The sequence below is a fragment of the Bubalus kerabau genome, chromosome 1 (genome assembly GCF_029407905.1).
Source record: "Bubalus kerabau isolate K-KA32 ecotype Philippines breed swamp buffalo chromosome 1, PCC_UOA_SB_1v2, whole genome shotgun sequence".
NCBI lineage: Eukaryota > Metazoa > Chordata > Mammalia > Artiodactyla > Bovidae > Bubalus > Bubalus kerabau.
Genome location: NC_073624.1, coordinates 77,333,828 through 77,439,252, shown reverse-complemented (window position 1 = coordinate 77,439,252; position 105,425 = coordinate 77,333,828). Strand labels below are relative to the sequence as shown.

Genomic DNA, 105,425 nt, shown 5'->3' with positions numbered 1-105,425 from the left:
GGGTAATTTAATAGACTGGGGCTTTCCTGGTGGCTCAGTGTAAAGAATCTGCCTGCTAAGCAGGAGACGTGGATTCTATCCCTGGGTCAGGAAGATACCATGGAGAAGGAAATGGCAACCCACTCCAGTATTCTTGCCTGGAGAATCCATGGACAGAGAATCCTGTAAAGCTATAGTCTATGAGGTCCCAAAAGATTCAGACATGATTTAGTAACTAATCAGCAGCAGTAATTTCATAGGCTAACAAGTGGAAGAATTATTTCAACTATTTTGGGAAAGGCAGGAGGATTTCGAAGAATTAGGCCACCACCACTTCATGGCCTTTTACGGTGGGTGGGCCTCAGAACTGTCATGGCAACTGTTATTTAGATGCTAATATATCACAATGAGCTTATAAGGCTCAGGCTTCCCTTGTGGCTCAGCTGGCAAAGAATCCACCTGCAATGCGGGAGACCTGGGTTCGATCCCTGGGTTGGGAAGATCCCCTGAAGAAGGGAAAGGCTACCCACTCCAGTATTCTGGCCTGGAGAATTTCATGGATTGTATAGTGCATGGGGTAACAAAGAGTCAGAAAAAACTGAACAACTTTCACTTCACTTTATGAGGCTCAGTGTCTACGGGAAGTTGAATCTTCTGTCATCTTGGACCTAACTGGTTCTAACAGTTTATGTCATATTCTCAAAGGCTATGTCATTTTTTTAAATAACAATTTTATTTATTTTTGGCTGTGCTGGGGGTTCACTGCTGAGTGGGATTTTCTCTCCTTGTGGCAAGCAGGGACTGCTCTCCAGTTGTGGTGTGCGGGCTTTCCATTGCAGTGGCTTCTTTTGTTGAAGAGTACAGGCTCTAGAGCACACCAGCTTCAGTAGTTGGGGCTCCTGGGCTCTAAAGCACAGGCTCAGTTGTTGTGGTGCATGGGCTTAGTTGTTCATGTGGGATCTTCCCAGACCAGGGATGGAACCCAGATGTCCTGCATTGGCAGGTAGATTCTTTACCACTGAGCCACCAGGGAAGTTCAAAGTCTATATCATTTTTTAAAAGGATGTACCCTGCCCCATTCTCTTCTGTTTCAGTTTTACACCACTACATTTGGGGGTTGCTTGTTACATAGCCATAGATAACTGGAACAAATGGGATTAGACTATAACACTGTTTTATAATCTGCTTTTCCACTTAACAGTGTGAACATTTTATCATGTCAAGTATTATTCATCTCCATCATTCTTAAATTAGCCAAATATTTTGAAAGAGGAAACTTTGTCTCTATTTACATTAAGAATACAGCTTAACACAGTCTGACTTCAACCCTCACTGCTAAATGAAAACTGCTCCAAGAAAAGTCACCAAAGATCTCTTTGTCAGTAAAAGTTTACTTTTCATCTCTCATCATCTTGGGTGCCTTTGACCCTGTAGACCACTTTCTTGTTTGCCGCCTTCCTATAGGTGGGTGTTGGGACTTTACTAATGGGCTTCTCTGGTCTGAGTCCTCTCTGGCTTCTCTTAACTTGTCCGTATCTTGCTTTTAACTGGATATGTCCACTTTGAGGATACAGAGTACCTGAAATTTAATATGTTCTGATTCTAAGCTTGAACTCAACAGATCTGCCTCCTCGCTCATGTCCCACCAAACCACAGAACTACAACCCTATCTCTCCTATATTTCGCATCTTCGCAAATGGCCACATGCAGTTGCCCAAGCCAAAAGCTGGGGTTTGATTTCAGTAGGAGGGAAGTTTCACAGGGCAGAGGTATTCATCTCTTCACTGTAGATCCTCCAGCTGAACTTATTTCTTCCTCTTGCTGGGAGAGTGATCTTCTAAAAATATGTCTGATCATGTCACTCAAATTTCAGTTTCTATGTGATCTCAATTTTTAACTTCAAACTACTCGACTCAGCCTTCTGGCATCATTTTACCACTCGCTTTATCTCAAATTCTGTGTTGTAGGCATGTTCAGCTACAATTCCACACATTGCCATACATTCTCCAGATCTACCAAGCAGAGGCAAGTAAGGAGTAATCAATGCCCACATCACAAATGCTATGCAGTCATAAAAGGATGTTTAGAGAGAGTTCATAATAACCTGGAAATGTTTCTGTTTTAAGTCAGTAAAGTGGGTGGACATGTATTATACATCAGTATGTTCAGAAACAGTGTAAAAATACTAAATAGGGGCTGGGATGATAGTGATCAAGGATGAACTGGTCACAGAGGTTTTTTTAGGGCACTGAAAATATTCTGTATGATAATATAATGGTGGACACAATCATAAATACTTGTCCAAACCCATAAAATGTACAACACCAAGAGTGAATGAACCTTTATGTCAATATCAGGAGTAAACCCTTTTGGAAACTCTGTGTACGTTGAATGATTATGATGTTAATGCAGGTTCATCAACTGTGAAAAAAATATCCCACTCTGGTGATACAGGCTGATAATGGGAGAGGCACTACATCTGTGAGCGGGGGTCAGGGGGAGATATGGGAAACTTGTGTATTTTCCTCTAACTTTTGCTATGAACCGAAAACTGATCTAAAAAAAAGGAAGTCATTAAAAAAATATCTGAAAGATCACATGAAATGTTGATAGTGGTTGTCTTTGGTGAGATTTGAAGACTGTCTTGTTTTTATTGTCTAGTTTACTGTGCCTTTTTATAAAAAGCAGTTTATTTTCATAACATATAACATAGTTGAATTGAAATTCAAAGGCATATTTTAATAATTCATTAAAAATTCAATAAAAAAAAAAGGAAAAACAAAAAAAATTCCAGTGAGTCAGATATGAATCAGGTGAATTAAACTATGGTAGATGCTGAAAATTTTTTGCCATATCCAAAACAGTGAAGAATTTTGAATATAGTTGTAAGATACACTATCAGTCAGTCAGTTCAGTCACTCAGTCCTGTCTGACTCTCTGTGACCCCAGGGACTACAGCACGCCAGGCTTCCCTGTCCATCACCAACTCCCAAAGCTTGCTCAAACTCATGTCCATTGAGTCAGTGATGCCATTCAATCATCTCATTCTCTGTCGTCCCCTTCTCCTCCTGCCTTCAATCTTTCCCAGCATCAGGGTCTTTTCCAATGAGTCAGTTCTTTGCATCAGGCAGCCAAAGTATTGGAATTACAGAATTGGAAGGAATTACATCAGTCCTTCCAATGAATATTCAGGACTGATTTTCTTTATGATTGACTAGTTGGATCTCCTTGCAGTCCAAGGGACTCTCAAGAGTCTCTCCAACACCATAGTTCAAAAGCAGTTCTTCGGCACTCAGGTGTTTTTACAGTCCAACTCTCACATCCATACAAGACTGCTGGAAAAACCATAGCTTTGACTAGGCGGTCCTTTGTTGGCAAAGTAATGTCTCTGTTTTCCAATATTCTGTCTACTTTGGTCATAGCTTTTCTTCCAAGGAGCAAGCGTCTTTTAATTTCATGGCTGCAGTGATTCATCTGTAGTGATTTTGGAGCACAAGAAAATAAAGTCTGTCACTGTTTCCATTATTTCCCCATCTATTTGCCATGAAGTGATGGGACCAGATGCCATGATCTTAGTTTTCTGAATATTGAGTTTTAAGCCAACTTTTTCACTCTCCTCTTTCACTTTCATCAAGGGGCTCTTTAGTTCTTCTTTGCTTTCTGCCATAAGGGTAGTGACATCTGCATATCTAAGGTTATTAATATTTCTCCTAGCAATCTTGATTCCAGCTTGTGCTTCATCCAGCCCGGCATTTCTCATGATGTACTCTGCATATAAGTTAAATAAGCAGGGCAACAGTATACAGTCTTGATGTACTCCTTTCCTGATTTGTAACCAGTCTGTTGTTCCATGTCCAGTTCTAACTGTTGCTTCTTGACCTGCATACCTTACCTGCCTCATGAGAAATCTGTTTGCAGATCAAGAAGATACTCTGTAGCTTATATAGAACAGTAAGTAAGTAACAGGATGTTCAGATATGGTTCAGATAATGGTGGCTTTTGTTTTAATTTTAACATTTGGGGAGCAATTTTCTTCTCTGAGCTCAAAATATTGCCAGTTCAGCTCAGTTCAGTGGCTTAGTCGTGTCCGACTCTTTGCAACCCCATGAACTGCAGTATGCCAGGCCTCCCTGTCCATCACCAACTCCTGAGGTCCACCCAAACCCATGTCCATTGTGTTGGTGATGCCATCCAGCCATCTCATCCTCTGTCGACCCCTTCTCCTCCTGCCCCAATCCTGCCCAGCATCACAGTCTTTTCAAATGAGTCAGCACTTTGCATCAGGTGGCCAAAGTATTGGAGTTTCAGCTTCAACATCAGTCCCTCCAATGAACACCCAGGACTGATATCCTATGGAATGGACTGGTTGGATCTCCTTGTAGTCCAAGAGACTCTCAAGAGTCTTCTCCAACGCCACAGTTCAAAAGCATCAATTCTTTGGCTCTCAGCTTTCTTTATAGTCCAACTCTCACATCCATACATGACTACTGGAAAAACCATAGCCTTGACTAGATGGACCTTTGTTGGCAAAGTAATGTCTCTGCTTTTTAATATGCTGTCTAGGTTGGTCATAACTTTCCTTCCAAGGAATAAGTGTCTTTTAATTTCATGGCTGCAGTCACCATCTGCAGTGATTTTGGAGCCCAGAAAAATAAAGTCAGCCACTGTTTCCCCATCTATTTGCCATGAAGTGATGGGGCCAGATGCCATGATCTTAGTTTTCTGAATGTTGAGCTTTAAGCCAACTTTGTCACTCTCTTCTTTCACTTTCATCAAGAAGCTTTATTTCTTCTTCACTTTCTGCCATAAGGGTGGTGTCATCTGCATATCTGAGGTTATTGATATTTCTCCCGGCAATCTTGATTCCAGCTTGTGGTTCCTCCAGCCCAGCGTTTCTCATGATGTACTCTGCATAGAAGTTAAATAAGCAGGGTGACAATATACAGCCTTGACATACTCCTTTTCCTATTTGGAACCACTCTGTTGTTCCATGTCCAGTCCTGACGGTTGCTTCCTGACCTGTATACAGGTTTCTCAAGAGGCAGGTGAGGTGATCTGGTATGCCCATCTCTTTCAGAATTTTCCACAGTTTATTGTGATCCACACAGTCAAAGGCTTTGGAGTAGTCAATAAAGCAGAAATAGATGTTTTTCTGGAAATCTCTTGCTTTTTCGATGATCCAGCGATGTTGGCAATTTGATCTCTGGTTCGTCTGCCTTTTCTAAAACCAGCTTGAACATCTGGAAGTTCACGGTTCACATATTGCTGAAGCCTGGCTTGGAGAATTTTGAGCATTCATTACTTTACTAGTGTGTGAGATGAGTGCAATTGTGAGGTAGTTTGAGCATTCTTTGGCATTGCCTTTCTTTGGGATTGGGATGAAAACGGACCTTTTCCAGTCCTGTGGCCACTGCTGAGTTTTCCAAATTTGCTGGCATATTGAGTGCAGCACTTTCACAGCATCATCTTTAGAATTTGAAATAGCTTAACCGGAATTCCATCGCCCACACTAGCTTTGTTCATAGTGATGCTTCCTAAGGCCCACCTGACTTCACATTCCAGGATGTCCAGCTCTAGGTGAGTGGGAGTGATCAGACCTTCGTGATTATCTTGGTCATGAAGATCTTTTTTGTACAGTTCTTCTGTGTATTCTTGCCACCTCTTCTTAATATCTTCTGCTTCTCTTAGGTCCATACCATTTCTGTCCTTTATTGAGCCCATCTTTGCATGAAATGTCCCCTTGGTATCTCTAATTGCCAACATGCTATTAAAATTTCCTAATAGTCTTTTTATCTAAAGAAGTAGAATTACAGAAAGATGAAGTGATTTATTTCAGGTCATGGACTTGAACTAAATTGAATCACAAACCAAAAGTATAGTAAATAACAATGAATCAATTGAATACAAATATCAGTTTTTGGCTGAACCAAAACCACATGTATAAAGAACCCACCTGCCAATGTAGGAGACATAAGAGATGTGGGTACAATCCTCAGGTTGGGAAGATCTCCTGGAGGAGGGCAGGGCAACCCTTCTTGCCTAGAGAATCCCATGGACAGAGGAGCCCGGCTGGCTACAGTTCATGGGGTCGCAAAGAGTTGGACACGACTTAAGTGATTTATCACGCAGCACATTTGCTATCAGAATGTATATCAAAACTGTGTGCAGGTTTTAAGATCTAGCTTGACTCAGGAGACAATATTGCCTAAAGCAATCAAGAGGGGTCTTGGAATTCAGGTTTCCCAGGTTTGGATGTCAGTTCTGCAATTTATCAGCTATTTATACTAACTCTCACCTTTGGAGAAGGAAATGGCAACCCACTCCAGTATTCTTGCCTGGAGAATCCCATGGACGGAGGAGCTTGGTGGGCTACAGTCCATGGGTCACAAAGAGTCGGACATGACTGAGCGACTTCACTTTCACCTCTGAAAATGAAAATATTCTCTTAGGGTAGTTGAGGACTAAACACAAAAACAGCAATAGAGCAAAGTGGTCAAAAGCTCAAATTCAAGAGTTGGATTGCCTGGGGTTACATCCTAGATCCTCTAAGTACTAGCTACGTGACCTTGGGTGCAAGTGTCTGCCTCCATTTATTTTTTTTTGGGTGTAACAGTATACAAGATCATAAGGTTATTAAGAAAATTTAGTGAGTTGGTGACTGCAGCCATGAAATTAAAAGACACATGCTCCTTGGAAGAAAAGCTATGGCTAACCTAGACAGCATATTAAAAAGCAGAGACATTACTTTGCCAGCAAAGGTCCATCTAGTCAAAGCTATGGTTTTTCCAGCAGTCTTGTATGGATGTGAGAGTTGGACTGTAAAAAAAGCTGAGTGCCAAAGAATTGATGCTTTTGAACTGTGGTGTTGGAGAAGACTCTTGAGAGTCCCTTGGACTGCAAGGAGATCCAACTAGTCAATCATAAAGGAAATCAGTCCTGAGTATTCATTGGAAGGACTGATGCGGAAGCTGAAATTCCAATACTTTGGCCACCTGATGCAAAGAACTGACTCATTGGAAAAGACCCTGATGCTGGGAAAGATTGAAGGCAGGAGGAGAAGGGGACAACAGAGGATGAGATGGTTGAATGGCATCACTGACTCAATGGACATGAGTTTGAGCAAGCTCTGGGAGTTGGTGATGGACAGGGAAGTCTGGCATGTTGTAGTCCCTGGGGTCGCAGAGAGTCGGACACGACTGAGCAACTGAACTGAATATGTGTAAAGCCTTACAACAGTAGCAGTCATTTTATGTGTGGCATGTTATACATATTAAAATTTTTCTTATTCTTACTGATAATAATTATCCATTTGTTTTACAACATCAAACTTGAGATGTAGTGATAGAGGCATTAGTAACATAGACTGAACTGAACCAATTCCAATCTTTTTTTTTTTCTTGTGATGCATTTTTTTGTGATGCAAAAGCGTTTTTCCCTGTTTATATAAAAAGCTCAAAATAGTTTATATTGATACTTTATATTTAATACTTTATATTGATAAATATGGGCTTCCCTTGTAGCTTAATCGGTAAAGAATCTGCCTGCATTGCAGGAGATCCAGGTTCGACCTCTGGGTAGGGAAGATCCCCTGGAGAAGGAAATGGCAACCCACTCCAGTATTCTTGCCTGGAGAATCCCATGGACAGAGGAGCCTGGAAGGCTACAGTCCATGGGGTCTCAAGAGTCAGACACAACTTAGTGAGTAAACCACCACCACCACTGATAAATATAACTGCAAAGCTTCCTTTTATTCTCTGTATAAAGAAGTTCAATAGACATAATCTTGAAGAATCCTTATTCATTCATTCACAAATAATTATAAAGTATCTATTATGTACTAGCACTGTGCTTGTACCTAGAAGATATTGATTGGGAGATAAAGGACTTTGCTGATTTTTTTTTTTAAATCATGCAAACTTACCTATTCAAACATCCTTAATTGGTAATAAACTTGGAATACATAAATATTTTAGGTCACCATTGTAGTCATAAAATTTGGCCATTATTTTCTTAAAATAGTCTCAAAACCTATTATGAGGTAAAACTGTTAGATCTTGTAAATTGATATTAAGGCTTGGTTGGCAATGTTTTATTCTTTTTTTTCCCTTCTTGACATTGACTAGATCTTTTAGCTTTTATTTATTTTAAAAATTGTGGTGACATACATATCACATAAAACTTAACATTTTAGCCATTTTCATGTGTTCAGTTCAGCAGCATTGAATACATTTCACATTGCTGTGCAAAGAAATATTTTAGCCTTAAACATATACACAAAACTATAAACCAAAATGAACCTTAAATTATTTTTGTTTAATTTGGCTTCCTGCTCAAGCTGCATCTTGGTGGTCAGAATCAAATTCTGACACACATTTTATGCATAAGTAGAAGTGATATTGTAAAGCAGTTAAACACCAGTGATGGTAAGCAAAACAGAATTTGAATGGATTTTAGGGAGGAATCTGCAAGATATGAATTTGTTCTGGAGAGATCATGGAGCAAAAAGGACAGAAAAAAATGTTAAATTTTAAGAAGTTCATAAGTCAGGGAAGGAAAAATATACTTAAGTGTGGAGTGTAAACTGTGTGTGCTCTCGAGGATTCAGATGTATTATTGGAATTTCATGTATAAGAGAAATGCTAATGGAAGGACTCCTGGAGACACTGACAGGAGGCCAGGAAAGGATGTGGTCATTGTGGTGATCACAGAAGCTACGGTTTGAGTACATTATGTCTTTTCAGGTATGAATTTTTTTTTTTGCAGAAGGGGAGGGGTGGTGGTGGTATCTGGTTTGAAGGCAAATGCTTTACCCTGAGGTCAAATGGGGTCAAAGTTTAAATACGGAGCCTAGTTGACCCTTGTTTGTCCATCTTAGGCACACCGTGTGTGGTGGGTAGGATCTTGTCAGTTAACATTTGATGAGTTATTTCACCTCTTCAGACTTCAGTTTCCTCTTCTGTAAAATTGAGTATTGTCCTCAAAAATTTGCCCTGGTGATTAAATATTATTTGTGTAGAAATTTGAGAGGTGGCAGAGAACACAAAGACTTCTTGGGTTGAATCCTGGCTCCCCTACTTACTCTGTGGAGCTTTGGACAAATTACCTCCCTGCTTCTGTATAATAACAGTACCTACTGAAGAATTCGTCATGAGGATTATATAAACTTACATAGACAAATCACTTAAAACAGTGTTTGGTATATAAAACCACTCAATGCTGTTGCTGCTTAGTTGCTCAGTTGTGTCTGACTCTTTGCCATCTCATGGACTGTAGGCCACCAGGCTCCTCTGTCCATGGGATTTTCCAGGCAAGAATGCTGGAGTGGGTTGTCCTTTCATAAGTGAAGTTGCTCAGTCGTGTCCAACTCTTTGTGACCCCATGGACTTTAGCCTATCAGGCTCCTCCGGCCATGGGATTGTCCAGGCAAGAGTGCTGGGGTGGATTGCCATTTCCTTCTCCAGGGGATCTTCCCGACCCAGGAATCGAACCCAGGTCTCCCGCATTGCAGGCAGACGCTTTACCTTCTGAGCCACCAGGGAAGCCCTGTATTTCATAGGCTAATACAATGACAGATCACATACAGTCTTGAATGGATACCATATATGTAGCTATACAAAGGTTCAGTATGTTCAACTCCAAGAAGCCAGGGACTGTATCTGTTTCATTCATCTCTACCTTTTGTCACTTTGTAGGTGCTCAAACTTTTCTTGAATGAGTGGGTCATCTCCAACTAATACAACTACATTCAAAGTCAAAGTGGAAGCTGTTCAGTCATGTCCAACTTTTTGTGACCCCATGGACTATATAGTCCATGAAATTCTCCAGGCCACAACTCTGGAGTGGGAAGCCTTTCTCTTCTCCAGGGGATCTTCCCAACCCAGGGATCAAACCCAGGTCTCCCGCATTGCAGGTGGATTCTTTACCAGCTGAGCCACAAGGGAAGCCCAACTATATGCACTACATTCAATTCCTCAACAAAGAGTATCTATCTTTATATAATCAGACTGAACTTAACTTGCATTTATATTATTTTCAGTCATATACAGATACCTCACAGTACTCTCTACCACTTCAAAAGATTTCTTTATCATCTCAATCTTGTGGAGCTTAAAAACAGGAAGAACTCTTGAATAATTTATGTTACAGCTTCTTCTCTTAATCCTTTCAAATTGTGTGCAATGTGAAGAGGAAAATGGAATGGTGAAATGTAAAATTTTGTAATTTCAAGTTACTGGTATTGCTGAATTGTGATTTAAACAGTGATGTCTGAGAGATTTTTAACATGAAATCATAAATATATTATTGCTTCTTAGAATTCCAACAGTAAGGGTGAGCTCAGGACAGGTTTCATTGTGGCTTGTGCTTGAAAGCATTGAGCGGTCAGTGACATTTTGAAGGTAGTGGTGAATTTGCTGACAGAAAGTTTGCTGGACAAATAAATCAATTTCAGTGATTTCTAACAGACATCTCAGGCATCATCAATAGAGAACATGATCTTGGGGGTGATTGAAAAACTAAAATCATTGTTCCCTGTTGATACAGGACATTCTCCAGCTAAATAACAAACTAGTATTGCAGTTTATGCATTTTGCTTTGCTGTTTTTGGATACTTCTCTGCTTGGCACAGAAATCCTGTAAATCAAATATACAGTCTCATTTCTGATGAATGATTTCTTAGGGCCCTTGAGACAGCATTGCTTTGTTCTGTTTTCTCTAAATAGCATGATTTACACTCTGTTTAGCTTTTATTGTAAAAAGAAGGGAGCTAGCATGAAACCTACCCCATAAATTTGACTAAGAAAAGTCACGTTAAAATTTTTTCCTTATATGATCTTATTTCTAACTGAGCCCTCATCTTGCCTGGTTTGGAGGTTTGAAGGCAGGAAATTCAACCTCACACATTACAGGGGTTCTTTCCTCTTCTCTAGGGTTTGCATAATCCATAGGGTGGCTTCTATGGTGCTAGGCACACAAATAAAGATATCTAGCCCTCACTCCACTTTACCAAATGCAGGTCACTGTCCAGATCTCTGCGTCTGACAGATGTCAGAAAGATGGGAAGCATATGCAGCATACCCAGTGGAAGAGGGCAAGGAGGGGTTAAAGAAAACAGGGAAAACAAGCACATTATTATTATGTGACTAAATGGTAATTTTTTTGAGAAACAATGTAGCAAATAATTTTAAAATTGGAATGGACACCATATGTGTACAGTTATCTTTTTCTCTAAGTAAATACTATTAGATGTTCTATGAAAATGTATCCTCAAGAGGATGCATCATGCACCCACGATGCTATGAATCTGTTCTTTAACAACACAATTTTCAAGGGGTTATTTTCATGACTGAAAATGTAGCATATGTAGTTCATAAATCAAGAGCGGGAACTGACTTTTAAAATACTTTAAGGATATTTTGAGCCACAAACATATTGTCATATAGGAGCCAACTATGCAGGTTCTATAAATAGAAGAACATTTAAAAGCCTAAAATGATATAATGTAAGTATTGGCAGTGGGATATAATGCCAAGAAAAAGCTGTGTCGGTCTGCCCTTGAAATTCGTTAGGAAGCTGGAGTCTGTGCCACAAAAGGGCATTAGGTACGTCTGTGCTTCCAAATCCATCCTGGTTTCCTATTTGCAATCTTTAAATGATTGAGTTTAATTCTTTAGGAAACTGCCTGCCATCCTAGGGGAGTCCTTCTGCTTCTTTGTCCTTCACAAGATCAACTGAAGTTCTTCAGCTATGTAAGAAGGTTGAATTTCAAGTAATAGAAGAAAGCTAAACTCCTTTGGCTTTTTGAACAATGACTTTTTTTCCCCCCTGATTTAGCTTCATAAAGTTATGACTTTACTTAAATTTTTAAAAATTTATCTTTACTTAGATGTAGCATAAGAATGTTGGGGGAAAAGGAATAATTTAAGTCATCCATATTACAACTGCTAGGACAATAATTTTTATTATTGCATGTTATCTCCCGCATGTTGACACTGATGTTTTACATACAGTAATGATATTCAGATAGCTTTTATATTCCAGAAACTTATATACGTATTACTGACAATGAGGAATTCTCTATGTCTTTGTGATCCTGATTTGTTTTCTCATAGGTATGTTTTTGCTTTTCTTCCCTTTTGTACTCAAATCTCCCTAGCTCTAACTTCCTTAACCTTCCTCTCCTCTATAACCATGTTAACAACCTGGAAGGTATTTCTCAGTACCTTTTCCAAGCTCATGTAATACACACACACACACACACACACACACAAGCCTTCCCTGCATTTTGTTTACTTTCAATACCTGAGAAATCCCTCTAAGTCAAATGAATGGATCAAACATCACACTCATTTTTAATGGATGCATAATATTCTATGTGAAGAATGCATCATAATTTATTCACTTTTGATGATCATTCACCCTGGTTCTGTTTTTTCTACTACATTGTATCAGCCTTGTATGTATGTGTGTGTGTGTGTGTGTGTGTGTGTGTGTGTGTGTGTGTGTGCGTCTTTGGTATAGTTATCAGGAATAGGATTGCTGAGTCAAATATGCCTAGTTTGACTTTTAATAGATAATAGCAGACAGCAAATTATGATTTTTGCTTACCAAAATCTCTACAAGGCACATTTCCACCAGCCATACATGACTCCTTTCTTGCCCTCACACCTTCCTTCTCGGATTGTTATCTCCTTTTCAAATTTTGCCTGTGTTTGGGGTTCTTTGGTACATGGTTTTGCACTTCTCTGGCTACTAGTTCCTTTCAGCAACTTTTTATGTTTATGGGCCATTTGAATTTGCTTTCCTCTGAACTGCCTACTAACATCTTTCACCCGTTTTTCTTTTGGACTGTTTCTTCTCCATTCTTAAGAACCTTTTGTATTTTATAGATATTAACAACGATATATACGGAGAAGGCAATGGCATCCACTCTTGCCTGGAAAATCCCATGGATGGAGGAGCCTGGTAGGCTGCAGTCCATGGGGTCACAAAGAGTCAGACACCACTGAGCAACTTCACTTTCACGCATTGGAGGAAATGGCAACCCACTCCAGTACTCTTGCATGGAAAATCCCATGGACGGAGGAGCCTAGTAGGCTGCAATCCATGGGGTCGTGAAGAGTCGGACAGGACTGAGCGACTTCACTTTCACTTTTCACTTTCATGCATTGGAGAAGGAAATGGCAACCCACTCCAGTGTTCTTGCCTGGAGAATCCCAGGGACAGGGGAGCCTGGTGGGCTGCCGTCTATGGGGTCACACAGAGTTGGACATGACTGATGTGACTTAGCAGCAGCAGCAGCAATTATATATTTTGTTGTATTTTCCCAAATCAATTGACTTTGTAATATATTTTGCCAAATTTTAAATTTATAAATTATTTAATTTCATTAATTTAAATGTATAAAATATTTTCATTTAAAGTAGCTTTTGAGTTTCTTAAATTTGCTAATAAGTTCTCCCTTATCTCCAGACTATACTTCCAGTCTCTCAGCTTTGTTTTACTTTATACTTAATTTAAAAAATTTAATATATCTGGAATTTGCTTTTTGTGTGATAAAGGGGTTGCACTTTCCTTTTCTTCCAACAGATAGCTAGTTGTGTTAGCATTTTCCAAGGAACATTCTTATTGAAATAAAATTTTGTCATAGAGTAACTCGTTGTATACTAGAAGCTACTTCTGGATTCAATTCAACTCTACCAATTAAGGTTATTTCTCCTTTCACCTGAACTTTTAAGATCATTTAGGTCAATTTCAATAGTTCACCAGTTGAAATTCAAATTAGAATCGTATTACATTAAAATGTTAATATGGGGAAATTTTATGATGCTGTCTCCCCATTCAAGAATAAAGAATTTGTTTAGATTTATGATTTATGTTCTTTTTAATAAGACTTATTTTTTAAAATAGTTTTTAATTTCCTTTTGGCTGTGCTGGATCCTTGCTGCACGGGCTTTTCTCTAGTTGTGGGGAGTGGGGGCCACTCTCCAGCTGCCAGGTGCAGGTCTTATTGTGGTGGCCTCTCCTGTGGAGCATGAGCTCTAGGTGCACGGGCTTCAGTAGTTGTGGCTCGTGGGCTCAGCAGTTGCAGCTCTTGGGCTCCAGAGCACAGGTTCTGTAGTTGTGGTGCACCAGCTTAGTTGCTCTGTAGCATGTGGAACCATCCCAGATCAGGGATTTGAACCTGTCTCCTGCATTGGCAGATTCTCTACCACTGAGCCACCAGGGAAGCCCCAATAAGACTTTTATATAACTCTTTCTTGTTTGCTTTATTCCTTGAGACATTTATAATTTTTGTTATAATATTTACCCTCATATCAACTCCTAAGTTGATATGATAGGAATTCCCTGGTGGCTCAGATGGTAAAGAGTCTGCCTGTAATTCGGGAGACCCGGGTTTGATCCCTGGGTCGGGAGGATCCCCTGGAGAAGGAAATGGCAACCCACTCCAGTATTCTTGCCTGGAAAATCCCATGAACAAAGGAACCTGCCAGGCTACAGTCCGTGGGGTCACAAAGAGTCGGACACAACTGAGCAACTTCACTTTCAACTCCTAAGTACTTATTGTGAATACAGAAAAAAAGCTATTGATTTTTGGCATATTTATTCTGTATTCAGTTACCTTCCTTAGTGAAAGTCAACGGCACCCCACTCCAGTACTCTTGCCTGGAAAATCCCATGGACGGAGGAGCCTGGTAGGCTGCAGTCCATGGGGTCGCTAAGAGTCGGACATGACTGAGCGACTTCACTTTCACTTTTCATCTTCATGCATCGGAGAAGGAAATGGCAACCCACTCCAGTGTTCTTGCCTGGAGAATCCCAGGGACGGTGGAGCCTGATGGGCTGCCGTCTGTGGGGTCGCACAGAGTCGGACACGACTGAAGCAACTGAGCAGCAGCAGCAGTGAAAGTCGCTCAGTCATGTCCAACTCATTGTTACCCTATGCATTATACAGTCCATGGAATTCTCCAGGCCAGAATACTGGAGAGGACAGCCTTTCCCTTCTCCAGGGGATCTTCCCAACCCTGGGATCGAACCCAGGTCTCCTGCATTGCAGGCGGATTCTCTACCAGCTGAGCCACAAGGGAAGCCCTACTTTCCTAAGTTCCTGAATAATTACAATAAACTTTTTGAGCCTTTAGGGTATTCATTTATAATAATTTCATTTTCTAGTGTTTCTAATGTTTCAGTCTATTGACAAGGCATCCATAAGCACTACTAGGGAACACTAGTATTTTATACCATTTTATAGCATTGTTCGAAAAGCTAAATAAGATAAACACCTGAAATTGCTTAGAGCAGTGGGTAGCACATAGTAAGGGGTCCAAGAAATAATTAATATTGTTATTACTTCTCAACTATCAAGAGTTTATGTGTTCTTCAATCTCAAGTTTCTCATGGGAACATCATGTCAAAGAATAAGAACTCAGCTATCACTGATTTTTCTTATTCTTTCATCATTCTCCATTTTAATTCGTTTTGGGGAGCCTTGATAACAACTTTCTTAAGCTTTTATTTGTGATTCTTTCATCATGATACAATGACAGCAAGAGAGCAGAGCAATTTAGTCTATGTATAGATTGTTATTATGTAATAAATAAAAATTAAAACTAGTACATAATTTTTAGAACTATCTCAGGAAACATGACCACTTCACAGTTATCTTCCTTTCAAAAAGAGAAGTTACACACTAGGTTTAATGCTAGATACTGAATATATTTTAACTCGGGGTGTTTTTAAGTTTATTGTTTGCAGGTCAAGGAGACCTGTCACAAAATCTATGGCTTCCTAGAATTTGTTCTCTCTTCTTCAAAGTGAGAGACAGCAGTTGAGCCAATTTTGACTAATTCTACTGCTCCTCTCAGTGAGTTTCACAAGTAACTGAGCTAAGAAAAAAGTCCTCCCTTATGCAATAGCCTTGGGGAGATGAGCTGTTGGTATCTTCCAGCAGACAACTGGGGGGAGGTGGCACTGTCTTCACTGTCCAGGGGTGACATGGTTTGACATTTTACTTCTATCCTATTTAGATGACATCCTGATCTGTCCTCTTTACCCTCCCTGCAGGGAGCCCAGGGCAACAAAATCATTAGTTCTGTATCCAGCATTAGCCACATCCTGACAAGGGGAGGAAGCCCTGACCATCAGAATATCCTGTACTAGCTCAGAGTAGGATGAAGGGAGACGTGCTGGGTGCCTCTTTCTTCCGTGGTGCCATCCTTACAAGGATGAAGGGAGACCTGCTGGGTGCCTCTTTCTTCCATGGCGCCATCCTTAGAAGGATGAAGGGAGACGTGCTGGGTGCCTCTTTCTTCCGTGGCGCCATCCTTAGAAGGATGAAGGGAGACGTGCTGGGTGCCTCTTTCTTCCGTGGCGCCATCCTTAGAAGGATGAAGGGAGACGTGCTGGGTGCCTCTTTCTTCCGTGGCGCCATCCTTAGAAGGATGAAGGGAGACGTGCTGGGTGCCTCTTTCTTCCGTGGCGCCATCCTTAGAAGGATGAAGGGAGACCTGCTGGGTGCCTCTTTCTTCCGTGGCGCCATCCTTAGAAGGATGAAGGGAGACGTGCTGGGTGCCTCTTTCTTCCGTGGCGCCATCCTTAGAAGGATGAAGGGAGACGTGCTGGGTGCCTCTTTCTTCCGTGGCGCCATCCTTAGAAGGATGAAGGGAGACCTGCTGGGTGCCTCTTTCTTCCGTGGCGCCATCCTTAGAAGGATGAAGGGAGACCTGCTGGGTGCCTCTTTCTTCCGTGGTGCCATCCTCTATGACAGCATTGGGTGGCAGGGTGGTGGCATCATCTTGCATGATCCAAGTCATGCTTTAGTGAAGTTTGAAGATCCAAAGGAATAAATGAATGAAACGAGAACATTTTCCACAACAGTTCTGGTAGAGAATGATTCAATCAACTTCTGGGAACTCTAAGTCTGTAAATCTTAAATGCGTAAATCCTACAGATGGTTACTCTCTCCTTTTACCATTACCTCAAATAGTTACCAGAAATAATAAACAGATAAAGCCTATCTGGAGAAGGTCCAAATTCATTTTTGAGAAACCCTGCAGAAACCCAATGCAGTATGTCCTAACAAATATAAAACCCCAAACCCCACTGGACTGAATTAACCCCTACTTTGCTTGAATGTTCAATGTAGTTTACTCCAACCAAATGAATTTTTACCATTTAATTATTGTGCCCATCCATTATTCTCATTTCTAAAAACAAAGGCAGTAAACAAACCATTCAATTCAGTGTGGGAGTTGAATAAAACCTTCTAAATCATGACACTGGTTTCAGAAGCATTCGTTTTCTTCTAATATGAATCATTCAAGTCTGATTAAAGGTGAGAGGGTGAGGTGGAGGGAAAACCCTTTTTGTTGTGTCTGGAAATGAAAAGCAGAGAAAATAAAGTTTGCTATTTATATCACTCCTAAATCTGAGTCAGTAGAAGGGGGAAGTTTCTGTCATCATTGATCAATGAATAATACAAAACATGTTGCATAGACAGGATGTGTGCTAACCCAAGTGGAAGGTAATTCAGTAATAATAAAGTAATAAAGTAATTCAGGGATAATGGTTAACAGAATTTCACTCTATTGGTTCTAGAATTGTGGGAACAGCCCAGACTGGACCTCATATTGTTTCCTGAAGGTCTCTACTGACTCTCCAGGTTTCCCTTAGAAGGATCTCTGCAGAGTAGCTTTAATTCCAAAGCTTTCGTAGGTAGGATCTCTCTAGAGACCCTTGGTTCTGTTGACTCAATTCGGCCCATTTTGGATTATCCTAGAGTAGACCTATGCTGGTCTTTGTCATTGCAAAATTAATAAAACACTGTGTGGGAGGCGGATAATGGCTTCCAAAGGCATGTTCACGTCCTAATCCCCAAACCTGTTAATTTTATCTTTATTTGGAAAAAAGGGTCTTTGCAAGTGTGATTTAGGATCCTGAGATTATGCTGGATTATTGAGGTGGGTCCTGAATGCCAACACAAGTATCTTTAAAAGAGAGGTGAGACACATACAGATATATGGAGACAGAGGCAGTTTGGAGAGACCAAGGCCTCATGCCAAGGAATATGGGCAGGAACAATTTCTCTCTTGGAGCTATTAGAGGGAGCGAGGCTTGCCAACACTTTGATTTTGGACTTTTGGCCTTTAGAATCCTCATAAAGTTTCTGTTCTGAGTCACCAAATTTGTGGTAATTTGTTACAGTAGCCCTAGGAACTAATATATACTGCCTAGCTAGGACAATAGTATCTTTTTAGAAGATATTAAGAAAACATGTTGTAAAAATAATGAGAACCCAGTTAACAGTAATTTACCTTCCTAAGACATTTTTATGGGGTAAAGCACCAAGTTGTCACATTAAAAAAAAATAATGTCACAAGAAGTCAATTCTGACTCCATGTTCAAACTATTTGACTTGCTTTCTGTTGTTTTTGTTATTATAATCATACATAAAGGTCTGCCTCAGAGAATCCTGCCCCTTACCTGTTCAACTATAGTGCTTTTGTTCAGAACCCTGTCCACCTGAAGATGGCAGGAAAGAAGTAAACAGATTCCCTGGAGAAGGCTCGCCATTCTAGAAGATATCTGCAAGATTAATGGCCTTACTTCGCTTCCTCATCTCTGATCCATAAAAAGAAACCTGGCATCCAGACCCAAATAAGATGGTTGAGACATTAGTCTGCCATCTTCTCAGTCAGTTGACTTACTGAATAACGTTGTATTTCTTGTCTTAATACCTCAGCTCTCGCTCTCATTGGTCTGCTGTGCCGTAAGCAGAGCAAGCTTGGACTTTAACATAAAGAGGAACAAAAATGTTTGTATCATTGGAAAGGAGAAATATTTCAATGATACATATTTGAAAGATGCCTTGTGGACTTGGTACAGCTGTCAACACTGGTTCTGAAACAGACTTTATACATGCCTCACTTTATTGCAATTTTGCAGATACAGAGTTTCTTGGAAATTGTTTTTGGCAACCCTGTATCCAGTAACTCTAACAGCACCATTTTTTCCAGCAGCATTTGCTCACATTTTGCTTGCTGTCACATTCTGATAATTCTTGTAATATTTAAACTTTTCCACTATTATTATATTTGCTACAGTGATCTCTGATGTTAGTATTGTAACTGTATGGGATGCCTGTATATGGCCTCAAACTTTGTGCATGGTTTTCTGTTCCACTGACTGGCTATTCCTGTCTCCTGCCCTCTCCTCAGGCTTCCTTATTTTGATACACAACAGTATTGAAATTAGGCCAGTTAATAACCCTACAATGGCCTCTAAGCGTTCAACTGAAAGAATGAGTTGAATGTCTCTCATCTTAAATCAGAAGCCAGAAATGATTAAAATTAGTGAGAGAAGCATGTCCAAAGCCTCTTGTACCAGTCAGCCCTAGTGTGAGTCTAAGGAAAAGTTCTTGAAGGAAATTAAAAGTGCTTCTCTTTATTGCTGCCATAGAGAAAGTTGTAGTGGAACTACTAAGCCAGCCACAACATTCCCTTGAGCCAAAATCTAATCCACAGCAAAGCCCTCTGTTCAATTCTACACAAGTTGAGAGAGATGAGGAAACTGCAGAACGAAAGCTGGCACAAGTTGGTTCCTGAGATTTAAGAACCCGCCTGCATAACATAAAGTGCAAGGTGAAGCAGCAAGTGCTAAAGGAGAACCTGCAGCAAATTATCCAGAAGATCTAGCTAAGAAAATTAATGAAGGTGGCTACACTAAACAATAGATTATTGATGAGACAAAACAGTCTTCTATTAGAAGATGCCATCTAGGACTTTCATAGCTAGAAAGGTCAATGCTTGACTCCAAAGCTTTAAACGACAGGCTGACTTTCTTGTTAGGGTGTAACATGACTAGCAACTTTAAGTTGAAGCCAATGCTCATTTGCCATTCTGAAAATCCCAGGGCCCTTAAGAATTATGCTAAATCTACTATGATTTAGCATAATTTAGCGGACTTCCCTGGAGAAGGAAATGGCACCCCACTCCAGTACTCTTGCCTGGAAAATCCCATGGACGGAGGAGCCTGGTAGGCTGCAGTCCATGGGGTTGCTGAGGGTTGGACACGACTGAGCAACTTCACTTTCACTTTTCACTTTCATGCACTGGAGAAGGAAATGGCAACCCACTCCAGTGTTCTTGCCTGGAGAATCCCAGGGACGGGGGAGCCTAGAGGGCTGCCGTCTATGGGGTCGCACAGAGTCAGACACGACTGAAGCGACTTAGCAGCAGCAGCAGCAGTGGACTTCTCTGGTGGCTCAGATGGTAAGGCGTCTGCCTACAATGCGGGAGACCTGGGTTCAATCCCTGGGTTGGGAAGATCTCTCGGAGAAGGAAATGGCAACCCACTCTAATATTCTTGTCTGGAAAATCCCACGGATAGAGGAACCTGGTAGGCTGCAGTCCATGGGGTCACAAAGAGTCAGACACGACTGAGTGACTTCACTCACTCACTCCCTCCTATGATTATGCACTATAAATAGAAAATTAAAGCCTGGATGACGGCACACCTGTTTACAACACAGTTTACTGAGATTTTCAGCCCACTGTTGAGATCTATTGTTCATAATAAAAGATTCTTTCAAATTCAGTACTGCTCATTGACAATGCACCTGGTCATTCAGGAGCTCTGATGGAGATATATAAGGTGATTTATGTTGTTTTCATGCCTACTAACACAACATCTGTTTTACAGCCCATGGATCAAGAAGTAATTTTGACTTTCAAGTTTTATTAAAGAACTACATTTTGTTAGGCTATAACTGCCACACACAGTGATTTCTTTGATGGATGTGGGCAAAGTAATTTGAAAATCTGGAAAGAATTCACCTTTCTAGATGATATTAAGAATATTCCTAATTCGAATGGCCATCATTAACAAGTCTACAAATAACAAATGCTGGAGAGGGTGTGAAGAAAAGGGAACATTCTGGCACTATGGTGGGAATGTAAATTGGTGCAGCCTCTATGGGAAACTAGATGGAGTTTCCTTAAAAAAACATACAGTTGCCCATATGATCCAGCAATCCCACTCCTGGGCACATATATAGACAAAACAATAACTGGAAAAGACACGTGTACCCCTATGTTCAGAGCAACACTATTTACAGTAGCTAAGACGTGGAAGCAACCTAAATGTCCACTGACAGAAGAATGGATAAAGATGTGGTGTGTACACACATACACAGGAACAGCACTCAGCCATAAAAAAGAATGAAGCAGTGCCATTTGCAGCAACATGAATGGACCTAGACATTATCATACTAGGTGAAATCAGAAAGACAAATACCATATGGTATCACTTACACTGGAAATCTAACATATGACACAAATGAACTTATTTCTGAAACAGAAAATTCACAGAGAACAGATTTGTAGTTGCCAAGGGGTAGGGAGGTTGGGGAGGGTTGGACTGGGAGTCTGGGACTAGAAGATGCAAACTATTATATATATAGAATGGATAAACTACAAGGTCTTACTCTATAGCACAGGCAATTATATTCAATATCCTATAATAAATGATAATGGAAAAAAAAAACCCAAGAATATTCCTAATTCAGAAAGAGAGGTCAAAATACCAACATTAATAGGAACTTGGAAGAAGGTGACTCCAGCTCTCATGGATGACTTTGAGGAGTTCAAGATTTCAGTAGATGAAGTAACGGTAGATGTGGTGGAAGTAGCAAAAGAACTAGCACTAGATGTGGAGCCTGAAGATGTGACAGAATTGTTGCGCACTCACAATAAAACTTCAAATGGATGAGGAGTCACTTCTTACGGATCAACAGTGGTTTCTTGAGATGCAATCTATTCCTGGTTAAGATGCTATGAAAATGCTGAAATGACAACAAAGGATTTAGAATATTATGTAAACAATACAACAACAGCAGGGTTTGAGACAATTGACTTCAATTTTGAAAGAAATTCTACTGTGGGTTCAGGTCAGTTCAGTTCAGTCGCTCAGTCGTGTCCGACTCTTTGCGACATGGATCGCAGCATGCCAGGCCTCCCTGTCCATCACCATCTCCCGAGTTCACGCAGACTCATGTCCATCGAGTCGGTGATGCCACCCAGCCATCTCATCCTCTGTCATCCCCTTTTCCTCCTGTTAAATACTACCAAACAGCATTGCATGCTACAGAAAAGTTGTTCACGAAGGGAAGAGCTGACCCATGTGGCAAACCTCACTGTTGCCTTATTTTAAGAAACTGCCACAGCCATTCTGGCTTTCAGCAAGTACTCCCCTGATCCATCAGCAGCCATAAACACTGAGGCAAGACTCCCCACCACCAAAAAGATTAGGAGACGATGAAGGCTCGAATGATGATTAGCATCTTTTTAGTAATAAAGTACTTTTAAATGATGTTTGTAGTTTTTTCAAGACATGTTATTGTACACTTAATACACTACAGTATAGTACAATTTTTACATGCATCGGGAAACTAAAAAAATTTGTTGACTTCCATTACTGCAATATTCACTTTATTAGAGTGGTCTGAATTAAACCTGCCAATAACTCTGAAGTGTGCCTGTAGCTGCTGCAGACATACATGGACCTGGTACTAACAAGAAGATGGTATTTCCAAAGGTATCCTATCATTTCCTTAGATCAATAGCCAATTCCCCACCAAGAAGTATATGAAGAGACAAATATAAATTATGATACATCTAGAGAATGAATTACTGCTGGCCTATGAATGTGAGAGTTGGACTGTCAAGAAAGCTGAGCCGAAGAATTGATGCTTTTCAACTGTGGTGTTGGAGAAGACTCTTAAGAGTCCCTTGGACTGCAAGGAGATCCAACCAGTCCATTCTGAAGGAGATCAGTCCTGGGTGTTCTTTGGAGGGACTGATGCTGAAGCTGAAACTCCAATACTTTGGCCACCTGATGCGAAGAGTTGACTCATTGGAAAAGACTCTGATGCTGGGAGGGATTGGGGGCAGGGGGAGAAGGGGACGACAGAAGATGAGATGGTTGGATGGCATCACTGACTCAATGGACATGGGTTTGGGTGGACTCTGGGAGTTGGTGATGGACAGGGAGGCCTGGCGTGCTGCGGTTCATGGGGTTGCAGAGTCGGACATGACTGAGCGACTGAACTGAACAGTCAGTGCAAGACAAATAGTAGGGTCACAGTCTTACTCTTGCCGTCGAAGATGCTGTATTCTCTGGCTATAGAAGGCTATTTGCTGCCTCCTCTGCCCTTATCTTTCTAAGAACAATCCTTTGCACTCCAATCTTTCTCTTCCCCACCCCATTCAGCCCAGGTTTTCTTATATTTCTCTATACTTAATCCTTATAATTTTATTCACTATGGTTTCAGTTGCCTCTTGTACACCAATGACTTCAAAGTCTGTTAAAATCCATCTCTCCTCAGAAGATACTCTTTAAAACATCTCACTTAAACTTTGTCATACCAAAAAGTTCTTTACTCATGCACTAAAACCCGAAATTCCTTGCTGGCTTCTGTATTTTATCACCATTGGTGTTCATCTCCTCCAAATTGGCTAATATAATCCACTATGTCTGTCTTTCCTTCAGCTCCCACACCTATGCCACTAACCAATTCTCCGATTATTCCTTTTAAAAACTTTTTGGGCTCCCTTTCTCACCACAGCTCCAGCGAATCACTTCATGCTTACAGAATCAAGCAGCATACACACTGGGCGGGTTGGCTCTAGCTCTAACATCACACTTCCTGAGCTATCTTTCACACAGCTGTCAAAATTTGTTGCTTAACCTAGATGTCCATTAGCACACAGACAGATAAAGGAACTGTAGTACATATACACAGTGGAATATTACTCAGCCATTGAAAAGGAATCCATGAGTCAGTTCTAATGACATGGATGAACCCAGAGCCCATTATACAGTGAAGTCAGTCAGAAAGAGCAATATTGCATAGGAACCTGGAATGTTAGGTCCATGAATCAAGGAAAATTGTAAGTGATCAAACAAGAGATGGCAAATTTTAGCAATCAGTGAACTAAAATAGACTGGAATGGGTGAATTTAACTTAGATGACCATTATATCTACTACTGTGGGCAAGAATCCCTTAGAAGAAATGGAGTAGCCATCACAGTCAACCAAAGTCTGAAATGCAGTACTTGGGCACAATCTCAAAAACGAGAGAATGATCTCTGTTCGTTTACAAGTCAAACCATTCACTATCACATAAATCAAGTCTATGCCCTGAGCAATAATGCTGAAGAAGCTGAATGGTTCTATGAAGACCTATAAGACCTTCTAGAACTAACACCCAAAAAAGATGTCCTTTTCACTATAAGGGACTGGAATGCAAAAGTATGGAGTTAAGAAATACCTGGAGTAACAGGCAAATTTGGCCTTGGAGTACAGAATAAAGCAGGGCAAAGGCTAATAATAGAGTTTTGCCAAGAGAACACACTGGTCATAGCAAACACCCTCTTTCAACAACACAAGGTAAGACTCTACACATGGACATCACCAGATGGTCAATACCAAAATCAGATTGATTATATCCTTTGCACCCAAAGATGGAGAAGCTCTATACAGGCAGCAAAAACAAGACAGGGAGCTGACCGTGGCTCAAATTATGAACTCCTTATTGCCAAATTCAGACTTAAATTGAAGAAAGTATGGAAAAACCACTAGACCATTCTGGTATGACATAAATCAAATCCTTTATGATTATACAGTGGAAGTGACAAATAGATTCAAGGGATTAGATCTGATAGAGTATATGAAGAACTATGGATGGAGGTTCGTGACATTGTACAGGAGGCAGGGATCAACACCATCCCCAAGAAAAGAAATGCAAAAAGGCAAAATGGTTGTCTTACGAGGCCTTACAAATAGCTGAGAAAAGAGAGAAGCGAAAGGCAAAGGAGAAGAGGAAAGATATACCCATTTGAAAGCAGAGTTCCAAAGAACAGCAAGGAAGGTAAGAAAGCCTTCCTCAGTGATCAATGCAAAAAAATAAAGGAAAACAATAGAATGGGAAAGTCTAGAGATCTCTTCAAGAAAATTAGAGATACCACAGGAACTCTTCATGCAAAGACGGGCACAATAAAGGACAGAAACAGTATGGACCTAACAGAAGCAGAAGATATTAAGAGGTGGCAAGAATACACAGAAGAACTATAAAAAAAGATCTTCATGACCCAGATAATCACCATGGTGTGATCACTCACCTAGAACCAGACATCCTGGAGTGCGAAGTCAAGTGGGCTTTGGAAAGCATTACTACAAAGCTAGTGGAGGTGATAAAATTCCAGTCAAGCTATTTTAAATCCTAAAAGATGATGCTGTGAAAGTGCTGCACTCCAAATGCCAGCAAATTTGGAAAACTCAGCAGTGGCCACAGGACGGGAAAAGGTCAGTTTTCATTCCAATCCCAAAGAAAGGCAATGCCAAAGAATGCTCAAACTACCACACAATTGCACTCATCTCACACGCTAGTAAAGTAATGCTTAAAATTCTCCGAGCCAGGCTTCAGCAATATGTGAACCGTGAACTTCCAGATGTTCAAGCTGGTTTTAGAAAAAGCAGAGGAACCAGAGATCAAATTGCCAACATCACTGGATCATCAAAAAAAGCAAGAGAGTTCCAGAAAAACATCTATTTCTGCTTTATTGACTATGTCAAAGCCTTTGACTGTGTGGATCACAATAAACTGGAAAATTCTGAAAGAGATGGGCATACCAGATCACCTGACCTGCCTCTTGAGAAAGTGTATACAGGTCAGGAAGCAACAGTTAGAACTGGACATGGAACAACAGACTGATTCTAAATTGGGAAAGGAGTATGTCAAGAATGTATACTGTCACCCTGCTTATTTAACTTATATGCAGAGTGCATCATGAGAAACGCTGGGCTGGAGGAAGCACAACCTGGAATCAAGACTGCTGTGAGAAATATCAATAACCTCGGAAATGCAGATGACACCACTCTTATGGCAGAAAAGCAAAAAAGAACTAACAAGCCTCTTGATGAAAGTGAAAGAGGAGAGTGAAAAAGCTGGCTTAAAACTCAACATTCAGGAAACTAAGATCCTGGCATCTGGTCCCATCACTTCATGGCAAATAGATGGGGAGCATTGGCAAAAGTGACAGACTTTATTTTCTTGGGCTCCATAATCACTGCAGACGGTGACTGCGGCCATGAAATTAAAAGATGCTTGCTCCTTGGAAGAAAAGTTATGACCAACCTAGACAGCATATTCAGCAGAGACATTACTTTGCCAACAGAGGTCCATCTAGTCAAGGCTATGGTTTTTCTAGTAGTCATGTATGGATGTGCGAGTTTGACTATAAGGAAAGCTGAGTGCCAAAGAACTGATGCTTTTGAATTGTGGTGTTGGAGAAGACTCTTGACAGTACCTTGGACTGCAAGGAGCTCCAACAAGTCAATCATAAAGGAAGTCAGTCCTAAATATTCATTGGAAGGACTTATGCTGAAGCTGAAAATCCAGTATGTTGGCCATCTAATGCGAAGAACTAACTCATCTGAAAAGACCCTGATGCAGGGCAAGACTGAAGGTGGGAAGAGAAGGGGACGACAGAGGATAAGATGGTTGGATGGCATCACCGACTCAACGGACATGAGCTTGAATAAACTCTGGGAGTTGGTGATGGACAGGGAGGCCTCGCGTGCTGCAGTCCATGGGGTCACAAAGAGTCGGACACAAATGAATGAACTGAACTGAGTCAGAATGAGAAAAACAAATATTGTGTATTAATGCATATATATAGAATCTGGAAAGATGGTACTGATGAACCTATTTACAGGGCAAAAATGGCAATGCAGACATAGAGAACAGACTTATGGACATGGGCTAGCGGAAGGGTGGGCTGAATGAAGAGAATAATGGAAGGATATATACCACCATGTGTAAAACGGATAACCAATGGGAATCTGCTGTACGACTCAGGGACTCAAACCGGGACTCTAAAAACCTAGAGGGGTAAGACGTGGGAGGGACATTAAAAAGGGAGAGGACATATATATATATATACACACACACACATATATATATATATATACACACACACACCTATGGCTGACTCATGTTGATGTATGGCAGAGGCCAACACAATATTAATACTGTGAGGCGATTTTCCCTCAATTAAGTTTGAAAAAAAAATCACACTGCTTTCCTTTACTCCCATTTAGAACAGCAGAGCGGCTCTCTAGTAACTACCCACTCTGTACTGTACCTACTTTATCTTCTCCATTTCCCGTATGTAAAGACACTCATTTCTTTCTGTCTAGTTTTCCATCACTGGTTGATTTGCTCTGAGAATCTAATTAACACTGACCTGAATAAAAGAGAAATATAAATCAACAGTCCATACATTTTAAAGCAAAATACAATTTTTTATGTTAGTGACTTGGATTAGTATGGATAACGGAGCATGAACTCTGTGGTTAGAAATGAGGTATTGGATTTTTGCTTATTCTGACTGGCCTTCCCCACCAGTGAAGCATTAAGAACCTTGGCAACAGGGACTGGGTTTATTCTCTCATTTACTTTTTGCTACTCCCCTCTCCTCCAAGCACAGCACCTTTCCTATTCAGAAGTTTGACAGTAACAGAATTTCCCATTATGAACCCAGTTCTCCCAGGGGACATAAAGTAACACACTATAAATAGAAATTTGAATGAGTAATAATGACAGATGACAAAAACACTGAAGGCTTTTGAAAACTCCTGTAACCTTTTGATGTAACTGAATACATTATTCATATTCAAATTTTGTAGAATCTGCATTATTTAGTTTTCAGGAAAAAAAAGCTGTGTTCTGACTCAAACACTAAATATGGATAATTTTGCATTTAAGACATTGTATAAGGAAAATCAGGTTAAACGAAGTTTAACCTGCTTTTGTAAGGTTAAAAATCAGGTTGACTGTTTTGTAACACAACAAAAGAACAGTAAAAATTCTCTCCGTACCCTTTCAGACAATTCTGCCGATAAATGATAAAATCTTTATACATATTAAATGATACTATGCTTTCCTAAATCATTCAATTGTCCCAAATGAAAGTTCTGAGATATTTAATAGATTACCAATTGACCTTTGCTCATTTGATGACTCCCCCTCCTCCAGTAGACTCTAAGCTCTGTGAGGGCAGAACATCCCTGCTCTATCCACACTAGCATAGTAAACAGTGCTTGGAACATAGTAAATATGATACCAAATGTGTTTGTTGATGCTTTATGATACAAAATGTGTGTGGATACCCCTAATTTTGGAAAAAATAAATCATTCCCAAGGTCAGTAATCTATAGGTAACCCAAAGGGCAGAGTATGTGCAACACATGGAATGCTTCTGCAGCATTAAGAAAACTGACCTATTTAGCAGTATTTTATTTGTACCTTTCAAAGATAAACTAATGTTAAGCCTACAAACTTAGTTGTTCCATTAATAGGTTTAGAGTTTTGACAAGTATCATCAATATCATAACAAGGACTCATACATTCTTCTTTTAATGGTCAGTTAAGGGAACAGAAGTTTAGTTCTATTTTCAATCTATTTCACTTCTCTCATGCAGTCATAAAATACCAGATGTATGGATGCATTGTAACAAATTACAGAATAGATTAAAATTTTTTGAGTCTTATAAGTCACAATTTAAGGCTCATTGCTAGTTTGAGATAAAACTGCAAACACTGATTTCTAAGACAAGGTCATAGGAATATTAATTATAAAATACTAACAAACTCTACACTTCATGATTTAAAGAGGCAGAATAATAGATAAGGATTAAATTCAATGAAAACAGATAAACTAGAATAAAAAATGTTGCACTAAAAAGTACTGATTCTAAGTTTGCTGGCCCACATCTAAAGATGAGATGACCTTTATAAAAGCAAACATTTTCATAGAGATATTAAAACTTCCTACTCATAATATCTACATGTAGTAAAGACTATCCATTTAAGAAAAAGAGCTGAATCAACATGAAAGTTAAAACAGGGTTTTTACACTTTTTAGAAAAAAGTGAAATACCACTGTTTTCTCCAAAAACTTAAACCTTTCTCTAAGTATCCTTAGGGACATGAAAAAGAACTCGAGTTTTTTGACTTATTTTAGGACCCCCCTCCCCGCCCCCCCCATTTAAGCACCAGAAAAGTCCATTATTTGCATTCCTAAGCTGCAGTTATTTTGTATGGGAGACAAATGGTGCATTTGCCAAACCCCAGCCCTATTTCTGTTAGCAAGATACAAAATAAGGAACAACACAAATACTGACCTGGAGGATGACACTAGCCAAGTACTTCACTCTCTTTGTGCATGCATGCTAAGTCGCCTCAGTTGTGTCCGACTGTGAACCATGGACTGTAGCCCACCAGGTTCCTCTGTCCATGGGTTTCTCCAGGTAAGAATACTGGAGTGGGCTGTCCTTCTCCAGGGGATCTTCTCAACCCAGGAATCGAACCCGCATCTCTTATGTTGCAGGGTTTTTACCACTAGCACCACCTGGGAAGCCCCTTTAAAGCCTATGAAATAGATGTTACTAACATTCCATTTTACAGATAAAGCAACTGAGGAACCTACCCAGGCTTACATGCTAGGAGGTGGCACAGCAGGGATTAGAAATCCAGGAAATATGGTTCCAGAGCCCATGTTCTTATTCACTATAGTAAACTGTCCACTCTGTATCCCTAACCCTTATCTATAATTAATGTTCTGGTTCCCATCAGATCGACAGTTCTCAACTGGGGCAATCTAGCCCTTCAATACCCCTCTCCCTCTTCCCTGAATCTAACTTAAGGACACCTGGCAATATCTGGAGATAATTCTGGTTGTTTCAACCTGGGGGTGGTATTACATCCAGTGGGTAGAGTCTAGAGATGGTGCTAAAAATCCCATAATATGAGGGGAAAACTCATTATCTAGCACACAGCATTTAAAGTGCTGAGGCTGAAAAACCCTAAATGGAGTATAAATTCTAGGAGGGCAGGGTCCTAAATTGACCTTGGTTTCTGCTCTATCCTCAGATATAGAAATTACTCAAGTTTATCTGTTGAATATTTATGTTTTTAAGAGCCTAGAATTCAGCCTGGCACATAGCTGGTAGGCAACAAACATTTATTAAAGTTCCTGAATTAATGGTGGTGCTCCCCAAAAGGACCAGAGATATAACAGGACATAACAAATTGAAGTGATTTCAATGCTCCACAATGCCACTTTTTTCAGATTTAATTTTCTCCCAATGACTATAAATAAAAACAATTCTGCCAAAACAAGTGAGTTAAGTGGGATTTCTGAGAGAACAACAGTTTTTTCTTTAGATACACTGAACCTTTAAATACATGGAACTCTGTGAGTTAAATATGTAAGGAATAAGATTTCTTTCTTTTTAAAATAAAAGCTTCTAAATGTCTCATTCAAATACCAAGTATCTAAGGGATTAACAGACATCCCTAAATTAGATGGTATTACTAATTAACTGCTGATATTCTCCAGTGGCTGGAAAATATTTTGAGAAAGTTTAAGATTCATTTACAGATTTCAAAAAAGAACGGAATTACAGCACATATGAGACAAAGACCCATTATATAAAACGTAGTACTTGAGTCCACTTCATTAAAAGATTTTTATGACCATAAGTGTAACTGCATCCTCTAGTTTAAAAAAATCTGTAAGTGTAACACCTGCTGAAGTATTTTCAATTCTTCCTCCTATACCTCAAAGAGCTACTGAACACTACCCAGAAGGCATACGTTTATAAGTAGTATTGCTTGATTTACAGAACTCTTTCCAAAGGAAAAATTCAAAAGATGGTTATGTGGGATATTCAAACAATACTAAGAAAAATACCTGACATTTTTCTCTCATCATTTCTGTAATTAATAAATGAGTCTGGCTTGCCCAAACATTAAATTATGAAACCACACTATGCAAAATGCACCTATCACATTTAAAAAGAAGTTAAACCCATATTTATTTAACTAGCACTGTTAAACATTACACAAAACACATTCAAGTGGCAAGTAATTATAATGCAAGCCCTTGCATGGCAATCCAAATTTATTGAACTACTGATGCTAAGTTATACAAAATTGCACCACTTTAATTAAGGCTTTTAGTTTACATTTGGCCACCTCAAAAGTAGTTGTAACATTAGGTTGGTCAATTTAAATACTGTGGCTCCCTGTTGGATAGACACACAATCTTTACACCCAAACTTTAATGCATACAGAGCAACAAGGCATTGTTAAATAAAACAGCAATAGTTACTGCAACTTAGGCCTTGTGACCAATTACACATGATTAAAATTACTTCCCACATTCACATCCACAGTACTCTTCCACCACTTAACATCTCAACCAAAACGTTACACATGGGAAACAATCACTAACAGGCAAAAATACTAAACCTGTATATTTGGTATTGCAAATACACTTATGCATGAGCAAGCAGGGGATTCACAGTGAGAATCTACAGCTGCAGAAGCCTGAAAATGATTTACAAAAATTGTTAAATCATTAAAAAATTGTTTGAAAATATACACTTCTTGTTGTAGACCCCCACTGTACACACAACTATAAACATTGTTCCCTATGTAAACAAAAAAGGAAACATATAATAAAAGATTTGAAAAGTCTGGACATTTCCTTCCCAACAGATATTAAAGGCAACGTCTTTAATCTAAGACATTATACTGAAGGACTATTATATTTTAAAGACAAGATCACTGTCTCCACAGGTTTTTTAAAAATTAAAAAAACTATATAGCTGTGTTAATCAAAGCGCTTATTTGTACAATACAATGATAATGACCTTGAATTTCTTAAAAAAAATTACAATAAGCTACAAGTATCAAAGAAGCAAAGTTATCTGGAGTAGTCTATATAGGAGCTCTTTGGACTTTCTTTTATTATGCTAAAATAGTGGTGCTTTTAGGATTTACATTATTGTACTCTCCAATACAAAGTATGGGGTGTGTTAAAGTATACAGTACACCATTTTCATACATGTACAACATTGGTGGATGAAAAATGTCTCTTAGCAGTAATACTGGATTGTAGCCTCTGGTTTTACCAGCTGCATACTCTAGGACTATTATATAAGTAAAAATCTCTCTGTGATACTGGAAAGTGATTAGAATGTGCAAACTGATGTAGTAGTTTTCATCCGCCTCTTAAAGGGTACCACCACAGAAAGTCCATTTAAGATGTTGGTAGGTTTAACAAAGTTGGAATGCTGGCACTGTTGAATTGGGCAACAGTTCTTCAGACCTGTCAAAAGGAGAAAATTAACTGAAAACACAGGTTGTAAATAGCACACTAAAGATCCAAAGGACATATTAAGACAACAGTGCTAAAGTGTCAGAAATAAATATAATACAGCTTCCTATCCTCATCATTACATTATGACCATGTACTATGATTCACAGCAAAGCACGGGTAGACATATTCTGCTGCCTTCTTGAAAGCCACTCAAATGAAAGTTGAATGTACAAATTTTTTTGTATTACCTCCCAAAGATTAAAAGCAGGAAAACTAAAAACAAAAACAAAACCCCATATTAAAATTTTACATCAAGTCGACTTGACTAGAATCAAACAGACAGCAATACTAACAAAATGGCTGGTCTGTAAGAGTGTTTATAATCCTAGAATGACATCATGAGTACAGAATGCACATCTAACCAAGCTTTCCAAGACTTTTCTTCCCTACTCTTCCAGTAAGTGGCTAAAAAGCTGCTGTAGAGAAGTCAATAAAATAAATTTATTTCATGAAGGCTCTCTACAGTTGACAGTTATATATATATTTAATTCTATAAAACAGATCCTACTTACTTTAAGAGAAATGTCAGAAACGGCTGTTATTACACTAAAATCTTATCTAACTAAACTTAAAAGGCTAAAATCAGAATTCATCAGTCTGTCATTTATTTATTTACTTTGGATGATTTTCTGTACATATGCCTGGGCTAAAAAAATCCTTCCTTTTTATATTGGTTTTCTGGGAATCAGACTTGCTCCAAAATGTTAATATAGATGTGGCTGATGAAATAATTTCCACAAATGCTTTGAACTTTAAGCCCTTGTTTAGAGACTGAATGAGTTTCCTAAGTTTTCTAAATCTTAGCAGATCGAATGGAGCAAATTGGAAAGGACAGATGGCAATGTGAGCTCAGGCACAAGTGTGCTGTTAAGAATGGGCAAGTGGTTGGAAAGGAGAGGATATAAAAAATGAAAAGTTGTATCTCTAAGCAGAAAATCATTAAGTGGAGAGTAGGGACAAAACTCTAGAAAACTACAGAATCAGAGTACTATGGTTGTACAGGGTCATTTAACATGGGAAGAAGCAGAGCTAGTAACATCCGAAGCTCCCAAGGGTAAGAATACAGTAAAAACAAAATGGCTTAATGATACTTGGCAAACAGCAGCTAACAGATGAGGGGTTACCACGGTGCCAGGTACTGAACTAACTGCTTTGAAAGTATTAACTCATTTGATATAACTGTTTTCAAAAACTATGTTATAGTGATGTTTGCTCAATTTTCCTTTGCTGTCTCATCTCAAGGTTGTATCCATGGTTCTCTCTGCCCAGGAACTCTTCATCCTCTAATTTCTACTTATCCATCAGATTTCAACTTAGATGCTTTCACTCTGAGACTTTCCCTGAATCCATAGTTCACATCTGACTGGTTTGGTGCCCCAATTAAATACTCTTGATAGTACCCATAATAGCATAGTGACTAATTATGGACTTTGGGAATCAGTTCAAATTCTGAGCCATGTACTCAGATCATTAGATTCAATTCTGACTCTGCTATTCACTAACTATAGGGCTTGAACAATCTTTCTGTGCCTCAGTTCACTCATCTGTAATACGGGAATATATAATAATTCTGCCACACAGAATTGTGAGAATTCAAGTAACATATAGGCAGTACTTTGTCTGGTACATGATGTCAGGGGTTTTAATTATCAGTACCATGCTGCATTTATTCCGCCAACAGCATTTATAATATTTTGCAATGGTTTGTCTGACTTTTACACTAGACCTTAATTAGCTTAAGGCAACAAAGAGAGCAGAGAAGATTGGTTTTGATCATCACTATGTTGTCAGCACAAACCAGTGACCCACTGAGACGTGAGTATATATCGGATAAACTCATTTAGAATACTTATGTGGAATATCTTACTTCTCATGATCATATATAAGTGAAATAATTATTTCAATTACTAGGATATCATATTAACTCGTAAGAAGTAACCATTTGTTTTCTACAACAGAAAATTCTATACTTGCCTTTTTGACCTTTAATAAAGCTGAGGTTAAAAATTAGAGGAAACAAACAAAACAGAAGAAAAGATAAATTAACATACCTGGCTCAGAGCTACAATGCATTTAGTATATTAAAGCAGCTGACATGACGACTTTTTGCGGGCCTTCCCAGGCACTGGAGTTTTTCTGTTAATTTGTCGCACTAGGTCATAAAAGATCTGCAAATATTTATTAATTTTTTATTTTGATTTGCAGGGAAACCACCCCCCCACCCTGCACCCAAAACTACAAGTGAGAGAGTACAATGAAAAAATTAACTTTCCATAACTCTTCTCCAGAAAGCAAATATTCTGTTCGTTTAAGGAATGAGAGTAAAGCCAGGTATTCCTGTAATTGTCAAGTGCTTTTCTGTTTATTTTTTGGGAGGGCTAACATCATTCTCCTTAAAGTAAATACTGAGTAGCTGCAGAGACCTTAGTTTACTCAGAACATTTACCATCATCCAAGAGAACAATCCTTTACTCTTCTTTGACTCTATGTATTCTTATTCTACAACATAATTTTAAGTTCCTTTAAGGCAAGAGCCATTCATGCCTTCTTGAATTTGTCTTCATCTTTTACGTAACATTGTTCATACATATGAAGATTAAATCTGTCTTCCCCACCCCTATTCTTTTCCATCTAATCTTATCTCATTTTATGGTAAATTCTACTGTACCACCAGTGTTTAATAAAGAGGTTCAAATAGTAGTATTGCTTGTTAGCATGCTAATTAACATATTTAATTAACTTGGGGTTGTGTTAATACACACTCATTATTTTCCATTAATTCTGAATGCTAAATTCCAAATCAAGAGTTCTATTACACCATACCTCATTAACATTTATTTTTGATTTTGCAGAGGATTCTAAGAATGCACAGTTGTTCCACTGTCTTGCTAGATTTTGACCTTGTTCCTTTCCTACAACTCTTTCATCTTCCAAGTCACACTTATTACCAACCAGAATCATTGGAACCTAAATGGGTAAAAACAAATAAGTAAACAAATATGCTACATAAATTCAAATCAAAATTCTAAGAGTCAACCATAAGGATTAGATTTTATTTTATGCCAGAGAAAAACACTAAATTAATAAGGTGTACTAAACTGATAGTTAAATATAAAAGCATTAACAATTAACTTAAGAACTTGTCACATAAGGGTTTTTTAGAAAACTAGCTATGATCTACTTATAAAACAGGGAGGAAAAACCATTAAAATTGTATCAAAACGGACTTTTAATTTAGGCACCCTGGGCAGCACGCAGGATCTTAGCTCCCTGATCAGGGACTGAAGCCATGCCCTTGCAGTGGAAGCACAGACTTAATCACTGGACTGCCAGGGAAGTTCCTCACAACAAACTAATTATAGTAAGAAAACACAAAACCTATTAAAAAGAAAATGCAAAAGGAAGTATCATAAAAAGTCAATATATTCCAAAATTTTAAAGTGTTTCTCCAAGGGACATAAATAAATTTCAGATTTTTTGGCTTCTTAACAAGTATTTATCAAATAACTCATTCTCAATTTCGTAACACAAAAAAGGATAAATTTAGAAGGTAGATAAAATTCAAGGTAGAATTTTTAGCTTTTCATATAGTCTAAATGAAAAGCCAAAAATTAAAATCACCTTAATTTACTAAAAATCTAGACCATATTAATTATGTTTTTGGACACTACAGGGAAAAATAATCCTTATTCTGTAAAACTCCTATTAATCCTTTAGAGATTGGCTCTCTGAAGTAGTTTTGGAAAAAATCCAAACTAGAAAATCAAGATTTGTGGCTTTTTAAGGAACAGATACCTAGTATTATACTAATAAATACCTGTTTAATGTAACTGATAGAAAACTATAGTAGTCACCAGAGACACTGGTGAAACAGCTTTACTAACTAAAGCTGCTTTAAGTATGTTAAAGAAAGAAAAGAAAGAAAGTGAAGTCTCTCAGTCATGCCCAACTGTTTGCGACCCCATGGACAGTAGCCTGCAACAAGCTCCTCCGTCCATGGGATTTTCCAGGCAACAGTACTGGAGTGGGTTGCCATTTCCTTCTCCAGGGAATATTCCCAACCCAGGGATCGAACCCAGGTCTCCTGCATTGTAGAAAAACGCTTTACTGTCTGAGCCACCAGGGAAGCCCTAAGTATGTTAAGGTCCCCCCCAAAGTCCTCCTGCTTCAGAAGTCCAGGAAATGAGGATATTTCTAATAGGTGCTCCCAAGCTCTCGAAATATTTGCTATAATTAAACTATACCTAGTACAGTGGTTCTTAAAAGTGTGATGCCCAGACCAGCAGCACCAATACCATCTGGAAATATGTTAGAAATGCAAATTTCTGAGCCCTATTCCAGACCTACTGAATCAGAAACTCTGAGAGTGGGACCTGGCAATCTGTTTTAACTAGCTTTACAGGTGATTCTGATGCAAGATGAATTTATATACACAGCGTGACAAGGAATTTAAAAAATCCTTTTGTAGTTTCCTACAGGGTTAAACTCCATTATGGTGTACTCGGAAGGGGCATGTTACTTAACATTAGAATTGAATATATTTGTTGGCTTTCTTGCTCCTTCTGTCACAGTTGCTTGAGATGTGTTCACATGTTGTTCTGATTCCTATTAAAAAGGCTCTTAAATCTACCAGAACATTATCTGCTCTATTAGTAATATTTGCCACCGACACCTCTCCCGCTTCTCCACCAAACGCAAGATTTAAAAATATGAAGGAAAAAATAGGAAGGATATAAATTTTATTTTACACAAGAGGAAGGTATTTCTCACTTTTTACATTATATATAGTGTTAAAGGTACGTTTTTCCCTTTCAAAGAAAAAGCTTTTGAAAAACAAACTCCTCAAAATAGATGAAGGTTAAATTGGATTTAAATTCAAACTTTTAAATCAGATATCACTACAGTAAGTGTTTGAAAGAAAATATATTTATTATGAAGCCAGCTTACATCATCCGTGTCTTTAACTCGAAGAATCTGTTCTCTCAGATCTTGTAAATCATTAAATGTGGACTGTGCTGTGATGGAATAAACTAATGCAAAGCCTTGTCCATTTTTCATGTACAAATCCCTCATTGCTGTGAATTGTTCCTATAGTCGAAAGAAAGAATCATTTTAAAAAAATAATGTTTTGACAGTGAATTTGACAATTTTCTAAGTCTATAATTAGAGCTCAAAGAAGAATGTAGTAGTGTTATGTAACATCTCTTAAAACTGTAGTCCGTGGCTATTTGAAAAATTGGTATTTCAAGAAATAAGTGTTTTATTTAAAAATAATATACCAGAGCAGATTTTTGTGCAGTAAATGCACTCAAGTGGAAATGTCCCATCTTCAAATGCTGCTTGAAGGCAGCTTTTCAAGACACCATATGGAAGGCACCCAAATCGAATCACCGTTACTCACAGCTAGCTCACAATGCTCCAGTTCTCCGAGGTCCACCAGCAAGTTACCTACATGGTGCCATTTTCCCACACTTCCTCCTTTGCTAGACTGTAAGCTTTTGAGTGTAAGAATACAAGCCACGACATGTATCAGGTACTCAAACATTAGATGAATGAATACCACACATCCAGAGTAAATCTTCCCTTCACTTTCAGATACCATCAGATCTAGCTGTTCTGTAAATATATTGAAGGATGAAAGATACTATTCAAAATACTTCACAGTCACTGAGGAATCTCAGGCATTTTCCACATTATTCAATATATGGAAATACAGTCTAACTTGCATTAAAAGTATTAGTGAAGCTATGAAAATTTTCATACAAATTTTCTACTTATTTCTTCAGTAAATGACCCAGGCACACAAGAAAAGAATTCAAGAGGATAAGACAGCTTTAAGATTTAACGCAAGCCTTACTTTTAAATAATGTTTGTCTATAAGAATGCTAGCATTTATAAGGTCAATACTGCACAAGTTGTGCATATACTTTGGTATTGTTTTACATACCGTTCCTGCAGTATCCAGGATTTCAAGCATACACTGCTGTGCATCTACTTCAACTTGCTAGGGGGGAAATTAAGGTAGATCTTCATTTTTTTTTTCCTGTATATAAGACTACTTTAATATATATAATATTAATACGATATTTAAAACAGACACAGATTATAGCAACTTCGATACTAATCTCAAGTAATACATACTTTAACAGGAGAAAAAAATAGCTGGATAACTAAAGTCTACTGACCCTCAAACTGCATTAAGTGTAAAAACCATGAGTTCTCAATTTAATATAAGGATATCTACAAGATATACAAGCTCTAACCTCAATGTGAATTACTCAGCAGCTAATTCTGGAGAGGAAATAATTTCAAATCAGCTCAAAAAATTTTTATTTAATGCAGTAATAGTTCCAATAATGTCAGAATAAACTATCTATATCAATTCTGCCACACTTTACTTTCCTTTTGCTTATAACTACATCCCCTTCACTATATTGGAACAAAGTTTTTGGTAGCAAGGAAGGAGAGCTATCAAATAAATTATATATCCCTGTTACCCTTTAAACCTAACATTTCCTAGGAAAAAAAGATACAGATGCGGAAAAAAGAGTAATGCTGCCTCAGAGCTGGGGTCCAGAAAGGGTTTCTAGTTTTAGCAGACTGTGGACACAGAAAAGGAATGGAAACACAGTGTCTGCACCGCAGCAGGGGCCAGGCTGGCTGCTTTAAGGTAGTGGGGTGATTCTCTCCCTTCTAAATTAAAAATGTCTGCATATCAAGTTTTATTGTCACGTGTTATATAAATGAACATAGAAATAAACTTTTCTACTATTATGAGCAGTGGAAATTTCTCAAAGAGTTGTAAATAGGAAGGTTAGGGAGACTTTTGTACTTATATCTTTATATAAAAAGCAGGGAGCCTGAGAGTCATTCAGTCTTTGGTGGGCAGAAAGGGGGGAGAAACATGGAACTACCACCTGAAGTGGATGTCTCAACTCTAAAGTCAAATAGCAACAAATTACAACTTGGGGGTCAGTGTAAACCTAAAATTCTTTGTGAGCAAGAAAGAGAGATAAAGCAAGAGTGATTAAGATTCTTGGTAAACATGCAATGCCAGGAAATAATCAGATGTGAGTTCTCCCCACTAATTTTATAAATTAACTCTGTTCCTCATCCTATACTCTATAGACAACATTTAATATTTATTAAGCCAAAAACAATAATTTATGTTTACAGTAAAGTTGAAAGCAAAGGCCTTCTAAAGTAACATACCTTTCTATAAGAATCTTCTATCGTAGGATCATATTTTTCAACAAAAATTCCTTGAACAAACTGTACAGTCTGAAAAAAATTAACATACCATTATACTCCCTCAAAAAGAACAAATCCAAGTCTGCACATTAAAAATATTAATTTCACATAAGTAGTTATACCACTGATAAAAAAAAAATAACCACAACTACCTTTGAACATAAATATTTGGTGGGAAAATTACCTCAGAAAGCTTTTTTTAAAAATTAATAATCATAACATTCTTTATTGGGTAGGTCTAAATTTAGAGCTCATATATTTAAAAATTGTTAAATGGTTCCTATTTCAGTTTTAGGGCTTAAATGTGAATTTTAGTTAGAAAGTGGCTAATTATTTGGTGAACACACATACGTGCACACTCACAATGCCTCCCCATCACTTTGGATATATTTACAAATGAAAACACAGTTCATACTCCATTGTACACACTTCTCAGTTTGATCCAAGCAAGTCAAATTCTGTGCTGGGTGTTTATGTGACAAATAAGTGGCAAAGTAAGATGGTTAGTCTATCTTGAGGTGGGGCTTTGCTGAACTCTGAACTATCCACCAAGTTATTTCCCCTAAGTTTCTCCCCTTCCTACCTACCACTGTCAAGTTGTGTCTTCCTTCTTACTTTACTATTTCTTGATATAAAAAACATTGTGGGACAGTCAAAGGTAAACTTGGAAAAAAGTTTTAAAAATATAGTTATTTAATTTTTATAACATAAAATTTATATTTTAAGCCGACTCACAATGAAATGGACCAAAATTTATTTCTATCTTGCTCTGAAATGCAGACAGACATAGACCTGTATGTGCCCAAGTCCAAACTGGGCTCAAGTCCAAACTGTATTCTGGTCTGGAACCCATGTTCCAGAGAGAATATGATCTACTCAGATACAACTAAAAGTTGACTAAATTATAAGAAAAATATTATATTACTTCTAAAATCAATGAGATTTCACCTTAACAAAAAAAATAAGCAAAACCTAACACTCAACAGAAAAAGAACATGTCTTAAGAGTGAATAGCTTGGGTACAGTGAGAATGTCTTACCAGAGCAGATTTTCCAACGCCTCCCGAGCCAAGAACGACTAGCTTATACTCACGCATGGTGCAAACTTGTAAAAGCTAGTACCTTATTAAGAGAAAAAAAAAAAGAATTCTTAAGTAATATCTTTGCATTCATGTGCTTCTTATATAAACAAAACATTCAAGCATTTATTTAAAATGACTACTATACCATACCAAGATGGAGCATTTCACAAACTTACTAAAGGATGCTACTGGTAGGGCTCCTTATAAAACATCACAAGAAAGAAACTGCAGAATTCTAGACATGATTCTTAGTCCTATCCTATATTCAGTTACTATAAAATACTCTATCAAGAAAAAAGGGGGGGAACTGAAAAACTGCATTAAGGGGCATTCTGTTGGCTAAAAGATGGCAGTGATAGACATGGTATCTCTTTTCTGAACCACCTGTAATCCTGAATCACAAGTACTTGAGGTCTACTAAGTACAAGGATATCCCCAATGAATAGCAAATAAAATTCCTGCCCTCAACTGAGCTAACTTTCTGGTAAAGATGAACAGGACAGACGAGGGATTTGCAAACAAATCCAACTCCCTGTTTTTGTACATAAAGCTTCATTGAAATACAGCCACATCCATTCATTTGTGTATTGTCTGTGGCTGCTGTCTTGTAATGGCAGAGTTAAGTCCTTATAACAGAAGCTATCTGGTCCACAGAGTCTAAAATATTTACTATTAATATGAAGCATTCACAGAAAAAACTTGCTGGCCTCTGAGATACATAACTGGTAAATGAGTTAGCAGAGAAAGTTGACCAAATATCTATTACTGAAGTTTGTGTGCGTGTGTGTGTGAGAGAAGGTTGAGGGTGGTGTGTGGATGGGGTGGCACAGAGAATCAAAAGTAAATCTCAAGAGCATGAGTGTCCAGGCCGATAAAAGTCTACTGATGAAACGGGTATGATGAAACGGGAAATCAAATAAACATAAAACCCAAAAGAAACAATCCATACCAAGGCTCATCATTTTAAAATTTCAGCTTACTATTGAGAGAGAAAAAAGCTCCTGAGAGTTTCCAGGATGGGGAATAACATGAGAATACAAAGCTCCCACATTTCTAGGAAAAAAAATAATAATTTGCCAGTGGCTATGGTACAAAAGTAGCCACCAGACCAGGCTTTAAATCCTCTTCAATCAAGAGATGACAGTTCTTTACTTATAGTAACACAATACCAGGACTGGTCTGAACACATTTAACCCACCAATAACCATTTACTTTAGTGAATATGCTTCTGTGACCAGCCTATTATTGATAGCCTCTTACTTCTGAAAGTCAGTCAATTAAGAATGGACTCACTTTGACATATTTCTTTGTATTAAACCGCTTTATATGTTCTTTCCTTCTGGTCCATACTCTTGGAAGAAATCCTGTGCTTTATCTATCTGGTAGCTCAGATGGTAAAAGAATTTCCCAGCAATGCAGAAGACCCAAGAGACCTGGGTTCAATCCCTAGGTTGGGAAGATCCCCCGGAGAAGGAAGTGGCAATCCACTTCAGTATTCTTGCCTGGAGAATTCCATCGACAGAGGAGCCTCGAACAGGGCTACAATCCATGGGGTTGCCAAAGGGTAGGACACGACTGAGCAACTAACACTACTACTATATGCCATCCTTTTATTTCTCCTTAGGATGCCGTGTTTAATACCAAGGACAACTTTTCAAAAATTTCTCCTTCACTTGTGCCTTTAAATACATGGATCACGTACTGTATTTTTCTCCATTCCTTAATTGGGGGGTGGGGGTGGGGGGAGCTGGAAGAGACCAAATTAAAAAAATACCAAAAAAGTCAGTTGCTAACTTTCCCACTTACTAGTTGCTACATTTTATTTCTAAACTTAGTGAACTTATCATTCCCATAGACTTCTCTCCAGTCCTGGAACACTGTCTCCTTAACTTTTGTGAACTGCACAGTTCTTACCAGATATTTCATGAAAAAAGATATTAAATAAAAGTTGAACCACCTTTCAGTTTTTAAGAATATCCCACATGGCAGTGTGCATTTAATTTATGACAAATAAGTTGTTTTCTGTAAATGTGTAGCTGAAGTCAGATTTATTTATTTTAAAGTCATTTAAAAATAGGATTACTTAGGTGGTAATTCTATTCAGTTCCACATAGACATTATCCAACCACACAGACCTACATTAATATTTGGGAAATATTTAAGAATAAACTTAGGACTCTAATGAAAGACACCTTCAAATTTGTGTTTCTTAGCCCAGCTAGAGGGAACATGGTAACTTTGGGGTCAATAATTTACTAAACAGCATCCCAAAGAGCAAATCAACTAACTTTAACACAGACAGACTTATTTCCCTGCACCTTTTATCCTTTAGGTAGCTGGGCTGTGCCACTTTTTGATTCACTTCTTTGCAATTGTTATAACTTAAAAAAAAAAAAAGAGAGACTTCAGTGAACACCCAGCAAAATGCCAACAATCAGCAACTGTCTCACTTGACTGACACTGCTTTTACAGTTTGTAATTAATTCATTCCTGCCTTTGAAAGTTTGTGGATCTTTGGACTTTGAAATTCCCTAAAGACTCTGTAAGACTAATAGTCTGCTCTGTTCAGGGCAGGCAATATCAGACCAGGGTAGCTTTTCCTTAAGTAATCAATAACTTCAGCTATTGAATGGTGTTGCTCATTCTTTGATAGTCCACTTAAGATGCTCATCTGGCATCATTCCAAATGATGCCCTCAGACAAACAAGTGTACTGAATGGGCTGCCTGTGTCCAACTTGTTTGTTCTCAGATTTTCCTATCACATGAGTCAGTAACAACAACGATGGGCGCTCCAATCAGTCCCTTGAACTCACACTGTTAAATCTGTTATTCTAGGATTTATACCAAGTAGGTTTTTGTATAAGGCAATTTAGGCTTTTGATTTTGGCCTGGAGTGTACTATTTAATACATATTTTTGCCATTAGTTCATAATTCTTCAGCTACTTGCTTTGTTTTTTGTACTTGTGCAAAATTTTGTCTCATGTTCTGTTTTGTCCTGAACTGTTTTGTTTACATTCACTGTATAAGGGAGAGCTGTTTGGAATGGATGGACACGTAGGTCTGAAAAGCCTCCAGTGAAATTGAAACTGGCCCCAAGCACTAAAGGTTGAAGATGAGTACAATCAGTGACCAATTTAGGCAAAGGTGAGTGATGGGCCAAACTTCACCGTGGGTTACTCACTTTCATGACAGCATTACAGGGTCATGAACTGTGGGGCTGATAATGGGGCACGTTCCTAATTTCTGCTTGGTCAAGAGACCTGAAGATCTGTTTGTAAGAACACATTTGTTAAGAAGAATTTTTTAAACTCTGTGTGCTGCTATAATGGTGCACACGAAAGTCCCAGCTGATGTTCTCAAGAGCATCAATAATGCTGAAAGGAGAGGCAAGTGACAGTTTCTTACTAGGCTTGCTCCAGTCAGTTTCTGTGCTAATATGATAATGAAGCATGATTACACTACTGCTACTGCTGCTGCTGCTGCTACGTCGCTTCAGTCGTGTCTGACTCTGTGCGACCCCACAGACGGCAGCCCACCAGGCTCCGCCGTCCATGGGATTCTCCAGGCAAGAACACTGGAGTGGGTTGCCATTTCCTTCTCCAATGCAGGAAAGTGAAAAGTGAAAGTGAAGTTGCTCAGTCGTGTCCGACTTTTAGGGACCCCATGGACTGCAGCCTACCAGGCTCCTCCGTCCATGGATTTTCCAGGCAAGAGTACTGGAGTGGGGTGCCATCGCCTTCTCCGATGATTACGCTAGTGAATTTGAAATCAATGATTGCAGAGTTGAGAAAACTGTTGTGAACCTCACAGGCAGGTCAAACAAGTGTGGAGTGATCAGCCCCTAGATTTGAGGTGCCACTAAAAGATCTAGAAAAATGGCAGAATAATATGCTCCTAACCTGTCAGTATGGTTTCACTGAACTGACAACTTCAGCTGGCATCACGGACCATGAAGAAGCAAGATAAAAACACAGGAGAGAAATTCCTGGGATTCTTTTTCTAGGGATAATACAAATATGAAAATAAAATGCCTCAACGGAAAAAAAAATTAAAGCACACTTATATCATATCATATTCCCTCATAGCTCAGTTGGTAAAGATCCGCCTGCAATGCAGGAAACCTCGGTTTGATTCCTGGGTTGGGAAGATACCCTGGAGAAGGGATAGGCTACCCACTCCAGTATTCTTGGGCTTCCCTTATGGCTCAGCTGGTAAAGAATCCACCTGCAATGCAGGAGACCTGGGTTCGATCCCTGGGTTGGGAAGATCCCTTGGCGAAGGGAAAGGCTACCCACTCCAGTATTCTGGCCTGGAGAATTCCATGGACTATACAGTCCATGGTGTCGCAAAGAGTCAGACACAACTGAGTGACCTTTACTTTCACTTACTTTCATTTTCACTTTATATCATATTGAGGAATAATTTACATCCAGTAAACAAGCAGATCTTAAGCATACAGTTAAACGAATTTTGGCATATGACAATACCCTCCAACCTCAAACACATCTCTCATTAACATTTAAAACTCTTCCATTATCCAAACAGTTCCCAATGTATCTCTTTCCAGTTAATTACCCCAACACCTTTTTTTTTGACTCTAGTGATCTCTTTCTTATTTGTCAAGGCCATACCTTTTCTAGGAAAAACTTCTGTGTCTTTTATAAACTTCCAATATAATCTTTTGACTCTTGCACTTACATCAGTAAATTACAAAAATGGGGACTTTGACAACTACATACAGCGTAACAACAGGACTTATGGCCAACTTTTAAAATGTAAAAATTAACACTTTCAAAGGAATTATAAACACAGAAAAATTATGAGAAAAAAATAACATTCAATAATTAACTCCTCTAATTGGTATTCCAAAGATTCAAAATAAGATGACTAAGACAGCCTTCCTTTACTCCCCTGCTCAAACCTTTGGAAACCTACCCTCTCTGAACAATTGTCTCTTCATACTTCCCAAAATGCCTTTCTATTCCACTTACTCCTTGACCATACCACTGAAATGCACTACCTTTCTTAACAGTTTCTTAGCAAAGAAATCTCTTAAATTGCTAGAGTAGAAAGAAGTCAGAGCTGTAGAAACTGAACTTAAAAACTGGTCTAGAATTTAGTTGGAGTAATGTTTAAAGATTTTTCTAAATCTCAGGTAGACAAACAGAAATTTGTTGTAGAATCCCAACTGAATTACTAAGTACTTAATTTTATCATAGAAGAAAGAGATTAAGAGCAGGACAGTAAAGACCAGATTCAAACAGTCCAGCATATTAAAAAAAAAAAAAACTGGCCTGGAGAGAAGAAAAATCTATTTAGGAAATATACTATTTCAGGGGTAGATTGGTCAACATTTAAAACTATAAACAAAATGAACACAGGAAACAAAATTAAAAAATTAACTTCAGGAAATTTGAAAGAGAAATATGTTCTTTCTTTCTGTAAATGGTCTAAAGACCTGAACAGGAAACTGAAAATGAAAAACTGGAAACTCTACAGTAGTTGAGCATTTTCAGAGATCCTCACAAAGTAAACAAGCTAGAAAGAAAAACTAAACCAAAAGGTTTTTGTTTTCTAAGAAATGGGAAGCTGTGAACGAGGACACTTGTACATACTATAAAAAGTAAACATTTCTGGGAATTACATTTCTTAATGAGATGACTAGGGTCCTTCTTTCTTCCCAGTTGCTTCATTTATCCATAGTATTACTTATTGCTAGAATGAGACAGGTTCACCCACATTACTGCTTTATTAGTAATTTGTTCCTTCTATTTATTATTGATAAAAAGCATAGTATGGATATAGATGATATTTTCTTTATCCATTCACCAGCTCATGGATATTTTGGTTTGTTTCCAGCTTGTGGAAATTATAAATAACACTTATCAATTTAATTTTAGTAACACAAACAAGAATTGTAACTGCAGAGCCCTAAGTTCACAAGAAATTGAAAACTTTTCAAATTTTCAAGTAGGAAATATGAAAATTATCAAGACTTTCAAATACAAAAACACAGTGACAAAACACATTTAACTTACCAATAAGCAGCTTTCTAACAAGAAACACTGATAAGAAGGAACCACAAATGAAGTTAAGTCATCCTCTTTCATTAATTTTTTTGCCAATGTTTCCTTATATGGACAAAAAAGCAAAATATTTTTATTTAAATCCTACTAAGTACCAACTCTTGGGATAGTATTTTCCTTAAAAAAAAAAAAAAAAAAAAAAAAAAAAAGCCAAGACTGGAACTACTACCTATTTTTCAAATCTGTGCCTTCTACTACACCAGCTTTGAAAAACTGTTTACAGATTCTAAGCCAAAGATAAAAAGAGGATTTCATTATGAATGCCAAATCCGACTGGCTGGCAATGGCCATTAGTTCAGTTTTTAAAATTTCATGCATAATTTTAAGATGGGTAGAGTTATATCAGAATTTCAAAGGGGTTATGATAATTGTTGTCTGAGTCACTGAAAACAATTGCTCTCATTCACTGACCCCCAAAGAAGGACAATTTTGACAGCATAGCTGTCATGCTATGAACAGTGGTTCACAGCATCTACATTTTAAATCCTGATTTTGTATAATCTTTGGCAAGTCATGAAACCTTTTAGAGCTTCACCTTCCTTACAGGGAAAATGGAGACAGTAATGCCTATTCGGTAAGGTTGTGAGATGGATATACAAGAACGTAAACTCCACAAAAATGACAATGTTTGTCTTTTATTATATCCCCAGAACCTCAAACAATGACTGGCATATGAAATGTGGTAATTTCCCTCAAGAGTCCTCGCACATAGTAATAATCAGTAAAAGCTTTAAAAATAATTGTAATAGCAATGGTCTGGGCTACTGCTCGATACAGTGTAGCAGAACTGATGTTCCCTCATCTGAGAATCACTGCTCTACCCTTTTACCTACTAGTTTAATAAAACACTAAGAAAGTAGGAGAAGCACTGCTATTCAGTTTTTGTCTAGTTTATTAATAGAAAGTTTCTTCTAGGTAGGCAAAAAGATACAATGCATAGACTAAAACTATTTTCCAGTCATATGTGGGTTTCCATCCATAATTTAGTCCTCCTATTACTACAACCAGTTTGGAATATGTTATGTTAAAAACTAACTGAACTACATTATAAATTTAGCTATACTTACTATATTCTACTAAAATCTAAGAGGCATTTTTAAAATATATTTTAACATCTCTGAAACTGGAATGTATCTTATAGGAAACTCTCACTGTCAATACAAAATGTTATATATATATATTAATATATACTAATCTATCAGTATTTTGAATCATTTTAAGATGTAGTTTTTTTTATGACAGTTTTATTACTAATCAACAGTAAATTTATAATACACAAATGAAAATGAAAGCCAGAAGGTGAAAAAGGAGTCATGGAGTTGTCTTGTAATTGTAGCATGTTATTATAACTTAAAAATGGTGAAATCTGTTGGAATTAAAAAAAAGGGGGGGAGTACACGAAGGCAGTCAGAAGGTATAAAGGTAGTATAAATAAAACTAACACTGCTTATGTTATATAAAAGTTCTTAACAGAGTAAATCTTAAAAGATCTCATTACAAGGAAAAATACTTTTTTCTACTTTAATTTTCTATGTATATGAGACAATGGATGTTCACTAACTTGTGGTAATCATTTCACAGTGTATCTAAGTCAATTCATTATGCTGAACACCTGAAAGTTTTACAGTGCTGTACACCAATTTTATCTCAATAAAACCAGGAAAAAAAAGGTGGCCAATATAAACTCAAAAATGCCAAGTTTAGTCAATCACTCAACTCACAATGAATAATAATTATAAAATATTGATAAAAATATTTACTATTCTGTATTACATATAATGGGCTTCCCCATTATATGTGGAAGTGGTAAAGAACCCACCTACCTATCAATGCAGGAGACGCAAAAGATATTGGTTTGATCCCTGGGTCAGGAAGATACCCTGGAGTAAGAAATGTTAACCCACTCCACTATTCTTGCCTGGAAAATTCTATGGACAGAGGAGCCTGGTGAGTTCCAGTCCATGGGGTCGCAGAGTCAGAAATGACTGAGACTGTGCACATACATGTGCATACGCACACATGTTGCATATAATATTCTTCATTAATAAGACCCAGGGCACACCCAAGGTCAGACATTACTGTCCCTAATTAAGATCTACAAGATTATAAATCTAAAAATCATTGGGGAGGGACTTCCCTAGTGGTCCAGTGGTTAGAGTCTGCCTTGCAGTGCAGGGAACATGGGTTTGATTCCTGGTGGGGGAACTAAGATCCCAGATGCCATGGAGCAACTAAGCCTACACGCCACAACTAGAGAGCCCACCTGCAGAAACTACTGAGCCCATGCACCACAACTAGAGAGTCCGCGTGCCCCAACAAAAGATCACGCATGACACAACCAAGATCCCATGCGCCACAACTGAGACCTGATGCAGTCAAACAAACAAACAAACAGAAAACACCGCGGAAACTTTAAACACCATTACAAAATGAAAAACATATGTAGTAAAAAACCTCTTGGCTCTTTAGTTCATGTTGACATTTACTGAAGAACTACTCTGAACAGAGAATTGTGCTAAAACTTGAGAATTAAATAAGAAAATCTAAGAAATAACAACTTCTATCAAGATTACTGTATTATAGCACTTAATATTCAACATGCATATATGAGTACCTTCTACATGTTAGGCTTTGTTCCAGGCAAACAGAATAAAGCAGTGAATAAAATACCCTACCCTCAAAATTTACAGCTGGGGGGGTGGTGGTTTGAGACAAATAAAATCAATACAAAACATGGTAATTTGACAAGTACTACGGAGAAAAAGCTATAAAGCTAGTTAAGGGAGATAGCAAGGAATGGAGAGATTATTTTAATCAGGGTGGTAATGAAGGACTTAAAGTCAAAGTACTATTTAGCTCAGTACTCAATCATTTCAACAAATTGATATTAAATCCTATTTTCAATAAAAGACTATCAATCAGGCTTTGTTCTGCTCAGTATTTTTAAATCAACATCTTTGGTGGGGTGACGTTCAATTAATTTGTGGCTGAACTTAAATCTGGATTTGAGATAGTTATAGACATTTGTTTAGGATCCACAAGAGAGCTCAAGACTTCAATGTCCTTCCTTCCTTTGCTATTTGGGGTATAAATGGGATTTCTGGTGGCTCAGACGGTAAAGCATCTGTCTGCAATGCAGGAGACCCAGGTTCAATGCCTGGGTTGGGAAGGTCCCCTGGAGAAGGAAATGGCAGCCCACTACAGTATTCTTGCCTGGAAAATCCCATGGACGGCAGAGCCTGGTAGGCTACCGTCCCTGGGGTCGCAAAGAGTTGGACATGACTGAGCGACTTCACTGTCACTTTTCAAACATAGTTGGTCTTATGAGGTAGCATTATTCAATATGCACAAAATGCCCCTTGGTGATTTCCTTTGCTAACTCTATATAGGAGAATATTCATTATTATCCTTCACTGTAGGAAAAAAAAAAAACACATGGACCAGGACAGAATGTTCCTGACTCACAAATACTTGGGATGCAGTCCTTAGGAGGGTAATGTCAGAAACATCTGAAGTATTTTCACACTATCTCAGCCCATAGTGACTGTTCCTCTTTCTGACAGGCTGCATCAAATACTTTAGGACTTCATTATATATGCTCTTGTTTTGCTTTCTAAGAGGAAACAAAAGGTTGTAGAAAGCAATATTATCTTTTGATTTAAGAGGCGTGGCTCTATTTTAAAACTTGTAGGCATGTAAACCCTCCAGCAGCAAGGTGTTACTATTAGGAAATAGTGTGGATTATGGCCAAATAAAGTGAACACTTATACAGCTCAAGTCATTCCAAACCTAAAAACTGTGAATATTGTGAAAACCAACATACTTATTTGAGTTATGGAGATCTGGACTCTGGGCCACCAGTTTTTTTTTACTTCTGGACAAGATGAACTCTAAGGTCCCTTTCAATTCCAAAATGTTATTGTTACATCAAGTTTTGAAGAATTATAAAGAGAAACAATTTTTTTTAAAGTCTCCTACTGTTATACTCCTTCTTAATTAGTATAAAATGATATATCACTGTCCATTGAACAACATGGGTTTGAACCATGTGGGTCCACTTATTTAAAAAAATAAATTCGTATCACACAACTGGAGGTGGGCTGACTCCTTGGATGCTGAGGGCTGACTGTAAAGTTATACCTGAATTTTTGTCTGCCGAACCTTCACACTATTCAAGGGCCAACCATGAAGTTCTGTTTTGGTAATAAAATTTAATGATAATGTAAATATTTTTTTCCTAACTACATAATGGAGGTTTAATATTATAGACATTTTAGAATTATCTTTCAAATACAATACAGATAAAGCTAAATAAAAAGGCTCAAAACAATAAGGACAATCTTCCTGTTCATTTGCTGTCCTATCTATCAACACTACTAGGCACCAAGGCAAGATACATTTTCTTCTTCCTTCTGGCATGCTAGTCCAAAATGTTCTGTGAGGTCAATCAAGGGTTCTTTCAAACTAATTTAAGATTAGGGCCTAGGCATGAGGTTCTCCCTCAGGAAATATACTTCAACTATCAACCCAAATGAAGAGACTGGTTGTACAGGATTATACATATTGATTACAAGGATTAAGACTGGGGAGTAAAGTATAAAAAGAAGCAAAAGGTTGTTCCAAGAGGAAAGTTTACATATAAAATATGCAAAAATATGGACTGGGGACCAAATGTCACCAGGGTGACCTATAAAACACTGAATAATGGATTCTAATTAAAGACTGCTTTACTTCTATTCCAGATAAAATACAATACACCATCAAACCAAAGGAACTTGGTAAACTTTGTTTATATTAATCCAGTAACAAAATTTGTATCCATAAAGTTACCCTGAAAATGCTTGAAATCAAGATTATCTTAAAAAGCAAACACATATTCTTTTTTTTTTTTTAAATGATGGACCTATGTTTTAATAAACAAAACAATCCTATATTTTAAGAAGGTGAAACCAAACAAATACTCAACTGACATTTTTAGCAACTTTCCTTAGTCAAGTATGGCCAATTCAGTTATCAATAAGGAAGTCATTTAGATAAGTTTGAGGACCAAAGTTAACTTCTCCTTATACCATAAAAGTAAAAACTATACTACCTTTGCAGGCCAAGGTTGTAAAACATGGATTCCAGAAATAAGAAGATCTAGAAAATTGGCTACTTATTCAATTTACCAGTGAGTTTTCACTGATTTCTAGGCTTGTGTTTTATCTATAAAACAGTGATTCCAATTTTCACAGAGTTAATGGGCAGGTTAAATAAGAACACATATTGTCTATAAAAGCCTTAAATGTCAGTCATTACCGTATTTATTTTGGTGTTCCCTATTTGGTTCAGAAATGTTTGTCAAATAAAAGAATGACTTAAAGACTAATAATTCATTTCAGCAAAGCAAAGAAGTATTTAAAAATTTTTAAAGGCCACTAACAAGTTAACTCAGAGAAGGCGATGGCACCCCACTCTTGCCTGGAAAATCCCATGGGCGGAGGAGCCTGGTAGGCTGCAGTGCGTGGGGCTGCGAAGAGTCGGACACGACTGAGAGACTTCACTTTCACTTTTCACTTTCATGCACTGGAGAAGGAAATGGCAACCCACTCCAGTGTTCTTGCCTGGTGAATCCCAGGGACGGGGGAGCCTGGTGGGCTGCCATCTATGTGGTCTCACAGAGTTGGACACGACTGAAGTGACTTAGCAGCAGTAGCAACAAGTTAACTACTTTTAGATAAAATGCCATTTAAGTTCATTAGTTGTTGACAGATTATCATGAATTCCAATGGAAAATGAATTACACAAATCCTGACATTAAACACAAATTAAGGGTCTTCCCTGGTGGTCCAGTGGTTAACACTCTGCACTTCCACTGCAGGGGACACAGGCTCTATCCCTGGTTGGGGAATCAAGATCCCGGATGCCATGCAGTGCAGCCAAAAAAATACATACATACATGAGATGCTCTGGGCATCTATCTCAAAAATTCAATTAAAAAAAATTAGTTTCTTATACTTGTCCTGTAGGAACTGTAACTTCAGTTGAAAACAAAATGCTCTACAGCAGGAATAGTACGAAAACCAACAACTTTTGGGTTCCAGAGACACTTACCTGCTCTTAACTCTATAATCGGAGAAGGCAGTGGCACCCCACTCCAGTACTCTTGCCTGGAAAATCCCATGGATGGAGGAGCCTGGTAGGCTGCAGTCCATGGGGTCACTAAGAGTCGGACACGACTGAGCGACTCTTAGTTTCACTTTTCACTTTCATGTGTTGGAGAAGGAAATGGCAACCCACTCCAGTGTTCTTGCCTGGAGAATCCCAGGGACGGCAGAGCCTGGTGGGCTGCCGTCTATAGGGTCACACAGAGTCAGACACGACTGAAGTGACTTAGCAGCAGCAGCAGCAACTCTACAATCTTATTCTTTAAATCAATCTCATTAATAAATGTAGAAAGTAGGTTATAAGAAAGTGAAAGAAAGAACGTGAAGTTGCTCAGTTGTGTCCAATAGCTACAGTCAAATTAAAATTCTCCCAAAATTGCTGTGTGACACAAGGAGCTCAACCCAATGTTCTATGACAACCAAGAAGGGTGGTAGAGGATGGGACAGAGGTTCAAGAGGGAGGGGACATATATATACCTGTGGCTGATTCATGCTGATGTAAGGCAGAAACAAACACAACATTGTAAACCAATTATCCTCCACTTAAAAATAAATAAAAGACTACTAAAACATTGGTAATTCAAGCGATTTTCCTATCCTTAAGTTGTTTAGCTACAACCCTCCCTTCATATCCCTACCCCACTCCCATTTGAAAATTCTGTGATCTTAAACTATAAAGGGCTAAGCAAAAACACTTAACTACTGGTTCCTAAAGTCAAATGACACTACCTCTCCCACTGAACACTTTCTGGAAGAGATATTTGATTTCTCCTTTCTGCTTCCTACTCCCAAAGTAGTATTTTAGTAGCTAAAGAGGATTACTGTGTCCTCTTCTCACTCTTAAATAAAATTAACTAATTCAAATGTTGAAAGAATCTGGACTAATCTTTTAGACACAATGTTAGAGTACAAAACTTCTGAGTAGATTAAAAAATTATTTTTTTGGAGGAAAAATTAAGATGTCCAACCACTAACTCGTACCCTCTCTTAAAAATAAAACGTCTGGAGCTTCTGGAACTGAAAGGTCCAGTGGTTAAGACTCTGCACCCCCAGTGCAGGGGCATGGGTTCGATTCCTGGTAGGGGAACAAAGATCCTACATGTCTCACAACACAGCCAAAAAACAAAACACCCTCCCAAACAAACAAAACCAAACAACTACTAAATTGGAACTGCAAAATAAACAGTAACTTAAAAACGAATACTACTGATATGAGAGGACAAATGGAAAATGTTTGCAATCTTACTAATTTTATACTCCACCAAGAAAAAGGCTTTTTCGTAAACTAGATTTCTAAATCTACTTAAGCACAGAATTTGCAGACCATCAAACTGTTCATAGCATTTTCTCTAGCCTGACCGTATTTATAACACTTCACAAGAGGAAAAAAATTCTTCCTTTCACACTTTTCATGGATTAATATTGTCTGTAAATGAAGCTTATTCCAACATACACTATGATGTGCAATTTAAGCTGTTTCCAGTTTTATTATTGAACTTTTTACTGCAGCTACCTTTCAGTTCAGTACCTGATGACATCTCTGAGAGAATATACTAACTAGAGTATAACTATTAGTAATCTGACAACTGCAGAAGAACCACATAAAGAAATCTTAATAGATTTCTTGTCAATACATGAGCAGGGTAGTTAAGTGAACCAAAAAAAAAAAAAAAAAATCACAAGAAAGGAGAGCCCAACAATGTTTCAAAAGCAGGCAAGAATAAATTAATGGGGGCTCAAGATTACCTTATTAGTTTCTATCAGCTGGATTTGTGTCCCCCCTTGTGCCCCAGGTCCTCGGACATGTCCTAAAAATTACCTGTCAGCTTTTTACCTCTTGTCAGATCTAGCTGTAAATTGTAAATGCTATAGGCATACATAATGACTCAAAGATCTGCTGTGCTTGCCGAATTGAATTTAAGTAACACAGTGTGGACACTGGCTTTATTATTTGCTACATATCTTAGAATTCCATACATACACATAACTAAGAGGCCTTAGTTAACTATATTTTAAATTGGAAAAAAACCAAAGTTTGTAAAATAGGAAAATATAACAACAGTTAAAGAGCACAGATTTTAGATCACCCAGGTTAGAATGCTGGTTCTAACACATATTATTAGCTAAATGATCTTGGTCATGTTATTTAACCTCTCTGTGCCTCATTTCCTCATCTGAAAATGGGAAAAAATAGTACTTCTTTAAGCTAAAAAAAATTCAAATAAAGTAACTAATTCCATGCAAAATGCTTAACACAATGGTACTTAAATTTTTTTAACCTAGGCTGTCTACAGTGCTTAAAACCTGAAGCACCTGAAAGGCTTCAAAAGCACACTATAGTATACTAGGAAACCGTACACCCCAGGGAGTTGTCATTTGTCTCTCTTTTTCACCCCATTACCAAGTCTGATCCATTCTACCTCGATGTCTCTGAAATCAATTCCATTCTCTCCACTCCATTACCTTATAAGGGCTCTCATTATTTCTCAGGTGGAAAAAGGGAGATATAGGATGCAAATATGAAGGGAAAACATTAATTTATTACACACTTGAATGTTCATGACCAGATGAGAGATGTTAGCCTTAATTGCAAAGATAAAGAGGCAGGGCATTCCAGAGACTTGAGAAAAAACAAATATGACAGCTATATTTCAGTAGCTTTTATATCCTAGAAGATGCTTTGTAAGTTTAGAACTTTAAAATGTTTATAGCATTTGTACTGTGTTAGCTCACAATCAAGTAGAGTTTATAGAACAAAACACTACTGCACAGAAGAGAACTGACTGCCTAGGAGGATATGCTTAGTCGTGTCCGACACTTTGTGACCCCATGGACTACAGCCCACGAACCTCCTTGTCCAAGGAATTCTCCAAGCAATAATGCTGGAGTGGGTAGCCATTCCCTTTTCCAGGGTATCTTCCAGACCCAGGAACCGAACCCACGTCTTCCACACTGCGAGAGACCACTTGCAATGCAGGAGACCTGAGTTCAATTCCTGGGCTGGGAAGATCCCCTGAAAAAGGGGATGGCAACCCACTCCAGTCTTCTTGCCTAGGAAATCCCACAGTGAGGGAAGCCTGGAGGAATACAGTCCATAGGGTTATAAGAGTCGGTCATGACTTGAGAGACTAAACCACCACCAAGGATATGGCTAGGCAAGGTTTCCCTAAATGGATATTTAATCCAGACCAAAGGCAGATTCACGGGGAGATGAGGGCATTCTGGGAAAAAAAGATTAGCATGAGAATTCATTACATCATGAGTACATGGGAAAGGGTGGCAGGTCAAAGAGGATGGGGACTCCTGACCTGTATTCTGTAAGAAACTGAGAAACAAAGAGTTTCCAAGTTGGGAAATGAACATGTGTGTTTTAAAAGAAAACAGAAGAAGAGTATTAGTTTTCTGAACTCTAGGAAATAGTTTAGTGCAGGTAAAAGATCACAACTTAAGTCAGGACAGTGATAGAAGGAATAAAGAGAATGGATACTTGAGAAATGTCTAAGTCAGAATCAAGAGAACATGGGGACAGACTAGAATGGGTGAGGAAAGGAAAATGAGATGTAGCATGATCAAACAAATGGACATAGAGGAACTAAAGAGCCTCTTGATGAAGGTGAAAGAGGTGAGTGAAAAAGCTGGCTTAGAACTCAACATTCAAAAACAAGATCATGGCATCTGGTCCCATCACTTCATGACAAATAGATGGTGAAAAATGCAAACAGAGAGAGACTTTATTTTCTTGGGCTCCAAAGTCACGGCAGAGAGTGACTACAGCCATGAAATTAAAAGATACTTGTTCCTTGGGAGGACAAACCTAGACAGCATACTAAAAAGCAGAGACATCCCATTGCCAACTAAGGTCCATACAGACAAAGCTATGGTTTTTCCAGTAGTCATGTATGGATATGAGACTTGGACCATAAAGAAGGCTAAGTGCTGAAGAATTGATGCTTTCAAACTGTGATGCTGGAGAAGACTCTTGAGAGTCCCTTGGACAGAAAGGAGATCAAACTAGTCAATCCTCAAGGAAATCAACCCTGAATATTCACTGGAAGGACTGATGCTGAAGCTCTAATAATTTGGCCATCTGATGCAAAGAACTAACTCATTGGAAAAGACCCTGATGCTGGGAAAGACTTGGGCAGGAGGAGAAGGGGGCAACAGAATGAGATGGTTGGAAGGCATCACTGACTCAAAGGACATGAGTTCACGAGACAGGGAAGGACTCTGTCAAACAGTGAAGGACAGGGAAGCCTGGTGTGCTGCAATCCATGGGGTCACAAAGAGTCAGATGCGCCTTAACAACAACAAATCTCAATTTTAAGGTTTTATAATTTTAGTTGTAAACCTTTATCAAATGAACTCTGATGGAGTCTTTTGCCTGTTTATGAGAAAAAGAAATAGGAACAGAAAAAAATGCTGTACAAAACCAAAAACCCTTCTAGGCCTAATGAGTTTCTCAGTATAAAACACTCAAGTGACTAGCTTGTACTGTACAACCAACCATAACATATAAAAATTATTTGCCTACACTGTGTCTTTGGACTTTGTCTTTTTCCTCTTTATCTTTTTACGCGGGAGAGTAAGCACGTTACATCCTATTTCTGATTTCTCTAGGAACAGATACAACTGCTATGGTGACACTATTGCCAGTGTTTATTCCATAGTTTTTAAAGAAAGTCTAGCCTAAAAATAAAATGTATCTATTAAAAATCAACAAAAACTACTATAAGCAAAAAAGGGCAGATTTCTTTCTCATGTGAAAAGGATATAGCTCTTCTCAACTTTAATGTAAATGTTCCTGTTTTCTTGTCTTCTCAAGTTTTTTCAACATCCAGATCCCTCTTTACATTTCTATAGAAGACTTAATGTTGGATACACTAGCTTTAAGGGAACAAGTAATTTTTCTACAACAATGTGGTCCAGGATATAAGCCTCAAGTCTCACAAGGTGGCAAAGAACCATAAAAAGCTAAAATACCAAATGGAGTCTATTCACATTCTTAAAACAAGAAAAATAACAAAAGAATAACAACCAAAAAAACCATCCCCAAAGAGCCTATTTTAGCCCTCAAATTAAGGACACTATTTAGTGCATGTCCCAGAACAGTTTCTGTCCCACAATGGCTTAACTGCTGACAAAATTTCTAAGGATTTTTAGTAGCCACTTTAAGTTATACACCTGCTATTAACGATATTCTCAGCCAAACTCTGATTTATATAACATAAACAGACTCAAAAGCTAATTCCTGCACAGGAATGACTATGCACACATTACCCTAGATGTTTCTTTACAAACACAGTCTCTGTTAATCCATGGTTCAAGCTTAAATCACTTGAAGAGGTAAATTTCAAGCTGCTTTGGACTTTGCTGTATCTTATAAAAAAGTACATTTAAATAAAGCATTAATCATGTGACAGATATTAAAAAATTTAGCACTATGTTCTGATAAAGGTACCACTATGTTCTGATAAAGAAATACACATATTCCTAAATAGATAATTAGTCAAATGCATTTTTATTTGAACATTAAAGAATGTCTGTCCAAAATAAGTAATATTCAAAAACTTAATAAAAGCCCAAGTGTCCCAATGCTCCTCTCCTCTGAAGCCAATCATCTAGTTACCAGGCATTTATTAAACTGTCCTAACAATTATAGGGCTTTCGAGGAGGCTTAGTGGTAAACAACCTGCCTGACAATGCAGGAGACACAGGTTGGATCCCTGGGTCAGGAAGATCCCCTGGAGAAAGAAACGGCAACTCACTCTAGTCTCCTTGCCTGGGAAATCCCATGGAAGGAAGAGACTGGCAGGCTACAGTCCATGGGGTTGCAAAGAGCTGGACACAACTTAGCGACTGAATAACAACAAACAGTTATAAGCAAAAAAGACAGCTACGTCATAAAGTGGACGTAGGGTGACCAACAGTCATGGTTTTAGCATTCCAAGCCTTGTGTCCCAGGAACTTCTCAGTCCAAGCAAAACAAGGTAGTGGTCACCTTTGGTGGAACACATACTGATAGGAATTTTCTTCCTCTCATGTTTTATAGTTTTAAAGATGTGAAACTGTGAAAGCTTAGAAAAAATCTTGCAAATATACTACAAAGCTTATCTTTTTTCACTATCATTTTTTTCTCTGAAACAAAACATGGAAATTAAAAAGCAAACTGTGCATAGCAGCACTTGTATGAGCCAAGTTTGAATGTTTATGGTAACAAACAGTATTTGTACAGTCTACAATTTGCAATGTATTTTGACATGACTTTTCACATTTGGATAAAAATCCAAGGAATTTGTCATGAAGGAACAGTGTCCCTTGCTTAAGCAGGAAATTACAGCTTTCTTCGAATTAGTATCTGAATATGTATATATTCAGTGCAAATGATCATGAGGGTTACAAAGATGAACAAAACATACTTGTTCTCAAGAAGCTTACAATTTTTTAAGAAAATGAGACAAAAATCATGGAAACTGTGAGAAACACAACAATACTATGGAAATTGAGGAAAAGGTCAGGAACAGATTTATGAAGAAGATAGCAAATGACTAAAAGTTTTGGCATTAAGGAAAACATACCAGAGAAAAGTGTAAGCAAAGGCACAGAAGGCAGCAAAATGTAGAAATATGATTAGACTACAAGAGAAAGCACGGTCTGAGTGGACCTTAAGGTAAAAAAGAACAAGACGGTAAAAATAGCGAGAGAGTCTACAGTTAAGATAAAATGAAGATCTCTGAGTTCTGGTCAAGAGATCTGACTCATTTTGTAATCAACCATAGTGGATATTTTGAAGAAAACTATACCAATATGGTCGCAAAGAGTCGGACACGACTGAGCGACTGATCTGATACCAATATGGAGAAAATTAAAGGCACTTCCCCTTTTTAGCACAAGGCAATGGCACCCCACTCCAGTACTCTTGCCTGGAAAATCCCATGGACGGAGGAGCCTGGTAGGCTGCAGTCCATGGGGTCGCGAAGAGTTGGACACGACTGAGCGACTTGACTTTCACTTTTCACTTGCATGCATTGGAGAAGGAAATGGCAACCCACTCCAGTGTTCTTGCCTGGAGAATCCCAGGGACGGGGAAGCCTGGTGGGCTGCCATCTCTGGGGTCGCACAGAGTCAGACACGACTGAAGCGACTTAGCAGCAGCAGTAGCAGCCCCCTTTAAAAATCTATTAATTTTTAATTGAAGGATAGTTGCTTTATGCTTTACAGTGCAGTGTTGATGTCTGCCATACCTCAGTGTGATTCAGCCGTGTGTGTGCGCCCAGTCACTTCAGTCGTGTCCAGCTTCTTGCGACCCCATGGACCATAGCCTGCCAGGCTCCTCTGTCCCTGGGCTTCTCCAGGCCAAGAATACTGGAGTGGGTTGCCATGCCCTCCTCCAGGGGATCATCCCAACCCAGCAATCGAACCCAGGTCTCCTGCATCTTCTGCACTGCAGGCAGTTTCTTTAGCACTAAGCCACCAGGGAAGTCCCATACATACATCCCCTCCCGCTTGAAGCTCCCTCTCACCTCCCACCCCATCCCAGCCCTCTGTTGTCACAAAGCCCTGGTTTGAGTTCTCTGAGTCACCCATCTGGTTTACATGCAGTGTTGTGTATGTCTCCATGCGCCCCGCCCTCTCCTCCCGCCCCCACGGTCCAGGAGTCTGTTCTCTATGTCTGTGTCTCGACTGCCGCCCTGCAAATTGGCTCATCAGTATCTTTTTTCTAGATTCCATATATATATGCGTAGTTAATACATGAGGTACTTTTTAAATGAATAAAAGGAATTCTAACAGAAACCAGGATAATACATATAGAAAAGTTCAGCATTTTATTAAATATGATTAATATATGACCTACTTTTAAAATGCATGAATTGATCTGTAAGATAAAATCTATTAACAAATATGATGAAAATCAAAATTAAGAGGTTAGAAGCAATATGCTGCATAGAGGAAAGAAACTGCAAGAGACCAACAGAAGACAGTTAAAACAACTGGTCATTTCAGTTTTATCCCACAACACCGTATGACTACGAAGCAGCTATTACATTCAGACAGAGCAGATACTAGACCCAGGCATCCTAGGTGCGCCCCCCTCCTTTTTATAACAAGATGCTAACTTTCACACCTCGCCATCTGGTATCTAAAGCATCCTGAGATTACTGTTAGTAACACTACCATAGAACACCGCACTTAGGGTACTTGCCTAAGATCTCATCTGTACTGACAAATGAGGCAAATATATGGGGCAGGCCGTATTTTTTGGATTTCCCTGAAGCTCAAACAGTAAAGAATCTGCCTGCAATGCAGGAGACCTGGGTTTAATCCCTGGGTCAGGAAGATTCCTCTGGAAAAGGGAATGGCAATCCACTCCAGTATTCTTGCTTAGAGAATCCCATAGACAGAGAAGCCTGGAGGGCTACAGTTCATGGGGTCCCAAACAGTCGGATATGACTGAGCGACTAACACTTATTTCTTACATTTTTCCTCAAGCTGCTTTGAGTATACCTAAAGCATTAAAGGGCTTCCCTGGTGGCTCAGATGGTAAAGAATCTGCCTGCAATGCAAGAGACCTGGGTTTGATCCCTGGGTTGGGAAGATCTGCTGAAGGAGGGCATGGCCACCCACTCCAGTATTCTTGCCTGGAGAATCCCCATGAACAGAGCAGCCTGGTGAGCTACAAGCTGCGGGGTCAAGAAGAGTTGGATATGACTGAGTGACTAAGCACATAGAAAGCATTAAAAAAATAATCCGTTAAGGCTTAAATACCTCATGGCCAGAGATCTATATATAATGTTAATTGCCATATAACCAGCACTTAACACAGTGCCTAGAATACAAAGGCAATTATTTGTTGAATGAATCAAAACCAGTTTCCAGCCCTAGAGCACAGGTTGGCTAACTCCAGCCCACAGGCCAAATTTTACCATGTCTGTCTTAGGTAAATAATGTTTTGTTGGAACACAGCCATGCAATTGCGTACTGTCTACAGTTACTCATACTAAAACAGCAGAGTTGAGTGGTTGTGACTATATGGTCCACAAAGCCCGAGACATTTATTAACTGGCCCTTTACTTTACAGAAAGTTTGCTGATACTGTCCTGGAAGAGCTAAGGATAGACCTTGTCTATTAATTCACTGGTGGCAAAAGGGCTTTAGTTCAAACAGCTACTCAAAATATTAATGGCTACCAGGAGTGCAGTTGTTAATGATTCGGGACACAAAGGGAAAAGAGTACAGTCCTCAATGATCAATGTCTATTATGGGTTAGGGAAAGCAGAAACAGGATTGTAAATAAAAAACCTTTGAAAACTTCTGCTGTAGAATATTTTATAAAGTTAGCATTGTTGTCTGATAGTTTCATAAAGATGAACTAGCTGCAAAATAATATGCAAAAACCTCAACAGAAAACCCCAAAAGGAATAGAGAATGGTCCACGTGAATGCTTAGGACTGTCTCACAAACAACAATTTTGGTTCTGCCATGGTTGATGTTGCTCTATTTTACAACATTCAAGAGGCACCTTATTCACTTGGTCCACAGATTCGGTTGTTTATTTGTGAGGATGAAAAAAGTATTATTAGGAGAACTTAAGGTAAGACTCCAACATATCCCAAAACTCCATCATGTTTCACAGATAAAACAGAAAAGGGTATCTTGGTTAAAGCATATTCTTTACATGTGAAGCTAAATTTGATTTATTAAATCTTCTCACTTTGATTATGGAAGTAGTTAATTTAATAAACAGCCTAACATTAAAAGTATTCATGCCACTAGGGCTCTGCAAAGTTTTCTTTCAGATTATTTTAAAAAGTTCTTTGTTTCTTGGGCCTATGTCAAGTACTTGTGCCCCAGCTACCAAGGGAGTCTGCAAAAGCTTGGCATTTTCAGATTATCCACCAAGACTCATTTAGGTCTGCATGTTTTCAGACACTGAGTCTCTCTAAAGATAAATGTGAACACCCACATCTGTATGTTCATATACGACACTTATAGTCAGATATTATGTTTCTGTTAGATGCAGCCTGGCCAGGGTATTAGCCATACCCTGGCAGGATAGGAAGTAAAGAGCCATGCATTCGATATTTAAGTAGCAAGGCACTGATGGGAATGGTTGGACGGGATGTCTCAAGGTCAGATCAAATTTAAATCTTAAAGCCCCCAAAGTCTAGGAGAATTAAGTGATATTAGACCAGTGGTTATCAGTAACATCTCTCAATATCATAGGAATTGGATACGTGTGTTTTTAAAGTACTGATAAAACCTCCTTTCCTCAAGATCCTAAGACCTATATCCCTTTTTTTTTGCTTCCAATTAAGTGTTCCCAATTTACTACAGAAAGGTCTTTGTGTTCCCAAGGCCTCCAGAATATTTTAAACAATCCTTAGTCATTCAAATAATCCATTCCTAACAGCTTAGCTTCCACACATCACACAAAAGAGACACCACCACTCCAAAGGGATGACTATTTGGGGGAGTAAGAAGGTTAACCAGATATTTTACTATGTTCCTAGTGAAGCCACATGTTCTCCAAGCCTCCTGAATTTGTGAGTCCAGATTTAACACTTACACCAAAGGTGCTCAATACTGTTTGCTGAACAGGTTGCAGAATGAAATGATTTTATCAACTACAAAGACATCCTTATTAGTCAGGAAAAGTATTTGTTTTCATGCATCTCGAGAAATCAGAAGTGAAGCTCTTTACTACCAGCAGATAGATTAGAATTCAAGTTAAGGGTAAGGATTCCAGAACAAATCACATTCATTTCTATGAATGGAAAAATGTCACTACCCTCCACAAGGATGGGGGAACACTTTTTAAACAGAACTTTACAGTCTGTTTCAATATAAGGCTGAATTCAGAAATAAACCGAATTAGTCTTCTATGAGAAAAGGAACAAATGACTATACAAATTTTTATTTCATTTTAGTGTTACCTTCCTGAGATTTTAATGACAAAGCTTAATATGACTGTTCCCAAATACATTTGAAACCATAATAAGAATTGCCATAATTTTAGACTATGGGTTTATATAATTTGCATTATATTCTAAGTGAAATTTCAAGACCAGGGCACTCCTAATGGAAAATTTCCTAATAAATGTGCCACAAGTTCAGAGGAGAAAAATTAACCAACTAACAAAAGAGAGTGGAAACACAGGTACTTAACATAGTTTTCTCTAATAATGTTATTATCTTAATCTAAGCAGCAGTTTATGTTAGCTAATGCCCACACTGGTGTATGTAGCTAGCTGTCTAATTTAATAGTTCTTCCTGTTACACTCTAGCCTCCTCAGTTTATTTACAGTTGCACTTAGTACCCAGTAAAATAAAGACCACTTAGAAAAATAAAAGGCATACCACACTTTGGAAGCCGTAAACAATGCTTACATTTGGCTTTGTCATACATTATTCCACTTATGAGTATAATTATTAGGTCAATAAGCACTTTTTAAAATAAAGTAGCTTTGAAACATGCCTGCCTTGGCAATTATGGATACAAGTCAATATCTAAAAATAGCACACACGTTTGCATTCTTGGACATTAACATACATCAAATGAATGGATAAAGGCAATGAGGACTGAAGTTAGAGGTAATTAGGCTGCTAGAATAAGGTGAGCATATGTGGAAAACACAAAAAGTGGGCAGGTACTTCTTATGATCAATCCTGAGTTTCAAAGTAGGATCTTCAGATTTTTAAAATTCTTTCCTTGTCAATACCAAGTAATTCCACCAAGGATGTTACAATAGAGATTATGTTAGTCCTACAATATGCCTATTCTAATTTTCTCTTGTGCTTTCAGCTCACAATTAAATGTATTATATAATTCTTAGAAACCTATCAATTGGGAGACAAACTGCAGGGTATAAGACTTTCAAAATCAAAGAAGAAACCTTAGCTAAAATATGAGCTCTCAAGCATTAAAAAAAAAAAAAAAACTACTACTTTCCAGGCACTAATATACACTCATCAATCTCTACTACTTTCATTTAACTGGACTCAAATTAGGTGGTTCTCCTATACCTTTAAAGACTTAACACCCTCAGCAGTGCCTTCCACCCTAAGTCTGTGTCAAAATGAACTCCTTGGCAGAGACTGTTTCTATACGAACTGCTTCAAAGTAACATTTTCAGACCCTGATGTCCTCACCAAAGACACAAAGTAATAAAGAATAAAGCCTTTCCAACTATTTAAGACCCATTTCTCAGAAAATCTGAAATCAGAAAATCTCTGAAACCTAAAGTTTAATTTAGTGGCAAAACCTGACCTAATATATTTTTATACAGCCGGATTTCACTTAAGCACTGATGTGAAGCTATTTACAGTTTTTGTTTATCCTATTTACTGTAATTATTCATGCTTCACTTTAGAAATATTAAGTGCTTGATTACTCTTACTAAAATTCAAAACAAATTTTTCCCCAAAGTTCTGAATTCCTAATTACCTGGCACCAAGGGTTATAGGTAAAGTATTATGGACCTATAATCCATTTCATAAACATCTGCTACAGCAAAATACTCTTTGAACAACTTTTCACCTTTCTAATTTCTGTGCTGTCTACCTGGGGTTCACTGTTAGTCTAAAACTTACCCCTTCAATATCATGTACACTCTCACCTCATTTTCAAGGTCATCTTGGACTACTAAAGTTTAAGAGTTTTCACTTCTTCCTTTGATTCTATAAGCACTCATCTATGTCACTCATTTGGGTATTATTTGGAACTTCCATTTACATTTTGTGATTATTAAATTTTCATGTCTTTGCTAAGAATCTTTTGTGCATAATAACGCAATTTAATCATAACATACAGTAACTGAGATGAACTAGCTCTCAATTACAGGCAGTCAGATGAGTCCTCAAGAGACAGATGCCCTAAATAATGAGGGATTATAGCTGGAAATAAATGTAACACTTAAAAAAAATTCAGTGTAAGAAATAGCCTATGATGGGAATTGATAAGGACAAACCACTGAACACTGTATTCTCTCAACTAAAATTACACAATTTGTCAGACTAGCCATCATCAAAAATCCACAAACAATAAATGTTGGAGAGGGTGTGGAGAAAAGGGAACCCTATTGCATGGTTAGTGGAAATGTAAATTGATACAGCCACTATGGAGAACAATATGGAGATTCCTTAAAAAACTAGGAATAAAATTACCAAATGACCCAACAACCCCATATACTGAAAAAAGACACATGTACCCCCAACGTTCACTGCAGCACTATTTATAATAGCTAGGATATGGAAGCAACCTAGATGTCCACTGACAGATGAACGGATAAAGAAGTTGTGGTACATATACACAATGGAATATTACTCAGCCATAAAAGGGAATGCATTTGAGTCAGCTCTGGTGAGGTGAATGAACCTAGAGCCTGTTATACAGAGTGAAGTCAGTCAGAAAGAGAAAAACTAATGCCATATATTAACGCATAGATATAGAAATGTGGTACTGATGAACCTATTTGCAGGGCAGGAATAGAGACGCAGATATAGAGAACAGACTTTGGACACAGCAGGGGAAGGAGGGGGGACAAACAGTAAAAACAGCAAAGTACTCTCAACTCACACACATAGTGATCAAACTTTTACTCTAAAACCATAATTTCTAACTGATGGATAATACTGATTTATCCTCTACAGAGGACCCTCTGGTGGACAAGCTATATCAGTCACTAAAGCACCACAGTGCTTTTCAAAGTGGAGTTTACCACTTTTGCTCAATAGCAGCCCTGCTCCTTAGAAAGAGAACTTCTTAATCACCATTCTCATTCTTTTTCTGTTCTACTTCCTGCCCTTTCACCTCTTCATTGCCTATTATTACCATCATTACTACTACTACTACTACTACTACTAAGTCGCTTCAGTCGTGTCCAACTCTGTGCGACCCCATTGACTGCAGCCTGCCAGGCTCCTCCATCCATGGGATTTTCCAGGCAAGAGTACTGGAGTGGGGTGCCATTGCCTTCTCCCATTACCATCATTACTTTCATGTAAACAATAGAAAAGTGTTATAAATGCTCTTCTGTATTTAAAAGCTTTCAAATCTAATCTTTTCTTTGTTGTTGGTGGTGGTGGTGGCCGTGGTTTAGTCGCCAAGTCGTGTCCGACTCTTGCGATCCCATGAACTGTAGCCTGTCAGGCTCCTCTGTCAATGGGATTCTCCAGGCAAGAATACTGGAGTGGGTTGCCATTTCCTTCTCCAGGGGAGCTTCCCGACCCAGGAATCGAACCCAGGTCTCCACATTGCAGGCAGATGATTTACCAACTGAGCTATGAGAGAAGCCCTTTCTTTGTTGAAGGATGACCAAATACGAGACAGAGCTCTCAAAAAAAAAAAAAAAAAAAAAAGAGCTTAAGTATAAAAAATCCTAAAATAGAGGGAATTTCAAACATTTTTTTAGCTAGCAAATAAAACTATATAAGCAATAGCAAGTGGCAACTTTGTGACTAGTTTGCATGTCCAGGACATAAAATATGATCACAGTATGTTCTTTAATTCAGAACAACCAGAATGGCTGACCAGTTAATTATTTAATATAGGGAGCATGAAAGCTTCCTATTAAACTCCCCTACCTTACTGCAGGATTAGTTCGTGGAAGCAGGAATTCTAAATACTTAATCCCTGAAACCATCCTGAAGTTATTACCTTTTCACACTTTTCTAAACCACGTCGTATCCTCTCTCTGATACAAACCCTGTTCTTTCAAGTAGTGATGTTCAGACTCAATTCTGTTTCCTCACAGAACGTACCCATTATTTCCAGGGAAACAACTGGCACTAAATTTCCAAGAAACTAGGTACACCACAGACTATAATTTATGTATCTTACTTCTTTCATAATCTGAAATTACTTGAACTGCATGCAGGTTAGCTTAAAAATCCTTTAAAAATTTGGAATAACCCTAAGACACGACTTTTATAAAAATGGTTGTTTAATGAGGTTTGTTATTAAACAAACATAAAAAAGAAACAACTTTCTTCTAGAAGGTAAAAACATCATTTGTTTTGGAGAACTATCACGTCAAATTCTCAGGTCAAGGAGACATTATTAACCTCGAAAGGGGAAAAAATCCATAGCTTCACTGTATGAAAGCTACTGTGTTCTGCTCAGTCGGTCAGTCATGTCTGACTCTTTCTGACTCCATGGACTGTAGCCCGCCAGGCTTCTCTGTTCTGGGGATTCTCCAGGCAAGAATACTGGAGTGGGTGGCCATACCTCCTCCAGGGGATCATCCCAACCCAGGGGTCAAACCCAGGTCTCCCACATTGAAGGCAGATTCTTTATTGTCTGAGTCACCAGATGAAAGCTACTACATATCCTAAAACTGTGAAAGACAACTATTAAAAATACATTCAAGGTTATGTGAAAACCTGAATACAGCATATGCAACCTAAGTCATCAGATGTACAAAACAAGTATTAAAACCAGAAAGTGGCTTAAAAAATTACATAATCTATTATTGTGATCAAAAATTGAATGGGAGGAATTCCCTGTTGGTCCAGTAGTTAGGACTCGGTGCTTTCACTGCCAGGAAACCTGGCAGTTCAATGCCTGGCCGGGGAACTAAAACTCTGCAAGCAGTGAGATGTGGCCCACCCCCACCCCCCAAATGTTGAATAGACTGTTCAACAGGAAAAAACAAACAAACCAAAAACTGCCAAGAAACTAAACTTGCCTCACAGTGTTCATCTATGGTTCCTATTCTTCTCTTCCCCCGCAACAAAAATTTGTTCAATATATTGTAAAGCACGGAAAAATGAGTAATACACACAAAAAAGTAATAACCAGACGAACAGATGGGAATATCTTAACAGCCTTTCAAATAAATGTTGATATTCTCTTTTGATGCTATACCAACCTCTATTAGCTGCAATATACTGGAATGTATCAATAAATCAATAAACCTTGTGTTCTCTATTACATTACGACTCAGTGGTCTAGCTAGAACTTTGGAAGGATTTCTTATCCCCACATGATTTTCATGCACTGGTGACTTGGAAAATACTTGCTTATAGAATCACGTCAATCTTCAAATATTGACATGTTTTATTACATAGTATTTTAAAAACCATGTTCATTAACATCACCAATATCATCAGAAAACTTTTTTAAGATATTAAGAAGCTGTGAGGAGTACAGTTGCTTACTAACACAAATTTTACGAAATTCTAATTTTCACTTGAAAATTAGAACTTTAGCCATTGCTCATAAATACTGTCAATCTTTTCCTTTTAAAGCAACAGGTTCACTTTAGAGAAAATGTAATACCCAAGTCTGAAAAACTTCTTCAGTCTGTCAAGCATTCTTTTAAGTAAAAACAGAGTTCATTAAAAAAGTGGCTGATTCAGCTTGCAACTCAAATAATTACACAAATGCTTTCCGTAGAGACAACCATTATACTTCAGTAAGGAGCAAAAAAAAAAGAAAAATATTTTAAACACACTTTCTGTTTAGTTATAGTATACTAAAATGATGTGTATAAAGTTGACCTCTGATTTTTTTTTTAAACTTCTTCATCAAGTGTGTTTAGGTTTTCTTTTTATAAAGTGTGGGTATATGGCAATGAAGAATACAGACAATGACTGCTAATACGGTGTGGTACTCTGACCTGATTTAAGATGTCAAGCTTTATCGACTTTTGCTTTTGTGCTCTGGTACAGCTATCAATACAGTGAAAACGCAAAGGACATCTCAGTATTACTGTAAAAAGTTTTCTACTTGTAGACTCCCTGCAAATGTCGAGGCAATCCTCAGGATTCCTTCGACCATTCTTTGAAAACCACTGAGCTAGACAATTTATTTGTTTACAATCACAATTTTATTCCTTAGTTCTCATTCACATCTTAGTAGGAATCTTAAAAATTAAGTAACTTAATCAACTTTACTTGGCACCAGCAATGCTAAAGGTGAAGAGAAGTTTTATCATAAAGAACAAGAATACTACCCATTAGTGTATTTTATAAATATTTATGAATAATACTGCACTGAATCCTCAACATCTCTAAGTAGTATATGCCATCTTTCCCACCAAGGAAGCAAAGAGGTTAGGAAAACTTCAGAAAAGAAGTACAAATTTTGCCTTAAAATTCACTGCACTGGTAAAAATTACAAGTGATACTAATTTTCTTCATTATACTTACCTGTATTCAAAGCACTTTTGTGTAATATCTCAAGTTCAACAATTTCAAGAGCAGCACAATAATAAATGCACATGTTTATATACCTCATTACCATCCTTTGTTATTATCTGTACAGTACAGAATTCAAGGTTCCTGAGGGATTCCTCAGTTTTGCTATAGATACTGAAGAGCTTAATTACAAATCTTAGAAGCAGCAGACCTAACTATGCTAGCATAATGTAGTCTCACTACAACCTTAAAACACAAGGTGAAAGCTGGATGCAATATGCACACCACTTTGACACCAACATACTATTAATTAAACAAAAAGAGCTTTTATTTATAGTCCTTATTCCCAGTATCTAAGAACTTTTAGAAACGCCATTTTTTTTTAGAACACAGTGACTTGAAAAATATATTCTAATAAGGAAAAATTATAGAAAACACAGATAATTAGAATTTTGAGTAACATTTTCCATTTCCTCTTTAGAAGCTTTTGCCAAAAACTGCTATTAAATGGACAAAACAGATTTTCTTTCATCTTTGTTTCTTTCCCAGAAGGCAAAGAAGAGGAAAGCAACAGGTAGACGTGATCCACCAACAGGGCAATTAGTCCACTGTATACTTTCAAAATAAAGTTACTTAGCAAAATGCTAAGTTTTAAATACAGGAGAGAAAACTATTTTATTAAAAGTACAGATTTACTGAAATAAATACTCAAAGCAACTACTGAAAAACTCAAGAAGCAGCTCTATCATGTAGTAAAAGTGATGATTTCAAGAAATCAGTAGTGATCAAAATGTAACCGCTTTAAATGGATGCTCTCTTCCTTTAATATCTTTTAAGTCTACCTGTACAAGTTAAAACCTCTCACCATCCACCACTGGACAAGACCACCTAGTGCACGCACAACTACAAAATTACAAAATAGTAAAAGCACAAATGTTAAGCATTAGGAACCAGTCCAATATAAAATTCAAAATCAGAACATTAGATATTATTCTATAAGTCTTTAATAGACTAAGATTCTTAATTTAAATGTGAACATATTTCTAGTACTTGAGCACCTCATATACAATTTTAGACTTAGTAATATCCCAGAATATTGTTCTACATAGTAAGCTCCCGATGGAAATTCTTCAGTTCATGTGGCAAATATACATCCTTTTTCTTTTTTTGGCCTCAGGGTATCTTGTGGGATCTTAGTTTCCTGACCAGGGATTGAACCCAGGCCCTGTGCAGTTAAAGTGTGTTCTAACTTTAAACTTAAAGGAGTTTAAGTTTAAAGGAGTTCTAACCGCTGGACCACCAGGGAATTCCCCCAGTATTTTTTCTTTTGATAAGTAATTTAAATATTATTTAAAACCCTGGTACATTTCCTCAAATTGTCATTTCTTTCTTTTATAAGTTTTAAGGCTGGCTCCTTTAAAAAAGTTTGAATATCTTGATCCATTATTGATACAATGAAAAATTTTTTAAGACATTACTGAAATAATAATCAGTTGCTATGTAGCCTTTCTTTGACTAATATCAGTAATAAACACACTAGTATTAGGAAGTATGGAGAACTGATATTTCTTTTTGTTAGTGGTGTACTTTAAAAAGTGATTTTAATTTTTTTAAGGCAGCAAAAAGTTCCTGGTAACTTTTCTTCTATAAAATATAAGATTAAAAGGATTGGTCTTAGAATCCAGTGACCAAATAGGTTCAAACAAACTACGAGATTAAACAGCAAGCCAGTCTTTACTGCAAACAGATAAATTCATTCTATTCCTTGTACCTACTGCTTCCATTGTATTCATAAAATTTCCAAAGGACTAATAAATGACTTAAAAGTCTTTCACGACTTTTAAGTTCTCAAAAGGTAATAATTAGTACCTTTTAGTAGTACTGCAAAATATTTTAAGAACACTGAAAAACATTAGGTTCTCAGCACAAGGGCAAGTCATTTGCAGATGTCTAATGTTACAATGAATCATTACATCAGCCAAAATATGTTTCTTAACTTTTCCTAAAAGAAATCCAATTTGAAAAGGGTAACTCTTATTAAGAGTCTTCAAAAATGATAGTAGAAGAAAAAAAAATCAAGGCATAAATTTAGTTACAACCTTATATGGTCTTACAAAGTTTATAACCAATCTTTATCAAGATTTTCTATAGACTGAACATGTGACATCATTGCCATAATAGAAGACAGCTTTTGACTATTTAGTTCATAAGTACTAAACTACTCCCCGTGTCAGTCAAATCTGAACACTACAGATCAATAACCACTCCCTCTTTACCAATACATAACCCAAAAACATGGAGAAGCAACTGGCAACCCACTCCAGTGTTCTTGCCTGGAGAATCCCAGGGACGGGGAGCCTGGTGGGCTGCCGTCTATGGGGTCGCACCGAGTCGGACACGACTGAAGCGACTTTAGCAGCAGCAGCAGCAACCAAAAAACACATTAAGTCTTTGGGAAAATGACACATGCATACCAATAAGATCCTGATATTCAATAATAAAACTGTCTACTTACACTTTTGGAAGAAAAATAAATGACACCTTTGAAAAATTAACCAAATTCTATTTGTATGAGATCCATTCCCTATTTAATTTCACTGCCTTAATAAACAGTGATCAAATACCTACAACAAAAGTCAAAGAAAACTGAACATGGATAATTTCTCAACCAAAGCTTAGGCTTTCTATTTAAAACAACATATATAATTAGTTACTATGTTATCAATCTCCGCAGCAGCCTTCTACCAATATTGAATTATATCAGAGGACACACTTGATAACGCCCTCCTTACATGGTGGCTCCTTACCATGGGGACTCTCTCACTTTATACAGCTAAGAGAAAATACTGAAACGCCACAGTACAAGATTGCTTTGAGGATAAAAATCAATCTGTAAAGTTAAAATGGCTCCAAAGCCAATGTGGAAAAGTTTATTTTTGGAGGAATACAAAGATCTCTTCAAATATCATCTCTTTTAAATATTCATTAGTTAATACCAAATATAAATGCTAAACACTGCATGCATAGGCAAGGTTCTAGGAACGAAGATACAGTAGAGAATAAAATGGATCAAGTTCCTACCCTCATGGTACTTACATTTAACAAACCAGTATTATCTCTGTTAAGATACTATGCCTGTGTTTCAGGGCATACAAACAATACATGGAGTTTATAATTTAGTGGGATAACAAAAAACAGGTAAAATAACAGACGGCAGGAAGCGATACTTGTAATAGAAGAGACGATTTTCATAGGGTGGGGGAGGGTGGGTGTTAGGGGGCAGAAGGAACAACACTGTCATGAACCCATACCACATTTTAAAATTAAGTCAGTTTATTATTGGGTTCTTCAGTTGTATTCCCATACCTGGCACATTAAAACCAAACTGGATACAGGTGTTTCAAAGATTTACTTTCTGGCTTCTTCAGATAAGGGAGTCTCACAATTTATTATGAATGACAAAAAGAAAATGCAAGTGAAACCACCTTCACAATAATGCAGAGACCAAAAGTATGGATGGGCTCAAATAAGACTATCATTCACGGCTTTGTGTCCTTAAAGTTATTTAATCATTCTGAATATCAACTTCCTCTCTTAAAACCTGGTAATGAAACTACCCAAAGGGTTCTTCTACACTGACTAAGGTACTTATATTTTTGGAGTATGATGGGACGTCTATCCTCTACAAAATGTAATAATTCACCATAAAAACGTCGTATTTTTTCCTCCAGCTTCTCTACTATGGATAGACTGCTGCTGCTGCTGCTGCTAAGTCACTTCAGTCATGTCGGACTCTATGCGACCCCATAGACGGCAGCACACCAGGCTCCGCCATCCCTGGGATTCTCCAGGCAAGAACACTGGAGTGGGTTGCCATTTACTGTCCTTCAAGTCAGCAGGACCACTGACTAGTTATCTTATCTTTTCTAGGCCTCAGTTTCCTCCACCGTAAATTCAGAGGGTGGGAGTGGATGATCTAAATAGCCCTTTCCGGCCCTTAAAAAGTCCCATGACTACATTATGACTCAAATACTATTCAAGGTTCAGCTTTCACGAGTGATACCAGCTTTAAGTTAAATGAACGTCTCCCCTTTTTATGTTATCTCTTGCTAAAATTTTGTTGAGCAACTCCAAACAGCATTCTAATTACAAAATAAGAGGATAAAAAAATGAATTTTCGAGTTGAAACCTTTAAGTTTTATAAGAAATATAAATTATATTTTAGATATTTATATAGTAGATGCTATGCTACTAGCAAAACAAAAATCCAATCAGCTTGAATTTTAAAATATTAAAATCACAATCTTCATTATCAACTTTCTACCCCGTTAAAACGTGATTTCCCATTACCGTAACACACAACTGCTCATCTTCACTCCGAACAAGAGCTGCAGGGCAAAAATGTTGTTCTAAACTAGTAAGAGGGAGCAAGCGAAGAGGAAGCAAATCGTAAGCTTAAACTCAGCAAGAACAGTCTTTTCTCCAAAAGCTATCGGTGTTTTCTGAAGAAAAACTAGGATGGCTAGATTCAATGGGGGTAGTTTTAAATAATATTCATGGTGCTGACAGTCAGTGTTAGGATTAGACACACCGAGATGTCCGAAAAAGAGAAGAGGACAAACTTCCTGGATTTTCTTTCCCTCTGTAAGAGAAAGAGATTTCCTCTTGCTGACGATGGGAAAGGCCCCTTTAACAGTTTTTCTCTTCGCGGTGGCTGCTGCCAGATTAGGTGGGGCTCCCTCCGCTGCCTTCCTCCTGCCACTTCCCGCAACAAATGGAGCAAACCAGCCCGGTTTCAGGCAAACTTTTCCCCTGTCAGGCTCGAGCCCGCAAGGCGCCGGGGAGTGGTTTCCCCCGAAAGCTCTCCGCCCCTGCTCGGGACGAGGGGAAGCTGAGTCTCCGCAAAAGACAACTTTCTGGTTTCCGTTCTAACTTCCACTCACACCCGGGAAGGAACCGAGGCGGCCGGCAAGGGGGCTCCGGGGCGGGGAGATGAGTCTTCCGGCGAGGGACGGCGGGCAGCTGAGAGGCAGCGGCGGCCGCGGCCAGAAAAGAGCAGGCGGGTGGGGGGGTCCTCGGGCTCTCACTTCCTCCGCCATATTTCAGACATTTGACCCCTTCCGCAAAGCGCGCTGTTCCCCCGCGGCGGCGGCTCGTCCCCGCTGGCCTGGGAGGCAGCGCGCTCGCCGCACCGGCGCCGGGCTCCAGCACCACCTGCCGCGCTGCGAGGCAGCCGTCGCCGCCGCCGCCCTGGCCCCCTGACCGTCGCGCGCGCCCCGCCCGGCCCGCGCCGCACCCCATCAGCTCCCCTCAGCAGGCGCCCGGCCCCCGCCCCGCGCGGCCGCCGCAGCCGCTCCCTCAGTGGCCACGCACGCACTCTGCGAACCTCTCGCGCTGTCACCGGGTGCCCGCAGCCAGCGTCGCCTCACGCTCCCTCCGGGTCGCTGCTCCCGGCGCCACGGCGGTCTTGCCGCTACCGCTGCTGCTGCTGCTGCCGCCGCCGCCGCCGCCGCTCCGGCTGGTTTACACGCCTGACTCTGGGCGAGGTTTGGCGGTGTCGCCTTGACGTCAGGCGTTCAGCCTCGCTCTCGCTTCCGTCCGCGGGCGGGGCGCGCGGGTGCGCGGCCCGGGAAGGGGCGGCACCGAAGGGCGGGGTGAGAGAGTCGAGGGGCGGAGCCACTTGTGCCGACGCCGGGCCCCTTTCGCAGCGTTTCCTCCGCGGTGTTTCTCGTCCTCCTCCACCTCGCCCCTTCGACCTCGCCTTGACTTCTGAGACCTTAGTGGGTTTACACTGGTGCCGAGAGCTTAGAAACCGTCCGAAACTCAAAAGATGCCTTTCGTGCAAACTGTAGTTTAATCAACGACGCCACCAAACAGTTGGTGCTCGCGTATTCCTTTGTGTTGGGGAAAGTGGCCGGAGAAGTAACAGCGCTGTTTCCACGCCTAGAGCTCCCGCGAAGGTGCCTAGGCCAGGGCACAGTCTTTTTCAGTCTTGAAATGGTTTCTCCTGAAGGGTCGGGTGTCTTAATCTATTACAGTTCTTTCCAAATTACCCCGTCAAACTCAGTTAATCAATACATAATCCCGAACAACTTTGTACCTAAATCAACTATATGAATGAAATAAAGCGTATATTTAAATGCATGACTCGAGCGCTCTTAAAGAATTACCCATAGGGGTCTTTATGATGTGACTACTGGGCAACAGAAAGCACTTGATGTTCCAAAATGCCTCGTTTCAAAAAGGGTGGGGACTTAACAGTGGAATTCACCACAATTAGAGAAAAGACTAAAATACAACTACCCTTTATACAAGATGTTAGCTTTTATGAAATTGAGTTTTGGTGGACAAAAGTATTCAAACAGCAAAGTGCAGGGAGAAGTTGGGATTGCGAGGTCATTAAAGATTTATTTTTGCTTAGTCCATAGTTTAACTGGACCCTGTTATAAAGCATTCTTGAAATAAATTTTTATGAATTTTTGTAAATTTGGAAGATTAGCAAAAATATGATTACTTTTACTCTTTTTAAGAATACTAGTAATTGAAAACTAAGTTAAAGGAATAGGTAAGAATGAACTATAATTATCCTTAGTTTTTTTGCATGTAAGTGCTTTCTAGATTTTTCATGATTTAGGTTGATTGAATGTGTTACGTATTTTGGTAATTTGTTTCCTTAGAAAACCCTTTTAAAATGGAGATTTCAAAGGCAAGTGTCAGAGCAGTTTGTAGGAATTATTGTAAATTCTGAATGAATGAATCTCCAATACACTTAAATTTATTGACCTTTCAATTATTGCATAAAACTTTGAAAAGTCTGAAAGCCTGAAACTGAGTTCATGGGAGCAGTGTTACTTGGCTATACTGTTTTTCCCTCTCTCTCTTTTTAAACTCTTTGACCTTTGGGCAAGTGATTTTCTTTTTTCCCCAGAAAGAGTAGGTTTTAGAAGATTGGAACTAGAATTATTTCGAGTTTGAGAGAATATGTAAACTAGTTTAATTAAAATATATTTGTAAGAAAAGAAAAACATTTGTTTTCTTCTGTTAGACTGGAAATCGTTCCACTCGTATTAGGCTATTATCTCTATGCGGAGAATGCCAGACTGTACATCTTTTAAGCATGCATGTATGCTCAGTCACTTCAGTCGTGTCTGACTCTTTGCGACCCCATGGACTGTAGTCCACTAGGCTTCTCTGTCCATGGGATTTTCCAGGCAAAGATCTTTTAAGCACTGAATTCATTTTTGGGTTTGAGTTCTTGAAAGCTCCTGTCACCTTAAAAACTTCACCACGATATTCCACTGGCAACTTAAACAGGTCATGTGTGCAAACTGAACTCATCACCTTTGTCACCAAACCAGTTTCTTCTTTGTTAATTATATCATCTTTTAAATTTCCCTAAATTGTCTAATTTAAATTAGACTACATTATCAGTCTTAAATCCTGATACTCCTTTTTCTGCCTTTCCTGAAGCCATCAGTCAATTGGCAGGTCTATCAGATAGTAATTCATTTCTCCTGAGACCGCGCTATTTGGCTTGGCATTTCTTCTCAACTGTTGGACTTCAGGAGCACCTTCCTACCTTGCCTGTGGCCTCCTTTCTGTTCCTACTGTCATCCATTCTACACATTGTTGCCAGATATTACCTTAAAGCTGACAAAGCAAGCCACTCTCTTCCTAAGAGAGTATTCAGTTACTCCCCTGCCCTACTAAAATTAAAATCCTTGTATCTTATTTTTCCCTTCCACTTAAAAATGGCTTACAGTCAGAGTAGACTTCTCATCTTGCCCAGACATAGTGCTTCCCCACCTCTCCAGTGTGCAGAGGCGATTTCCTCTGTCTGGAATGCCCCTTCCTACCTCTGCCCTTCATTCAAGGTCCATTCACTTTCTTCAAGAAAGAGCATCTTTTCTGATAGTTCCAATTTAATGTGGTCTCTTCTCTACTGAATCCCCGTAACACTACTGCTCCCTTTTTTTGTCACATATTTTCTACCTTCCTACTAGGGCAGTGGCTTGCAAACTTTTTATATAAAGCCAGATAGAAAATATTTAAGGTTTTGTGGGCCAGATTTACAGCTACTCAACTCTGCCTTTGTTGCGCAAACAGCCATAGGATACATAAAGAATGAGTGTGACTATTTCTAATAAAACTTTATTTATGGATACTAATTTGAATTTCATATAATTCAAATATTTTTCTTTTTAAAAGAATCATTAAACATGTGAAAATTATTCTTAGCTCATGGCTGTAACAAAAACAGGTGGTGGGCTGCCATTGTTTGCCCGGCTGTACTCAGGGCCAGCTTTGCAGGCATGTGATAGGGCTCTATGCTTAGAAAGTCCCCATAATTGTTTCAGTGAGCTCTGATGTCACCATCTTGAAATTTTTAATGATATTTGAGCAAAGAGGTCTGCGTTGTTATCTTGCTCTAGGTCCCTCAAATCATCTAGTGGGTCCTTCTGGTACTAGGAGATAGTCTATAAGATAAGGATATATATTTCTCATGTTTGGCATGGTGGTTTTCCTCTAATAGGCAGTGTTAGATTTTCTGTTCCTTAAGTACTGTGGAATAGTGGAGAACACCAGAGTCAGAGTTCAGCTCCACCCCTTACTAGCTGCATGTGATGGTGGTGTTCAATCTTTCAGTCATGTCTGAATCTTTGTGACCCTATGGACTATAGCCCACCAGGCTCCTCTGTCCATGGAATTTTCCAGGCAAGAATACTGGAGTTGGTTACCGTTTCCTGCTCCAAGGGATCTTCCTAACCCAGGGATTGAACCACATCTCTTGCATCTCTTGCTATGGCAGGTAGATTCTTTACCACTGTGCCATCTGGGAAGCCAATTAGCTGCATGCTGCTGCTGCTGCTAAGTCGCCTCAGTCATGTCCGACTCTGTGCGACCCCATAGACAGCAGCCCACCAGGCTCCCCTGTCCCTGGGATTCTCAAGGCAAAAACACTGGAGTGGGTTGCCATTTCCTTCTCCAACGGATGAAAGTGAAAAGTGAAAGTGAAGTCGCTCAGTTGTGTCCGACTCTTAGCGACCCCATGGACTGCAGCCTACCAGGCTCCTCCGTCCATGGGATTTTCCAGGCAAGAGTACTGGAGCAGGGTGCCATTGCCTTCTCTGAATTAGCTGCCTAGTCTTGGGCAAATTCCTTAATTCTATCAAGGCATAGTTTTCTCATCTGCAACATGGGGATATATAACCTCTGCCTTACAAAACTGTTGTAAGATAGAGAAAATAACCATATCTTAGCTCCTGGGACTAGAAGAAGAAGCTTAAAATTAGTTTTCCCCTTTTTAGGGTAAGTGAATTAATAGTGTGAGTTCAGTTCAGTTCAGTTGCTCAGTCGTGTCCAACTCTTTGCGACCCCATGAATTGCAGCACGCCAGGCCTCCCTGTCCATCACCATCTCCCGGAGTTCACTCAAACTCACGTCCGAGTTGGTGATGCCATCCAGCCATCTCATCCTCTGTCGTCCCCTTTTCCTCCTGCCCTCAATCCCTCCCAGCATCAGAGTCTTTTCCAATGAGTCAGCTCTTCGCATGAGGTGGCCAAAGTATTGGAGTTTCAGCTTTAGCATCATTCCTTCTAAAGAACAGCCAGGGCTGATCTCCTTTAGAATGGACTGGTTGGATCTCCTTGGATCTCAAGAGTCTTCTCCAACACCACAGTTCAAAAGCATCAATTCTTCAGTGCTCAGCTTTCTTCACAGTCCAACTCTCACATCCATACATGACCACTGGAAAAACCATAGCCTGGACTAGATGGACCTTTGTTGGCAAAGTAATATCTCTGCTTTTGAATATGCTATCTAGGTTGGTCATAACTTTTCTTCCAAGGAGTAAGCGTCTTTTAATTTCATGGCTGCAGTGATTGGACCACAGCCACCATCTGCAGTGATTGGACCACAGCCTTGTCTAACTCAATGTAACTAAGCCATGCCTTGTGGGGCCATCCAAGATGGGCAGGTCATGGTGGAGAGGTCTGACAGAATGTGGTCCACTGGAGGAGGGAATGGCAAACCACTTCAATATTCTTGCCTTGAGAACCCCATGAACAGTATGAACAGTATTAATAGTGTGCTCACCCATAATTCTTGCTGTATTTAACCTGATATTATATTTCTGATTTTCTATGTACTTGCTCTCTTAAATGTTGTACTTCAAATACCGTTTATACCTCATTAGTTTCATTTCAACGGTCCACATAAGTAAAGGTCTTATTGCAAATGCAAAATTAGATTTTAAAGAACCTTCACATTTACAACTTTTCTAATTAACAATTAATGATTATTCGCATTAACAAGAGTCATGCTGTTTAACTTCCAATTAAGCATGGTTATCAGTAGCATTGAGAATCATTAATGTTAAATATTATTATATTATTTCATTCACAAATGGATAATATTAAAATCTGATCCTTTCAAGACACTTTGTTACAAGTTTTTCAAGTGTGTAAGTGTGTACATGTGTGTGTAATATATGATTATATAAATGTAGTTCTGTTTCTTTGCAACACCCTGCGTAGCTGGGGTTGGAGGTTGAGAAGGATAAGAAGGCTGTTTGTTGATACAATAGAGGAAAAACAATGACTTAAATCCCAGGTTACTTTTGTTCTGTTTTCTTGGTTCGTGATTGTGTTTCAAACTCTTTGCAGTTATTTTAGAAATTCTAGCATTTAATCATGTGAGAGAACAGGCAAGCATATTAGACCATTGCTATTATAGGAAAACAACTTAGGACTCATACTCTCATAGGGTAGTTTGTGTTTCTCTAAGATTTCTGATTTGGGGAAACCTCATACTTATATATAAGAAAAATGAGGCAGTTTGGCATGGTTTCTACTCTGTGTAATAGTTATAACTGCTTATTTGTCTCAAGATATGTTTCAAATTCTGTCTGTACTCTATTTCAGTAGTTGTAGGCTCGACCACCAGGTCTGCCTACACCACGTCAAATAACTCTTAACAGCTCTATAATTTTGTCATTGATAATGTCTATAGTGTAAGGAACAGATTATACTTCAATTTTTTTCCCCTTTCTTAAGCTATAGCTGAGAAAAACCATACAAATGAAAATGACATTCCCAGAGCCATCATGTAAATGAATGTTGAAGCAGAAAACCACTGGAAGAACCAGCTTCACAAAATTCCCCCTGTCGTGAAACTTTCAAAAGAAACTTAAGTTAAGAAAATCTTCAAAAACCACATAAAAGTACTTTCAGAATCTGGGCGTTCTCCAAATCAAGCATCTAATAAAAGTATGCCAAAGATGTCCAAAAGTTAGGTGTCCTCTCAGACTATCATTATGACAGTCCCGGCTTGTATTCTCAATCACTCCCAAGTCCGGTGTATGAATCACAGGCTTAAGTAACGATGACCAATTCCAGGAGGTTGGTTTGAATAATGTATTATGCAGATGAGAAGGCCAAAGCTTAGAAAGGCTAAGTGACCAAGGCTATATATAAAAATGTGGGTAGAGTTGAAATGTGTATCTTAGTTTACCTACCTTCATTTGGCACCATACTGTCCTGTTATTCCTTTATTAAGGCTGTTCTTTCAGCCAGAAAATCTCTTCTGTCTCTTTTGTAATTTTCTAAATCTTAGTCATCGTTCAAGACCTTGTGGTTTCTTGCTTCTTTGAATTTCCTTAATAAATATTGTTTTTAACACTCATTTGGTACTTTTCAAACATTGCCTTACTTAAATTGCTTTTGTCTTCTCTCCATCCTGAGATCTTTGAGAACCCAAACATATCTTATACTTCTTTGTACTTACCAAACTGCTTGGCATCACATATTAGAAATAAAAATGTAGTTTGAGGGGACATCTTGCCAATCTTGGTTGGATTCTCCAAGCTGATCGAAGTGGATTTGTGACCTCTGGTAGTTATTTAACCTTTCAGAGTTTCTTATTAGTAATCTTTAAAATGTACATAAAAGTATTGAAAATATAGTTTTGATATTTTAAAATAAGGGATCCTATATAAAAATGGAAGTAATATAGAGTAACAATTAAGGGGATTGGTGCTGGCATCAGATTACAAGTTCAAATGGAGTCTCCATTCATCTTAGGGAACTTATTTCTGGTTCCTGTTTTCTCATTTGTAAAAGGAGTACACCAATAGAACCTATGTTATGGTTTTATTGTGAGGATTAAAAGAGTTAACAATGCAAATAGATAGTACCCACCACAAACTAAGCACTCTATAAATGTTGGCTACGTCATCATGAAAAGATTCTCAATAAATGTTGGTTCATACTGCATCCTCTGGCACAATAAAACTTTGTACAAACATAGTAAGAGTTCAACAAATGCTTGTTAAACTTTCCTTTTGCTTTTTTTATGACAGTCGGACATGACTTAGTGACTGAACAATGTGACAGTCCTCAGTGCAGGATTGGCTGTGTTCTAAACTTTCTTCACGTCAACAGTTTGTAACTTGAAAATATTTATGGAATGGAAACAGTGCTATAAAGTTTATAGTGTGGCTACCTTAAAATATGACTGGATTATTAGGAAAGGTTAAAAAAAAAAGCCTGTTTTAATCCACTGACACTGAAAAACACAGTTCCAAAAGTACTATTTCAACTACTACTAATCAGCATTTGTAACACTTTTCCCTTAATTTTCATGGCACCTTATTCTCATGGTTCTTTCTCTCCAGCTTTCTCATCTTCCCCTTGGTATTGCTATCCCTTCTTCCTCCTGACCTTTAAGGGTTGGAGTCCCCAGGGCTTGATCCCGGGCCTTTTCTTCTTGGATACTTTCTTCTGGGCACTTCTAGTCTTTCCTGTGGCTTTGTATGCCACTTAAGTGCCAGTGGCTCATAGGTCTATATCTGCAGTTCAAACTTCTTTGCTGAGCTCCACATGCATAGAACCAGTTGCCTCCAGGAAACCTTTCCTTGGCTGACCTCCCCAAACATTCTCTTCCTCCAGGAATCCCCCTATCAACAAATGGTATCAACTCCCTACAACTGAGAACTATCACTTCCCTTTGCCTTACTCCACATATCAAATTCTTCACCAAGTCCTGTTGATTTTACAGTTGACCTTTGAATAATATGGGGATTAGAGCCACTGACCCTCCACTCAGTCCAAAATCTGAGTATGATTTGTAGTTGGATCTCCTTATGAGTTGGGAGGGTCCTCTAGATTCTCAGTTCCTCATAGGCAGATTCACCCAACCTTAGGTACTACAGAGCTGTAGTTTTTACTCTTGGAAAAATATCTATATATAAGTGGCTCAGCACAGTTCAAACCCATGTTGTTCAAGGATCAGCTGTACTTCCTAAACCACTAAAATATGACCACTTTTCTCCATTTTCATTGTATGGTTCAGTTAGGTACTTTTGCCCTTCCTTCCATCCATTCACTAAAAGTGATCTTAATTTTTAAAAAAAACTTTTTATAATGGAAAATTTCAGTTATACATGGAAGAATTAATGAGCCTCCATGTACACATCCTTCAATTCCAACATTTATCCTAATTTTTGCCACTCTTGTTTCATCTGTCCCCTCTTTTTTTTTTCTGGTTGGAGTAGTTTAAGGAAAATCCTATAAATAATTTAGTATGTATTTCCCACAGATAGGAACATTTAAAAAATATAACCGCAAAGTCATTATCATACCTAATAAACTTTTAAAAGATTCCTTAACAAAATATGATCCCCAGGCTAAATTTAAAATTTTCTGATTGTATTGACGATGGCTCCTTACTGTTGATTTGTTCCATTTGTCATCCAAGCAAGTTCAAACACAATATTTAATTGAATATTATCTTAAATGTTGAATATTATCTTAAATCTCTTTCAATCTCTAATAGCTCTCTTCCTTTTGTTGAGTGGATGACCATTTGTGTTTTTCTTTTGTGATGTGCCTTTTTTTTTTCATCTTTCAACTTCTGTAAAAATAATATGACTTTTGGTAGATAACTGTGGCAAAATCCTATAGCTTTAGAAAAAATCCTATAGCTTTGATATCACACATATTTATCTACAAATGCTAGACTGAGAAAATAAGGATCTTCCTTTCACATATTTACATTATGTCGAAAAATATGGAAGATGGATCGAAAACTATTTATTTATCTCAAAATCCAGATAAGTGAACATACTCCATACTAGAACTTATCTCATTTGCTCCTTTAAAAAACCCTTTGAGTTGGATATTTTTATCCCTGTCTTCAGGTTAAGAAACAGATTGAGAGAGGCTAAGTAAAAAATATGGGACTATGGCGTCAGTCTGAAACGGGGTCAGAATCGAAGCCCCAGACTCTTTCCCAGCGGCTCATGGTCTCTCCATCCAGCCACGCTGCTATAGTAATAAAGCAATGAAAGGTGGTTTCAATAGGGAAAAACTATCAAAAGACAATTCTGGTAGATCCTTCACCCAGCTTAAAAAAAAAAAAAGAAAAGAGTCCAAGTCCTACTTGAGTGTATATCAGCGGGAGTAGATTATTTTGATATAAGGTAAATGTATATGAGAAAGTAACTACTCAGTGTAATTCCAATGAAAATTGGTAAAAGTCTGATAAAAGTTGAACAGTGACAGAAACAGCCTCCTAAGGACATTTATCTCTCAGTGCCCTCCTGCTCTAGCTGATTCTGTCCATTTCTTTTTTCTGTTTAAATTATATCTTTTTGCCTTTTTAAGATGGACTTTAACATCATTAATATGCTTATACATTTCCTTCCTGCTTTTCTGTAGACCTCAGAACCACAGCTTCTTTTCACTAGGATCCCTTGCCCCTCCTAACCGTCTCTATCTAAATTCTTCAGTGGCTTGTCATGTCCTTAATGCCTAAGAAGGCATGTTAGCCAAGGGAGAGAAATTATGTTTAAAATATATATGGCTTGAAAAATTCTGTCTGTTTCACCAGTGTGCCTGCATGTTCCTGCATTTACTCCAGCTGTGAGCCAGCCTGGCCTCCTCCTGCTGTTCTCCATGCTACTATCTTAAGATGACACAAGAATTGCCCTGAAAAATCACACATTTATAATTGCTTCATAAATAGAGACATCCACAAACAACAAACAAAAAGCAAAGAATAACTGACCAATAGCCAAGAGAAGGAAAGTATTTACAATGTCTTGGTTAATGGGTATATTTCCCAAAGAACTGAAGTGTCAGGGAGAATAGATTATTTCGTTTTTAGAAGCATTGCTCACAATAGCCAAAAGGTGGAAGCAACCCAAGTGTCCACTGACATATAGATGGAGAAACAAAATGTGGTGTATACATACAATGGAATATTATTCAGCCTTAAAGGAAATTCTGAAACATGTTATATCATAGGTGAACCTTGAAGACAGTATTATGCAAAGGGAAATAAAGCAGCCATCAAAAGACAAATTTGCATGAGTCCAATTATATGAGGTACCTAGAGTAGTCAAATTCATAGGGACAGAAAGTAAAATGGTGATTGTCAGAGGCTGGAGGTAATGGGGAGTTAGTGTTTAATGGGTACAGAGTTTTAATTTGGGAAGATGAAATTGTTCTGGAGATGGATGGTGGTGAAGGGTGCAGAGCAATGTAAATGTATTTAACGCCATGAAACTGCACACATAAAGGTGGTTAAATTGGTAGATTTTAGGTTACCCAAATTTTACTATGATTAAAAAAAAAAAACGGTTAAGAAACGACTCTGGGTCAGAAAACCTGTGTTCAAATTATGACTCCTTCACTTCACTTAGCTTTGAGAATCCACACTATTTCCACATCCTAAGTTTGAGTTGCTTCACCTAAAATCTGGATTAAGAAGAGTACATATTTAAATATATGATGGGGAGAGCAACAATTCCTAACTAAACCTGTTTCCTCCCTAAACAAACAAGCAAAAGGCTTGTGAGAATTAAATACAAGTCTCTCTAATATCGTTTATATTAATATGTTGCTTTGCACATAGCACTCAATCAATGTTAGACACTGTAATTTTATGACCATTTATTTACCTTTAGCTCACTTCTAAAGATCATACTACTTCATAGCTCAGTCGTGTCAAACTCTTTGTGACCCCATGGACTATATAGTCCATGGAATTCTCCAGGCCAGAATACTGGAGTCGGTAGCCTTTCCCGATTACAGGGGATCTTCCTAAACCCAGGGATCAAACCAAGGTCTCCCACATTGCAGGTGGATTCTTTACCAGCTGAGCCACAAGGAAAGCCCAAGTTAGATGGGTAGATTTTCCTATGGGTTTTGGAAATTTACTCCAGATTTAGATCTCTTAATTATGTGGATCCAGGAAGGTGATTCAGGATCTAGATCAGCTCCGAAGGTAATCCAGAGATATTGATGAACAGCATGACATGTTGATGAGTTTGCAAAGTTTGGTGGAAAAAACAAAGATATTGGAATCATGTTAAAAGCATCCCTTTATGTTTGGGAAATGAAATTTTCAGCCACTTTCTCTCAGCAAGGAAATAAGTAGCAAGGAAAATAATGTTGATTTTTGAATAATCTGAAACTTGAGATCATTTTTCAATAGTTTCGTGGCATTTGCTGCGTAATCCGAGAGATACTCTCCAAGTTGCAACCATGGGGAAATTTCCTCCAGCCTGGATCATGGCTCTCTGGAAAGCTGGCACTGAGGATTCATCTGCTAACTTGAATAATTACAGAACTATAATTGTGAAATGTCTCAATTTTACACTCAGAATTATGATCTCTTTATGAATCATTTTTCATCTATGTGCGCGCGTTTGTGTGTGTATAGAAGAAACAGTAGAAAAAGCTGTGAAGTTGCTGCTTTTGGCAAAGGGTAAACCTGAATAATACAAAGGAGAAAGCGTGCCACGCTTTTTGCAAACAAATCCTCAAACCTTCAATGTGACCACTGTCATCATTGCATTTTTAAAATTTTTTAAAAAGTTCTATTTATTTATTAAAAAACTTTTTTTTTTTTTTTGGCCATCACTGCATTTTAAAGATGAGGAAACAGGCTCGGATCTTGCCTGTGCAAGCAGTGAACTGGAATTTAAATGTAGATTGGCTCCAATGCTGTGTTCTTTCTCTCAAACCACACTCTCCAAGCCAGAACGTCTTGCGGCTTGTTACTGTTATGGGAGTTAGTGTCCCTAGCTGCTCAGGTTCTGAAATCAGCCTCTGGAGATGGCCACTGTCCCTGGATGGTTGTGATAGCGGCTCTGCTTGCAACCCATCCTCTGCTAAGGCGGGAAGCTGCCACTCAGAAGAGGTGAACTAGAGGCCACAATAAAGCCCCCCTCATCCTGAAATATTTCTTCACCTCCTTCTTGACCTGAAATAGCCACTATTAAAGCCACTCAGTTTGGAAAACAAAAGGGCACTTGTCTTCAGAAAGCCCTAGTTAGAGTATATACCTGGGAGTCAGAAGCAGGAACTTCCAGTGTGTGCTCTCTCTCATTAGCACAGTTTATGACATAAGCTTGTTGTCTCCTGGAAAGCCTAGAAAGACTACTTCTGGGAAAACACACTTGACAAGCAAGTGTCACCAGTGCTCCAGGAGCCCAGCAGGTCTGGGTAGGGATCCTGAAACCCACATAACGATGGGGCCGACTGTGGAACCTGGGACAGTGTGGGCCTCAGTCACGGCTGCCTGGGATAATGATGGTCTGTTGGGTGTAAATAGCAGATACTAGCCTGAGGTACCTTAAGCAGAAAGGGAGCAGATTAAAAGAACAGGGAGGTATCTCGGGAATCCTGGAATTATGGGGCAACCAGGTCTTAGGAAATTCCCTTGTGGCTCAGATGGTAGAGAATCTTGCCTGTAATGCAGGAGACCCAGGTTCAATCCCTGGGTTGGGAAGATCCCCTGGAGGAGGGCATGGCAACCCACTCCAGTATCCTTGCCTGGAAAATCTCATGGACAGAGGAGCCTGGTCCATGGGGTTGCAAAGAGTCGGACACGACTTAGCAGCTAAACCACTACAGATCTCAGGAAAAGAGGAACCAAGGAAGGTTCTGCGATGACAGTGGTAGTTGGTAGAGGTCCCAGCCTATAGTAATCAGTGACTTTACTTGGCTCCTGATTCCAGTATATTTTAAGCCTCAAGTTAGAGTGAGAATACTGTGTTCAGCTTAGGTGACTGTTCACAGTTGACTTGATCACCAATGGCTGTGGGGGCAGGAAGGGGCAGGGATCCATACAGTGATAAGTTTACACAACAGAAACAGGAACCCTCCCCGTGGGCAGTTTCCAGAGAAGAGGGGCTGGGCTAACACTGTATTAGAGAACTACCACATATTCCTACAGACGCAGATTTTATCTGGGGTGTCATTCTGAATGGGGAGTTGCTTGGACAGAATAGTGTGAGGTGGTCAAGAGCGCTGGCTCTGGAGCTGCATTGCCTGAACTTGAATACCAGCACCGTCACTTCCTGGGCAACTCGCTTACGTATCTGTGTGCTTTTCTCTAGAGAGATGATAGTAATAGTATTTACTACATGAGAACATCAGGATTAAATGAGCTAGTACCAGCAAGGAGCTTAAAACAGTGCCTGGCACACAGGAAGCCCTGGATAAATCACTATCATTATCTGGCTTTTGAGGCATCATAATATTCATTGAAATTACCAAATGGGCTCTCCTCACTTTAAAAATACCCAGTGGGGCTCTTTTAATATGTAACTTTAAGAAAGAAAGAGGAACACAATCAGATAAACACTTCATTATGAAATACCTATTTGGCTGAACTCAGGCATAAATACAGATGCAACAATATCAGATATCAAGAAAAGAAGTAAAGCAAAAATAAAAACAACAAAAGAAAAATATGGATGCAACATCAAAAGCACAATCTACAAAGAAAAGAATTAGTAAATTGGGCTTCATCAAAATTAAAAACTTAGGATCTTTAAAAGGTACCATTAACTGATTCATGATGTTTGGCAGAAACCAACACAATTCTGTAAAGCAATTATCCTTCAATTAAGAAGTAAATAAATTAAAAAAAGAAAAAATAGAAAATAGGCTAAAATGGTTAAAAAAAAAAAAAGGTGCCATTAAAAGAATGGACAAGCCAAATACTTCTAGAAAAGATTTGTAAATCATATATCTAATGAAGAACTTGAGTCCAGAAGAAAAGAGCACTTAAAATTTAATAATAAAAATAATAAGACAAACTGACTAATTGAAAAATGGGCAGAAGATTTGAAAGGTATTTCACCAGAAGCTATCTGAATGGCTAATAAACACATGAAAAGATGCTTGACATCCTTGTTTTGGGAAATGCAGATTAAAAATCACAGTGAGATACCAATATAAACTCTTTGGAATGATGGTGATGAAGAGTGACTTTATCAAGTATAGGAGGTGTGGGGAAACTGGAATGCATTCACAGTACGGGTGAGAATATAAAACAATACATCCACTTTGGCAAATAGTTCAGCAATGTCTTAAACAGTAAAACATAAATTTAGCATATGACCCAGCCATGCCTTTCCTAGGTACATGCCTAAGAGAAATAAATAACATATGTTCACACAAAGACTTGTCTAAAAATGCTCACACAATCATTGTTCATAGTACCTAAAAAATGTATCAGGTGGCACTAGTGGTAAAGAACCCGCCTGACAATGCAGGAGACATAAGTGATGCAGGTTCAATCCCTGGATCAGGAAGATCCCCTGGAGAAGGAAATGGCAACCCACTCCTGAATTCTTGCCTGGAGAAGCCTATGGACAGAGGAGCTTGGTGGGCTACAGTTCATAGGATTGCAAAGAGTCGAACATGACTAAAGTGACTTAGCATGCCCACATGCATTGGCTCTTGGCAAAATATGGATACAATCTGAATGTCCATTGACTGGTTAAATTGAATGTGATATTATTATGTAATACTATTTAGCAATAAGAAGAAACATATTATTGATATATGCACAACACAGATCAGATCAGATCAAATCAGTCGCTCAGTCGTGTCTGACTCTTTGCGACCCCATGAATCACAGCACTCCAGGCCTCCCTGTCCATCACCAATTCCCGGAGTTCACTCAGACTCATGTCCATCGAGTCAGTGATGCCATCCAGCCATCTCATTCTCCGTCGTCCCCTTCTCCTCCTGCCCCCAATCCCGCCCAGCATCAGGGTCTTTTCCAATGAGTCAACTCTTCACATGAGGTGGCCAAAGTACTGGAGTTTCAGCTTTAGCATCATTCCTTCCAAAGAAATCCCAGGGCTGATCTCCTTCAGAATGGACTGGTTGGATCTCCTTGCAGTCCAAGGGACTCTCAAGAGTCTTCTCCAACACCACAGTTCAAAGCATCAATTCTTCGGCACTCAGCCTTCTTCACAGTCCAACTCTCACATCCATACATGACCACAGGAAAAACCATAGCCTTGACTAGACGAACCTTTGTTGGCAAAGTAATGTCTCTGCTTTTGAATATGCTATCTAGGTTGGTCATAACTTTCCTTCCAAGGAGTAAGCGTCTTTTAATTTCATGGCTTCAGTCACCATCTGTTGTGATTTTGGAGTCCAGAAAAATAAAGTCTGACACTGTTTCCACTGTTTCCCCATCTATTTCCCATGAAGTGGTGGGACCGGATGCCATGATCTTCGTGTTCTGAATGTTGAGCTTTAAGCCAACTTTTTCACTCTCCTCTTTCACTTTCATCAAGAGGCTTTTGAGTTCCTCTTCACTTTCTGCCATAAGGGTGGTGTCATCTGCATATCTGAGGTTATTGATATTTCTCCTGGCAATCTTGATTCCAGCTTGTGTTTCTTCCAGGCCAGCGTTTCTCATGATGTACTCTGCATATAAGTTAAATAAACAGGGTGACAGTATACAGCCTTGACAAACTCCTTTTCCTATTTGGAACCAGGCTGTTGTTCCATGTCCAGTTCTAACTGTTGCTTCCTGACCTGTATACAGTTTCTCAAGAGGCAGGTCAGGTGATCTGGTATGCCCATCTCTTTCAGAATTTTCCACAGTTTATTGTGATCCACACAGTCAAAGGCTTTGGCATAGTCAAGAAAGCAGAAATAGATGTTTTTCTGGAACTCTCTTGCTTTTTTGATGATCCAGCGGATGTTGGCAATTTGATCTCTGGTTCCTCTGCCTTTTCTAAAACCAGCTTGAACATCAGGAAGTTGACGGTTCACATATTGCTGAAGCCTGGCTTGGAGAATTTAGAGCATTACTTTACTAGCGTGTGAGATGAGTGCAATTGTGCGGTAGTTTGAGCATTCTTTGGCATTGTCTTTCTTTGGGATTGGAATGAAAACTGACCTTTTCCAAAAACCACCATGCAAAGTGAAAGAAGAAAGACACAAAAGATTATATATTGCATGATCCTATTTATATGAAATTTCTGGAAATGGTAAAGCTACAGAGACATATAAACAGAACAGTAATTGCCTGGGCTGGGCATGGGAGTGGGGATTAACTACAAATGGGAATGATAGAAATTTTGAAGGTGATAGAAAATATTCTTAAGCTAGATTGCTGTGATGGTTGTACAAATGCATGGATTTACCAAAATCATTGAAACATATACTTGTTAAACGGTGAATTTTATGGTATGTAAGTTATATCTCAATAAAGCTTCTTCTGTCTTCTATTCAGTCATTTTGACTGAGTTACCAGTAAAACCTATAGGTAAAAATAATTAAGAAAGAAGAAATCTCTATTTTAGTCCAACATTATTTGCTGAACCTAGTTTGGGCTTCATAATGTTTTATGCTCAGTCCCATTCCATCCCCTCACTGATCCACCCTAGTGTAGTGAATTTTTCTTATCAGAACTGGTAACTCATGTATAGACAATGGAGTCTAAGCATTGAACACTAAGCATTGAAACTTTAGGGAGGGAGTCTTTTAAGAACTATATTTACATAGCTCTAGCTATTCCCCAGAGAAGGCAATGGCACCCCACTCCAGTACTCTTGCCTGGAAAATCCCATGGACGGAGGAGCCTGAAAGGCTGCAGTTCATGGGGTCGCTGAGGGTCGGACACGACTTCACTTTCACTTTCACTTTTCACTTTCATGCATTGGAGAAGGAAATGGCAACCCACTCCAGTGTTCTTGCCTGGAGAATCCTAGGGACGGCGGAGCCTGGTGGGCTGCTGTCTATGGGGTCGCACAGAGTCGGACATGACTGAAGCAACTTAGCAGCAGCAGCAGCAGCTATTCCCATTCTTATTTGCTATTGTACAGATTCAGGTATTACTGGGGTATAAGAAATCATTCTCCAAGGAAAATGCTGATTTCTACAGTTGCCTGAGAATACCCTGAAATTTTTCTGTCTCTTCAATGTGTCATACTGCAGTAACCATGACAGGAAGAAAACAACTTTTAGATTGAGTACGACATCAAAAGGCTTCTCCTGATACTAAAAAAAAAATCATCTGCTTGATAGCTATTTCCTGTGTCAAACTAAAACTATCAAATGTTTCTGCAGCCATCTGGGGGTTTGTTGTTTATTTCATGCCAATGCCAACATGTTAACACAAAGGACCAGAAGGGAACAACATTCATTCATCCTCCCATCCATCCATCCATCCTCCCCCCATTCATTCATCCTTGCTTCCATCATCTACACATTCAATAATGATTTCTTGAGTTTCAGCTGTGTATCATACACTCTGCTACTAAAATTTCAAAAATGAATAAGAAAGACACGGTCTCCACCCTCCCAGAGCTTAAAGTCTTTTTTGGATGACAGCTAAAGGCCAGCATGAAGACATTTTTCCACTTTCCAGGTTTTCTTGGGCTGGTCTTGGTTCCTTCATTGGCTGCACAAGTGGCATTTGTGGTGACTTGGTGACTAGGCAGCACCTCTGATAGTGAATGCAAGGAGACCCCTGTTGCTGGTAACGCTTTTTACGCATTGGCAGTGGTCACTTTGACGGGCTTTGAAAGGACAGGCTTTGAAGCAGTCTGCTTGTTAATGGCAAGTGCAAAAGTCTTAGGGGTGGCCACAAGAGGTCTTTAGGTGGTAGCTGTGGCCTCCAGCACCTCTGCAAATTACATGGAAGTCAAATGCAAGTAAGGATATTTTTAAGTGAAAATATGCCTTCTGTACTTACTTGGAAGTGTATTAGATCTGAAGGTAGTGATGAGAATTATTTATTTCTCAAATATTTCATATTTCCATGAATATGTAGTAAATCAAGATCACTCTACAACTCTCGCAGCATTTTCAGTTCAGTGGTATGAGGTAGCTACCCAATGTCATTATATAACATTGTTTTTAGAAAGGGAAATTAAAAATAATGTGTTCAGTTGGGGCTCTCCAGAGAAAAAGACAGTAAATAATCACCCAGTTTATAACTAGGACCAAGAGGTAGAGTTCCAACGTTTACTCTGGAAGGAAACAATAAGAAAAAAATATAAAAATGGAACAGTGCTTCAGATAATATGTTAGTTAAAACCTCATAAGAACATTGTATTTGCTGGATAGCATTTCTGGTCTAAACTGATTCTGCGTATGGTAAAGTCTGAGGCTTCTTGAATAAAATAATTTGCAGAAAGCCATGGAGTCTGATCTAGTTAAATACGTCAGTCACATGGAACTGCTATGATAGTTCCTTTTCTCCTGCATCTCTGGAGATTCCCTCTATTGAAAGTACTTCCTTGTGGTCAGGGATGACCAACACATGGCAGACATGCCCACGCCCAGAGCACCGACTCAGGATCACAGTCCTCTCCACCACTGAGCCTAGGTATGTCCTGAGCACCCCAACAAGCCCAGCATCCCAGGCCCCACTAACCAACCAGCTGGAATCAACATGTGAGATGAAACCTACTTGTCATCCTTGGACTAGAGAATGAGAACAGTGGCCTGAACTTTAAAAGGTTATAGTAGAATGAAAATGTGTTTCCTGGCAAGGAAGAGATTGCCTTGACCAGGAGTAAGAGCTTCATTTTGGAGAGGGAAATGGTAACCCACTCCAGTATTCTTGCCTGGAAAATCCTATGAACAGAGGAGCCTGACAGGCTACAGTCCACAGTGTTGTAAAGAGTCGGACACAACCGGGGCAATTTAGCCCAAAAGAGCTTCTTCGCTATGAAACTAATTGCTGGTTCTGAAGAATCAGGACAGAGAGTTTGAGTGAGGAAGACAACAATGCCAGTGACAAGGTGTGGCAGCGTGAGGGGCAGTCATGGCCAGGAGGGCAGCACAGAGAAGAGTGGGAAATCAGAGAAAAGAGCGGCTTATTTCACAGTTCCCTGGGGTCATGATGCTCTGGCTCTGTCTCTCCTTAATACTATCCTGAGAAGTTTGGTGGAGAATGACTCAGGATGAGGGCTCTGAACAGTGAGTCACCTGCAACTTCCTGCCTTACCTGGACTTTTGGGAAGCCTTTTACTAAATACTGGTTAGTGAGCCCAGCCCCTTCCACCTTATGACAACTGACAGCACTGAGCTTTGAGGCAAATCTGAGTAAACAGTCTAACCTCCATGTGGCCATCATTCCAGTAAATAAAGCTTTTAGTGACCTCAGAGGTGGTGAGGTTTGTGGTTTTACCATGAATGGCCTGAAGTCATGTGAGCACAGCCAGGCAAATCTGGGACTGTCCCTTTAAAGTCCTCTGATAAAGTAACTCAAAGATGGGGATAATTTTCTTGGCCCATTTAATAATAGAATGGTAAACACCTTAAGGCTATCTTGAAAATTGGCACTTTCTTTTTTAATCAGTTTGTAGCCCTGGGCAAGTCTTTTTATTTCTTCATTTTCTTTTCTATAAAGATGATACCTTTCATAAAAAGAAAAGTAATAGCAAAATGCATTGAATATATACTGTCTGCAAGACATGGAGGTTGGTCCTGGGGAGTCATCCAGGATGGAATAAGCAGGGCTTCCCAGTGGTTCAGTGGTAAAGATTTAGGTTGGAAAGGTGTTCAATAAGAGTTGTCACAGGATTTTATTCTTTTTTATTTTTGATAGTAGAGAAATAAAAGGCTGATTCCACTTGTTCTCTTATGCATTATTCATGGAAGAAAAAAAAAACAGTGAGCTGGTAATAGTTTGAAATGAATACATATGAGGCTGTGGTGTATGTTTTAAAGTGATAAAGTGCTCAACCACAATACATTAATGCTGGGAATGGTAAAACTTCCACCAACATAAGCCAGAGGTTGGGAACTAGTAAAAAACAGAATGAACAGAACACAGTCTGATGTCTTTAAATCACACTGTCTGGTCATTAGAACCAGGCTGCCAATGTGAAAGAAACTTTCACCTTTTATCACTTTTAGACATTTATTCTTCTTTTGACATGAAGCAGAAAGAAGCACTAAGGAATTTTAGAGCAACAAGCTAAAAATAATCTTCTCTAGTTTTTTTTTTTAACAGTAGGAGTCTAATCCAATTAACAAACTGACTTAAAGAAAAATAAATTGTGGCCAGTTTGGTTACTTTTTCCTTCTCCCTGCTATTGAATTTCACTATAATTAGCATTTTAAAAAATCTAACTTTAATCAAAGAAAACAAAATTGAGGATGTAGGCTAGAACTTTTATTCTTGATTAATATACCTCTCATCTTATGGACTTCATATTTCTTCAATTTTACAAACTTTTTCCCCCGCCTGGAACATGAAGAGTAACCCCAAGAGAAGAGACCCATTAGTAAGAATTCACTATCTACACCTCTTCTTATTTGCCATAAACATGAAGCAAATTGCCAAATTTGAAATATATATTTTTAGTCTCATCTCACCTAAAATACATTGAAAACAAACAGAAATGGAAGAAATCATGTCACTGATATTTCATTCAAGCTACTATTTCTAAATTAAGAGTTTCAAACGCACTCCATAGCCTAATTGTGGTTGTATCATCATTTCTAATGCATTCAAAGAGTTTAAACAATTTACTGTAAACCACATAGTAACTTAAATAGCAAGGCTGAAATAGAGCCCAGAACTGGTGATTTCTGATGAGAAAGGGCATGTCTGCCCTACTGTATAAGATGTCATGTCACAGTGCTTGTCCAACTGTCCACAGCCACAGCCTGCAGACTCCTTTCCCAGTTCCTACTAAGCTGCATTTGATTGCCAATGAAACCTTTACTTCCTCTTCTCCTTTACAGCACTAGACTGGTTCCTTTGTCATCAAAGCTACAGAATGTAAACCTGAATTTTAATGTGTACGATAAATACACAAACAGTATGTTTTTGTCTCACTAAAAGTGTTTCATTTATTTATATATTTATTTGTGTGTGTGTGTGTGTGTTTCATTTAATTTTGCTTTTGAAGTATTTGATGGACCTTATCTTTCAAATTTATTTTTGAAATACTCTCCTATTGATTTGGAGGTCTGTGGCTATATTCTTCTGCCTTAGCTTGAAGCTCCTCCCTCCCTCCTTCCCTCTTTCTCTTTCTTCCTTCCTTTTTCCCCCTTGTTTCCTTCCTTCTTTTGTGGGATTTCTATTATTTGATAAAAATCCAGTAACAAAAACTTAGAAATCTAATAAGGGTCTCAGATGCTTAAATACTTTCCCTTAAATGTGACTAACCTTGCTTCACATTGCATTCAAGTTCAAGGGTCAAATTCAGGCTAAATTATTTTGGTGTCAAAACAAAAACGATATCACAAGTCTGTTTACCAGATGTCTGGTGGATAAAGTAGTGGGTGAGGTGCCCTCTCTCTCTCTCTCTCTCTCTCTCACACACACACACACACACTGGTAGCTCACTTGATAAATGGTTGGCAATTTTTGTGGTGAATACTCTAGGGCGTGCTATTTAAAACAGACCTTATTTAAGGCTTCTTTACTCGAAGTAGGTCATACTATATCTTCCAACATTCTGATACAATATTCTCTACAAAATCCAAGGTTTTTAAGGTTAGAAATTAAATTCACTCCATCAAATAACGTGTTGATCAGTTTCTTACTCTAAATCTTTAAAAAATTTTATAGGCGTAAAAGAAATATGTCTTTATCAAATTTCTCTTCTATGTCAGGCACCTTACTCTGGTCTGGCCCCTGAAGATAGACTTTGTAGATTGAAATCCAAGTGCCACCACCCTCACCTGCATGACTTGGGCAAATTACTTAATCTTACATATCTTGATTTTGCTATTTGTGAAATGGAGATAATGACAGGACATAGTTCAGTTGTAGTTGTGAGCATTAATTAGATAATGCTGCTGCTACTGCTGCTGCTCAGTCTCTTTAGTCGTGTCCGACTCTGTGCGACCCCATAGACGGCAGCCCGCTAGGCTCCTCTGTCCCTGGGATTCTCTAGGCAAGAATACTGGAGTGGGTTGCCATTTCCTTCTCCAATGCATGAAAGTGAAAAGTGAAAGTGAAGTCGCTCAGTCGTGCCCAACTCTTACCGACCCCATGGACTGCAGCCCACCAGGCTCCTCCATCCATGGGATTTTCCAGGCAAGAGTACTGGAGTGGGGTGCCATTGCCTTCTCCGTAATTAGATAATACAGTACAATATTTAGCATAGTACCTGTCCTTAACCGACATTCATTCTTACTGTTGTAGCTACCTATCTCCACTTACATTAACAGCCTCGGTTTTTATTATTACTCTGTGAGACAGGCATTATTGCATCTATTTAACAGATGAGTAAATGCATAACCAGTGAAGTCTAGTAACTGACCCCAAGTCTCAGAACTTTGCTCTGAGTTGGTATTTGTGTTTCAACTTTCTAGTTGCAAAGCCTATGCATCTCATTGCACTTTCTCCCTCTGCTTATGGACTGTGAATCATTACAGGATATTTTCTATATGATTTTTGACTTTTAGGATAAATTAATAAATTTGAATTTATCAGGCATTCCAAAAACTAATTAATTCCAGTTACAGGAATATTTGTGGCTGTTTAAACTTTTATTTTGTAAGAAAGAAACAGATGATAGAAAAAGTCAGTTTACAGAGAAATTTATCTGAAGAAGAAGGAGAAAAGAGAGGAGGAGAAGGAGGAGGAAACACACATAAGCATACACACACACCAGACATGGAAAACCCAAGGTATATTTCCAACTTGGGACAGATTCAAACCAATCTCTTGCCTCATTTACATTTTGCAAAATTATGTTGAAGGCATCACAATGTGGCTTGAAGAACATAGACTTTGGAACCATATAGAATCCATATAGTTAACTGAATTCCAGCTCAGTTGACTTCAGGAGCATCAGCCTCTGTTTTCTTATCTCTAAAATCAGGGCAATAGTACATACTTCATAGGTTTGTTGGGAAGATTAAATTAGACCGTTTTGTGAAATATCAGGGATAGTGTCTATGACAGACATAATGTCCAGTGGATGTCAGGCTATCATAGCATGTTTGTTGCTCAGTCATGTCCAAACCTTTGGGGCTGCATGGACTGTAGCCCACCAGGTTCCTCTATCCATGGAATTCTCAAGGTAAGAATACTGGAGTGGGTAGCCATTCCCTTCTCCAGGGAATCTTCCTGACCCAGGGATCGAACCTGAGTCTCCTGCATTGCAGGTGGATTCTTTACCATCTTTACCATCCACCAGGAAAGCTCATGATAGTACATGTAGCTTTTATAATAATTTTTCAAGATTGTGTAAGAGTCTCAAAAGTCTTAATAGTCTTAAAGGATACTCAATATTAGTGAAATCACAACATTGTGAAATTCTAGAGATGGATGGTAAATTAGAGAGCTTTATAGTTCATCCTCTTCTGAGGATGGCAATAAAAATAGACATTTCAATTGCGCCTTTAGATTCGCAATCAGGTTGATGGAAACAAATAGCCCCAGGTCATTCACCTTAAAATCTAAATAAAGAAACAAACAGTCGGCCAACCAGAGGTGTAGAATTGGTATAGAATTTAAAGGCTCAAGAGACAGTTTTCTATGACAGTTAACCTTGGGTATCGTCTAATGGACATTAATGAAGTCTCCTTTATGTACAGTTGGGAAGGTCCCCTGGAGGAGGAAATGGCAACCTACTCCAGTGTTTTTGCCTAGAGAATCCCATGGACAGAGGAGCCATGGTGGGCTACAGTCTATGGGGTCACAAAAAATCGGACACGACTGAGCAACTAATAGTTCAATTACGTTGTTTTATGTTTGAGGAAATCAAGACCCAAAGAGACTAAGGGAATTGCCCCAAATCACACAGCTAATTATAATCAGAGTTGGAACTAGAACCTGGCCTCTTAATTAATGGTTCCCCTAATATTTTTAAAGTTCTGAGTGAATGATCATACCACTTGAGCAATAAATTACCAAATATGAATATCTCTGAACAGTTTAGGATTTCAATCAAAGGACATTTATAATAAAGTTAGGCATATATTTAATGATAGCTATAATTATTATTGTGCTACATGATAACATAGCATAAATGGTAAGTAGTTCATTTTAGAGTATCGTATTTATTTTGTACACCAAGCCAAGAGAGTGAAAAATAAAATGAAGAGCAGGAAACTGCTCTGAGGGCCTTTTTGAAGACTTGTGAATCTGAGGCTTAGGTAGCTGTGGTTTTCTGACAAAAGGCAGAGGGCTGAGAGGTGGTTTTGGAAGGAGAAGAGACAGGAAGCTCTCTTGACTTCTTATTCCCTTGGGAGGAGTGATAAGCACTCATCTACTTCCATATCGATGGAGGAATCAGCCAGCATGCTCCTCCTCTTTCCCCATCAGTTTCTTGCTGGAATCTGAAAGGTTCAACTACCAGAACCAATCCTGGTAGAGTCAGAGTCAACACCAAGCATGGAGTGATGGACGAGCTTTGTTTTAGCAAAACCTGTTTTCTATTATCACTGTGTCTGGACTCCCAACACTTCATAGTCATCGACCTGATACACTGAGGACCTCCAAGAACATGTGGGCCACAGAGCGCTCCCCCACCTCAGCCACGTGGGAAGACTTGGCTGCATAATTACCCCTGTGGTTCTTGAAGAAAACCCTAGGTGCTCCAATTCCTTCTTCTCTTACTCTCACCAGGAGTGGGTGAGACCGCCCTGTCTCTACTCTTCGTCAGGACTCACTCACAGATGTGCTCGAGGGAAAGGCCCTCAGCTCAAAGCTCTTTTCTCCACAGTGCTTCCCTGCTTGCTATCAGATATTCATCTGGAGGAGTCCCTGAAGCAAGATGTCTATTATTTACACTTGGGATACATGAGTGTAATTAAAATGCTTTTCGAATTCTTGAACCAGGGGAAGGGACTTCTGAGGAAAATGGGGGAAATGAGGGAGAATGAGCAAGAAGTACATTTTGAGTAGTGGGAGTTTCAGGGGAAAAGAAGCCTTTACTGGGGGCCCTCGAGGGAAAATTTGGGCAACCAGACAGCAGGGATGAAAGAGAAAGTGTGCGGAGAAACAGGGACGTGCTGACGTGCAGAGAAGGAAGGGAGAGTCTAAAGACAAGATTCTTTCTAGGACCTTCCTTTCCCTCCCTTCTGTCTCTTCCTGCTCTTCCTAAGGAAAAATTTAAAAAATCTGATATTTAAATCTGGTTGAGTCCCTGACACACATCATTCCTGGAGGGGTATACAAGTTGCTCACTCAGGGATGATTCGTATAAAGATCTTTGCAGAGACAAGCCCAGGACGGCTCTTGGGCAGTGGGTGAGTCTATGTCTTACAAAAGCGAATGAGGATGTTCTCTGTCTGTGCCTGGGTGCAGTGCAGCTGACTCTGTCACTAATGACACTCCTTCAGTACCTTGCTATTTGGGTGGAGTTGGCGCTTATGCCCATTCATAGGCATCGACGTATCTTCCTGATTCAGGTCACTCAGACAGTGTTTAGGTAACTAAGTGGGCCGTGGGGAGAGCCGAGGTGAGTATTCACTTTAGCTCTGCACTCTGGGTCCCCTCTGAGCTTCACGACTTGGGCCTGGTGGCAACTCTAGGTTCCCACAGCTAATGTTACTATCCTGGCCACCTTGCTGTGACTCCTGTTGCGCAGGCTGTCACTTTGACTGTTCTTGCTTTATTCTCCTTTTCCTGCCACCACTAGCAATGCTGTCAGTGTGAAGGCACTGGCTCAGCTTGGCTGACCCTGGAATCAGAAGCGAGATTTGCCCAAGAAGGTGATGGCTCATCTTGGTGACCTGGGCTAGTCTTTTAAATGAGGGATGTAAATGTAGGTTTGGGAACTGGGAAGACCTAGGTTTGAATCTTAGCTTTGGGTAATCCTGTGACCTTGGGCAGATCATTCAAACTTTGGAACTTTCTTTACTCATAAGTTGGAGACATTAATGCTTCTACACAGGATTGTTGAGAAGCAGGAGCACTTTATGAAAAATCCCTGGATGTAGTAGATATTTAGTCAATGGTGACTGAGATTGGTGTTCAAATGGGCATAGTTCTTTTGGCCAATATGACAGAGAGAGCTCAGGGTTCCTGAAGTGGGCATGGAGACTAGGACACTCCTCAATACCTTGTTATGGTTGATTGATGATTTATGGATGGAGTCTAGGATCATCTCTGTGTCCAGGAAATGTAGCTAACTTTAAGATCTTATTTCTAAGTCATTCCAGATAATGGGATTTTATGGAAAAAAATTTTTCACCACTAACAAATTAATAAATCATTGAACTGTTGAACCATTTCTTAATGAGCCCAGCTTGAGCACAAAAACAGCTAGTCTTTTCAGAGCTGGTCTTGTGGCTGTAGGGACCAAAGGCAGTGACTGACTCAGGTATGTTTAGTTCCTTGTCAGCAAGATTCATTGAGAGAGATGTATTGTTAGTATTACAAGGCCCTACTGTCTGAACCCAAAGGCAATGGCACTGAGTCTGTGGCTATGGCTGTATGTAGCCATGGAATTGTTGGTTTGGAATCCATATCTAAAATATGCCCAAAGAAAGATGGTGGGTCCCAGCCCTCATCTTCTTTGATGCAAGACAGGAAAGGAGTTCCTCAGAACAATAGCATCTTAAGGAGGGGCTCCACAACCTGGCAGGTGTTTGTTCTGGGATAACATCATATACCGATACAAATATTGATATCCAAACCAATACAAATGCCCTTACTAATCCTAACATTTTATTAATGCTGGTGCCAATACCAATTCCAATATTATTAAATTCCAACATTAATGCTTCTACTATTTCTGACACAAGCTATCTAATACAAACTATCATTTACTGAGCACTAAGTATATGTCAGACACTATGTCAAGAACTTTGAAGTTATTATCACATTTAATCCTCACAAGACTTTTTTGATGATAAAATATATAGTACTTAGAATATCCCAGGCATGGTTCTAGGCGTTAAAGTTATTTACTTACTTAATTCTCCACACAACTCTAAGATACACGTACAATTGTTATTCCTGAGGATCAGGATATTGAGGATCAGATTGGCTAAGAAAGTTGTCCAAGCTCACACAGTTAAATATGTGGTAGAGGAAAGATTTACAATAGGTTTCTCTGACTCTAATGACCTGGTCATAAAACACTCTCTTCCAACAATACAAGAGAAGACTCTACACATGGACATCACCAGATGGTCAATACCGAAATCAGATTGATTATATTCTTTGTAGCCAAAGATGGAGAAGTTCTATACAGTGAGCAAAAACAAGACCAGGAGCTGACTATGGCACAAACCATGAGCTCCTTATTGCCAAATTCAGACTTAAATTGAAGAAAGTAGGGAAAACCACTAGACCATTCAGGTATGACCTAAATCAAATCCCTTATGATTATACAGTGACAATGACAAATAGACTCAAGGGATTAGATCTGATAGAGGGTCTGAAGAACTATGGATGGAGGTTCGTGACATAGTACAGGAGGCAGGAATCAAGACCATCCCCAAGCAAAAGAAATGCAAAAAGGCAAAGTAGTTGTCTGAGGAGGCCTTACAAATAGCTGTGAATAGAAGAGAAGTGAAAGGCAAAGGTGAAAAGGAAAGATATACCCATTTAAACACAGAGTTCCAAAGAATAGCAAGGAGAGATAAGAAAGCCTTCCTTAGTGATCAATGCAAAGAAATAAAGGAAAACAATAGAATGGGAAAGTCTAGAGATCTCTTCAAGAAAATTAGATATACCAAGGTAAAATTTCATGCAAAGATGGGCACAATAAAGGACAGAAATGGTATGGACCTAACAGAAGCAGAAGATATTAAGAAGAGGTGGCAAGAATACACAGAAGAACTGTACAAAAAAGATCTTCACAACCCAGATAATCATGATGGTGTGATCACCAGCCTAGAGCCAGACATCCTGGAATGCAAAGTCAAGTGGGCCTTAGGAATCATCACTACGAACAAAGCTAGTGGAGGTAATGGAATTCCAGTTGAGCTATTTCAAATCCTAAAGATGATGCTGTGAAAGTGAAGCACTCAATATACCAGCAAATTTGGAAAACTCAGCAGTGGCCACAGGACTGGAAAAGGTCAATTTTCATTCCAATCACAAAGAAAGGCAATGCCAAAGAATGCTCCAACTACCGCACAATTGCACTCATCTCACACACTAGTAAAGTAATGCTCAAAATTCACCAAGCCAGCCTTCAACAGTATGTGAACCATGAACTTCCAGATGTTCAAGTTGGATTTAGAAAAGGCAGAGGAACCAGAGATCAAATTGCCAGCATTCATTGGATCATCAATAAAGCAAGAGAGTTCTCGAAAAATATCTACTTCTGCTTTATTGATTATGCCAAAGCCTTTTACTGTGTGGACCATAACAAACTGTGGAAAATTCTTCAAGAGATGGGAATACCAGACCGCCTGACCTGCCTCCTAAGAAATCTGTATGCAGGTCAGGAGGCAACAGTTAGAACTGGACATGGAACAACAGACTGGTTCCAAATAGATAAAGGAGTGCATCAAGGGTATATATTGTCACCCTACTTATTTAACTTATATGCAGAGTACATCATGAGAAATGCTGGGCTGGATGGAGCACACGTTGGAATCAAGATAGCTGGGAGAAATATCAATAGCCTCAGATATGCAGATGACACCATCCTTATGGCAGAAAGTGCTGCTACTGCTGCTGCTAAGTCACTTCAGTCGTGTCCGACTCTGTGTGACCCCATAGACGGCAGCCCACCAGGCTCCCCTGTCCCTGGATTCTCCAGGCAAGAACCCTGGAGTGGGTTGCCATTTCCTTCTCCAATGAATGAAAGTGAAAAGTGAAAGTGAAGTCGCTCAGTCGTGTCGGACCCTCAGCGACCCCATGGACTGCAGCCTACCAGGCTCTTCCATCCATGGTATTTTCCAGGCAGGAGTACTGGAGTGGGGTGCCATTGCCTTCTCCGATGGCAGAAAGTGAAGAAGAACTAAAGAGCCTCTTGATGAAGGTGAAAGAGGAGAGTGACAAAGTTGGCTTAAAATTCAGCATTCAGAAAACTAAGATCATGGCCTCTGGTCCCATCATTTCATGGCAGATAGATGAGGAAACAGTGAAAACAGTGACAGGCTTTATTTTTTAGGGCTCCAAAATCACTGCAGATGGTGACTGCAGCCATGAAATTAAAAGATGCTTGCTCCTTGGAAGAAAAGTTATGACCAACCTAGATGGCATATTAAAAAGCAGAGACATTACTTTGCCAGCAAAGGTCTGTCTAGTCAAAGCTATGGTTTTTCCAGTAGTCATGTATGGATGTGAGAGTTGGACTATAAAGAAAGCTGAGCACTAAAGAATTGATGCTTTTGAACTGTGGTGTTGGAGAAGACTCTTGAGAGTCCCTTGGACCGCAAGGAGATCCAACTAGTCAGTCATAAAAGAAATCAGTCCTGAATATTCATTGGAAGGACTGATGCTGAAGCTGAAACTCCAATACTTTGGCCACCTGATGTGAAGAACTGACTGATTTGAAAAGACCCTGATGCTGGGAAAGATTAAAGGCAGGAGGAGAAGGGAATGAAACGGGATGAGATAGTTAGATGGCATGACTGATGCAATGGACATGCGTTTGAGTAAACTCTGGGAGTTGTGATGGACAGGGAGACCTGGCATGCTGCAGTCAATGGGGTCACAAAGAGTTGGACATGACTGAGCAACTGAACTAAACTGAGCTGACTCTAAATCTGGCCCTGTGTGGTGCATTTCTGTGTTTAGAATTGTCAGGACACATTTATATATTTTCTGTATGTTTCTGCCTCTATTAATGTAATTAATGACACATTATCTCAACAGAATACATCTTTTATTAAAAGATAATTTTATCCTCAAGTTTTGTTCCACTTAAAAGTATCTTTTAAGTGAGAAATATTTTCTCTTGGTTTTTCTTAATTTCACTGAGTTTACTGAAATTTAGGCTTCCAAAATTTTGCTAAGGCTGGGTTAGTGTCCATTTTTATAAACACCAAGGCTATCTCTTTAGATTTCTTGTTATTTTTGAAAAAATTTCAAGTGTTTTTTTGTGTGTGTGATGAGCACCTCATCATCTTTTACTTGGGTGTGTCTCTTTAACAGTAGACAAAGATACTACAACTGCTTCTTGAACTGTTCTTATAAAGTACCACTTCATGGCAGAATTTTCTTTCACTAAATTGGATTTTGGGGAAAGCTTAATGATTATGGCTTCCCTGGTGGCTCAGAGGTTAAAGCCTCTGCCTCCAATGCA

At 38.8% G+C, this 105,425-nt stretch overlaps 1 protein-coding gene and 1 non-coding gene across 4 annotated transcripts in view; one reads left to right on the top strand and one right to left on the bottom strand.

Moving 5' to 3' along the window:
* Positions 1-30,886: 30,886 nt before the first annotated feature.
* Positions 30,887-75,565, bottom strand: RAP1B (RAP1B, member of RAS oncogene family). Of its 3 annotated transcripts, XM_055579979.1 has the most exons (9): positions 75,354-75,565; positions 44,499-44,598; positions 40,556-40,637; positions 39,478-39,546; positions 38,213-38,269; positions 37,213-37,353; positions 35,089-35,232; positions 34,317-34,433; positions 30,887-32,214 (listed from the first exon to the last, which is right to left on the bottom strand). In XM_055579979.1, exons 3-8 carry the CDS (start codon positions 40,610-40,612, stop codon positions 34,347-34,349), a joined length of 555 nt encoding a protein of 184 aa, XP_055435954.1. In that variant the 5' UTR covers positions 40,613-40,637; positions 44,499-44,598; positions 75,354-75,565; the 3' UTR covers positions 30,887-32,214; positions 34,317-34,346. The 3 variants fall into 3 exon arrangements, with proteins under 3 accessions (XP_055435954.1, XP_055435945.1, XP_055435937.1); XM_055579970.1 differs by lacking the exon at positions 44,499-44,598 and having other exon boundaries at positions 75,345-75,564; XM_055579962.1 differs by lacking the exon at positions 44,499-44,598 and having other exon boundaries at positions 75,354-75,563.
* Positions 75,566-105,384: 29,819 nt separating this feature from the next.
* TRNAW-CCA (transfer RNA tryptophan (anticodon CCA)) overlaps positions 105,385-105,425 on the top strand; it is a 73-nt gene continuing 32 nt past the window's right edge. The window contains exon 1 of the tRNA in view: positions 105,385-105,425. This exon is cut by the window's right edge and continues 32 nt beyond it. This is a non-coding gene — a tRNA (tRNA-Trp).

Bases quoted from the DNA above. Each gene is read 5' to 3' on its own strand.
- RAP1B (XM_055579979.1), bottom strand. From the start codon at position 40,612: ATGCGTGAGTATAAGCTAGTCGTTCTTGGCTCGGGAGGCGTTGGAAAA. The intron at 39,547-40,555 runs GTAAGACATTCT...AATTTTTTTCAG, and splicing joins GCGTTGGAAAATCTGCTCTG to ACTGTACAGTTTGTTCAAGG. The intron at 34,434-35,088 runs GTATGGTGTAAT...AAATATTTGCAG, and splicing joins CAAAAATAAATGTTAATGAG to ATCTTTTATGACCTAGTGCG.